At 45.3% G+C, this 144,179-nt stretch overlaps 1 long non-coding RNA gene across 1 annotated transcript; it reads left to right on the top strand.

Annotated features, from left to right (window-relative positions):
- The first annotated feature begins 86,587 nt into the window (after nucleotides 1-86,587).
- On the top strand, nucleotides 86,588-130,564 carry LOC144135270 (uncharacterized). Its single transcript, XR_013315424.1, has 3 exons — nucleotides 86,588-86,678; nucleotides 116,356-116,432; nucleotides 130,512-130,564. It is a non-coding gene; the product is annotated as an uncharacterized LOC144135270 (long non-coding RNA).
- The last annotated feature ends 13,615 nt before the right edge of the window (nucleotides 130,565-144,179 follow it).

The raw sequence follows: 144,179 nt of genomic DNA, 5'->3' as shown, positions 1-144,179 counted from the left end.
TAACGGCATTATTGGATTTTTCCATGCATATAACCCTCATTCTGCTGTTAACGGTCTTTCGACTATTTTATTCCTTTTTTTGTTTTCATGTTATCGCATATCGGAATTTGTTACTCTGTTACTGCCTATCGACGTCATTTGTTACCAGCCTTTGCATTTTAGTCTGTTCCCAGGTAGAGCATTATCTCGTGTCTTTTTCACTTCTGTTATCTTTTTGCCGCGTGCAAACCAGCTGCTCCCCATGTTTTCCCGCCCACTTTTTCTATATATATTGTGTCGCTCTGCAATAAAAGAACTAGTTGAAGTCAGCACTGTGTTGTTAGATGTTCCTCAGTCCTTGTCTTAAGGTGCGCTGGTTTTTCCAAGCAGAAGGAACACTGGTTATTACTGGCTAACGAAACGACATCTACGTACAGCGCTCTCACTATCACAACACCACGATAGCTTCTCAGTTTCTCAATGCTACAACGGAGGGATTATCGAAGAGGTTTTAACGGAGCTTTGCTACGCTTCGCTAACCATTGTTCAACAGACACCATTGGCCATGAAGCAGCTATGCATTAGCGCACGCTACAACGAACAAAGATTACTTGGCTGCGCTGCCAAGACAAGAACACAATGATAGCACTCTCAAATAAGGACGAGGTGCTATATGCTCCAACAAACTACGCCGCGAAACTCGCAGCTCAACGGTAAAAAAATGACGGGAATGTGGTCGTAGAAGGCACTCACGCCAGACAGCGCCGTTAGAACGTCGATAGGAAAGCGTTGCGAAAAGGACGCCTTTCACAAAGCACGGTCCAGGTACCCTTTGGCCGTTGTGCCGGGCCGGCCCAAACCGCGATGTCCGTGGACAGAGCTTCTGCGCTGAACTCCCCTGGTATGCTGCTCACTCGGACGTTATCTAGCCGCTGCTTCAGTCCCTAGCATTCTCACCTCCCGGCTGACGACGAGCATTGGGGTTATGAGCCGTGGCAATGTACTGTGATTCTCAAGGTCGCACTGAAGTGATGATGATGACGTGTGCTCTGATAGCGCAACCTTATGCGCCAGGGCCAAGAGGGGAGTGGATAAAGTCGAAGATGAAGGGGTCATAGAAGGCTAAAAAGGATTCATGGGTAAATTGCGCCCACGACAGAGCGCGAGAGTTTACCAGAATACGTTGCACGGCGGCCTAAGCAGAGGACAGCTTCAATAAAGAGAAAATGGAGGGCTCGTCTAAGGCATCGAAAAAACGAAGCTTGTCTTCTTGAGGCGCCACTGGTTCTAACCAATCTCGGGCCTATATTACGGTGAAATTTTATTGTGCTAAATTTCTTTCAATGTAAAGTTTTATGACGTTTTGGAGAAGTTATGCATAAACGATGACTACTGATGCCCATCTTCGTGCTTTCGACGCTGTATTCGACGTCTCTTTCTCTCATGTAGATGTTTTTCTGAAGCAAAAGACGGAACTTGTTTTCTGGAAAACTTATCTCGCTCGCTCTTCCCCTTGGTTTAAACAGATGGCCTCATACCGAAAATAAACAGGCAAGCGCTCGCGTTTCTCTGTAGCCAGTCTTCGCCCTTTGCCACACTGGCCCTCTTATTTTATTCTCAAACATTAACCCTCTTCAGAAAGCGGTTATTTTTCGAAAACAGAAATCATGCCGAACACGCTTCATACCAATAAGACAAAAACAGTACAGATGTTGATGGTAGCAATAGAAGATTTTTAACGGCATGGCGTTAAGGCTTCCGATGTGCAGAAAATTTGGCATTGTCGCCATCGTTGGCGTTGTGAGCAAAAAAATAGTGCGAAGTAAAGTGGTCCAGGTGGCCACCTCCCGTAGAAGCAACACTGATGGGCGACCTGGATCGCGTGACCTCGTGGCGTCATCACATGCTGCCTACTGGATTGTGAGCAAACTGACCACCGTGACAAGTGGCAGATGAAATAATGATCGGTCGCGAGCGGCTGCTCGGCAAGACCGGTCAATTAAGTTAACAGCGCTTGGGATCCATCGGCGCCAGATGATGTGCCTAGCTTTAAGTCCTTGACTGCATTCCAGCTTTGCCTTCGTGACTCGTTTAACGCACTCTCCTTCCCTCTTTCAGACGCGGTAAAAAGGCTTGGGATGAGAAGCCTTCAAGCTGCACAAGCAAAGTAAGAGCGAGTTTCACAATATAAACCTCCTCCAAGTGTTATTTGCGTTTGATGCTTGGGTCTCACCAGAGTTTGGACACAAGAGGGCTCCTGATAATGAGAATCCGGTCTTTTGAAGATTTGGAGAAGGCTGCTGACCGCATTTTTAAAGTGTCGCGCATACAAATTAAAATCATCCTGTTCGTGGCCTATCGCTAGAGCATATTGCTGCTATGCAAGCGGTGCAGGGTCAGTCCCCTGTGCTGTGGGCGCTGTACTACAAATCTCCCACCTCCACCCCCTCTTCATTTTAAATGAGTACATGATGCGTCCTGGCTTCTTGCGCGATATCTTGGCGTTAAGTTGCTAATAAAACAGTTCTAATACCTATTTTTTGATACCGAAAAATGTTAAATATGATCCCCCTTGGCCAAAGCTGCCTTTGTTCTATGGATATGAGATCACCATAATCAATACATATTGTTCTGAAGAATATTTCCACCAAGCAGGAATCTGGTTTTCTAAATGCTGCCCTCGATCACAGCACGCTTTCGATGGAAATGATAAACGCGATGGAGTTCACTTTTGGTCAGAGTTATGTGAACGTTCCGCGGAGCACATTGACCTATGAACGGAACGCTATTGCAGCTGTGAAAATCTGAAACCAAAAGCTCTCGTGAACTCAGAGAGCACTAAACACCGACAAGCGCATATAGGGCAGAGTCGGTTAACTTACAAACATTCAACTTATGCATAATTTAATATCTTTATTTGGTATAGTTCTCTTTTTGAGAGCTTTGACCTCGGTTTCAGCGCATCATCATGTCTTGTGCGTCTGCTTTGATTATCTTCTACGCATGCATAAAATAATTTAGGCGAGATTTGCTGAGAGATGGGGGATCAGTGAATATGGCTGATAGGTTAGGGTTCGAGGTATGAGCCGCTGAGCATCATTCAGACTGTTAATCTTCCTCTCTGCTGCGTCGAGGCACCCCGCGTCAAAATCGGAGCAGTTTCAAGGCTCTGAAGAAGTCTGAAAAAGGGGAACAAAAATTATTATTTACATCCTTCTTCGGTGAAGTCGCAATGAAGGTGGTTGCCGCCTTGTACGACATAAACTTCTTTTTGTTTGCTACAGCCTATATGCCCCTTTCTCGAAAATATTAAGCAGAAACTTACTTTTGTGTAATGCTTTCTCCATAATCCTGGTTACGCGCTAGATCTGTAAGAGTTTGCATTGTAGTCATTTCATTTAGTTATCTCCTAAAGCCGAGCGCAAAACTTGCAGTTACTTGCATTAGCTCTTCCGGATTTATAATATGAATTTCCTTGGAGCTTTAATTCACGTATATATTTCTTTTGCTCAAAAGCCATGAGCTGTCGCTCATGAATTGTTCTATACATATTTCAAAAAGAACTTCTTGTGTTTTCACAAAGACCACCTTTTTTTCGAAAATTTCATTGATATTTACTTACCGCAATCCAGTGCTAAGCCTTCTTTACACTTTTTAGTTAAAGTATACAATTTCATTATACTAACTGTTCCAAGGAGTTTTTATCTAGTTCTGTATTTCTAGTTTAACGTCATTTCCAACAGTGACATACTTCGAAATTTGTTAGACATGAAAGTCCTGCCCACATATAACGACTGCAGCGATAGTGCACAAAAACTATGCATTAGAGCAATCACACTACGCCTCGGATAAAACTAATAATAGTAAATGCTAAACACGATGAGAGCGACCGAGGAGACGCTGAAAACTCACCCCCACAGTTGAAAAGCTCAAACTCACCGCTAGCTCACACGACGCTTCCCAACTCCAAGTAATCCCAAGTAATAATCCAAGTAATAATTACGCTTAACCTACCCCTAGAGGTAAAATGGAATTGCATTAGAGATATTTCCCGCACAAGTCGTCCTTCTCATTCGTAGAATCCTAAATCGTGGAGAGTCCTCTTACCGCTACTGGCGAAGTCGTGCAGAAGCTAAGCGATGCGCCACTGCCTCAGCAAGTGACAGCAAGTGGTGTGTTCCAAACGTAGTCAATGGTGGGCTTTGTGAGGCCCGGATGGCTCTTCCCGTGATTCTGTTAGGTTCATTTTTCCGCGCAGTTGTGAGGGCGACTACCTCACGACCAATTAGCTGGTGTGCTGTTCTACCATAAGCAGGTGGCAATTTGATTGATTTTTTTAACTTAAAATTATTGCCACCTGCGATGGGAGACAGTTTACCCGCATCCTGGTGGGCAGGTTACCACCTGCCTACCGCGGTAGCTGGGCAGCCTGCTTTTTCATGACACTGTTGGACAGACGCAGGCTTCTCTCGAGAATGGTACCTGGTATAGAATGGTACCCGTAAATAAAAACGGCATTGAGATTCAAGGTAACCGGTGGTCAAGGGCGCGGAACGGTGGGCTACAAAGTAAACTACAGTGTGCGTTCCGGCGGGGGAACAAGTTCGCACAAGAACCAGAAAATTTGTAATTTCGAGGCAGAGGGATTATTGAAAGCAAGGCTACTGCATGCCCATGGTTCCTAATCAATAAACGGCATCATCGATATGAGAAGAGAATATCAGTTATGCGGTATGCCTTGTTTTTCCATCTGGTCACATAGGGTGCGCTGCCTCTCCAGCTCCTGCGCTGCTGTAGCGCGCACTGCAGAACATTATGTTCTTCGCACCAGCGAGCTGCGCTACCGTAGTTGTTGCATCTTTTCAACTTTGTCGAGGATCTGTCACCAGGAAAGGAGGCTCACATTACGCCAGCTGTCTATGAGTTTCTGCTGAGGTTAGTTATATCGCGTCCTTAAAGCAGCTCGTCCGTTGCGAAAGACTTACAGAGGCGCATCGCACAATTCTCTAGCGCTTGAAAAAATCAATCACAAGGCCTGCACTGTCCATAACCAACAATTTAAAAATACACCTTTTGTCTTCTCGTTTTCCGACAATAATAGGAAACTCACAACGAACTTCGCATACTTCGAACCAAGTACGTGCGACCGGCGAATACGTTTTATGTGGGTTCGACGGCATTTAGTGGCCAATTAGATCAACGACACCAACATATCAAACACTGCCTAAGTGGCCAATTAGATCAACAACACCAACATATCAAACACTGCCTAAGCGCTCAAGAGAATTTGTCTCTCAACCTTGGTAGGAATCACACTTCTCGGAAGATTTAAGAGAGTTCAATACTTATAAATGCAGGTCTGAGAATCAGTATTCAGCATAACAATAATTGGTTTTTGTGGGAAGGAAATGGCACAATATCTGCCTCATATATCGTTGGACACTTGAACCCCTCCATAAGGAAGAGATAAATGAGGGAGTGAAAGAAAAAAAAAGGAAGAGGTGCCGTAGTGGAGGGCTCCGGAGTAATTTCGACCACCTGGGAATCTTAAACGTGCACTGACATCGCACAGCATACGGGCTTTTTAGCGTTTTGCCTCCATAAAAACACAGCCGCCGCGGTCGGGTATGAACCCGGGAATTCCAGATCAGTTATGAAAACAAATGCCCGCTATGCGGTGAACACGCAGCGCTTTACCACGTTACATGGGCCTGTCAGAAAATGCAGGCAGCGCCGATAAACAACACACCTACACCGGAGCAGTGGGAGGCTGCGCTGTCCAGCTCGAAGCCTGAAGAGCAGCTCAAGCTGATCGACAGGGCTCGCAAGACTGCAAAGGCCGCTGGGGCCCTGGACTGAGGGCTCCACCTACGCTGCGAGAAATAACCCTTATACAATAAAGTTTTTCATTCATTCATTCATTCATTCATTCCCGGGTTCGAACCCGACAGCTCACCTACATTCCAATTACGGTGCGAATACATGCCGCCTGTCGCTAACCTTAATTAGTAACACGATATACTAGGGTATTGTTCTCAACGCCTTGTCTGCAAACAATTGATGTCAATTATTTTTCCGCTGTTCACTGTATTCATTTCTGCTTATTATTTGGGACAAGGTGGACAATATTTATTCTTGCCTTTTCGATTTAATGTGTTATGGGGTAGAAATATATAAAGCTTTATAAGTTTTTCTCTGGTGCGTTACCCTTTTTATTTTTTTTTGTACCAAAGAGCTGTCTCTGCACTGCTCCACCCACTTTGACAGGACATTGGATTAACCATGCTGCCGGCGAGCAGCTTTGTTTCCTTTTTTTTCACCAACCCCACATGTTCTTTTTTGTGGAAATAAATCAAATACTGCTTTCGGATCACAAATAGTTGAGGCGCAGGTCAGATTTTAGAGACAGTAATGGAGATGTACTCTTGTCCACTGCGATGATGTACTCACTCGCACACAGAAAACATTAGATGAACATGCATTCCTATGGTATTTTTTCTTATTTTCAGGCATGGAGCTTACCTTCAGCGCTATTGTGTCATCTTTTATGTCATGTCTTGAAAAAAAATTTTTTTGGAGTGTAAAACAAAGCAGTGCCGACGGCTACTGGAAATGTTGAGGCCGAACTGTTTCTCCGATTGCAATCTATTTCTAGAAGAAAACATTTCCGAAGGCGAGGATTTCCAGACCCCCTTTGCAATAAAAAATATCTTGACTCGTGTTTTGGCGGCCTTGGCGACGGAGAACTTGGCAGCTTGGCTTCAGGAGATGGGAACAATCTGGCCTCAAATCGAACAAATGCCCGGATACAAACAGAAAATAAGCGTGGATCCACATTCAAAAACGTAATGCAACTTTGTAGACGAAGGCTTTATTTTAACTTAATTCTAGTAGCAAGACACTTTTCCGTATTATAGGTGGCTTTAACTTCCGTATATATTGTCGTGCTAGCGAGAAGTATGCAATTTTATTCGAATTGCACATGCTCAATACACTCATGCTCACTTCAAGGAGCTTTCCAACAGACAGAAGAAAAATTACCCAGTAGCACTGAGAGTAGCCTTTGTTTGCCAATCTCTCAAATACTCTTAATTACTGCAGTCACTCATTCGCGCAGTTTAGTTACGACCAGCAAGATTTCTGTGCACAAAAAGCCAGCGTATCGTAATATCTTATTGGTCACCAGGTCGATACACTATGCGATTGTTTGAGCACGTAAAATATTATTGTCGATTTGCGTATTAAAGTGAAGTGCGAAATATGTGCGCTAACAGTTTTTTCTTTTGGTTCCGGTGTACAAATTTAGTGTTCACAGATGGTAGTTGTTCAGATAACGACGATGGGTTAATGCCCATATATGCTGAATCAGCCATCCTCTACGTTCATAGATCCCTGGGAGTCTTCTTACCACTCCTGGCGCAACGGTAAAGCGATACACCCCTGTCCTTTTATGGAAAGTGAAGCCATTGGTCGGACTTGGGTTGAGTTGCGACCCAGGGTTAATCTTCCCGCTAAGCCTCTCCCGATTAAGCCAACTGCCGCTTCACACGGTGGGCATGCTGCTCAGCTGCTCACCGAGTGGTGGGAAGGTGAGTTTAGCAGCCTGCCACAAAACCAGCTTCAGAGAGACAGTTAGATAGACAGACGAACAAACAGACAAACAACTTCCAAATGCGGGAACGGCCAAAACAAGTCCAAACGCATTAAAAACTTTTTTACTTTTTGCGGTTTCGCAGAACACAGTCTGCACCTTTGGAATTCAAGGCCGTGCACACGGAGGGACGTTCCAACGTAGTCTTTCAGTACGAATAAACTAAAAAAAAAAGACGTTGTAGCCTTAAGTTTAAAAAAAACAACAGCTAACCTGCAGAAAATGAAAAGTTTTCTGTGCATGGTGCTTGGCGAAATTATTAGCAGAATGAAGACTGACTTTTTAGAAATGCCATTTTTTCCTCCAAACAATTTCGAAATGAAACAAGCTGCTGGAGGAAATAGAGTCCATACTATCAAATGATTCATTTTCTTGAAAGCTATGACAGTTTTTTGTTTATTTTTGTGTATAATTAGTCCGTGTTCTTTCCAATTCAATGCTATCTTTTTTTGTATCCACCTGCATGCTCTGGTATTTGTGTACTTTTTCATTTTGAACTCCCCCACCGTAATGCCAGACAGTGGCGCTGTGGGATGATGATAAATAAATAAATTTGACACGCAGCTTGGCCGCTTCTGCCACTGCCACCGCGAAAACACGTATAAACATGCAGCTGCAGTAATCTACCAGTGAGTGGTCGCTTTCGTGGCTGAAGAAAAATGTAGTCTGCATCATGGTCTGGGTAACGACATCCGGATCAAGTCTGATCGCCCAAGTTTGGCTTTGCCCGAATGTGGAATCGAATGCGAAATGGCTGTAAGTTGGACATGCTGATGCTGGAACCTTCGTAGGTATGTGGAAAGTTGCCGGTGTTCACTTTAGAAAAAATATGGATATGAAGAGGGACGTTATTTAAAGCTGGCGCTGTATAGCAGAAATTAAAAATAAGGAAGAATAAAAAGTGCCACAAAAAGCTCCTCAAAGACTTTTCCAAGTCTTACAACCTGCTTTTCCTAAAGCTCTGATGCGAACAATCAGGCCAGGCTTGCACTTATAAGCCCCTTCCATTCACATCCCACTGGCGGCAAAACATTAATTCTTATAGGTTACTCTTATGGAAGCAAGTTTTGTTGTTGAGCGGACAATATGAGCCTTATATATCGCCAGAATTCACTGTGTGCCACTGTTAGCTTTAACTCCTTACGGTGTCATCACTTACATAAACTAAAAGATACCAAAAGGCATCTTAACGAAGGCAGCACAGCCTAAGAGAAAGAAGCTAAGAAGTGAATTGAAAATATACTGGTTCAAAAATATACTTGTTTTTATATGGTTTGTGCGGGGATATCGAACATTATATTATGTACTGCCCAGAGTACAACGCGGAAAGGTATGTGATATTCGCTTCCTTCAAGAAGACAGGAACCCTTGCCAGTACAGTTCACGACATTGTCTACCCGAGTGGAAACCAGACTTGCAGAAGGGAGGCTGCACGCCTTCTTTTAACATTTATGCAGGACACTGGTCTTGTTTCTAAGTGGTGACAGTATAGGAACGAACTATGACCTGCTTTGATTGAATGTGTACGTAGATGGTGTCTTCTGGAGTGGGCTGCGTTATACTGTGAGTGAATGTGTGTATGGATTGTGGCACTACAATGGCCTGTGTTCTACTGTGACTGAATATGTGCATAGATGGTGACTTCTGGAGTGGACTCCGATGTGGACTGTGTGGAGTGATTGTGTGCATAGACGGTGACTGCGGGAGACGAATGTCTGCTATTATAAGACTGTGCACATAGCGGGGTAGATGCGAGAGGTTTTAGAGCATTATTAACATGGAAGGGACGCTACAGCGGAGCAGCAATAAGCAAGGCTAATCCCACCTGTAGGAAACAATCCCTCAACTCAACTCAAATCTGCTTGTTCAAAATGCGGCTCTTTTGCGCATTCTCTGTAGTAAAAGCACTCGTTTTAGGTATTGTTAAAAAGGGCAGCTCTTAGCCAGACACAATACTCTATGTAAAAATTTCATGAAAAAACAAAACAAAACAAAAAGCGCTTGGTGACTGTTATATGTTGACAAATTTCTCATTCCAAAAATACTGCCTTGCGCTTTGCCGCAGCATTATTTCGCAAACTTTGTTTGCAGATGTGAGACTTCTTATTTTTGATCAATGACCAAATCACTTCCTGGAACCAACTGCAAAAATACCGGCCACGTGTTCGAATGGGGAAAAATATATGCAGAAAATAACGCTGCGAACGAAGTCTTCTCCACTTCTAAGGTTTTCGACAGCTTGAGGAGTGCGAGCAAACAGAATCCAGAGTTCAAGTACGGATTTCAGTGCTTGCAATGTACGCTGCGCACATCTCATTTTGCACGAATCTAAGAATAGGCTATGAGCTTTCTAAGGAGCTTATTTCGATGCCATTAGTGGCTTCATAATTGAGCCTACTAACAAATGCTTGGCCAGCAAAAGAAACAAGTTCAGAAAAATATATTGGGCGCATTCGGATAAAAAGGTAGCAGCGCATGCCAAAACGGGCATTATAGTTTTATCACTACACAGTATTGACCGAGATGAGATGATGAAGACGCGCATTGATGTCTTTGCACTCCTTGGATCCTGCCTCCTTGGCTTGGTGTCTGGCAGGGGTAGATGTATTTTCGATTAATTATCTCCTGAGGTTATCTACTACCGTTCTTGTGTGCTTTAAGGAAGAAATCTAACTACAACATTGAGATAGGATTGTTTTTAACTTTCCTACTACAAGGCATCGGCTAATTTATATAAAAGCAGTAATGCACATTAGGTTTCTTCTATTTTTTTAACCGCACAGAGAACAAGTGTAGTTTACCTTCTATCAAAAAACAAATGAGCGGGAGAAGGCTTCAAAGAGTGCATGACATATGTATTAGTGCTTTTTTATATTAACTGCCTGCCAGTTAATACAAACTTATTTGAAAACAAGGGTTTAGCAAAACGAACATGCGGTAAATCTTTTCACTAATAGAGAGTTATAGCATAGCGTGATGCACAATCAGCTACCGTCATTCGCTTCCTCGGGGTATCGCTGCGTACGCGCTGATTGGTCCCGACACGGCAGGTGTGCACGCCGCTGACTAGGGTGTCTCAATTCTAGCGCCGGGGTGGAGACAACTTTAGCGGCGCCGCCATATTGCCGCCAATATTTGCAGTGTTTGTTCGTTTTTCAAATCTGCCGCGACACCACCTTATCGCTTTGTTTGCGACGCAAGACTCGACTAGATTTATCTCGATTGATCGCAGCCAGGCAAAGCTGATTCTACGTTGTTCCGGAATGTTCTAGTAACTTTGCGCCCTTTATCTCGAATGTTCGCTATCAGCTTTAAATTGAGCACGGCCGACAGCGGCGGGCATTCCGTTCGACGACCGCCGAGCACGCTTGTCGCTTCGCCGCCGCCGAGTGATTCAGTCCATTTTGGGTGCAAGTCAGCCCAATAAACAGTTCTTTTAGAAGACCCTTTCGTCCGTCTTCATCGCTGCTTCGACTGCCGTCACCACTACGTCACATCTGGTGGAGGTGCTGGGTAACTCCCATGTTCCGGACGCCCCCTTCATGTCGTGAACCCAGCCCTAAGCGCTTCACACCCGAGGACGAACAAGCAGCTCAGCGAGCCAGCCGACGTCTCCAGGGAGAGGAGCCTGAGTTCGGGAAACTGCCGGACCGCACCAGACAGCGAAAAGACGCCGCTACCAGCACTGCAACCTCGCCAAAGATGTCGACACCGATCATACTGCAGCAGCCGCGGGTGCCGCCAACTTTCAATGGATCCCTAGGCGAAGACCCTGAAGAATGGTTGGACCAATTTGAGCGCGTGGCGTCATTCAACAAGTGGGATGATGCTGCAAAGATTGGACACGTTTTTTTCTTATTGGATGGCTCCGCACGCATGTGGTACGAAAACTACGAGTCGTCCCTTACGACATGGCAGCTATTCAAGAGAGAAGTATTGAAGGTATTCACCAGTATCGTGAGGAAAGAAAGAGCCGAACGACTCCTCGAGTCCAGGATCCAGCTTCCGAATGAGCCCGTCCGCAGTTACGTCGAGGAGATGAAGCGCCTATTTCGCCGCGCCGACCCCGGGATGACCGAGGAAAAGAAAGTTCAGTTTTTAATGCGCGGCATAAAAGAACAACTCTTTGCAACCCTCGTCCGCCAGCCGCCAAAAACAGTCGAGGAGTTTATGCAAGAAGCCTGCACGATTGAGAATACCCTCGACGTTCGAGCTCGGCAGTACAATCGCACTTCCTCTGCCTGTGCAATCCGTACGGACACGCCGGCCACCACCAGCGACAGCTTGCGGGAAGTTATCCGCGAAATCTTACGAGAGGAGCTACGCCGATTACTGCCATCTTCCCCACAGCCACAAGCAGCGACTCTGATGGATGTGGTACGGGAAGAAGTGCAACAGGCACTTGGCATCCCGACGGCCACAGAACCCCAGGCCATGACCTACGCCGCTGCAGTAAGTACTGCTCAGCCCTAGCGACAACCCCCCCGTCCTCCCCGAGATGAGCCAATCGTTCCACAACGCCGCCTCCCAGCCCCCACCCGCCCAGCCTATGACCGACGCTCAAGCCCCAGGAAATGCGACGCCTGGAGGACTTCCGACAACCGGCCGTTGTGCTTCCAATGCGGTGAGGCCGGCCATATTCTTCGTCACTGCCCGTACCGACGTATCGGTCTTCGAGGATTTGCCGTTAACGCCCCACGACCACGCTTCGGACAACGTCCGCACGAAATCGACGAGTACCTGCGTCGAGAAGAGTACACGCCGAACCGCGTTTCGCGCTCACCATCGCCGTCAACCTCGCCCTTTGCGTCGCCACGCCGCAGCTACGCAGCCGCGGTACGAGGAAGGTCGCCCAGCCCCCGGGAAACTAAAGCAGCAACCTCTGGAGGTGAGGTTGCTCACGAGCTAAACGCCGAAGATCCTCCACCGACCACGCCCCATGAAGACGCTGCACCCGCGACGCCGCATGAAGAACCGAAACTCGCTGCACCGACGCCGCACACAATGAGAACCTCGACCACGACGCAATCTACCTTGAAATCGACGCCGCCACCCAGAGGAGCTTCGACCACACGCCCAACCCGTGACTCGCATACGCGACGAAGCCGTGACCCGACGCCGAGAGCGACATGCAATGCAAGAGCCAGGACCTCCGACCTAGAAGTGACTATCGACGGCCGGAAAGTTACCGCTCTAGTCGGCACAGGAGCCGATTACTCGGTGATGAATGGAACATTCGCTGCGCAGCTCAGAAAAGTCACAACGGCTTGGGACGGCCCACAAATTCGCACCGCTGGGGGCCACCTCATTACGCCATCAGGACGATGCACAGCGCGAGTGACTGTCAAAGGACATACCTATCCTGCGACCTTTGTTGTGCTACCGCAATGCTCCCGCGAAGTGATCTTGGGTATGGATTTCCTTAATGAGCATCAGGCGATCATCGATCTGCGATTCAAGCTGATCACGCTTTCGACGTACGAAGCCATCGCTTCGATGAAAACTCGGAAAAATCACGTTGCCCTAAGTGTCCTGGAGGAAGAAGTGAGCGTCCCACCCCGTTCAAGCGTTATCGTGACCGTAGGCGCCACGAAAGCCATAAACACTGAAGCGATCATCGAGGGGAACATGCAGTTGCTACTAGACCGAGGAATCAGCATCGCAAGAGGCATCGCACATTTCCGCAATGGCCAGGCCGAAGTACTGCTAACTTCAGCGAAGAATACCGGCATATTAACAGAGGAACGACGATTGCTTTCTACGACGAAATATCTGACGTACGAGATTCCTTCGCCCTCTCCGACCCCTCCGCAGAAGATCCGCCTGACCAAGAGAACTCGCCCACTTTCGACATCAACCCAGCCCTGCACCGGAACAGACAAGACCAGATCCGCAATCTGCTTCAAAACTACAGTGAGTGCTTTTCGACATCGCCGAAGGTGCGACAGACGCCAATTGCCAAGCATCGCATTATAACGGATCAACACGTCCGACCTCTCCGTCAAAGCCCCTACCGTGTGTCTCCGCGAGAACGACAAGCCATCCGGGACCAAGTCGAAGAAATGCTTCGCGACGACGTCATCCAGCCTTCAAACAGCCCATGGGCGGCACCGGTTGTTCTAGTGAGAAAGAAAGACGGCGCACTTCGATTCTGCTGGATTACCGCCGCTTGAACAACATAACAAAGAAGGACGTCTACCCCCTCCCCCGCATCGACGACACACTGGACCGCCTCTGCAACGCCAAATATTTCTCATCGATGGACCTCAAGAGCGGCTACTGGCAAATTGAGGTCGACGAAAGAGATCGCGAGAAGACAGCATTCATAACTCCGGATGGGCTGTTTGAGTTCAAGGTGATGCCATTTGGTCTCTCTTCCGCACCAGCGACGTTTCAGAGCGAGTAATGGATACAGTGCTGGCAGGCCTGAAGTGGCAGATTTGTCTGGTATATTTAGATGACGTCGTTGTCTTCGCCTCGAACTTTGAAGAGCACCTCAAAAGACTTCGAACAGTACTAGACGCAATCAAGTCGTCTGGCCTAGCCTTGAAAGCAGAGAAATGCCACTTTGCCTACGAAGAGCTGCTGTTTCTAGGCCACATCGTTAGCAAGGAAGGAGTACGCCCAGGCCCGCAGAAAACAGCTGCTATTGAACAGTTTCAACCGCCGGCCGATAAGAAAGCAGTGCGCAGATTTCTCGGACTATGCGCATATTACCGACGATTTGTGAAAAACTTTTCGCGCATCGCCGAGCCCCTGACCCAACTGACGAAGGCAGACGAGCCGTTTAAATGGGAAGCGCCGCAAGCAGAAGCCTTCAAGGAACTTCAGCGTCGTTTACAGTCCCCACCGATCCTTGCGCATTTTGATGAAAACGCCGATACTGAAGTTCATACCGACGCAAGCAGCGTGGGACTAGGCGCCGTTCTCGTTCAAAAAAGTGACGGGCTGGAGAAGGTCATCACATACGCTAGCCGTTCCCTTTCCAAGGCCGAGGCTAACTATTCGACCACTGAGAAGGAGTGCCTTGCCATCATCTGGGCTACGTCGAAATTCCGCCCCTACCTCTACGGACGGCCGTTCAAGGTGGTCAGCGACCACCACGCGCTCTGCTGGCTTGCCAATTTGAAGGATCCCTCTGGCCGACTCGCTCGATGGAGTCTGCGTCTCCAGGAGTTTGACGTCACCGTCGTTTACAAGTCCGGACGCAAGCACACTGACGCCGATTGCCTCTCACGAGCCCCTGTAGATGCACCGCCGCTGGACGACGATGAGGACGCCTTCCTGGGACCCATCAGCGCAAGCTCTTTTGTTCAGCAGCAACGCTCGGACCCCAACCTAAAAGGCCTCATCGAGTACCTGGAAGGCAAGGTTTCTTCACCCCCCGCTTCATTCAAGCGAGGACTGTCTTCTTTCTGTGTGCAGAATGAGGTCCTTGTGAAGAAGAACTTTACAGCGAACAAAACAGCCTACCTCCTTGTTGTACCTACTTGTCTCCGCGAAGAAGTTCTACAGGCTTCACACGACGAGCCGACAGCTGGACATCTCGGGTTTACTCGCACCCTCCGCCGCATTCAAGACAAGTATTACTGGCCCCGACTGTCTGCCGATGTCGCACACTATGTGAAAACATGCCGAGATTGTCAGCGACGAAAGACTCCTCCCACACGACAAGCAGGATTTCTGAACCCCATTGAACCTCCCTCAGGACCCTTTCAGCAGATTGGCATGGACTTGCTTGGCCCTTTTCCAACGTCAACATCTGGAGATAAGTGGATCCTCATAGCGACCGACTACCTGACCCGCTACGCCGAGGCGAAAGCCCTACCGAACGGAACAGCAGCAGAAGTGGCCAAATTTTTCGTGGAGTGCATTCTTCTTCGACACGGCGCCCCGATGTGCTCATCACGGACAGAGGAACAGCATTTACGGCGGAACTCACGCAAGCCATCCTGCGCTACAGCCAAACCAGCCACCGGAGGACAACTGCATACCATCCGCAGACCAACGGACTGACCGAGCGCCTGAACAAAACTATCGCCGATATGCTCGCTATGTATGTCGATGCCGAACATAAAACCTGGGATGTCATCCTGCCTTACGTCGTCTTCGCCTACAACACCGCAGTGCAGGAGACCACCCAGATGACGCCTTTTAGGCTCGTCCATGGCAGGGAGGCCACGACCACGCTAGACGCCATGCTGCCCAACGTTACAGAAGAAGAGAACGTCGACGTTGCCGCCTACCTTCAACGCGCAGAAGAAGCTAGAAGGCTTGCCCGATTACGGATCAAAGATCAGCAGCGGTCCGACGCCAGACGCTACAACCTACGAAGACGCAACGCGGAATACAAGCCAGGAGACAAAGTCTGGGTGTGGACGCACATTCGCCGCCGTGGATTGAGTGAAAAGCTTTTGCGACGCTATTTCGGCCCGTACAAGGTTCTTCGTCGGCTGGGTGAACTGGATTATGAAGTCATCCCTGACGCAATGACTGCATCCCAGCGACGCCGCGTACGACCAGAAGTTGTCCATGTAGTCCGTCTGAAGCCGTATTATGCGCGCTAAAGGCCGCTGCATATCCATGCTCTATTTTCGCAAGATCTGTTTTTTTCCCTTACTAGTCGCATTACTTGTTTTAATGCATCGGGTCGATGCCTCTTTGAGAGGGGAGTAATGCTGCCAATATTTGCAGTGTTTGTTCGTTTTTCAAATCTGCCGCGACACCACCTGATCGCTTTGTTTGCGACGCAAGACTCGACTAGATTTATCTCGATTGATCGCAGCCAGGCAAAGCTGATTCTACGTTGTTCCGGAATGTACTAGTAACTTTGCGCCCTTTATCTCGAATGTTCGCTATCAGCTTTAAATTGAGCACGGCCGACAGCGGCGGGCATTCTGTTCGACGACCGCCGAGCACGCTTGTCGCTTCGCCGCCGCCGAGTGATTCAGTCCATTTTGGGTGCAAGTCAGCCCAATAAACAGTTCTTTTAGAAGACCCTTTCGTCCGTCTTCATCGCTGCTTCGACTGCCGTCACCACTACGTGACAATATTGAATCACACGGGATCAGCGGCGCTAGCGTTTGTAACGGCGCCATTCATGCACTGGGCGCGCTTCAAAGTGCTTTAACTTGAACGGCCTGTTGCAGCGAGAGCTACACTGGGCTACCAGTCGAGCATTTCGCGGTAATGGGAGAGGCCAGTTGTGATTCAATATGGCGGCGTCGCTTAAGTTGTCTCCACCCCGGCGCTGGCATTGAGACACCTTGAGCTGACAGGAATGTGGCGCCATCTGGCGGCGCCACCATGGCGTTCTCCCCACGCGCGGTGGCGCCTCGCGGAAGCGGATCAAGGTAGCGGATCGCGCTATGCAATAACTCTCTAATGCCGCACGTTCTCATACCGTACTCGTTCTGATAAATGCGAACTTACATGTGACTATAGCTTGATTTCATCAATATTTTGTACTCGCAGACGCCGAACGCATCGTAATATTAAATACTAATTCCAAGCAAAACACATCTGGGAATTTAACAAGCATGCTCTACAATTGAGAGATACATTTATCAGAATGCAGCCCTGACAGCACCAGACTACGTATTTTAGGCTGACTTCCGGCAATTTTATATTACCCTGTAATTGGTACACGTAGGAATGGGCGTACTGCAATAGCGTCGCTATTGCGATTTATTTGGACAGGAGGTTTCCATTGCCCGCTTATATACGCGTGTTTCTGAGGTGTGGTTTCCTGTTTTATGGGGCTAGAAAAACGCCGTGTTTAGTTTTGGACTGTTCTCTTGGGATGATTCTCTCCTCAATGTCCATTGTGTATTGCAGCAAACTCTCATCCTTCAACGCACAAGCATTGTTCTGTCTAGCCGTTCGTAATGTCGAAAAAATGAACGTAAACATATCGACTTGTACCAAGCAGGAAGCTGTTTCTGACGATAAATTTTGAAGCAACAATTTTTGCAGCGCCGTTTGCTTTTTCCAGCGAAACAATAAACGACACTTTTAGTAAATACTCGGTAAAAAACTTTCAGCACAGGCCGCGTTGAAGGGCGGTAAGGAAGTTTAGTGCACCAGCAATGCTTTCAGCATCTATTGCCTTTATAGACTAGCAATGTACCGAAGAAAGGCGGGTGGTTCTAAGAAGCACACGCATATAAAAATAAAAATGACCACCCACACCGCTACTCAATAGGTGGGGTTACTTCTTGTTCGCAGTAACAGAAGATTTCAGTTACAGTTTCTGAAGGCTGATTATTAAGCCAACTGATTAGCTGATGTCTACTTTGCAAAAATGTCGAGCTGCTGCGCTCGAAATAAAACGTGCGGAGAATATCGCTCAGGAACAAATGCGCTCAGCTGTTTTTATAGCCATTTATGAAAAACTAAGTTCAGCTATATCAATTTGGTAGCCCTTGTCTGTGTTTTTGTTTAATCCCGTCCTGTGTGAATACCTAACAACTCGCTCAAACTTCAGCTGTACTCAATCACGATGAGGACCTGATTTCTCTCGAAAGGGGAGGTCGTGTGTTATTACTGTTAATGTGGATGCCACTATTGTAGCTATTCTATTTGCCATGCCGTAGATGTGTGTGAGGTGTACCGGAGAGGATATATCTCTTGACGTGCAGTGAACATCCTGCTCTTTGCAGGCAGATGACGCCCAGGGGTATAAGTTAATTAGAATAAAAATCTGTAGGGAGCTGTTTTTCTTTTTGATGCAGCGACAGTTCTACTGCCATAATGCTGTGTGGTCTGGCTGCTGTGTAGGGGGTCACTGATTCGCAATTTCCTGCTCGTCGGTCAGCATTTTAGGCACGCACTTTTCGACTAGTTCTTCAACCCTAGTTCGTGTGTTGCAATGTGATGAATCCTAGCAAGCGAGTTGGGAGTTGGAGGAGGAAGTCGGAGGAGTCGAAAGTTGCGCCTGTTCCACCTCGCTTGCTATGTGCTGTATTTTTCGGCGCTACAACCCTTTTCTGGAGCCAGGTGATTAATCGGCACACTGACGAACTATACTAATGCGGCGTTAATACCACTTCCTGGACTAGTACAAACACGTATCATCTAAAATTCGTTATGAGCAGAATGCACACATTGTGTTTCTTGCGAATGATCCAGCGTTCCAGGGAGTTTGGGCCACAGAGTGTAGGTGGCCAAGACATGGTATTGCATTACATATCAAGTTCATGCAAAGCGCTCTGAAAGAAGCCCTTTGAGCCTTGCTTGTAGGTGGGGTTGTCATTAAGTGGGGCGCTCAGAGTTCTTAAAGGGCAATTGAAGAGGTTTTAGAATTCGATGAGATCAAAGGGCCGAATGTGAGAAACATGCGGGTAAAGCTTGCGAAATCGTTTCTCTCAAGCATTTGAAATGGCGGTGTAATCGCTGAATAAAGCGGCGTCGGCGCTGAGGCTTCTCTGCAATGCACAGTGACCAGCAGAGGCCCCATTAATGACCTCACATAGGATGGAACTACCTTTCTAGTGAATGAACAGTTGTTCCATGGAAGAAAACCAACGCCATTAAAGGTGAATCTCACAAAGCACTGCTTCGCGTTATTGGAGGATGAACAGTAGCATTTGGGGCCAATGCAGCAAACATCCGAAGTTTGCGCACAAATGACGTCACACCGTGTTTTCTCAGACTTCTCTGACGCAGTAAGGAGAAGCCTGAACATTGTAGTGATTTTAATCGAAGATTACGTCGCCATTTTAAATGCTAGTGCCAAAATACTTTGCATGCTTTACCTACAAGCTCCGTAGATTCGAATTATGGAATAACCTCGAATACCCAGAAAACGACCTCAGCTTCCCTTAAAGAGTGGAATTTATTTCTCAACGAGCAGTATGTGGGGTGTCATGTGGGAAGGTAAATTTAATATATTCAGAGAAATGGGTTCCTGCATGCGTGTTAGGCCGCGCTTGGAGATGAAAGTCTAAAGCCCTTGAGTGTCTTTCACATCAACTGAAGTTCCACCTAGCAGTTGCACTCTAAAAAATTTCATTTTAATCAAGAAATTGATGCACAGAAATTTAACTCTCAAATGTGCCTTAGCAACGCCGCAGCTGCTCGGCAAATGAAACCTTACTGAAGGTGCTGGAGTTTTCATGTATGTTAGTTAGAAAATGCATTTACCCTCTTTAAACTAAACTGATTTCTAAGTCTTTACCCCTTTACATTGTCGGCTCAGCAGCAAACCATCTTCGGCAAAGACATTACTCGTCCGTTATTATTTAAAGCACGTGACATTTGGAAGTGAAAGCCAAAGCTTGAATTATTGCACATTCCAGACCTTGTACGACGTTAGCAACGCGTACCCATTATGGTATCATGTTGGAGGATAAATTTAATCTATTCAGAGAAATGGGCTCCTGGATGCGTGTTAGGCCGCGCTTGGAGATGAAAGTCTGCAGCCCTTGAGCGTCTTTCACATCGACTGAACTTCCAGTTAGCAGTTGTTCTCTAAATAATTTCTTTTTTATCAAGAAATTGATGAACACATATTTAACTCTCAAATGTGCCTTCGCAACGCCGTAGCTGCGCGACAAATGACACCTTACAGGAGGTGCTGGAATTTTCATGTATGTTAGTTAGAAAATGCATTTACCCTCTTTAAACTTAACTGATTGCTGTCATTAAACCCCTTTACATTGTCTGGTCTGCAGCAAAATATCTTCAGAAAAGACATTACTCGTACGTTATTATTCAAAGCGCGTGACATTTGGCAGTGAGAGCAAGAACTTGAATTGTTACACATTCCAGACCTTGTACGACGTTAGCAACCCGTACCATCCTGATGGCCTCGAAAAAATGGAATGCATGGTCAGGAAATAAACGCAATACAAGACAAAAAAAGCAAATGGTTTGGCTTACTGCGCAGACTAAGAAAAAAAAATTGATCTTCGGGCCACGCAATAATTCCAAGAAGACATGAAATGCCTAGCACTGAAATGTCTTGAAATGCTTGCAGAACAGTTGCAGGTGGCATTGCAGCAAGAGTACAGACGTAAGACTTTTAAACAAAAATTCAGAATCCCTTTTATTAAGATAATTGCAATTGTGGCTCCCATCGGGGTCTACTGGTGCTAAATGTTGACTTTTGCGGCAGTTAAACCCAGAACATGTAGCACGTGCAGAATCGAGAACAGTTGCCCACAACGGCACCCATACAATCAACATGCTAATTTTGCTGTGTAACAGCGCATTGTGCAGCACGCGCGAAACGCCACTTCAGAAACACCCCCATACGGAAGCTCGGCGAAGCACAGCATAAATTACGAAATAGGAGCGCGCGCAGCAAAATTCCACAAGCTTCTAGAAATGATGTTTTATCCGTTCATTTGATTTTAGCTTTGTTGTGCTATCCGATGTGGAGCAAACTATGCTATACTATGAAGCAGTGGTAGTACTTATACAGTGAGGGGGCCCAGGACATGTCTGGCTTTAAATAGTTAATTTTCCTCAGCGGGATACAAAACCACAAATTTACTGGGCATAATGTTTCTGAAGATGCCAATCAAAACTCCCACACGGCCTGTATAAGAGCGCTTTATTTTAACGGATGAAAACAATTTACGGGCTAGGATTCTGTAGTGGGAAGTAATTTCATGGTACTAGACCATTCTGTCTCTAGCCGATCGGAGATCCGAATTGGACACCGCCTTGCATACGAAAACTCTGACATACTGGTTAGCTTTTTTGTTGCCCTCTCTGCCATAGGGACCTGGAAGCCATACCAGTTTAATTGCCCTTAAATTGTTTTGTGGTTTTTTTGTATAGAATTCTGAATACTGTTTACTTACGTTGCCCTTCGTAGGCTTAAAATCCCTCCCCCTCACCCCTTACTCCATAAAAGCCAAGGAGTCGTCTGGAGGCAGTTACAGACAGAAGCCTCTATAGATCCGCACATTTATTCCAAATCGCCCCTGATGAATTCCGACAGGACTACTTTAAGTGCTGGGCACCAATAGCCCCTCTCAATAACATTCTTTTTTATGCCTGTTCCGCGAACAGGTCTCCGAAGCATCTGCTACTCTCAATGAAAGAGCAGTGAGATACTGCGTTATCCAGCTGAGACACGGCGGGAAAACTCAGTGCGACGGGCCGGGCCGAAGAGGTCGCAGCAGGGCTGTGCTTTGTAGCCACCTGACGTCCAGTCCGAAGGAGTGTCCGCCATAAAGTTTTCTCTGAATATCCCGCGATTCCCTTGCTCACATTTTCTGCTGAATAAAGTTGGTCCACTACACTGAGCGAGGCTTAATGAACTGTAGCTATAACTGATCACTGGCTTGCGAGAAACGTAATAGCAGTTTTCTCTTTCACTGCAGTTTCGATTGACAGGAACCACAGGATAATATATACTTGCGTTTAATATGCTATCATGACGACAGAATCTCTTTCGACTGGTTGAGATGGAAAGAAAATATGGTTTATAAACTCTGAGGCAACTTTTTACTGGAATCAACTGAGTTCGATGTAAAATGTGCGTCGGAATTCAGAGCCAATCTGGGTGTCCTTTACTACAAAACTGAAATCCTTTAAGAGGTCACCGAGTTGTCTTATCTGCTTAAACACAATTTCTGACGAACACTTAACCATGTTCTCTGCCGTCTAGCAGAGCAGGGACCTTGATTGCTCTGTGGACCTGAAACCTTTATTGGCAGACGCTGAGGGCTCTTCGCGCGTAGTGATTAAATGTCCGCAAGCCGGACGCAGTGCAAACACGTCGAAAATCTGTCTTTGTTAGACGCGACTGTCCGCTCGATGAGGCGCTCGCTAGTATCTCACCTTAGTACTTCGCACAGGTTACAAGCAGGCTTAACTCACTAAAGTATTTCACACATAATACATGTTGTTGTTCATGTACCTTTTATCCCTATGGTTACTCTGCTTTTCACAGAGCTAGCTAATAAGGCGAGGGCTCCCAACCTAAACGTAGCAGATGTTGAGACCACAGGTATCCATGTATAATCAGCGTCACTACTCCACGGGGGCGCGATGAAGTAACGAAATCGTGCGCGTAGTCCGGGGCTCGTACATCGGCTAACGTTCTCAAATCCTAAATACATGCTCAATCGCTGATCCGTCGATAAAAAAAAACCTAGGAGGAATTGCGCGTCTCATTTGAAAGACTTAGTCGACAAGTGTAATCTTCATTCTCTGCTTTTGAGAGCTTTTGCAAGTTGAGAGGCGCGGACAAGAGCATTATCCAGAAGGACCAAAAACTTTTCCGTAAATCATCCTCAGCGTAGAGAGAAAACCAGCGCAAAGAACAGAGACCCAGAACCAGAACACAGGTCGACGCCGGTCCTAATCCTCAGCGTGTTGCTATCGTGCATTGAGGTAAGCCAACTTGGAGATGGGAGCTTGCAGAAAACAATTTTTGGCGATCAGTTCACAAATATTTTATATTATTTGGGCAAAGGAAAAATTTTTGTAATCGAGAAATGCACAATTATTAACAAATTATATAGACCAATCTCACTCACTTCATTCTTGCAAGCTTCTTGAGCACAACATTTTCAAACATATCATTGAGTTCCTTCAAGCTAACAGTATTCTGAGTGAATTTCAGCAGTGCTTTCGCCGCCGCTTCAGCACCATTTCGGCAATAACCGAGTTGATTCAAGATGTCACTCATTCTCGTGATCTCGGTAACCAGATTGACGCTTTATTCGTTGACCTATCAAAAGCATTTGGCTCATTTTCTCACCCAAAACTCCTATAAAAATTCACAACGCCATACTAAACAATCCGACCGTTGTCAACTGGATTGCCAGTTTCTTTGTTTTTCGTTCGCAGTACGTATACTTCAACTAGGGTATCTCTTCTACAGTGGACGTCTCGTCAGGTGTTCCGCAAGGGTCCGTTTTAGGGCCAATTCTTTTCCTTCTGTACATTAACTACCTCCCTTCTAGCAGAGGTACTAAAATTCGCTCATATGCAGACGATTGCGTGCTCTCTCATGCCATCACCTCCAGTCAGGATCACGCCTTTTTAAATTATTCTTTTTCTAGCTTCTGACAGTGGTGCGACACGTGGCAGATGAAAATAACTTCACTAAAACGGTCTCCATGTCTTTTAGAAAATCCTTGTCTCCTTCTCTTTTCACAAATTGGTTTAATGGCTTGTTCCTAATAAAGTAACCGAATATAAATACCTCGGCCTGTTTTTACCGCCAACATGTCTTGGTCGAAGCACATCAAACTAACATGCAGTAAAGCACTTCAGAAACTCGGGTGTCTGCGACGCACTTAACGTGCAGCACTACGTCATGGAAAACTTCTGGCTTACAAAACGCTGATCCGACCGCTTATCAAATACGGTTCAGTTGTTTGGAATCCGTATCAGAAAGTTTATTGTTATAAAATTGAATCTTTCCAGAAGAAGGCAATTCGTTTTATCTATTGTCGCTAAGACAGAGAATTTTAGCCCTCGTCTTATCTTCACGTTTTCGTCTAATCTTAGAGCTTTCAGCACGGCGGTACATCAAGTGCCTCAAAGATATTTACACGATCATTAACCCACCGTGCCGTATGGCAACGAAAACCCATGCTACGAGGGGGGGGGGGGGGGGGCTTATGCGGCTTTAGCCCCCCTGAAATGTTTTCGAACTGTCCGCACCGCTGACCAAAACAACCACTGGCGCCGGGAGTCATTGTGTATTTTGCCATCTACAGTGTCTTTTTAGACTAGAAAAGACATTTTGGCGCGAACATTGCTAACTCGGGTTGAATTTCGTGGCAGCTGCCATGCACTTGGAGCCATTTAATGCATAGCGCCCAGCCTAGCACAAACTTTCAAGGGCCTATTGGTGGCTCACTCTTTCGAAAAAAATTTCGTGCAATTGCTCGCAATACATGACCGGTGACAGCTGCTGCTGTGCAGTACACTGGAACGAATGACAGCGTCACTGAGATTTTTCCCTGGCCGTTGCATGCGTACAAATATGTAAAGGTTCCTGAACGACAAACATTGATTAAAATATTTGTCCTCTACTTGCTAAATGCATGGCCTTTACGTTTTTCATATCAGCGGCATGCACTGCTTTGCTGGATCAGGACCGATATTGTTCTAGACTTCGTGTCATATTTTATTTACTTAATAAATACGCAAAAACATGAAAGCATTGGTATCAGTTATGACTGCCACGAGTGAACGATAAGGGGATAGTTGGTATGACATGATTACAAGAAATAAAACTCAGCAGGGGACAAGACACAGAAGAGAAGCAAATAGGACGAGCTCGTCCTGTTTCCTTCTCTTCTGTGTTTTGTCCCCTGCTCAGTTTTATGTTTTGTTCTCATGTCTGCCACGATATTTAAGACATGCGAATATATCCTTAATTTTGAAACATACATATTTGACTTGCCTAGACAGTGCGTTGCGTTATCTAATACACAATGGCATTGTCAATGGCAATGCAGTCATTATTGTTGGGCTTGATCCTTCCACAAATTCTATGAGGAGGCCGCGCTGCAACATAAGCACCCCCCCCCCCCCTGAACAAAATTTCTGGCTACGCCATTGCTACTAGGCACCACCACTGTTTAAACAATTGTCCACTTTACGCGCAGACTGACATGTACAAATTCAGTTTCTTCACATGTACCATCCAGTACTGGAACTCCCTGCGTGGTGAAATTCGTTCACTTCTATTTCCGCAATTTTTGCCTGCCATTGAATGTCACTGACACCTTGCTTTCTTCATATTTTATTGTATTTTGTTTGTACATTTTATATATGTACCCTTGCACTTATGAACATATTTACTCTATTCATATATTCTATATCCCTACTCCTGCAATAGCCCCTGGGGGCTGCAGTATGTACAAATAAATAAATAAATAAATAAATAAATAAACAAAACAACTATAAGAAGCGGCCATTAAGCGAAGCTGCCCGTTCACTACACCAGTTTTATCTCGGCCCAGGCCCGTCAGCTTACAAGGCCTCAGTCCGGCCTGGGCCCGCAACCCAAAGCCAGAGCCCGGCCCAGGCCCGGCAAAAATTTCTGTACGCGCATCCGCACTGACCTCGGGCCACCCTGCGCACGGGCTTTCAGGTAAGCCAGAGCATGTGCAGCGCTTTAAGCTTCCACAGGCCCACCAGGCTTCGCAACCCTCTTCTGTCGCATTGCATCTGTCGCCTTGCGTGAGCCTTGTGCGTACTTTGTGAGCCTTGTGAGCCTTGCGCGTACTAGGCGTACTTTGTTCAATGTATTTATTTTCTTTTTCTCCTTTTCTCTTTTCCGGTCTGTACCGTACAGAAGGGGACAAATTTACCTTTTAATCAATTTTTAGTTCTTTCAACTCTGCTTTATCTATCCCAAATCAAAAACCAACCATAAATTGAGCTCTCAACCACGCTTATCATGGCCAACATTTTATTCCTTCGCTAGAAGAATCTGCATTTCGCGCCCATACATCGACAAAAACCTGCTTACTCCAGGATTCATCAAGTATTGCTTGAATCAAAGAAGTAATATCTCTCCTTTCGATAACTTTGCAAAATCGCATCACCAGTTCAATATATGGTATGTTGAAATAATTTTTGCTAAATGCCCCTAGGACACAGTTCCATGGTATACGATCCAGGTACATTCACTTATCCAGTGCTTATCATATGCATTCGCTTGCTTCTTTGAAAAAAAATGCCATCAATTGTCCCAAATCTTCATAGAGAGCGCCAACCAATGCAGCAAGCATGGAGTGCTAGCAGACTGTAAACGTTATTAGAAATATCTTTTATTTTTATTAATTATTAAAGGCTGCAACGAGGAGCTATGATCAAGAGACACAACTCAAGGCCGTCCAGCAGGTCTCGGCAGCTCTAGAAAGGCAGCGACCGAGTGAAACCGAGGAGAAGGGGGGCAGCACCCCTAGGAAGGGGGCGGCGGCCCTCTCGGACCCGCGGAAGTAGCGAGGGACCAAGACCTCGAGGAGCACAACGCACGAGACTGACGTAATGGCCGCATCGCAGTAACCGATTCGGAAGGCATTTTCAATAAAGTTGTTCTCTCTCTCTCTCTAATTCTTTCTTTACTACATACTGCACACCCTTCATAGAGTCCGTACCGGACAGGCATGTATCGATAAAGGTATTTCAGAAACATGCAGACCAAAATCAAGCGAAATATGCACATGAAAAATGTTACAAGTGTGACTAAATTAAGACTGCGCCGTAACACGATTGAAATCCATTATTGCCGCGAGAAAAAAAGATATTTAAATCAGCCAGTTACCCCAAATACGGTGCTAGTTAATGTGATGATGCCGACTATGTCGGGTTGACAAAAGGACCAGTACTGACAAGGATCTAACGGTAACTTCTGGTTAAGCCGTGAATAAAGAAAGTCGAGTCTGTCCTTTCTCCTTCGTGTTTCAAGTGACACAGTATAATTAACAGCTATAATCAGAAAAGGTAGTAAGCAATTTTATGTTTCCAATCAATAAGCCGAACAGCTTCTCTCTGAAGCTTTTCTATTTTGTTAATATTAAGTCGAGTAAATGGATCCCACTCTACCGAAGGATATCCTAGCTTTGGCCTGATGTATGCGTCATATGACATTAGTTCTAAGTGAGGAGGAGAATTTCAAAGTCCATACCTCAGGAAACTTAGCTTTCTAAAAGCGTACGAACATATGTTATGTATGTCGAATTCCAGGAAATGTTGATAGTTATTGTTACACCCAGATATTTGCATCTATTGAGGTGCCTTAGTGGAGAAGCAAGAGTATACACACGGCTTATTGGATTCGTTTTATATGTTATTAGAGAGAAACTAATTTCTGTGTTAACAATTATAGCAAACTTACTGCACCAATCAAGCTCATTTTTGAGACTCAGATGTAGTTAATGTTGACCCCTACAACGCACAACTGGACGAAATACTACACTATCAGCAGATAGCAACCGTATACATCTCCCGGAGGTAATCACATGAACGATATCCTTGATAAAACGGGGAAAAAACAGAGGCCTTAAAAAATTTCCTTGGGGCACACCAGAGGTTAATGGGAGACAACTGAAGCCGGGCGCTTCGACAGAATCACGCTGTACTCTATTAGTAAGATAGTCAGTCTCCAACCCATCGCATCAAAATGTCTGGAGGATCAATTATTTGTTTTTTGAATGTGCTATTCATTATTAACGTTTTGAAACGCTTTGCTCAAGTCCATAAAAATGGCGTCTATCGGACCGCTTATATCTAGTATTTGAGGAAAAGTATGTACAATTGTAACCAGTTGTGTCACTGTCGAACAGCCCTTTCGAAATCCACACTGAAAATCGTTTAATAGAGAAGATTCTTCAAGAAAATTATTAATATGTTTGGAATAATGCGTTCCAATTCGTTACAGCATGCACAGGTTAAAGAAATCGGACACTTAATTTGCACTGAAGAGCCGTCGCCCTTCTTAAAGCAATGAACAACTAGAGCGGGCTTCAAATCTATCTGAAGTTTTGATAACAGCAGTTCTTATGAACAGCAGAAGAAGGAACTTCCTGATGACTATGGCATAGCGCCTCAAAAACACATTCGGTAAATTATCAGCGCCAGGAGATTAATCGGCACTCTGATGAACTATACCAATGAGGTGCTCATACCACTTCCCGAAATAGTGCAACTCGTGTCATCCAGAATTAATTATGAGCAGAATCCGAACATTGTATTTTTTCGAATGCTCCTGCGTTCCAGGCGGTTTCGGCCTCAGAGTGTAGGCTGCCAAGGCATGGTATTGCATAAGACATCAAGTTCATGCAAAGCGCTCTAAAAGCAGCCCTTTGAGTCTTGATAGTGGGTGGGCTCGTCAGTGAGAATGACGATCACAGTTCTTAAAGGGCAACTGAAGAGGTTTTAGAATTCGATCAGCCTAAAAGGGCTGAATGTGTGAAGCATATAGGTAAAGCTTGCGAAATCGTTTTGCCCTACCATTTAAAATCGCGATGCAATCGCCGAATAAAGCAGCGCCGGCGTTGAGACTTCTCTGCAGTGCACAGCGACTAGCAGATGCCCCATTATTGACGTCACATACGATGACGCTATGTTTCCATGGAATGAACAGTTGTTCCACAGAAGAAAATTAATGCATTTAAAGGTGAATAACACAAAGCAATTTTTCGCGGTATCGAAGGACGCACAGTAGCATGCAGGCGAATGCAGCAGACATCTGTAGTTTCGGCAGGAGTCATGTCACAACGTGTTTTCTCGGACTTCCCTAACGCAACAAGGAGAAGCCTGAACGTTGTATTAATTTTAATAAGGGATTACGCCACAATCTTAAATGCTAGTGCAAAAATACTTTGCATGCTTTACCTAGAAGCTCCGTAGATTCCCATTCTTGAATAACCTCGAATTCTCAGAAAACCACCTCAGCTTCCCTTAAAGAGTGGACTTTATGTCTCAAACAGGAGCATGTGAAGTCTCATGCACGGTGATAAATTAAATATATTCAGAGAAATGGGCTTCTGTATGCGTGTTAGGCTGCGCATGAAGATGAAAGTCTAAAACACTTGAGCGTGTTTCACATCGACTGAACTTCCAGTTATCAGCTGCTCTCTAAATAATTTCTTTTCAATCAAACATTTTGATCAATATAAATTTAACTCTCAAATGTGCCTTAGCAGTGGCGTAGCTGTGCGAGAAATGACACCTTTCTGAAGGCACTGGAATTTTCATGTATGCTAGTTAGCAAATGCATTTACCCTTTTTAAATTGAACTGAGTGCTCAGTCATTACCCCTTAACATTGTCGTGTCTGCAGCAAAACAACTTCGGCAGAGACATTACTCGTATGTTATTAGTCAAAGCACCTGACATTTGGAAGTAAGTGAGAGCAAGAGCTTGAAATATTATGCATTCCAGAGCTCGTACGACGTTAGCAACTCGTACTATCCTGATGGGCTAGAAAAAATAGAATTCGAGTTCAGAAAATAAACTAAATACAAGACAAAAGCAAGTGGTTTCTCTTACAGGGCAGACTAAGAACAAAAAATTGTGCTTCGGCCCACAAAATACTTCCAAGAAGACCTAAAATGCCTAGTCCTGAAATATCTTGAAACGCTTGCAGAACAGTTCCAGGCGGCATTGCAGCAAGAGTACAACCGTAAGACTTTTAAATAAAACTCATAAGCTCTTTTATTAAGAAACTTTGCCGTGATGGCTTCGATCGGCGACTACTCATTGTAAATGCTGACTTTTGCCGCATTTAATTCAAAAACACGTAGCACGTGCAGTGTCGAAAAGTGTTGGACACAACAGAACCAACAGAAGCATGGCAATTTTGCCGTTTAACAGCGGAATGTGCAGTACAGGACGGACGCCACTTTAGGAACGCCACCAAATGGACGACCGGCGAAACATAGCGAAAATTTCAAAGTAGGAGCAGGCGAAGCAAACTCTAATAAAGGCATGCACCAATGACAGGTTTTATTCGTTTATTTGATTTTAACTTCGTTGTACCACCCGATGTTGATTAAACGATGGTACCATCATTGTAGCTTTCTGAAATATCGGCGTTAGCGCATAATGATTGCATGGGTTAATCAGACGCAACCATTTCCATCACCAAAACATTTGCATGTACAGCTTTTAATACATTTTAAGAGTCCTGTACCTTCTTGAGGAAAAATCTATACAGAACAGATAGAAACAATGTTCCTCTCTGCTTGAATGTGCACAACGTTTTTCGCCAAAATTTCTCACAGTAAACGAGGAAGATGGATAAAAAGCTGCCTGAGTTTCGCCATACGTTTTGGAATGTCTGAGAACAGCAGTCGTAGTCACCATGCTTTTGTTTCTGGCGTAGCAAAGCGCTAAGTAGAAATAGTGGGCCTATAAATTTGTGTTTTCGTGATGGTCAGTACACTGCCGTTCACTGATTTGTGATGTAATTACATATTGTGGGGCCCATGGGTATGTGTGGGCTTAAAAATTTAAATTTCCTCCGCGGGATAGAAAATCCACAAATTTACTGAGAGAAATGCTTCTGATGACTTTGATCCCAACTCAATCATATCGTGAATTCGAGCGCTGGATACTTACGGGCGAAAAGTATTTAAGTGCTCGGCATCTGTAGTGGGATGTAATTACACGGTACAAGACAATTCGCTCTCTAGCCGATCGGAGATTCGAAAGCCCACCGCCTGCATGGCAAATACTATGGTTGGGCTTTTTGTTTCTCTAACTGCCGGAGGGAGCTTGAACCCATGCCAGTTTAATTGGTCTAATTGGTCTTAAATTTTGTTGAGGCAATTTGAATATAATTCCGAATGCTGTTTGAATACGGAGCCCTATGTAGGCTTAAAGACCCTCCCCCTCAACCCTAGCTCAACAAAAGTCAAGGATTAGTCTTTTCCACACATCGGCAGATCTGAGGCGCCTTAACTTCAGTCTGATCGGTAAAGGCCGAACAGAGAAATCTCAGATCAATACCATACAGTCAAAGTGCGCTGGGAGTGGCCGAGAGGCAGGCGTACAAGCATGTGAAGGTGTAGCGCGCGAAAATAAGCTAATTAGTATTGATCACCTCTCGAGCATGAGAACTTAAGAATAGGGTATTCAGTGAAGCTGCCCGTTCACTATACAAGCTCGAGCTCGACCCATGCCCGACACTGGCCTACACGCAAAACCAGAAGCCTGGCCCACGCCTGGCGAAAATTCCTGCACCCAGTCCGGCACTTCCCTGCTGCTTTATAAGTAATTTTCTTTAAAAAAACTAATTGATTGGCACTAGATATTAAAAAAAGAAAGAAACATTCCCCTATGCACCTTGATTTCGGTGACTGTTGGCTTCCTTAATATGTTTGTCAAACGAGCCCCTCACTTCATTTGCCTTGTCTGCTGATAGCTTAACGGGGGTCTCGGTTCTGGCAGTCTTGATGCCACAGGTAGCATAAGAGGGCTCTCGCACAGTTTCCGCCCTCGCCGTTAGATGATGTTCTACGTCACACTTGCGGTACTACAGGACGTGCTACGTCCACCGCTATGAACGAGGGTGGCGCTGGTGAACACTCTCAAGGTTCGCTTACACGCAAAAACATAAATACCCACGAAAGGAGCAGATTGGACAGCCGTCGCAGTAGCTCAGTTGGTAAGAGCACCGGACGCGATATTCGGAGGTCGTGGGTTCGGATCCCACCGGCGGCATGGTTGTTTTTTCTGCTGCTTTATAAGTAATTTCCTTTACCCCAGCAGACAGTTCCACGGTATACGATGAAGGTTCATTCACTTATCCAGTGTTTATCACGTGCATTCCCTAGCTTCTTTGCAAAAGAATGCCGACAAATGTGCCAAGTGAGCATAGAGCGCCCGCCAACCTAAAGAGCATAGAGTGGAAACTGAGTGTATTATTTCGCAGAAATATTTTCACTTTTATTTATTATTTCTTTACTACATACTGCAGACCCTTGTTCGGGTCCAAACCGGACAGGCCTGTATCGATAAAAGTATTTCATAAAAGTGCCAACCAAAATCAAGTGAAATATGCACAATAAAAATGTTCGAAGTTTGAGTACACTAAGAAAGCGCCGTACCACGATTCTAATCCGCTATTGCCGCGAGAAAAAAAATTATTAAATCAGTCAGTTGCCCCAAAATACGGTGTTAATGAGTGAATGTGATGGTGCAGAGTATGTCGGGTAGATAAAGGGGACCACTACTGAGAAGTATCCAACGGTAACTTCTGGTTAAGACAAGAATAATTAAAATCTAGACGGTCCTTTCTCCTTCGCGCTTCATGTGATTCAGTATAATTAATAGCTATAAGCAAAGAGGGCAGTCGCGGATTTTATACTTACAGCCAATAAACCGAACAGTTTTCTCTGAACCCTTTCTATTTTGTTAACATAAGATTGAGTAAATGGATCTCCCACTCTTGAAGCATATCCGAGCTTTGGCCTGATATACGTGATCTATGTCAATAATATTTCGTTAAATGTAGAATTTCTAAGTTCATGCTTCAGAAAACATAGCTTTCTAAACGCGGAAGAACATATGTTGTCTATGCGCGAATTCCGAGAATGATTGTTATTTATTGTTGCACCTAGTTACTTGTAGCTATTAACATGCCTTAGTGGAGATACAAGAGTATGCACGCGGTTTATTGGATTCGTTTTATGTGTTATTTGGAGAGAGACTAATTTCACATTGTTAACAAATATTGCAAACACTGCACCAATCAAGCACATTTTTGAGACTCAGATATACCTAATTTTTACCACCAGTACACAAACCTAGATGAAATACTACACCATCATCAGCTAACAAGCGCATAAGTCTCCCTGAGGTAATCACTTGAACAATATCATTGTTAAAATAGCGAAAAAAACAGATGCCCTAAAAAACTTCCTAGGAGCACACCAGACGTGACTGGGAGGTAACTGGAGCTGCACCCATTGACACAAACAAGTAGCACTTTTTTGTGAGATAGTCTCCAATCCATGACATCAGAATGTCTGCAGGATAATTTTTTTCTTTTTGAATGAGGTTTCCATCATTAACTTTTTGAAACGCTTTGCTCAAGTCCATAAAAATGCCGTCTATCGAACCCTTGGCATCTACTGTTTCAGGAAAAGTATGTGCCGGTGCCGTTATGCAGCACCAACCTATCCTTTGCTACTCATGCAAATAACAAAGTTACGTACTATTGTAACTAATGGTGTCGCTGTCGATCAGTCCTTTCAAAATCCACGCTTAAAATTGATTAATACAGCAAGGTCTTGAAGAAAATTATTAATATGTTTGGAATAATGTGTTCCAACATTTTTTAGCATACACCGGCTAAAGAAATCGGACGGTAATTTGGTGCTAAAGAGCAGTCGCCTTTCTTCGAGATCTGAACAACGGGAGCGGGCTTCTATGAAGTCACAAGTTTTGATGGCAGCAGTTCTTTTCCGAACATCACTAAAAGGAACCTAGAAATGATTGCGTCACAGCGCCGGAAAAACACACTCGATAAATGATCAGAGCCAGGTGATTACTGAGTAATACTTCTTGGGGGGGCTAGTTGGTTCATGTTTCCAGGAAAGGATTTAGCGCCGAAAAAGACAACACATAGCAAGCGAGACGGGACAGGCGCCACTTTCACGTGCTCGAACTTCCTCCTCCAACTTCCAACTCGCTTGCTCTGCGTTGTCTTTTTCGGCGCTACAACCCATTTCTGGAGCCAGGCAATTAATCGGAACTCTGATGAACTATACTAATGCGGTGTTCATACCACCTCCTGGACAAGTACATACACGTGTCATTGAAAATCCGTTATGAGCAGAATGCACATATTGTGTTTCTTGCGAATGATCCAGCGTTCCAGGCGGTTTGGGCCACAGAGTGTAGGCGGCCAAGAGATGGTATTGCATTAGATATCAAGTTCATGCAAAGCGCTCCGAAAGCAGCCCTTTGCGCCCGGCTAGTTGGTGGGGTTGTCAGTGAGAGGGGCGCTCAGAGTTATTAAAGGGCAATTGAAGAGGTTTTAGAATTCAATGAGATTACAGGGCCGAATGTGTGAAACATGCGGGTAGAGCATGCGAAATCGATTCTCCCAAGCATTTGAAATGGCGGTGTAATCGCTGAATAAAGTGGCGTCGGCGCTGAGGCTTCTCTGCAGTGGTCAGTGACCAGCAGAGACCCCATTAATGACCTCACATAGGATGAAACTACGTTTCTAGTGAATGAACAGTTGTTCCATGGAAGAAAAACAACGCCATTAAAGGTGAATCTCACAAAGCACTGCATCGCGTTATTGGAGGACGTAGAGTAGCATTCGGGCGAATGCAGCAAACATCCGAAGTTTCCGCAGAAATGACGTCACAACGAGTTTTCTCGGACTTCCCTAACGCAGCGACGAGAAGCCTGAACACGGCCGTGGTTTTAAGCGACGACTACGTCACCATTTTAAATGGTAGTGCAAAAATACTTTGCATGCTTTATCTAGAAGCTTCCTTGGTTCCAATTCATAACCAACCTCGGATTCTCCGAAAACCACCTCCGCTTCCCTTAAAGAGTGGAATTTATTTCTCAACGAGCAGCATGTGAGGTCTCATGTGCGGCGATAAATTAAATATATTCAGAGAAATGGGCTTCTGCATGCCTATTTGGCCGCGCTTGGAAATGAAAGTCTAAATCCCTTGAGCGTCTTTCACATCGACTGAACTTCCAGTTAGCAGTTGCACTCTGAATAATTTCTTTTTTATCAAGAAATTGATGAACGCATATTTAACTCTCAAATGTGCCTTAGCAACATGGTAGCTGTGTGACAAATGACACCTTATAGAAGGTGCTCGAATTTTCATGTCTGTTAGAAAATGGATTTACCCTTTAAACTGAACTGATTGCTCAGTCTTAAACCCTTTTTCATTGTCGGGTCTGCAGCAAAACGTCTTCGGCAAAGACATTACTCGTACGTTATCAGTCAACGCACGTGACATTTGGAAGTAAGTGGGAGCAAGAGCTTGAATTATTATACATTCCAGACCTTGTACGACGTTAGCATCCTGATGGCCTAGAAAAAATAAAACGCATGTTCAGAAAATAAAGCCAATACAAGACAAAAAGCAAAGGTTGCCTTACAGCGCAGACTAAGAAAAAAATTGATCTTCGGGCCACACAATAGTTCGAAGAAGACATGAAATGTCTAGTCCTGAAATATCTTGAAATGCTTGCAGTACAGTTACAGGCGGGATTGCAGAAGGGTACAACCGTAGGATTTTGATATTAAAATCAGAAGCCCCTTTATTAAAATAATTTGTAACGGCGGTTCCCATCCACGACTGCTGGTGCTAAATGTTGACTTCTGCCGCATTTAAATCGAAAATATGTAGCACGTGCAGTGTCGAAAAGTGTTGCCCACAACGGCACCCATATAATCAACTTGCTAATTTTGCTGTCTAACAGCGGATTGTGTAGCACACTCGAAACGACACCTTAGGAGCACCCTCATACGGAACCTCGGCGAAGCACAGCAGAAATTAAGAAGTAGGAGCGCGCAGCAAAACTCCAAAAGCTTCTACTAATGATATGTTTTATCCGGTCATTTTGATTTAGCCTCGTTGTGACACCTGATGTAAAGCAAACGATGCTACTCGATGAACCAGTGGTAGTTCTTATACACTGAGTGGGCCCAGGATATGTGTTGTTTTAAAAAGCTAATTTTCCTCAGTGGGAGACAAAACCACAAATTTACTGGGCATTATGTTTCAGATGATGTCAATCAAAACTCACACATGGCCTGTATAAGAGCGCTGGATTTTAACGGATGGGAACAATTTGCAGGCTAGGTTTCTGTAGTGGTGATTTCATGGCACGAGACCATTCGGTCTCAAGCCGAACGGAGATCCGAATTGAACAGCGCCCTGTAGACGAATACTCTGACATACTGGTTAGCTTTTTTGTGACGCTCTCTGCCGTAGGTACCTAACCCATACCAATTTAATTGCCCTTAAATTGTGTTGCGGTAATTTGGATAGAATTCTGAATACTACTTGTTTACGGAACCTTTCGTAGGCTTAAAAACGTTCCACCTCAGCCTTCGCTCCTCGAAAGCTAAGGAGTCGTCTGGAAGCAGTTACAGACAGGAGCCTTGATAGATCCGGAAATTTATTCCAAATTCGCCCTTGATGAATTCAGACCCGACTGCATTAAGTGCTGCGCACCCAGAGCCACTCACAATAATAATCTTTCTGAACGCCTGCCACGCGGACAGACCTCCGAAGCATCTGCTATTTAACATGCTCGAGCAGTGAGAGACTGCGTTATACAGCTGAGACACGGCAGGAAAACTCCGTGCGACGGGCAGGACTGAAGAGGACGCTGCAAGGCTGTGTGTACAAGCCACCCCGGCCCGGCGCCTGGCTTTTTCAGGGGTGTGTGCTTGGAGTAGGCTCTGCAAACCCCGCAGCGCCCCTTCGGGGACAAACCCAATTTCGATCAACTCAGCCTGCAAAGGTGGTTCGTGATACACTTCCAAGTGAAGAGTTCGACTCAAGGCTCGTACGCTCTAACCAACGTCAAGTTCAACACTAACGTCCTTCGTCAGAAGCGATTCAGAGTATCACTGCGGTCCTGGGCAAGCTCGGTTTTTCCAGCTTTCCGACCAAAGCGTGGCCTTGTGGTAGAGCTTCCGCCTCGCATTTGGGAAGTACTGGGTTCAATCCCAAGTGTCACAAGGTACCCACCGATTTTTAATGGGTACAAGATTTCCTTCGGCCTGGTGCTCGGCTCTTCTGGGTGAGATGCTTGGGAAAAGCGTCTTGACCACAGTGGCTCTGACGGGTCAGCGATAAGTTGCGCCGTCAATAACGTTAAATCCGCCTCGTGCAGTAGAAGCCCATTTGTGCCCCTTTTTTATCACAAATTCGGACAGCCGGAAAAACCGGGCTTGCCCAGGACCGCAGTGATACTCTGAATCGCTTCTGACGAAGGACCTTAGTGTTGAACTTGACGCTGGTTAGAGCATACGAGCTTTGAGTGGAACTGTTCACTTGGGAATGAATCACGAACCACCTTTGCAGGCTGAGTTGTTCGAAACTGGGTTTGCCCCCGAAGGGGCGCAGCGGGGTTTGCGGATCCTCCTCCAAGCACACACCTCTGAAGAAGCCGGGCGCCGGGTGGGGGGTGGCTTGTACCCATTTTACCGGTGGGAGTCCGGCGGTGGGTTTCGAACCAACCACCTCCCGCAGCCGAAGCGAACGCCCAGACCACTAGCCACCTGACGTCCAGTCAGAAAGAGCGCCCGTCATGAACTTTTCTCTGAATATCACGCAATTCACTTCCTCACATTTTCTGTTGAATAAAATTGGTCTACTACACTGAGCTAGGCTTAATGAACTGTAGCTATACCTTATTGCTGGCGTGCGAGAAACATAATAGAAGTTTCCTTTTGCACTGCAGTTTCGGAATGAAAGGAAGCATGTGATAATATATTATAGTGTTTATTATGATATTCAAACGACAGAATATTTTTTGACTGGTTAGGATGGAAAGAAAATATCATTTATAAACTCTGAGGAAATTTTGCACTGGAATGAACTGAGTTCGATGTCGAATGTGCGTTGGAATTCAGAGCCAATTTGCATGTCCTTTACTACGATACCGAAATCATTTAAGAGGTTGTCGAGCCGTCTGATCTGCTTAAGCGCAATTTCTGACGAACATTGACGATGTCCTCTGCAGTCTAGCAGAGCAGGCACATTGATTGCTCTGTGCACCTGAAAGCTGACGCCGGACGCAGTGCAAACACGTCGAAAATCTGCCCTTAATATTGGACGCGACCCTCCGCTCGATTAGACGCTCGCTGTATATCTCACCATTGTACTTCGCACAGATTACAAGCGGGCTTATCTTACTACAGTATTTCACACAGAATACATGCTGGGCCAAAGCTGTTGTTCATGTAGTGCCTCTTTTGGCAGCTGGTAGGTTACTGCATAAGATAGTAGCGGCTTAGTGTTCTTTTCTGCGAGGTGTCGTTGCTGCTCTTGGCTCGACAACTTACAGAATGAACAGCCACTTTAACCTTAATGCCCAAACCAAAGATGAATGGTTTCTTTCCGTTTGAAATAAACGCCCATCTCGCTGACAGGGTGGCCAGCGAGATGAGCTAAGCGTTGCTAGAAAGCAGCATGAGGTCCAGTCGTGTCTCGTTTGTGATTGTAAAACTGCAGATTTGTACCATAGCTATGTAATACCAAGTCCCAGTTATCGCCTTACTATATTTATTCTCGAATTTTTCGCAGGGCACTTCTTTTCTTGCGGTGGAGTCCGCAGGGGCTTGTTCAATACCTATGGTTACTCTGCTTTTCCCAGAGCTAGATAATAAAGCAAGGCTTTCCAACCTAAACGTAGCCGATGTCGAGACCATCAAGCGTCTATGTATCTGAGCGTCATGAAGAAACCAACTCGTGCGCGTAGTCCTTGACTCGGAAGTCGGCTAACCTTCTTAAATAGGAACCACATCCTCAATCGCTGTTCGGCTCCAGACATAACAACAGCAAAACTACAAGGTAGAACTCCTACCTGGAATAATCCTGATTGCCAAGAGTGTAATTTTTTACATTTGTATCAGTTGTTTTCTGATGGTCCAGGTGTGTTGTGATGCACACAAAAAATATTATAGCATGACGCATACATGGCACTTCGTGTTGAAGACGTGGAATGAACCACCAATTAGAAAAATTGACTTTTGTTTTTGATAACGGAACCTTCATTATTCGCGTGTAGAAGGAATAAGCTGAAATGCTGCTTATAGTATACAGCATAAGTGAAACATTGAGGCAATGATTCACATGTTAAGCATAAGAAGTTGATGCTCCTTTCCTGCTACTCCCAGTGGTTCTTCGTAGATTTTTCTGTGGTCATCCATTTTGGTCGATGAAAAAAAAAGAAATTTTTATTGTTTCCTTTTCGCTGCTTTTTGGTTTAGTGATATTCTGCAATTTTTGTTGCATTCAGTATTCTTCTGCAGTACTCTTAGTTTGTTTTCACAACACGCTGCCTCCTATTACGAAGTTCTTGACTCCAATGTGTAAAGCATCTCCTGGGAAAATATCGGTTCCATTATCCGAGCCACGCAGCTATTTTCACAGATGCGTCTGAACATGAAGAAAAAGAGCAGTAGGCATTTATTCTTAGTTGCACTAGTTCGAATTATTCTCTCCGGGTCCCAGATTATGCCCCAATATTTCCTGCCGAACTTCTCGCAATGGGTTTGGCCCCAGAAAATGGTCATTGCAGTACTTCCAGTTGCAATATTTCTCATGTGATTGTACTCTCTGTCCACCTCTCACTTGCTCTCAGTTTCCCAATTTTTGCTCAACAAGTTCGTAATTAAGCTGAATCTCGAGGTGCCCGGTAACAAGCAATGTTTCTTCTTTCAAAGTCGATCCTTGTCTAAATACGATGTTGGGCGCATTGGACGAAGTGAGGATGGAATTGCTTCTTGTGTAGCAAGCGCTGGCAAGCAAAGGTGGTAAAAATGCGCTTGCGTTTATATTATATAGATTTTGCATTTCACAATGCGCATGGTATTTCTTTGGAAGAAAAAAAGGGCGCAGCAGGCAGCGGCATTCCAAAATCTACATAATGCTACGGACCGAGCTTGGGCAATCATTTACTGCACAATGCCGATTGCTTTGACACCGAAGGGGCCAATTTCTGCTGCGAAAATCATTAGCTGCAGAGCAGAGAATGCATACTCAAATATATCAACGCTTGAACAGTGCGTTCAGCGGGAAGAGTGAAATGCACTTTCCACCTAACATATCTGCAAATGCCAGCGTGTTCAATGATTGTTTTCTTAAAGCATTGCCATCTTTTTTAGGTACATCCGAGACTTAAACATCTTTTTTATGAGTTTCTGCAGTGAAAAGAAAGAATTTGACGAGGAACTGAAAACAGACATTCTAGGCGATACGCAGTAGATTAAACAGATCTTCAATCTGGACCACAAAATCAAGCGATAAATAAACTTTAATTTACCTTTATTACCTGACGAGCAAGCAAGAAGTCATAATTTTGACTTACAAGAATTTATCACGTGCGCAAAAATCTTGGTGTTTATGTGAACTGATTGTGCAAAAAGATGTTTTCTGCAAGCTCCCATCTTCTAGTTTGTATACCTGAATGCACCATACCAACACGCTGAAGATGATTGACGAAAACGTTTTTGGTCCTTCCGGATAATGCTCTTGTGCGCGCCTCTCAACATGTAAAAAGCTTTGAAAAGGAAGAGAAGGGAGAACATCGTTGTGGACTAAGCCTTTTATGTGCGCGTAACTTCTTCTGGGTCTTTCTTTTTGGATGTTGAAAATACGCTTATGAATACCACTATTTTTAACTTGGTTAAGAGCAACGGCAAGCTCAATGCGTTTTCGAGGATTGCGCATGGAGGGTGTTCTTTTCATTTGGAGGTGACCTGGACTAGTTACTTGCTAAGAAAAGGAGAATAAATTGTTTACATTTCTGACCACTGTGGTACGTGGACGTCTTGCTGAAAATTTTGTGCATATTATCTAAAAAAGAGGTGTGTTGCCATCCCAATTTGCAGAACGTTTTCGAGGTCGCGATAAAAATATCAGTAATGGTTGCTGGACGAACTTATGTCATGCAATGTTTCTGTCGACGAATAGCCCCAATTTAAATAAAATTGATATATCAAGCAATCAAGCTCCTGGCAGCTTCGGACGTCACAAAAAGTACTGCTTGTTTATGCAACATAAACACCATCAAGAATGCCATTGGCTGATTTCAAGCAGATTGCTTTGTTCTCTCCATTAGAGACAAAATGGAGATAAGAAATTAAAATGGTCGTGGAGCGTATGTTTCGTGTAAGCAGTGGATAATTTTTTCATTCTTCCTTACTTTACAGCCAATGAATTCCCTTATGGGCGCGCAAGTACTAATGAATAAACTCTGGGTATGAGTCAAGCCAGTGTTTGCGTAAATATTGTAGCACAGCAAGGAACAATAAAGATATCAGTAAAAGGAAAAATATAAACAAGCTGCTTCCAATCCTGCCCCTTATGGTAACGTTTCGATAGTCATATGTTGGCCTCCTGACGCGCACCTAGTATCCTGGAGGTAAAATAATAAAGAGGATGAACAATGAGTGTTTTCCCACTGTGCTGGCCCACTAAATCGCCTGTTCTTCAGCGACATCTTCGCAAGTTTTCATTGCTTGGTGATTCACTGTACAGACGTCCTGTAACTGAGTTTGTGGAGTGGTCCATGCACATATATTATCCCCTTCTTCCAGAACATGAAAGTAACACACTTCTTTCAGAATGCACGAAGGCAGGTATTTCTTAAAAATTGGAGTGCACATTTAAGCCCCGTCTTAAAGGTATTTCGCGATCGCTTGATGGGCGAATTCCCGTATATGCAGAAGGTCATCATCTACATTGCATTCATAGATCCCTGGGAGTCCTCATGCCCTTCCTGGTGCAGTGGTGCAGCGGTTAGGCGATGCGCCACTGTGCTGCGATGACAGGTGTCCCCAGCAGCGGACCTTGATCCACCCAGGTTGCTCTTCCTGGGACACCGATAATTAATTTAACTACCACCTGTCACTCTGAGCAGTTTCCTCACTACCCGGTAGGGTCGCTGTGATTACGCCGCAACGTCACGGGACCTAGGTTGCTCAGCTGCCTCCTAGGTTGCTCTCTGGGGACCGCCTGCCAGAACCATGCCCGCTATTTTCGCTCACAGATAACACGTACCTACGCCGACAAAGCCGACACCGGATTTTCTGGTGAACGGGGCCTTTACCGTTCTCTGGTTAATATCACTACCGAAAAGAGAGCAGATCGAGTCAAGATTTTTTTTCCATATCAACGAGAGGACCAGCGCGCAGTTTTGTGTTCCTCTTTTGTCTTCGTCTGCTGAGCCGTCTTCTTTTGTAAATCTCATGTATCAATTGACCATACAAGAGTTCTTGCGAACATTTCTTCTATAATGGACACTAAGCTTTTTTTCGAAGCTTCCGCACCGAGCCTGCCAAGGCGCCTGTCCTCTCGTTTTGTGTGTCTCCTTTGTCCGCGTCTGTTGAGCCGTCTTATTTTCTAAACCTCCTGAACCAACTAGACCATACAAGAGTTCCACCTGTATGTAGCGGAGTAACTGGTGCGCAGAACGTCAAGAAAATATTGGTGACAAATTCTAATGCCCGTAATGTTCTTATGCCTTTGTGCTTTGCCCCGTTATTGCGTGAGAAACATGAGGGACACCAGCGAAGGTGGTGACATTGAAGAAAGCATTTTTTTCTGCTGTGTCATAGCAGCAGGCTAAAATGGCTTTGCTTTCAGGAAGCCGCTACGCTAACACTACAAGTGAAGGTATCAGTTGAGAGACGAACGAAATTTGTCTTTTGAGTAGCGCATCATACATGCGGCAAAGGCCAGCTTTGACCCTGCGTGCATCATGGCAGTAATAAGTTAATATATAGAATTCATGACAATAGCTCCCGCAGCACTCCGTTGCAATCCTCTCCTTAATTTTGCTAAGAATGTTGACGGTCACGTTATTATCGCCTCTGGAAAACCAGTTGCCAGCCTGAAGGCAAAATACAAATACAAAATACAAAGGCAATATTAGGAAGCTGGCTTGTTTCCTCAGTCCTGTGATTATTAATGGTGTTAGCGGCACAAATATTATGGTTCAACGGTTTTACTGGATAAGAGCGCTACAAAATATGAATATATTCTTTATAAACCGACTTTCTACGGTCGATCAAGCTGTCATCTGTAGATTTTGGCAACTCTTGTACTGTAGTATTTCTCGACAATACCATGGTGGCTTCAGAGACGGTCAGAAGCCCTTTTCTCCTTGCCACATCCCTTGGTAGCTCTAATGAATTCGTCAGTCTGCCTCCGCTATCATTTGTGATTGGGTGCTACATGGCTGGCTGAATGAAATCTTTAACAAAGGTGGTGCTTGCCCTTGAAAATCATCAAATATATTAATTATTCTCTCCAGTAGAAACAAAACGGCGATAAGAAATCAAAATGTCTTAGGTGGAACGTAAGTTTCGTGTAAACAGTGGATAATTTCTTTCATTCTTCGTAACTGCACTGTCAATTCCCTTTCGGTGTGCTAGTAATAATCAGTAAACTCTGGGTAGGAGTATGTGTATGAGGTGTTACCAGATGGAAGGTCTTTCCAGTCGCAGATTTTAAAACAAGATAGACTGGCAAGGTTCAGCCTTTTATACTTTAATTTACCGCACAATTTTCAGAAACGTTGCCTACGGTGGCCAGTTTTAAAGAATCCCATCCAGTGAGATTAAAGTGCCATCCCTTGAGCAGAAGTTACTTTTTCTTCCTTTCTAGGATCAACATATATACTCCATAAAGCAAAACGACAACAGCAGCAGCTACCGCGTGTCCGTGTGAAAATTTATCGATCAAGTATATCTAATGAGAATGTTTCTACCGTGACTCACTGCTAAACAGGTAAGCGAGTGCCAGTACGTCACACAAAAAAGCTGCATGCTGCAAGGCGTACCTGCAAGGCAAAGACGCGCTTCCGAAACGCCTGGCTTACAATAACTTAAAAGCAGAAGCAATTTCGGTCTGATGCACGAATAGGCATGTATATAAATGCGCAAAGGCGTGAGCAAAAGTGGAGAGACCACAGAAATGGATGGAAAAATGGGTATCAGCGCTACTTGAAAGTGTGTGCTTATTGTCGAATTATGCGCGGAGCACCCTCAGTAGTGACTAGCGTGTTCGCACGAGGTTTTCCCTGGACACAACTTTTACCACAGGAAATCTTCAAAGGACCGCTCTTTATTAACAGTCTGGTGGAATGTCTGGGCGAGTGAGTTAGCACGCGCGAGTTGTTTTATCAGTAAATCTAAATCGCAAGCTTGTATCGGGCACAGCTTTAAATGTGGCGGAATATTTAGCGCTGGGTATCATCTTCTAAGCGAGCTCATCGATCCATCCTCTTTCTATGAGGGGCAGTAACGGCAACTCACAGGGAGGAGGGGGGGGGGGGGGGCATAACTGACGATAAACTGGCTAATATACCGTCACTGTACAGAATTGTTCCGTGGGAAGAACCACCGTCGAATAAAAGGCATGTGTTGCTTTGGAGAGTAGGCATAAGGTACCCGCGAAATGCTGCGGCGATAGCGGCTTCTCACAGAGATTTAGTAGTTAATCAGCTGGCGTCCAATACCTTGCTAGCCCAGACGGCATGCCCAAGTAAAACTAAAGCCGGGTCAATGGCAGCTTTTTCGAAAACGCCATATTTGGCAGAAATGTATGTGCGAACCTTAGAGCTTAATAAGGAGGGCGCACTGCGCATACCTAGACAGCGGGCATCCTATCCGCCGTCAGGTATAATGAACTGCATGACTCCATCCAAACATTTTAGCTTTAACCCAACGTTTCGAAGCCGACTCGGCTCCTTCATCACGGTTGACTGACGGCAGTAGCTAAGCGTCTTTAAGTACGGAGGGGAGGAGGAGGGGGGGAGGGTCAAAGGAACGACAGCTGTGACGCGAAAGGCGCGGAGGAGGGGGCGGGGGTTTAGCCTGTCCCCAAGAACGGCCGCCGAGAGAAAGAGCCCAAGGCATTGTCTACAAAATTCCATGCGCCGACTGCGACGCAAGCTACATCGGCGAAACCAAAAATTTCAAAGCAAGAATTCGGCAACATAAAAACGACGTCCGAAAATTCGCAAGAGAACGCAATCCAGTAGCCGAACATATCGAATACTCCGACCACAGAATCAACTTCGAAGAAACCTGCATCCTCGGAACCGAAACAAATTACCACTATAGGCTCCTTCTGGAATCTTGGCATATCCAAACCACCCCGAACAATATCAACCGCACAAAAGGAAACCTGCCCCCAGTATATGCCCAGGGACTTCGCTCTTCAACTGAACGAAAAATAGTCGCGTCACCACCTCCGTGCAGTGCGCCAGCGTGACTAACAGACTAAACCCCCGCCCCCTCCTCCGCGCCTTTCGCGTCACAGCTGTTGTTCCTTTGACCCCCCCCCCCTCCTCCCCCATACTTAAAGACGCTTAGCTACTGCCCTCAGTCACCCCTGATGAAGGAGCCGAGTCGTCTTCGAAACGTTGGGTTAAAGTGAAAATTTTTGGTTGGAGTTGTGCAGTTTATTATAAGTCTTCAAATCCAACCAGACAGGCAAAGCTGTCAAAATGTTTAGTTTTCAACCGCCGTCAGGTAGCGCTGACAAGCAGTTCCGCCATCGCAACCGTAGGCTCTCCTTTTTCCTCACCCTCCTACATGAGAATTCCGCTTAATGACACCAGTAAACGGGAGAGAAGAGCAGGTTCCACAAGGTGCAACGCATTCCCAGACTTAATTTTGGCTATCTGTTTTTTAGTGTCGTTTCTTATTGTTTCCCTGATGTCGAGTGAAGGAAAGAAGAGCACAACGTAAGATTAGCTCTCCTCCTTAACGTGCAGTTTATGAGTTTGCCTACCTACAAAACTTTTTAAACGCGCATCTCGCAGGTGTGCCTATCTTGTGTAAATGAAACCGGGAGCCGCGTCCGGAATGGGCACCTATGTGGCGAACATTCAACCACGCTGTGGCAAACGTTGCTAAACGCTCGAGTTTGGCGCCAAGGAATTGTACAGCCCAGCCTTCCACTGCTTTTGAATGTCAGAGTAACTGCTCAACCAGATGTTGTGGTTGAAAAAAGAATTCAATTGTTTCCAGAGGGAGTCTGCAGCTAAGAGACTCATATGAGAGGCTCCAAAAGGTCAACTTGTGGCTGCACGCTTCAGTATGTAGATGTAGCACACACGCTCTTCGTAGTGTACGAGATGTCGCATTTAAGGCTGTGTGTTTTCAGCAGCGAACAGATCAAGAAAACGGCACTTGTCGCCGGGCCTATCCATGGTATTGCGCTGACATGTGCTGTAATCTAACCTTGCAGCTGAGGGTGGATTGGCTTCGCTTCGACGTCAGCAATGACGATCTAAACAGAGCGTTAAAGAGGTTTGTTGGAGGGAAAGATACCTCGAGAAATAAATGGAAGACAGCGGGTTGTATTGATGCTAGCACGATTACACAAGCCGTTCGGCTTCGCGTGGGCGTGAATTTCATGCACTCGTTCCTTGCGACTCGCACACGAAGCTGTACAGTTTATTACGCCGTTTGTGCGCGGCAGCCAGTCTGCCTTCGTAGCATAACCTCAGCTTTAAAGCTATAGTAAGAACACTTAATTGTAATCTAAAAAGTCACATTGTGAAGGAAAAATTATTTCCCCGCTATAATAGCTACTTACCAAATATACTTTTAAATGAGCGGAAGATAACCAGAAAGAATAAAGCTCGATTAACAGTAGCCCTAAAAAGCAAGATTAATTTTATATATCTTGCATTTTAACAAGTTTCAAATTCTGTGTACATTGCATTTGCCACTTTGCCGAAGATCAGAACCCTCCGAAAAATGTCAGCAGTACAAAGAAAGGGCAACTGAGATAAAGTGCAACTAACTCCTCAAGTTCTCTATTTATTTTATTTTATTGTTGTTTATTATGCCCTCGGGAGACAGAGTACATTCAGAGGGGAAGCGCTGTTTAAAAAAGAAAAAAAAACGGCAAACACTTTCTATTCAAAAATGACTGTAGAAGAACTGAGGATTGGGCGAGTTGGTTGTGATCCATTGCATTAAGAACCCGCGCTAAAAGCACACACAGAGGACAAGACGAGACACACGAAGGTGCTGAACTTACAACTGAGTTTTATTCGATAGTAAGAAGTCAATTTATACAATACACACACACGTGTAAGGTTGTCCAGTCAAACACAGATGCGCTGTAATCACCCACATGCGATAACCCCCCCCCCCCCCCCAGAAAAAAAAAACACATTAAACAAATTTTCAAGACACGTGCGCTATCGTCAATCCCGCTACCCACAATGAAGCAAGCTCATTTATCTGCTTGACAAGCTAATCAATGTTTTGCTCACACATTCATCGCCCTTTCTGTGAATGTGGAATGCATCAGCTATCTTCCTTGTGCATTGGTCGTCATGTACGAACAGTACTGTCGTATCCACAAAAAAAAAACGGAGTACAATTACATGCAACGCAATGTTGTGATACATTTCTATTTTCTTTCCTGCTGACGGAATCAGCATGCTCTGTGAGATGAACATTGATACACCGCCCGGTCTGGCCGATGTATATACGCCCGCAGGACAATGGAATAAGATATACCATGCCTTTCTTACAAGTAACAAACTTGTTTCTATGCTTGATATTGCTTGATATGCTTGATATTAGTAGGAAACAATGCAATATCAAGCATAGTAACAGGTTTGTTACTTGTAAGAAAGGCGTGGTATATCTTATTCCTTTGTCCTGCGGGCGTATATACATCGGCCAGACCTGGCGGTGTATCAATGTTCATCTCACAGAGCATGCCGATTCTGTCAGCAGGCAGCAGGAAAGAAAATAGAAATGTATCACAACACTGCGTTGCTTGTAATTGTAGTCCGTTTTTTGTGGATACGACAGTACTGTTCGTACATGACGACCAATGCACAAGGAAGATAGCTGATGCATTCCACATTCTCAGAAAGGGCGATGAATGCGTGAGCAAAACATCGATTAGCTAGTCAAGCAGAGAAATGAGCTTGCTTCATTGTGGGTAGCGGGATTGACGATAGCGCACGTGCCTTGGAAATTTGTTTAATGTGTTTCTTGTTTTTTGAAGGGGGGGGGGGGTAATCGCATGTGGGTGATTTCAGCGCATCTGTGTTTGACTGGACAACCTTACACGTGTGTGTGTATTGCATTAATTGACTTCTTATTATCGAATAGAATTCAGATGTAAGTTCAGCGCCTTCGTGTGTCTCGTCTTGTCCTCTGTGTGTGTGTTTAGCGCTGGTTCTTAATGCAATGGATCAAAAATGACATTCCACTTAGATCAAGAAAAATAAGGCGAACAATCTCACAGCAAGATAACAAAACTTGTGAAGAGTAATAATAATATTATTAATAATATTCGTTGAACCAAAACAAAAAAAAAATCAAATTTTGAACAAATACAAATTCGTTATTTAGGCGACAAGCGTGGTCTGGACGTTTTAAAATTGAATGGAATCATTGATTCTTGATAATGAGGCTTGTGGACAATTTCATTCTTACAGGTTCGCGGCAAATATGATTATGCATACGTGGCTGTATTGCAGTTGGGTGCGCCCTTTGGTTGGTGGCTAAGGCGACAAGAAATAAAGGGCGGTGGTTGAATTCATCGGGAGCCAAGATGCGAATTATGGTAGAAAATTGTATTGAACAGGAAAAGGCTGGTGTGCTTTCGGCGGGTAGCTAGTGGAATGAGATTTAAGTATGTTTTCACTTGAGATGACGCTAGCTGAACGATGGTAGCCCCCTAAAATTAAAAAGCTGCACGATTATGCACAGCCTCCTCTATTTGTGAGCATGTGACCTCCGCATGTGCCCATACAGAGGACGAATATTCGATTTGTGGTCGCACGTAGGGGTTCCAAAATTTTTAGTAAAGATGGAGCCAGAGAGAATATTTTCTCACATAACCCAGTTTCTTGTTTGCTTTAGATTCTACGTGTTCTATATTTAAGTTGCAGGACAGAAGACGTAGTTGCATGAACACCGAAGTACCATTAAAATGTTTTTCTTTCACGGGCACGGCTATGTAGAAAATAATGAGGTCAAGTTGCATTCGACCGAGGGACTCTCATAGATTTACAATTTTAATGTTTGGTTTCATTTGCCATGTATGACGCCAATCTTGTATGTTACTGAGATTCACCTGCCGAGTGGATTACAGTTACATTTTACGGAGAATCACAGTCATCAGCACATCAATTAATTCTGGCGGTAGCACATGTAGATAATTTATTTTAATTAGGAAGAGTACGGAAGCAAGGAGCGGCCTTTGAGGAACCGCAGACCTAATTGGTCGGTAGAAGAATTGCCGGCATTAGTGTTCACGATGTGAACACTAATGTTCACGAAGTGTTCACGAAGTGAACACTAGAAGAAAGAAACGCACGAGTCAAGATAAGAACTGCTGTATAAATTTTTAGTATGCAGGAGCACATAGATGCAAAGAGCAGTTAGCAAAACAAGATTTTTTATGTTTACATGAAACAAATTTACAGCAGTCTCCCGTGCTTTTTCTTCGAGGAGCCGATTGTTCCAGTGGACACGTAAAATGCTGCCAGTGGTTGAGTTGTTTCAGTTTATCGGCAATGACGTCTAAAACATTCGCCTTTGAATAAGGATATACTTCATTTCCCAGATCTTTTGTGCCGTAAGAACTAGCTTGTCGCGTCGAGAGCGGCTCACAGCTTTATCCAGCCGATGGCACAGTGCGCAGGCTTCCAGCTGAAGTGGTTAGCTTTACCATTACTGAAGTGTTGAACTTGGGCCGTCTACAGCTTTTAATCGTGCCTTTACGTATGACATAGCATAAGAAGCGCTTTTTTGTTGATCTTTCGGGCCGTCACCGTTTTGGGAACTGATATTTTTAGGAGTTTTTATCCTGGTTGATAATTCGTTTAAATCTTTGAATGTTTCAAATATTTCCTCAAGAGCATCAGCAGATGATTCTTTAGGCTCTGGATAACACCAAACATCCCCTCAGAAAGGCAACACCAGGGAACAAAAAGGCTCCAACAAGGCTTCAGGAAGCACAATTATAACAGATCAATCGGATTTAAATGAGTAATAAGTTAATTTGGGCAGGTAACTAACCCGCATGACTACGAAAAGCGTGCCTGAGCCTTGTTCTTACGGTGCTTCCATGCCTATTGCGCAGAACCTATGTAGCACCCGGTTTTAGATACTGCGTTCTTGGGTCCGCTGATGTTCCTGAAGCTCTGCTGATGTTTCATAGTACGTGATGAGGCAAGAAACGGGAGGATGTCGACGTCTCGGATCCGAGCGGAGTGGCATCATTGGACGCTCCTGAAGCTTTGGCATTTATGGAAAGCCCACTGACTGGATTCTCTTGGGCACTGTCCGCCCTCCTGACAGCGGGAAATACGAGCAACTGCATGACGAATATAACACTGCGAGAGGCTCTCATTCTTTACGTGCTTCCATGCCCATCCTCAGGCAAGGAAATTCTTCAAAATATACTGTGTTACCTCAGAAACACATTAAAAAAAAGTTTTCACCGCATTATTTATATGCGGAGACTCCAAGAGGAAGCTTGCAAAAAAAAAATGCCGTTTCATGGCTGAAATCATGCATTTTGGGTAGTCTGTTTCTTGCCGTTCTAAATATTCAGAGCCGATTCCTGATTGCAAACTCTTAACGGAATAAGACTGCATGAAATCACTCGTCTATAGTATAACTATAAAACCTAAGCCATGAAAAGCCTTCAGTTGCTATTTTTCAACATTGTCGTCGTGGTTGTCCGTCAATATTTTCACCTCACAAGAAACAACACACCCTGGAAATCAGAATTTCATTGGAAATAATTATGATAATTATAAGACGTGCTGCTGCTTTTGACACTAGTCATGCCACGCGACCACAATTCTGGCCTACAATAACGCTTAAAGGTTAGATGCTGGTAACGAAGTGGCCACTATGGTGACGCTAAAAGAAGGTCGAAGCATTGGTGTAGGCAGGTCTGTGGCGATAGATAAGCGCCCTGCTGACACGAAGCATTTTTCGCCCCTTTTTACATTTTAAGTCAATGTTTAGGCGCATGCATACTCCATATCGGGACAAGAAGAAAACAGGAGGTTTGTATATATTCTAAAATATTCTCCCGGAGCAGCTGGTCTTTTTCTAATTTCTATGGAAAGGAGAAAGAGCAATATGCTTTTTGTCAAGATTGTAACCGTAGTGGAAAATACTTTTATTCGCCAAATGATATTCTCATCGAGTAGCTGCAGAAATACTCGTCTAATATCTGCTTTTGTTCTACACATGAAAGGAGTGCAAACTCACTTCAAAAGAAGGTTGGAAAACTAGCTCCAATTCGCGCGTGAACCTTTCGTTCATAGCACATTAATGTCTGTGTTTCGACAAGCTCCTCTTTGGTAGCGCCACTAAAGCTCTGCCTCGCTTTTGCTACTATCCCCTGTCCATCCCCGTAGAACGCCGTTATTCGTTATTCTGTAGATGAAGAGAGTGATCACCCGCTTCGGGGAGCAATTCATTGCTTTAGAAATAGGTTTGATTTATCGGGATTTAACGTCCCAATGCGACTCTGGCCATGACGGACGCCGTAGTGAAGGACTCCGGAAATTTCGAACACCTGAGGTTCTTTAACGTGCACTCACACCGCACAGTACACGGGCCTCTAGAATTTCGCCTCCATCGAAATTCGACCGCCGCGGCGGGGATTGAACCCGCGTCTTTCGGGTCAGCAGCGGAGAACCATAACTACTTAGTCACCGCAGTGGCGCCGAGGAAAGTTTTTGAAACTGGACAATATCCAACTTGTGGGACAGTGTGTCTCTCTAAGCGAACGAACACTTCGAGCTGTTTTGCGAAAAAGTAATCCGAATTTTCACTGAAACAAGATTAATATATGGATGTATCATTCTCTTCTATTACTTTTAGACACGCTTGAAACGCTCCTGCGCTAGAGATTCCTGAAAGTACTAGTCCTAAGAACAGAAAGTGTCAGTTTAGGAAAACTTTTTTGTTTGGAGTGGCTATTTTCTTGTGCGCCCATCGTAGGGCATAATGTGTAACTTATAAATCGATTTACTTCCCTTAAATCCTGTTTCTTCAAACAACGCTCTTTTTACGCATCGCACGGACTGACACTTTTTATTTGCGTTTTCTTTGCGCAAGGCGCACGTCATCGTTTCTGCTCGGATGAAGAGGGTACGGAAGGCAAGAGTCTTCCAAACTCTGCACACCTCGTCGCTACGAGCTTGTACCATCAGTCAGTGCGAAAAGTGCATTGGTTTGACTTTGCAAATCTGAGAACTAGCTTTCCCGATAAATATTAAATGCTCGCCACAGACAAAAATAGCCAACATGTCGACGCGCGAGCAATGATTTATTTGCAATAGGTGAATGCTATTTTGGGCTACCAGATGTGGTAGTGCTGACGTCTTCAATAGAATGTCGTTTATAAATACATTACAACGTCTGTTGGGCACATAAAACTCTTGAACCTGCGGTCTTTATTAAGTTCAGCGTTGAAAGCAAAAAAAAAAAAACGTTTAGGGGAACTGTGAACTGTCAGCTTAGCTGCTACACAATACCTTCAAAAGGCTTTAAACTCCTTCTAAAGTCTAGTGTAGTGCGCTTCTAGCGGCCTTTTCTATGTAAAACATTCACGGAATAGCTACATATGCGACCTCACATGCATCTCTGCAAACATTGAACAACCGCAGTGAAGCACATAATCTCGTCAAAAAACAACATAAGGGTGGATAGAGCTACAGATTTCGCTCAGTTATTTTACTACACAGACACAAATAAAGGTTTCAACTCTGGAACATTATGATTGCAATCACACCAAGTGCACGGGCGCTGAGGGTGGCGTTAAGAGAGGGATAATGCTCGGCACAGAAGGTGCAACCATCCAAAACGTACGCAGGACGTAGCATAGCAGGCACAGGCATATCACAATTAGACTTAAAGCTGATTTGTTCCTATGAAGAAACCAACATTTATATATTTCCTGCGAAGCGCACAGTCTGAACAAGATGAAGGAAATAATTTACGCAGAGAAAAACTCTCTTCCTTTTCGGGGATAAAAACCGATGAATCATTTACGCATGTCTGCTTGTTATATCTCTTTAAAATTGATTGTGTACCTGCTTTATTCTAAGCCACATAATAAACTTTTTATAGCAGCGCACAAATTAATTGAAAGCACCGCGACATTATCCTCCCAGCATAAGTGCGGAATCACTTGGAAATAATTCCTCGAGCTTCTAAACGTGTAATAGATGTCAGCGGTTGTAGAACATGACGGTAACTTCGGTGTACAAAACCGAGATAACTATTTTGGCTCCAGTGTAGCGCCACTCCTTTGCAACATGTATAGGGCGAAGCTTGACTCGATGCTACAGGGCTTACTTCAGGACACACGTGTTATATGTCAGGGTATTTAGGTTGGCGTCATTCAGATTTAGGAGCCGAGGCAATCAGTGTCGAAAAATCTTCACAGCTTTGGGAGCTCAGGAGGTCACGTGCCATTCACTCGATACAAATAGGCTTCATGACTGCAGCCAGACGATAGATGTTTTGCCAAAGTGTTTGACTCTGACTGACCCGTCAGAGTAGTTGTCTTGAAGGTTTGGTTTGGTTTAAGGGAGTTTAACGTCCGAAAGCGACTTATGCTATGAGGGACGCCGCAGTGAAGGGCTCAAGAAATTTCGACCACCTGTGGTTCTTTAACGTGCACTGACGTCACCAAGTAACAACCCTCAAGAATTCCGCCTCCATAGAAATTCGTCCGCCGTGGCAGCGATCATATTATATAATTATAATTGGTTTTGGGGGAAAGGAAATGGCGCAGTATCTGTCTCATATATCTTTGGACACCTGAACCGCGCCATAAGGGAAGGGATAAAGGAAGGAGTGAAAGAAGAAAGGAAGAAAGAGGCGCCGTAGTGGAGGGCTCCAGAATAATTTCGACCACCTGAGGATCTTTAACATGCACTGACATCGCACAGCACACGGGAGCTTTAGCGTTTTTCCTCCATAAAAACGCAGCCGCCGCGGTCGGGTTCGAACCCGGGGCGGCAGCGATCGCACCTGCGTTTTTCAGGACGGCAGCCCAGCGCCATAACCACTTAGCCACCGCGGTGGCTCCGTCTAGGAGGATTTCGGTGCGGACCACTATGCAGGCAGTAGGTGGCAAGGGTATGGCGCCCACTGAGGAAAGCGCCTATTCAGCAGCATTCAGCTCAACACAGAAGGAAAAGGAAGGCTCCGGGAGTCGAAACATGGAATGCTATTGAGGGCAGGATTTCGCGGGCAATAAACTGCACTTTTCATTTTGCAGGCCTGGATGCTTGCATCAGCGTAAATCACGATGGAGCCATTTGGCAAGTGAGCATCTTGTTTCGTAATTCAGTCGCGAAAGGATGACACCGCATGAGTTGATGTTGGTCGGCGTATATCCATTGGTTTCCTGTCTACAAAGTGCCGGAGAGGATGAACTGGCGGTGGTAGTGGTAGTATGGAGTGTGACGAATAACCCTGAGAGTATACGTTGTGTGCGAAAGTCTGGCCTTAAGCTTATGACCATCACATCAACAAGTTTGTCCAAATGATCTGACGACGTCGCCAGTGAAGCGAATTGCAAGTTTCCTGCCTTCAAAGAAGGATTTTAGAAAATTGGGCCCACCAACGGTTAAATGCAGCATCTCGATATAGTCCTGGTTGGCAGCATGACTGATCTTATTATATATTTTTTGATCAATAGAAAAGCGATAAACGAAAACTGAAAACGATAATCCGAAGATTTTAAGTGCTTTGCTTTGCTTGAGGTGTTATATTTGCCATGACTATGTGTAAAACCTTTTTAAATAATTACGTGAGTGCCGTAATATACTTGAGAGATTTTTGGTTTTCTTCGCAGATGCAAATACCTGCTCGTTGTAGTGTTTTAAATTTGCGTAATAATAATGGCACTCTTTATTTTTTATCCCTTGCAGATTTTGAGCATAAGCTACACTGTCTGCTGTTCCTTCGCGTCGAACGCAACAGTTACTAGGTTTCTTGCATCGGCAGTGCGGTGCACAGACTGTGTCTTAGTGCAACAATACTAAGCATAGGGTTAACTAGCCAGCGGCAAACACCTAGGGTTAAGAATGTATTATAATGAAACCACCATTTCCTGTTAGTTTACGAAAAGGCGAAAGAATCGCGCATAGCCGCTTGCCTGTTTATATTTATCAGAACTACCAGATAGAACGGTTTTCGAGCGCAGTTAAAGATAATTGCTTAACCACTTCGTCAATTTCCAGAAGCGAAATCGTGAGGTTGTTTTTGTGTTGTCTAGGTGGTTACGCACTCTTTTTCGTCTTTAAAAGTTCATACTTGTTTAAATGCATTGTTGGCTGTATTACGAGAAGTGGAAATGCAATTGCTTCATCGCTAGCCAAAGCTCCCAAAGAATGTTTTCTAAGAATGCGCTTGCATTTATCTCATAGAAAATTTTGCATTTTGCAAAGCGCATGCTCTTTGTATCCGGGAATAAAATGGGTACGGGAGGCAACGGCATTGCAAAGTCTGCATTGTGCTTCGCACGCAGCTTGGGCAATCAATTTGTCAAATGCTAGTTCTTTTGACGTGGAACTTGGGGGTTATGGCTGCTGCAAATGTCTTAGGCTGCAGATCAGAGCATGAAAACTGCAATATATCAACCCCTGAACAATGAGTTATGCGAAAAGAGGAAAAGGCATTTTTCATCTACCAGATCTGAGAATGCAATTGTTTACTAGAGGGTTCTTTTTCACAAAGCATTGCCCTTTCTGAGTACATAGAAGGCCTCGAACTTTTTTTATTAATTGCGGCAGACAATAAAAACTATTTGCGAGGTACTGCAAAAATCTTCATAAACGGACTAACAGGCGTTCAGAGAGAGGTTTTAACAACATTATTTTTGGAGTCGACACGTTTGACCTCACTTAAACTCTCAAGGAATATAAGTCCACTGTGAGGCACCTCATGACATGAAAAGAGAGCATCATGTTCGATATCCCGAAAGAGTGAACAAGTTGAACTGAATTACACAGCATAAAAAAGAATGTTACCGACATGATATTACCGTATTTATTCGAATCTACGCAGCCCACAGTTCTAAACAGACACCTGAAAGTTGAAGGCCAAATAACAAAAAACCTTTCCTTAAACGTAAGTCGGCTGAAAAAACAAGCGACAACGACAGCAGGGTCAGCACGCAAACGGCATTTATTTTCATGAACCTCCAGCCGCGCACACGTCCTCCTCAGTGCCCTTCTCATGACTGTCCTCTTTACGTAGTGCACAACCTTTTCTCCCATCAAGCGCATTTCAGATGCTGCACTCTCAGAATAAGCGCGAAACCAAACTTTACAGGATATAATCCCAGGCTGCAGCGATCCAGCCAGCTGGAACTCCTAGCGTAGCATGGTTGATGCGGGCTGTCGGAGTCAGTTCGCGACTTTCACTGGGCCAGTGGTATGCCTCGCCCTCTTTCCAGCTCTCTCGCAATGGCCTGTAGCATTTCTGTGGTCTAGAAAAGTGCCGGTGACCTTCGCGATTTGCCGAACTTTGCCAGTGCCCATTCAACCTCGGGATGGCGGCCTTTCTTCGGGATTGTCAAGGTCCTCCTCGTTGTGGCGCAAGCAAAATGTTTATCCCGCTTTACCCTCTAAAGGGCAGCATTCGTATAGTAAGTAGATACGCACTGGGTGAAACATTGAGGCTATTTAGGTTGAAGAAAAAACCTGAATAAATTCAATTCTTTTCAGGGCCTGCTACTGTGCCCAGCCTGACGGCCAAATATCGTTATTCGTTAAACAAATGTGACGCAAGTTGTGCGCTCTGTGCTAACATTTTCATCGACGATTATTTATTTCTTCAGCAAAGAGCTAAGCCGGCATATCCAAATCTTGAGCATATGGATTATTTTTTGCTCCAATGAAACGCACTCAAGTCATACTCGCCAATTGCTGCTCCTCATGTTGCTGTGCCTGCTGTCCTGCAATACTTGTTGAAGTTATTCTTGATCCACGTAAACGAATATACAGAATCAAAAATGGGCTATGAATATAGATGAACTATTTACCACAGTTCTGCCACCGAGGGGCAATTAAGGAGTAGTGTGCATAAAAATGATACAATAACCACGTTGTATGAGGAAACAAGGCTGGTTCAAAGAGAGACGGTGTTAATATAAGTGAGGAAAGTTTTCACTGGCGTTCTGTTACGTAGGCTCGCCCGATCTGCATAGAGAAAACGACACCACCTACAGTGGTGACCAGTTCATACCGGTTTACAAGCCGCGCGATGGCTCAGTGATTATGGTGCTAAGCAGCTGACCCAAAAGACGTGGGCCGATCCTGGCGGCGGCGGCCGCTTTTCGACGGAGGCGAAATTCAAGCGGCCCGTGTACTGCGCAATGTCAGAGCACGTTAGAGATCCCCAGGGGCTCGTAATTGCCCGCAGTTTTTCACTACCGCATCCCACATAGCCTAGGCCCCTTTGTGACGCTAAACACCAAAACGCACAAAACATAATCTGTTTAAAAGGAAATGTTTGCGAAGAAGAGCACTGCTGAGTGGCGCTTTAGCGCGTTCGTTAATAGGAGTACTGAAAGAAAATCTGTTTAAAAAATACAATAAGTGTAAACTGACTTATGTTTCAGTTCTTACTTTACATGCATGCGAACGGAAACGAGAAAAATTACAAAGTACGAAAAAAACGAAGAGCAAAATAGTATTCCCCTTGCAAAGAACGTACATTTATATGAGATGCGCTACCTTGTGGAGCGGCTCATGGACAAGCATACGTCCAGACGGACTCGCGTAACTTTTTATATAATCTATGACACGCATTGCTGCGATCATTCCCGCGCGGAAAGACTTTAGTGTACTTCTAGTGCAATGAAAATAGCCTTGTGTACTTCTGGAAGTCCGCAGTCCCTGGGTTTGATCTTTGGAGCAACCGAAGTAGGGATGCTTAATAATTTAAACACAGGGGCAAATGCAAGGCGCGTGAGTATCAGCCATGCTAATTAACAAAGAACATGCCCGAGGCATAGTCAGAGTGCACTGTGAGGGGCCCTGTGGCAGTTGTAGCAGGATGATAAAGTCTAAAACGCGAATAATAAATTTAATCCTCATAGGACAATTGGCCAGCAAACACGAAGTTGAGTTCAACATACAAAAATTTATCTTGTGCTTGAAATGCAAAGGCAAGATAACCCGCTGTGCTTCAGGGTAACGGAGTGAATTTCAGGAACATTTAATCATAGCGTGAAGGAGGGGGCTGAATTACCCAACACATTGACGCCTGAAGCAAGATTATAGTTAGAAAAGGCCACTGCCATTACGGGATACCAGATGTGATAGTGCTGACATCTTCAATAGAGTGTCGTTTGTCAAAACATTTGAACATCGGTTAGCCACCTCCGACACTTGAACTTGCGGTCTTTATTAATTTCAGCTTCGAAAGAAAAAAAAATGCTTAGAGGAACTGTGAACTGTCAGCTTAGTTGCTACACAATACTTTCAAAAGACTTCAAACTCCTTCTACATGGCGAGTGTAGTACTCTTCAGCGGCATCCTTTATAATAACAACACTTTCAGGAACTAGCTACACATGCTACTTCACATGCATCTCTGCAAGATTTGGACATCAGCTGTGAAGCACATAATCTCGCCTAAAAACAACGGTGTTGATAGAGCTACAGATTTCGCTCAGTTAATTTTACTACACAGAAAAAATTAAGGTTTCAACTCTGCAACATTGTGATGACAATCACACCAAGTGCACGGGCACTGAGAGTCGCGTTAGGAGAGGGTTAAAGTTATGCACAGAAGGTGCACCCATCCAAAACGTACGCAGGACATACACTAGCAAACACATACACATCACAATTACATCTAAAACTGATGCATTCCGATGAACAAACTTTTTTCGATGAAGAAACTAACATTTATGTCTTTCCAGCTCAAGCGCGCACTCTGAACAAGATGAAGCAAACGATTTGCGCAAATAAAACTTCTCACTCGTTTCGGGCGATAATAATTCAAGGACCGCTTACACGTGCTGCTTATTCGTTATTATTAAAATTGATTGTGTACCTGTTTTATTCTATGCCACCTGATGAACTTTTTATTGCAGTGCGCCGATTAATTGAGAGCACCGCGACAATTACCTTCCAGAATAAGCGGGGCATCATTCAGGATTCTTTACTCGAACTTTTCAAGGTTTACTTGAAATCAGTCATTGTACAACAACACGATAACTCAGTTCTACAAAGCCGAGGTATCTGTTTTGCCTCCTGCATAGCGCCAGCCCTTTGCAAAACGTAATTAGCAAAGTTTTACTCGTGCTACACCGCTTACTTCAATGCACACATGTTGTCGTGGTTTCTTGGTATGCCGGTTGCTTCTAATAATTTGAAATTTAACTGAAACTGACCAGCTTAAACTTCTGGCAGACCAGACTTTAAACATTTTTAGCTCCTGTTGTAAGAAGATGGCTATCCAGAAGATGTTCCGTGCTACACTGCCATTAGGTCCACAGATTTATAATTCACTTCTTTACCTGACCTAAACGTGTGTTGGAAATAGGCACCTAAGTCAAAACAGGCAATTTTGCTGTATGAATCGGCATACTTGAAGTGCGTGAAGCGCAGAATCGGGATCTTGTGTTTTTTATATGCTTTAAAAAAGTTTATAAAAGTCTATTAGAGTAGTTTGTCCGCTTCGGGAGTTCCATATTGGGTTTATCTGGCGATAGGTGAATCCTTGGGGAAAGCAATGAAAAAGCATCCCAATAAGTCTGTAATCCCCGTGGAAAAGCGCAGGAAGAATATTCAAGTGGCCCCTTACTTCCACAGGACATCACATGATCTGAAAGAAGTGGCGCAAACCTTTGGCACCACTTTCATGTTTTCTGCTCTCCGTAACCGCTCCTGTTTGTTCCCCCAGATCTCTGGTTCCAGCGGCAGAGTGGCGCCTGCAAATCTAATCACCAGGCGAAGTTCACTACGTGCGCAGAGGGTGCGGTCTATTCTATTCCACTGTCCTGCAAAAAATCTATATTTGCCAAAATCGAGGGTGCATAAAGGAACGCCTGAGGCAATACCGAAACACTTTGCGCTCGTTCACGGAAAGCAACTGAGCCTTGCACGTCAAGGTCTGCCACTGTGCCCCTTCGGTATAACCTCGCTAGTTTTATCGGTCGGGGAAATCAAGTTGCGAGCGTGAGCTGCTGGTGGTGTTTTTTTATCAGAAATAATAAGCAGACATGCGGTGGTGGCGGTAGGATGGAGTGTGACGAATAACCCTGGGAGAATCTGTTGTGTGAGAAAGTCTGGCCTTAAGCTTATGAGCATCACATCAACAAATTTGTCGAAATGATCTGACGGCGTCACCGGTGAAGCATATTGCAAGTTTCCTTCCTTCAAAGAAGGATATTATAAATTTGCACACACGAAGGGTGAATTGCAGCATCTCCATTGAGTCCAAGTTGTTAGCATGATTAACGTTATCATATACCTTTCGTCGAAGCGAAAAACGATAAACCGAAGATGAACAACGCTTACCCGGCGATTTTAAGTGCTTTGCTTTGCTAGTGGTGCTATTTTTGATATGACTACGAGCAAAACCTTTTTAAATAATCACGTCAGTGCCGTAATATACTTGAGAGAATTTTGGGTTTCTTCGCCGATGCAAATACCTGCTGGTTGTAATGTCTTAAATTTGCAGATTAATAACGGCACTCTGTATTTTTTATCCCTTGCAGATTTTGAGCCTCAGCTACCCTGACCGCTGTTCCTTCGCGTCTAACGCAACAGTTACTAGGTTTGTTGCATCTGCAGTGTGGTGCACAAACTATGTCGTTGTGCAAAAAGAGTGTGCGCAGGTTTAAAGTAGCGAGCGGTAAACAGCTAGGGTCAAACATTTCTTATATTGAAACTACCATTTCCTGTTAGATTCCGAAAAAGGCGAAAGAATTGTGCATAGCGGCATGACGGTTACTCATTATCAGAACTGCAATTTGGAACAGTTTTTCAACGTGGTTTAAAATTATATCTCAGAAGCTGGTGAATTTTCTGAAGTGAAATGTTAAGGTTGTTTTTGGATTGTCCTGCGGCTACACACTCTTTTTCGTCTTTAAAAGTTCATACTTGTTCAAATACATTGTTGGCTGTATTACGAGAAGAGAAAACGCAATTGCTTAATCGCTAGCCACAGCTTACAAAGAAAGTTTTCTGAGAATGTGCTTGCGTTTATCTCAAAGAAAAGCTTGCTTTTTGCAAAGCGCATGCTCGTTGTATCCGGGAATAAAATGGCTACGGGAGGCAACGGCATTCCAAAGTCTGCATTGTGCTTCGCACGCAGCATGGGCAATCAATGTGCCAAATGCCAGTTCTTTTGACGTAGACCATGGGGGTAATGGCTGCTGCAAAAGTCTTAGGCTGCAGATCAGAACATGAAGGCTCCAATATATCAACCCATGAACAATGAGTTAAGCGAGAAGAGGAAAAGGAATTTTCAATCTACCAGAACTGAGAATGTCAGTGTTTACTAGCGAGTTTTTTTTTCACAAAGCAATAACTTTTCTGAGTACATAGAAGGCCTCGAACTTTTTTATTAAATTCTGGAGACAATATAAAAATATTTTGCCAGGCACTGCAAAGGCTCCATAAACAGACAAACAGGCATTCAGCGGGAGGTTTGACAACATTATTTTGGAAGTCGACACATGTGACCTCACTTATACTCTCAAGAAAGAGAAGTCCACTGTGAGGCACCTCATGTCCTGAAAAGAAAGCACCCTGTTCCATTGTCTGAAAGATTCATCAAGTTTAAGTTAATTACACAGCATAAAGAATAGAACATTCGGTTTGTATTCGTTTATATTCATATGCCATATTCATTTTACCCGAGAGTAGATAAACCTCGTGAACAGTTACTTTATAAGTAAACATCAAATAGCCACATATTAGGATGTTAAGTATCTAGACATTTATTTTACCCGTAATTTAACCTGGAACAAGCATGTCGATTACATAGAAATACAGGCTGCTCACGTACTTAGTTCACTAAAATAAATTTTTTTAATGTACCAAGTGACATGAAGAGGTTTCTGTATATCTCAAACGTGCGCTCAATTACAGAATACGCAGCAGTAGTGTGGGATCCAGCTACTAAAACCCTTATCGAGAAACTTGAAGCGATACAGGATAAAGTAGCATGTTTCATTTTAAACAGTTATGATGGTCACAGCTGTGTCAGCGCGCTAAAAAAGAATTTAGGATCGGATTCCATACAGTTCCGTCGTACCTTCTTCAGATTGCTCTTCTTAAACGTCATTATAAACAGAAAAAATTGGCATTGACCTTGACGCTTACCTTGCACCTCCCAAATACATTTCTCGTAGAAGAGACCGTAGCCGTAAAACACGCGAAATCACATGTCGGACACCTGTATTAAGATAACTTCTTTCCGAAGAACAATAAGCGAATTGAGCAGATACAAGCGCAAAAGTTTCATTAAATGACAACAGCTTTCTAGACGGTCTTAAGACTCATTTAAGGCGACTAACTGATCCATCATTGCACCATGCACCATAAGCAATTGACTGCTCTCCATATCACAGAGATGCTGCTATTTCGCTTTACATATATTTTAACGTTTCCATTACTTGTACAGCATTTTTCAAGTGTTTGTCACTATATGTAGCTGCATTGTTGCTGAGAATTTTGAATGAATTTGCATTGTTTCTCAGTGCTTCTGCTTTTCACTTTGCGTACCCCCACTGGTGTGATTTCTACGGGCTCAAATAAATAAATAAATAAATGTTACCGCCATTATATTACTGTGTTTATTCGAAACTAGGCTGGCCACAATTCTGAGAAGACACCCAAAAGCTGAAGGCCAAATAAAAACAAACCTTTCCTTGTGTGTAAGGCGGCCGAGAAACCAATTCAGGACGACAGCAGGGACACCACGGAAACGGCATTGATTTTCACAAACATCTTCCCGCGGATATGTCCTCGTCACTGCACTTCTTATCACTTTCCTCTTTTTATAGTGCACAATCTTCTGTCCCTTCAAGTGCATTTCAGAAGCTGCACTCTCGGAACGAGCCTGCAACCAAGCTTTCCGCCCTATAATCCCAGGCTCCAGCGATCCAGCCAGCTGCAACTCCTAGCGCAACATGCTTGATGAGGCCCGTTGGAGTCAGTTCGCGCCTTTCACTGTTCCCTTGAAATGTCTCGTGCTCTTGTAACTCTCTCGCTTTGGCCTGAAGAATTTCAGTGGCCCCAGAAAGTGCCAGTGACCATAGCGATTTGTCGTACTACGCCAGTGCCCATTACACCTTAGGATGGCGGCCTTTCTTCGGGAACGTGAAGGCCCTCCTCGTTGTGGGGCAAGCAAAATGTTTATCACGTTGTACCCTTAAAAGGGCAGCATTCGTTTCGTTCACGCCGAAGTTCTGACCGGTATGCAGGTTGTAAGATTGCTCCGCAGGGAGCACACGTCTTCGCTTGAAGGTGGCAGTATGAGGACACCGCCTGCTCGGTACTTTGTGTTTGAAAAGCCACGTGTGAAAAGCTTGCGCTACCGCAGAAGGTGTCTGCGCCACCACAGGAAGAGAACATGATGTCAAATTGGCAGCCAATGGCGATGTATCCTTTTATTTGGCATCGGCTACGTATAGTAACTGCTACAGTGCCATCATCTATTAGCAGTTTTCTATTAGCCGCCCTCGTGCTACAGTTACTCGTTTTTATCAGTTGTCGTATTTTATAAATACAGTGACAAATCCCCAAATCTAAACCTATCTGAGGGTTCCTTTTCTATTCTTTTAATAAAAATAACTATCAGCATATATATTCACATAAATACGGTATGCCGATCACGCCTGTTGTGCAACAGCAGCATACTCGCGCTGTGCATTGCACATCGTCGTCTTCATCAATTTCCATTTGCGGCGCGAATATATTTGATCAGCTTAACCTCGACGAAAGCTTAACCTGAATCTCATACATTCGCCAGAAGAGCCGACGACCCACCAGAGCAAAGCCACGAGCCAACCCGGGTAACCACGTGATTCCGCACGTCGTCTCGGTTTAGCCACATTGAAATCTTACCATGTTTTCGGCTATTTGGTAATCGCGCTTCTACCTGAAAGGTTGGCGTAGCGGCGATACTTGTATTTCAGTTCTTGTTCTTTTCTACCTTACAAGAGCTTTGTTTTCAGTAAGAGTGGTCTTTATGGGGTTAGGAGCTGGTATTTTATCGCCACCTTGAATTTCTCTTCAGTGTCGCTTAAAAGTGGACCCACTAAGTCTTGATGATATTGCTGCAACCCATCAAATGTCAGCATTATAAGATAAAACACCCTTTGAAAAACACTCCTTTCGCAGTTTTTTTTTTTGCAAACAAGGATTAAAAGAACAAAATTCGCAAGGTGTGGCAATTGAAAAAAGAGATTAATATATAAGAGCATTAAATGTTGACTACCTATTTCTTTACTATACAAGTTTTTGTCACCTATTTTAAAGGAGCAAACGAGCTTTTCGGTAAGATTAACATTTAGTAGCACACCATAACAAACCAGGGCACTTTCGGATTCACTGTCTCACCATTGGCCTCGTTATCAAGCGTCTACTTTAAACGGAATCTTCAGAAGAAATACTCACTTTATTCAGAAGTCCCTTCGAGGGACACACATGAGAGGCGAGCAGTTGGCGTTCTATATCACCAGCAATGTACTCGTTGCCAAAGTTCTGTGTATAGTCGGATAGACCTGAAATACGAAGCGACAAACACCCCTCCGAGGAGGCTTTCCAGCTAATGGCTGCAACCAATTTCTCTGACGTCGCTGTTAACCCGATTTCATGGAGGCACCTGTTAGCTACCTGCGATGCAATGTTCGCAGATTAAAAAGCAAAGCGAGGCCGGTTGCAGGCATGTTCTCTGGGCAATAAACCAGAACGACAGCACAGCGCAGGTACAACTATACTTTGGACGTCATAGAAAGTGATGTGGCCTTTTCCAGCGTTACATTTCATGCTTGCAGTTACCCAGGAGGACCATATATGCGCCACACGTTTGTGGTGATTATCGACCGAGGTGAGAGGCCCCCTATCGCGTTTAGATGACCGATGATCGTGACCAAGACTGAAGGGCAGATTGCTATCGCGATAATGTGTTTATTCGAGTGGCAGTATTTGGTTGAAATAAGGTATTAACATCGTTAGTGCTTTTAGACAAGTACACAAAAAATACTCTCAGCACTATCGATTAATATCACCTAATTGGCTGCCAGAGCTCTCGTGGACTGCTTCCTCGTTTCAAGGGACATGCGCTGTCATGCTTGAGGGTCATGAAGGAACAAGTTCAGTACAAGGGAAAACACTTATCATGACGAAAACTCATGTTTATAAATTTAGGTGTCTCAGGATAGCAAACGTTAAAGATAAGTAAAGATCTATTGCGAAGCAGGAAGGTAGTAGTTTTGTCTTACAAAAATGGCGGGCAAACAAGACAACATTACAAATCATTTATGAGAAAAACTCAAGCTATGAACCGCGGCCTAACGACAGGCCCCCCAAGAAGAGCTACGCCCTGCTAGTTCTGCTCAATGGTTCCAAAATTGGGAGGCTAAGCTGAGGGCTTTAGCTAATATTGAGGGGTACATCAATAGCTATGGAAGGAATGTAGGCGGGGGAAACGGGGTGCCAAAGAGAACAAGAAATAACGATATTTTTTAGCAACGGAAACAAAAATCGTATTAATCTCTGCGTCACATGTAATGCAGTGAAATGTGAACGGTGCGTTAGGGTAAGAAAGCCGATTGAGAAGGAAAAAAATTGCAGCAAGGGCAGTCCCACAGAAAATATTAAGTTAAGGGGAGCTTTTTAGAAATGGTGGGCACTGCAGCGGCACGGCAGCGACCGCTTGAAAGTACAAAGAAATAGATCTATCATGGAAAAAATATAATGTGTCCGACTACAATGTAATCATTAAAGGGCACGAGCAAAGCCACCTACGAACTCAAGACGTTTTTTTTTTACTTTCGCTTTCAGTTATTGCTTACGCCAAAACAACATTTAACGATGAAGAAAGGCATGGCTTTGAGCACATCCTCCTAGCAGAAGAAGTGCAGAAGTATCTGATATCTGTCATTTAATTTGATCAATCACGCACACGTACAGAAAGAAAAACAAAGATTGAAGAAATACGGGGACGACTTGAAAACATTTCACAGAACTCCAGTTTGCAACGCTGCTGCGAAAATTTTTTATAGGCAATCAGTCTCGCCATATGCACAAATTTTTGAAAGGTTCATTTTTAACCGATAAAAAAACAGCTTCTTCTTTCGACATTTCACCAAATATGAGTGATAGGAGCGTTCGCGTATATTAGCAACGGACATAGAGTTAATTAACTCTCGCCATACGTTTTTACATCAGCAACCCACACCATGAATAATGCTGCATTATTTCTAAAAGTGCTTTCCGTTTTCTTAGCCATAAATTTATGCGTCGTTCCTGTGTATGATGAGCTTCTTAGTTTAAGGACATGTGGATTAGCGCTACTTATATATATTTATTTTTGATTGCAATTAGTGTTAATTGCACAGCTTACGGAAGTGTGCGTGTAGAAAGCAGAGCTTAAAACTCAAGCTCACGCGGAGTTTGTTATCAAGATTGCGCCGGCTAAAGCTAGGAAGGGAGAGCGAAATGTGCTTGTACGAATGCAGACAGGAAACTTACGAACCATAATTTTTTCTGTATTCAGTCAACGAACACAAGAGTTTTAATGTACCTTTGAGCGTCCGAAAAATACACTTGCCATGTTTTTCTAAAATAACCAGTAAGGAAAGCAGAGAACTCTTGACCCTACCGATGCATTTAGCGACAAAGGCCGCAAGCACAAAACACTCACTGCACTTTCGCAGGGTTTTTTTTTTTCTTAAAAAACCTTCAAACATATTTCACTATGTCCTGTTGTTTTTTTCTTACGCCTTCCCATATTTGGAAACTGTTTTTTTTTTCTTGTACATCCGGCCCGGTGGCTCAGTGGTTAGGGCGCTCGGCTACTGATCCGGAGTTCCCGGGTTCGAACTCGACCGCGGCGGCCGCGTTTCGATGGAGGCGAAACGCTAAGGCGCCCGTGTGCTGTGCAATGAAAGTGCACGCTAAGGATCCCCAGGTGGTGGAAATTATTCCGGAGCCCTCCACTACAGCACCTTTTTCTTGCTTTCTTTTTTGACTCCCTCCTTTACCCCTTCCCTTCCGACGCGGTTCAGGTGTCCAACGATGTATGCGACAGATGCTGCGCCATTGCCTTTCCTGAAAAAAAAAACAATTTTGCATTTCTTTGGTATCTCTTTTTGGTATGTTCTCTTTTCCTTCCAGTGCATGGCAGTAAAATAAATCATTGTTTAATTAAACATATCTCACTCTACTCATCTCCTGATTCTCACTGTTCTTCTGCAGAATCCAGTGGAAAATGTAAAAAATTACGATATTGTGATTTATGCGAAAAAGCAAAAAAGTGCCCTGATCAGTGTAGCAGGTTTTTTTTATAATGCGTACAGAACAGCAATAATGTGCAGTACCACTTGTCCGCTGCACTTGCGCTGGAATATTTATTGTCGTTGTGTTAGACTCAGACTTGGTAGTGGAGCGAACAATTACTGCCTAAGCCTATTCCTCCGACGAAAACGAACACCGATCAGAAATATTTTCCTGACTTCGAATAAAGATACTACTAAGTCTCCAGAGGAGCATCCCAGGAGGCAAGTGTGCCATGTCGATCAGGCTACCTTGTGGCTTCATAACAACCTGCCGAGTGGATTGTGAGCAAACTGTCCATGTCCACTGTGTCAGGCGGGAGTTTAATTTATGATTGGTCGCTACAAGTAGCTCTTGCCGAGTAACATGGGTTAATTGCACAAGCCCCGTGGGTTGCAGCGTCTGCCATCGCAAGGGAGTGGGGCGTCGCTTAGCCGGTGCACCACTTCGCCAGGAGCGGGATGAGAACTCCCAGGGATCTATGAATTCTAAATAGAGAATGATGAATTCGGTATAAATGGGCATTATCAGGTTAAGCTATCACGTCATACCCTTAGAGCGGAGACTGAGTGTACCCTCCAATGTTTCTTGGATTATATAGCACGAACGATTGATTTTGAAAAGAGGGCTACACAACTGCACACAGCAGCCGCAGCTGTTTGTTTTCTCGTACAAGATTCGAGAACACAAGCATTCGAGAACAAAATGCATCTGGAAAAAGAAACGTCGCACTGTCCTACTGAGAAGCAACTTTATCTGTGCATTATCTACTTGGTAGGTGACTTTTCCTTTTGTGACTTGCGACTGGTATTCACCGTTGAATGTCTGTGGTTGTAATTTGAACTTTTGATGACACGCAATACAGAAACACCACATTAGCTTTTATGGACACTACATTGCAATTTCAACCATTTATTAAGTGCGTATTTCGAATTTACGTTTTGTATCTCTATACATTCATTGCGATTGGTATCATCCCTAACCAGATTATGTTCGAATAAATGGCAGCGGAAAGTAAACGAAGACATCGAAGAAACACAGCATCGTCCTCGTTTGTGTGTTTCTTCGATGTCTTCGTTTACTTTCCGCTGCCATTTATTCGATCATGCACCAACTAGCTCAACAATCCACCTTATCAGATTATGTTCTATGTATCAAATCGGTTCCCGTTGTAAGACAACTTTCTGACAGTGACAGGAGCATACAAGCTTTCAGGATCTACCTGGTATATGGGGCCGGTGCTCTTGAGATCATGAATAACGCGCGAGCTTGCTGACTGATAAAAGCACTTTGCAATGATTGACCTTGTAAGACAAAAGCCAGCGCTCTTTAGACTCTCCTGGATTGTTTCAAAATGGTGCCTGCTCAGGCTTGCGCTTGTATGCTTTCAAACTTATAATAACAGCAGGAAACACTATCATGCGGTTTTTATGATTTCTTCCTGAATATCAAGAAAAAATGTGTTCTAGCAACCTTTATCTCTGATTTGCAATGTCAGTGAAGAGCTAGCATTTATGTTATTTGACAATCCAACGGCACAACCTACTAGGTGCAGCGCAGTGACGCCAATTCGCCCCAGCCAGCTCCGTAATCACTGATCAAATGAACCAAAGAGAATCTTGACAGGGCAATCAAAATTACTAGGGCTTAGCAGTGGCTGTTAAATCATTATGGCTTGCTTGCAAAGGTTCAAACTCCGCTCACCTTCCAAAAAAAATTTTTCGGTTAAAATATTTCAGCCGAAGATCACGCACGTTGCGATAAGTTTTCATGAACTTTTTTAACAAATCAGAGATGGCTGAGCGCAACGTCTCGGGTATTTTGTCGTTGAATGACCTTGCTGACAAAAACTTCAACTTATCGTTGTGCTTTCGCGCGATAGTTTTCAGCTGTGCCCGTTATACACGGAATGGGTAAGTAAGCACTGGCCAACCCATGTATTTTAATGTAACAATGCTTTTCTCAGAGCGTCGAAGACTATTTTACAGAAAATACCGTAGCAAAGCGTGCAGGGTCGGCTGCATTTTCTTTGATATCAGGGCACCTATTTGCCTCACAATGTTTGTTTTTGCAACGGTTTTTGCTGGCTAAACCACGCTTTAAATTTCAGCTCAAGGAAACACTCAAGAAATCTGCACAAACCTAGGAGGTCAAAAAGGGAGACCAGACGAGATAAACTTTCACGGCCTTCGAATGACAGGCTGGTAAAGTGACCTTTGTACATCTGTATGAAGGCTGTGACGAATCTAGCTGTGTAGCAACACAAGGAGAAATAAAAAGTATTCCTTCCTTGAAGCTCAGAACCGTTGCTGTCGTATCTTCTCTACGATAAAGCGCTTTGAAGCGGTTTTTGTCGCGCAACCGTAGACTTAATTTACTTATTCATTTGCCACCCCAAGGTTTTTCTTTCTTTAATAAATTGTTCACTGATCGTTACTAATGAATTAGTAAAAAAAGTTACTGATTTTTTTTACTCACAACATAATGCAACAACCTGCCAAAATTCTTAGAGTATGTGATACTCTCCTTTAAGGGCCACATGCAAACACAAGAACACCATATACGTATGTATGCACAGAATTTTCCGTGTTGACTTAAACTAATTCCTTGATATGAACACAATTAAGTGAAGCCCTCTCGCAGGCAATCAACTCTGCCAAGTAACAAGAGGTAACCAGCTAAGGAAATACGATGGAATAACATTTTCCAGCTTGTGAAAAACAAGAACAAACTTAAGTTATTCTGCTGTCATTTGCCTTTTAATAGTCTAAAGATGACGGCGATGATGTTACCGCTGTTTTACCTATATACGCTAAAAATTGCTCAGTATATGTGATGGTGACAGCATGCTTGCCTAAAAATAAACTTAAATTCTTATTCTAACTAGTGTTAGTGGCTCTCTTGTGCACTCGGCACCATGGTATCATACTTACAAGGCGCCTACACCACTTATACGAGTGTGTAACTATATTCCCAAACGTACTCTAGAGGAAAAAAACCGGTTAATTCACATCTATATAACAAAGGCTCAGTCTGGAACACAGCTCTTGCTTTGAGGAATTCGGTTTGTCTTGGGGCATGTCAGACTACGCCTCGATTGCCCAACACTAAAGCTTTAAAAGCATGCAGCAAGACTAGGGAAAATGTCCTTTAAAAAAAAAGATCTCCTGTGGTTCTGCTCACAACCCGCCATACGCCTTTTGCTTTCACATTCCTTCGTTGTGCCGCAAGGCAATACCTCTGCCGGCTTTTTCTCTAGATGAAAATTTCACCTGCGAGCTATGCCGGAGTCCTACCGTCGTAGCAAGCGGAGAAATCATGGGCATCCGGATTAAATATCACCTTGCTCTGTGTATATTGAGATGTGTATTCTGTATGCTGTTTGGCATGTGAAGGTATACGAGCCGAGCAGCCATATTTCACTGGAGGAGATATGCTAAGCCACCGGTGTACTGTGTGATGTCAGAACGCCTAAATAAACTGCACGATGTCACAATAATTTGAAACATATAAACACCAAGACAATAATATCATATGTGTATCGCCAGTACATTAAGCTACTATACCACCACAGTTTCCAATATTTGTTGCGTCTCTTTCGAACACGCGGTCAGTACCGCATATAAGGACTACTTCTATCTGTTAACGTGGCAAAGGAAACTGTCACTAACCAGGCTACCGCATAAATTTGCCACCACAGAACGTTAGCAAAGAAAACGCAATCCCAACCTCCAGGAATTTTCTGCGCCCAGATTTTTCCTCTGGCAATGAGTTGCCGTTTACCGGCTAAATATACCCAACAGATGAAGTTGAATTCAAAACGAACGCAGATATCTAGAAATTGGATACCAGTGTCGCGCGGTACTCCAATGGCGAAATTATCCATTTCAGACTTACCCTACAGTTCTGAACGATCCGATCGACACATCGCACATTCTCACCATCGTTCTCCAGAACTATATATTCGTCAGCCAAGCTGCACACGTATATAATATTCACACACGAAGAGCAAAATGCACATGCTTAGCGCTCAGGGTCACAAAGCATCGTTTGATACGTTGGCGATGAGAGTTTCTGGCCATGGACAATGGACAGAGTCGAAAAACAACCTGTTCCACTCACTAATCAATTTTCGTAAAAAATGACTGCCTGAATATTTGACTGTGAAACCTTATATCAATTAACGGCTTTTTGTGCTTAGCTCTGGTATTTCGAGTATGTGACTGAAATGAGTACTTGCTGGTACCATTTTTTGCGTCACCATTATAAGAAGGAAGATACACGTGTCACGCGGGAATCTCTTCATTTTTCGTTGGTAGAAAGTTCAGCAATACTTATAATTTGTGTAGCTGCGTCACAATGGCGGTATGTTTCGAAAATAAACCTCAAAGCATTTTGTAGTGAAATTCATAACTTTTTCGTGAAATATTTTCAGAATGGCAGCCAACATATTGCATATTCCAGTACAAAGCTAATAAGTGCCTTGTATGCTGGGAGCATTTACTGACTGACGGGGATGCAAGCGAATGCTTTAGTCCAAAGTGATCTAACAGTGCATCATTAGAGCATATATTGATTTTTTAAATTCTAGATGGGAGTGAATAATTCTGCCCGAATGAATGCATTCTTGTACCGTTTTCACATAAGTACTTGTAGATCATGAAGTGACTTAATGCACGCTCTTATTTTTGCTGCAATGCTGTAGCGGAGCCGCAGAGTTTTGTGTGTTATGTTCACAGTTTTCAAGGTAACGCTCGTAACAGTCACGTCAGGAGGCTGGTTGTACGAAAGCTCACTTCGATGGAACCCTCACTGGTTGTTCTTACACGAGCATGGTCAGAAACTCAATGTATGACATATGCAAACGGATTTTACCGCGGTAAATATTACCGGCCACGTTTCTCGCCCTAAGCGTTACATTTCCTAGCGTACTTTTTAAATTTGTACGGACTGCACCGCTGAGTATTTCCTAGTAAATATTAGAGTTTTCAACAAAAGCGCTTACTGTAGTGTCGATATTTGGTTCAAAAATAATATTAAGATAAAGAAGAAAAAGGACTAGAGTTTTGGCTGTACCTTGCCGCAATTCCGATAGCACATGGGATCAATGAGAAGACTGGACATTTAAATGCACCGAATTTGCAACAAGTAAACACTCTGCATGGTTCGCTCCTAACATTTATAGCGCAGCATGCATTGCGTGTGTGACTCGGAACACAAGTGTTGCGGGCTCAATTTCCGACTAAGGTCCACGATTTTCTTTGCAACAGAATTCATTTACTTTATATACTTACATATCCTAACGAGTTCTTTAGTCACGATCCGATCTTTGACGCGTCTAGTAACGGTTTGTTCCCCTTTCAGTCCACAGCTGCATGTGTGACATCACCACACTTCCGACCAATCCGCCTTTTCTCCGCTCACCGGGGACAATGCCAACTGCGCCGGTTTCTCAGCTGAACTGGACCCTTAACGCTACCGAATTATTAAAGGCGGCCAACTAAGGCACGGCTCGCGGTCTCAGGGACAGTCACAGGTCGGTCAGGTCGCGGTTTCAGTGCTTGTACTTCATTTGGATGGGGCGTAATGCAACGCAATGTAATTCAATGTGTATTTTTTCTTACATAAATACAAAAACACTCCCAGACTAGTCCGGCGGCACTTCGTCACGTCATCATGTCCAGGGACTGCAAAGTCAGCTCCGCACCATCAGCATGACGGCGCTGTATCCCCGAGCCGTGGCCTCGGAGTGAAGCAGCTAAGCGTACTCGAACTTCTCGAACACCTGGATCGGCCTGGCAGGCTGAAGTAGCATTGACCACAAACCAAGGCACCCCAGCACATTGTGCGTGCTCCGGCTGGTTTTCTCCTAAATCGAATCCCATCTGATTTGGCCGAAGAGCCATGGCGGTTCTTAGACGCACACGGGCACCAGAGTGGCTATTCATAGGAAGGCCTTTAGAAACCAGACGAATTGCAATGTGCTGCGGCACTTCCTGAACTTCATTTCCTGCAGCCGCATTATATTAAGAATACAATGCATTCCGTAACCAGAAAATCAATACCTGGGTTCAGTGGGCGCCACGTGACACGAGAGAAGAAAACTAGCTAGAAATTACAGCTCACAATTATTTGCCGATATTTTTTCACGCCGAATAGAAAGCAGGTATAGTTTATATGTTCCTTCTTCGCAGAAAGAAAGGAGCTATGTTTGTGCGGCGATAATACCAAGTGAAAGAAGAGGCATGCGTGTTGGACAGAATTCCTTCCGCTTCTCTGATAGGGAGTATCTGTTCCTAACCAAATCATTAGGATTCACTGGGTAACATGTGATGTTCATGACGCTTTTTGTGTTCTTGTGTTTTTATTTAATCGGGCATATTCTGGAATAAACCATCAGTTGGGAGTAGCGCTCGTCTTTTTTTGTCTCGCTTGTCCTCGTTTTTTCCTCGCCAACTTCTTCAGTATGTACTAGAACTTGTTTGCTGATTGCCTAAATGGCATTGCTTCCAGGGTTCCACTAGCATGTGAGTGCTGTTTCATACCGTAACTCTTTTTCTCGCAGAGTGCAAACCGAAAATAACAATCCATCAAAACAAGCTCATTAATATAAACGCAGCCTTGAAAGCCTAGAGTGTGTGTGTACTCACTTCCCAGTAACTGGATGGCCTCGTTCAAGGTCAAAACCTAATTTTTGTATAGTTTGTGGAAGCACTCTATATGTACGAAGGTAGAGTCAAGTTTTCTAGAAAAGGGGTTGTTCTTATTACAGCTGTTCGTTCGCCTTTTGGAAAGGTTTTTTTAAATGTAAGAATGACGTTTTAGGAGAATTTTGCGTACAAAATTTTCAATGTAGTGAGAAAGATGTGTGCTCTTGGCTAGATATCTGAATACTGGAAACGTGGTGGCCCTTCCTCTTGCACAGAATATGCTAAAAGATCCAGCGCTTTTCTTAAAGGAACTCAAGAATTCCGCTCGCATAGCATCACACACGGGGCATACACCATGAAAAATAATAACACAAGTACAAGCTGTGTGTAATGGTAATAAACGAAGTAATAATACTTGGTAATAAATGAAGTAGCCCCTACCTCAGGAGAGATGAGGGTAGTTTGTAAGCATTTGAATTTAAATAAATTTTCAAAGATATCACAAATGCAAGCATTTCGCACTGAGTAAGTCATATTGTTTCCATTGAGAATCATGCAAAGAAACTTACAAAGACCAGACCGAACTCATTGAAATTCCACAATTACTTTCCTCCTCCACATGCAAATACGCAGGTATTGATTTTTCATATTAAGCCGTTTTAATTTCGGCCGGAAATGGTTAGCCCACTTGGTGATAGGAGAAAATTTTTGAGAAGTGTTGAGAGCAAAAATATTCAATAACATTCTCGGTGCTAACAGAATGAAACCTCTGCGTGTGACTCCGAATTTTGTAGCGATAGCTACATTACAGTAGCATTTCGAGCCTTCAGCGTGGCGGCGCCGTGGCGGTGGCAGCGCCGCCACGTTGTCATGTGGTTGGTCACGTGGTGCGGAGCAGCTGCCAGCGGCGCGGCGCCGTGACTGATCACGTGGTTCGTCACGTTATTGGTCACGTGACCAAGTTCCACTCGGCCAACTGTAGATATCGCGTCACTCTTGGTTTAACCAAACCTAAGCCACCACCATTTTTTTTTCTCAGTGCAATATGTAATACGCAACGAAAAATTTCCTTTAAATGATTCCTTGATTTTGGACTGCACAGAAAATGAAATCTCATGCAACCATTTTTTGCCAAAACTGCGCGCGCAGCTTGCACTGTAAAATATTTCATTACGCACTTGACTCGCGTCACTTTTTCAATTAGTGCTATAGAGCACTCCTGCCAGCGGTAAGCTAAGATGCGTTAGAAAAATTACTATTGATTTAACGCTGTTAGGCTAAATACGAATGAGGTGCGCAAGTACTTCGCTTTTCACTTTATATTCGGTTTCGGTTCGATTCTTGGTTATCAAAGTCAAGTAGCCTGCATACAAAGAAAAGCGAAATCGATGAGTCAGGAATTCAGTGCTAGCGGACTAAGACAAAGGGGCATTTAAGCTCTGTTTTAAGGGTATGACGCGGTAGGGTTAATCGGCAATTGGTCATACATTTGGAACTGGTCATTCCCTACATTGCAAAGGCAGGCGCAGCCACCAGTGGGGCTAGTCAGACCCAGGTTATGAACAGGTCGCGGCCAATCACCAATTGCACAGCCATCCGTCTCGGTTTTCTCACGATCTCAGTTTTCTCACGATCTGGTGGCCAGGTTAGGACGACGTTCAACCTAGTAGGGCCACCTAGACATACATACAGAGCAAAATTAGGAATTAAGGCAGCTCCGAAACCGGTGATTTGGGCACTTTGTGCTAGCTCACAAAAAGAACTAAAGCTCTACTAACATCATAATTAGTAATATGAAACCAACAATGGTTTGCTTCTGCTTTCAAGTTATCAGTTTAGGAAACAAAATGCTCCTGGCCGGGCATATATCTGGATGATCGTACTACTAATAAAATTTCTAGTATGAATTTCTCCTGGCTTCAATTACGCATATTTGCGCCTTTGCATATGGAATGTGAACAGACCTCAGAGGTGTCTGAATAGCATGTCGCGTGTGACATGCGCAGAACGTATAAAATCACACATTACCTGAAGCTTTTTCCTAACCACACTAAACTGAAATTTCATCATAATACACACCTGCTGTATGTTAGTTAAAACTTCTGCACCATGATATCTACCCGCCGCGGTGGCTCAGTGGTTAGGGTGCACGGCTACTGAGCCGAAGTATCCGGGTACGAACCCGGCCGTAGCGGCCGTGTCTCGGTGGAGGCGAAACGAAACGGCGCCCATGTGCTGTGCGATGCCAGTGCACGTAAAAGATCCTCAGGTGGTCAAAATTATTCCGGAGCCCTCCACTACGGCACCTCTTTCTTCGTTTCTTCTCTGAGTTCTTCCTTTATGTCTTCCCTTACGGCGCGTTTCCACGATATCGCTCCGTTTTGCACGGTTGGCCTCTGAAGCATGTATTCTACCATAAAATAAAGCAGTTTCTGTTAAGGAACACCAATGTTTATAGCAGCGCAGAAGCTTGTGAGATGTCACAAGAAGTGGTTTCTGGCTGGCAACTCATGACATTTTACAGACATTTGCTCGGAGGCATTGCTCTCCGTGCAGTAGAGAACAATTGCTCAAGAAAGCATCTAGAAATAGATGGGTTCGTAAGGTCAGTAACACGTGCCCCTCCTTCTTACCGACAATCTGACAATACCGACAATTTGTCCATTGCCTACAAGGTTTTTACTAAGATAATCGCTAATAGGGTCAGGGCAACCTTAGGCATTTATCAACCAAATAATCAGGCAGGCTTTCTAAAGGGTATTCCACAATAGATCATATTCAGAGTACAAATTAGGGGATAGAAAAAAGCACAAAATATAACCAACCCTCGTATATATATATATGGCCTTTATTTATTACGAGAAAGCATTTGACTCAGTGTAAAATCTCGGCAGTCCTGAAGGCATTGCGGAATCAGAGTGTAGAAGAGCCTTATGCGAAAATACTAGCCGATGTCTATAGCAAACGGCTGCTCATAAGTAATAACAGAACCCACTCGCATTACTACCAACGCGGAAATATTACTTCATCTTTTTATCACAAATTCTGATGCAGAACACATTAAAAGCGGTGTAATCTGCTGTGACATGAGTGACCATATGAGAATCTACAGTTGTAAAGAAAAGCATAATATAAAGAGGTAGTCTGATCAGGGTTACTACCGGCCAATAATTACAGAGAATCGACGTGAGAATTTACAGAGGGTGGTAGAAAATGAGTCATCTGGCTTAGCATTCTTTCCTTAATGTGCCCTAATAACACCTATGACACTTTCTTAGTCAAGCTCATGGTACTATATAAAAATAAAAATAGATGGTGGAACCAGCGAAACTGACGCAGGACAAGAACAAGGAGGCGCACACCGAACACCGCTCCTTATTCTTGCCCTGTGTCAGTTTCGCTGGTTCCACCATCTGTGCATTATGAACAAATTAGCCCACCATTTTACTCTATTGTATCAAATAGCTCCCGTACACGAAAGCAAGAAAACAGAGAATTAGAAAACCATGCATTTCATTGTATTTGCTGCATCGTATTGAGATGAAAAACAATCTTTACTGGAGATTTATGACAACCAAATAACCTGATCACTGGAAACAGTACAAAGCTTGTCGCAACAAATTAAATAGTGATCTTAGGATTGCTAAGGACCGGTACTAGATTGATATCTTTGAGAGTAGTAGTGGCCGTACTGATATCGTATGGAAACTTCTTTCCAACGTCATTAACCCTTCAAATAAAAAAAAAGCTCCTGATACTTTAACGATACATGGCATTGAGCTAAGTAAGTCCGATCTAGCTAATGCATTAAAATCCTTCCTCGATAACTCGCCGTCGCACTGCAACCCGCAAGCGATGGAATATCTTGAATTGAACAACCCACATAGTATCTTATTCCTCACTCCAGTTCACCGCAAAGAAGTTCAATCAGTTTTCATGAAGCTACGAAAGAGCTCATCACGTGATTCGAATGAGCTTAACATCTCTCCTGTGAAGCATGCTATAGATGTGATATTACCTCCATTGACTCATATATTTAATCTGAGCCTTCAGACTGGTACGTTTCCCACGCAAATCCAACTTGCTAGTGTGATACCTGCGTTTAAAAAAGGTGATTGCAATATTATCGCCAACTACAGGCCAAAAGCCCTTTTACCTGTTTTGTCCAAAGGACTTGAGAAAGTTATTGCTAAACACTTGCCTACATTTTTCGATCGCCACAGTATTACCCCCCATTCTCAACACGGCTTCCAAAAAGGTCTGTCTACTGAAACTGCATTAGTAGCCCAAGAAGAATCTATATTATAAAACAAAAAGAATTGTACTAGGTATCTTTATAGATTTAAAACGGCTTTGAAAGCATTAGTTATGACATTCTTCTTGGAAAAATTCATAGATTTAGCATCAGGGCTGAGTCCGTGACCATGCTGCACGGTGTGTTTGAGGTGGTTGGCGACAGATCGTGCCCTGCTTACACCATTACAATGTCTCCGCTGCAGTGGAGGACGCACAGCGGCGCTAATGTGAGTGCAATACACGCACCCGAGCCTTCCTGTTAAGCGTGCTGACGGCGCTACATCTCGTGTGTGTGTCGTACACCACGTTGATCCACGATCGCGTACGTGCATCATCATGCAGTTGTAAGATCACTTACTTTTACGTACAAAAACCTGCGTACAGAAGTCTCGTACATATATCACATTTTATTCAATAAGCTAGTGTATTAAACAAGCGTGCGATTGAATTTCTTTGCGCTCCAAAATGGCAAAAGCATTTAGGCAGACAAATTCCAGCTGCCCAATCAAAATTAGGAGGATGCTTCAGCCTCGCTTTCAGAGTACAAGCGATAGCGCCTTCTCCACCTTTTCTTCTTTTTTTGTTTGTCATTTCTCATTGATTAGAAATCCACAATCACATTAACAGTCACGATCGTCAATTATAATCACAACTGCCCGTCGCAATTATCGATTAGCAGTCATTATCTAGGTTACAGTGCACGACATACTACGCCACTGCATATTCATACTCACGATTTGTTACCTTAAATTGAGCACCATAACACGGCTTTTTCATTCCGCGCACTTTCTGGCGCCTACTTAGAATATTAATATTTTTGTAATTCGATAAGATCAGAACACATCTTATACACACGTTACTTCATCACACATACACACCAAAACGCGTTCACTGGGTGCGCCTCGAACACGCTTGAACGAACAATGCATTGTGTGTATTTGCTGGCTATTTTTATTATCAGACTTACGCCGGACGACGGGCGACGCCGGATTTTAAGCAGAACGATCTCCTTACACTATCGCGTAACTTGCGACGGTCAAATAGACCTCTCACGGTCTGCATCAGAGGTCGTGTTTCTGGTCTGATGGTGAAGAGATGCAGCGCACCGAAGGGCTACAATTGGGAGAAGAATAGCGGTGACACGTAGAGATCGCCATCTCTAATCAGCAGAAGAAATGGCGCGGGCAAGGGAAGCGATCGTCTCAAGCAAAACCGGTTCAGGAGCGCAAGTGGAAAGTTTCGCCTGTAGGCCTGCATCGCCCGGAGACTCTGATGCCCGCTGCACTGGCTCCTTAGGACCCCTGCAGGTGCCCTCTGAGACGCCCATTACTGCTCATCTCGGTCCCACAAGGGACTGAGGAAGGACTACTTTTATCGTTATTACGCATGTCGACCATAACGGTCCACTGCTGGTGCTATATAGCAAGCCTATTGGGCTGCCCTTGTGAGTACGCCCGATGCCGAGTTGCAAATCCCGCAGATATCCCACCTCGGGCCCTCATGGGCTGCCCGCGCCGGTCCCACAAGAGCCCGCAATTCAGATCCCAATTTGTGCTACTTTGGAGTCTTCTAGTCGACTTTTGACGATCATCTTAAAATGCGGCGAATCGTGCTAGAGGCAATGAAGTCATCAAGACTTACTTTGAAGCCAGAGAAGTGCTACTTCGCTTACAAGAATCTATTGTTTTTAGGGCACAACGTAAGCAACGATGGGAAACAACCGTACGTGCAGAAAACCGCCGCTATTGCGCTGTTTGCACTGCCCACCAATGAGAAAGCTGTGCTCCCTTTCCTGGGGCTCTGCGCCTATTACCGACGATCTGTAAAAAACTTTTTCCATGTCGCCGGACCCTTTTCGCAGCTAAGTCGGATGTGCCACTCAAATGGGAAGGTTCGCAACATAAAGGATTCCATGAACTAGAGGTTTGCATGCGGTCGCCGCCCATGAATGGACACTTCGACAAAAACGACGAAACCGAAATTCAACGGACGAAGCAGCGTGGGACTACGATCTGTTCTCGTCCAAGAGAAGAAAGGCCGCGAGAGATTAGTAGAGTATGCCAGCCGCTCGTGAACAAAGGCAGAGACCAGCTATTGCACGACCCAGGAATGCCTTGCGATAGTGTGGCCCACATCGAAATTCTGGCCGTACTTTCACTGCAAGCCTTGTAAAGTTGTGACTGACGATCACATGCTGCGCTGGCTAGCCAATCTGAGGGACCCCTCTGGCCGCCTCGCTCGAAGGAGCTTACGACCCTTACGGAGCTTACGAAGAGTTTTATGTTATCATCGTTTACAAGTCTGGGTGCCTGCACTCTGACACCGCTTAGCTGCCATGAGCCCCTGTAGATGTACCGCCGCAGAACGACGATGGCGATGCCTTCCTTGGAGCACTAGAGCTCAAGCACTTTTCCACAGCAGCAACTCTTGGAACCGGGCCTCCAACACCTCATCGAGAACTTGGAAGGCAATGTTCCTTTGGCCCCAGCCTCTCTAAAGTGGAGATTGGATTCCTTCTGCGTACATAATGCCCTTGAGAAGAACTTCACACCAAAAAAAAAACCGCTCACCTCCTGGTTCTACCTGCAAGCCCTCGCGATGAAGTTGTGCAGGCTTCCACCGACGAGCCAACAGATGCACATCCGAGGTTTTCTCATACCCTTCGCCCATCCCAGCCAAGTGTTACTGGCCCCGACTGTCTGCCAGTGTCGCAGGTTATGTGAAAACCTGCCGAGATTTTAAGCGAAGAAAGACGCCTCCCATCCGACCAAAAGGATTCCTGAACATTCCCAAAAAAACCCCATAAAGGCAATTCCAGCAGATCGCCATGAATCTGCTTGGCCCTTTCCCAAAGTCAACATCTGGACACAAGTGGATCACCGTAGCCACCGACTACCTTACCCGTTACCCTACGAATGGAATAGCAGTGGAAGTCACCAGATTTTTCTTGGAAAATATACTGCTCCGACACGGGGCCCCCGAAGGGCTCATCACGGATAGAGGAACTGCGTTCACAGCGGAACTGACGCAAGCTGTCTTGCGATGCAGTCAGAGAAGCCACAGGAGGAAAACTGCGTATAATGCACAGGCGAACACCCTTACTCAGCGCCTAGAGAAGACCATAGCAGACATGAATCCTAAGTATGTTGATGTTGAACACAAGACTTGGTACGTTATCCTCCCTTACGTAGTTTTCGCCGCAGTGCAAGCGACCACCCAGATAACACCGTTCAGGCTCGTCCATGTCAACTTTTCCGATTGCGCATCAAGGATCAACAGCACACCGACGCCCGACGGTATAACCTACGCTGGCGTTAGGCGGAATACAATCCGGGTGACCGTGTATCGGTGTTGACGCCCATTCGCCGCCGCGGACTTAGTGAAAAGCTTCTGCGCCGCCACTTCCGCCCATACAAGATCATTCGTCGGCTAGGAGAGCTTCACTACGAAGTGTCCCTCGACGGAGTGACAGCATCGCAGTGGCATCATTCACACCCAGAAGTTGTGCATGTTGTGCGCCTAAAGCCTTATCATGCACGGTACTCGACAGTGCTTGCACTTTGAATGATTGTTTTTCACATTCACTGTTCAATTTTGCCCAGATTTGTTTTAGAGGGGGTTGGGGGGGATGGGGGGGGGCAATGACGTAAAGCTTTTAACAGTTTTTTTCCTCACTCTGCAAAGCTACCGGCATTTGGCTGTAGCGCTCTGTTTGTCATGCAAGACGCGAACAAATTTAGTTCGACTGATGGCGCCAGGGCAGCGCCGATTCTACATTATTCCAGACTGTTGTGTTTAGTTTGCTCGCCATGTTTCGAAAGTTCGTAGTTGGTTTTAAATCGATCCCAGCCGAGAGTGGCATGCATTCTGTTCGACCACCGCCGAGCACGCTTGATGCAACGCTGCCGCCAAGTCACTGAGTTCTTTGTTGCTGCAGGCCTGCCAAATGAATAGTTTCTTTCAGAAGCCGTTTTCGCTGCTTTCCTGACCGGCGGACTGCCGTCACCACTACGAGATAATATACCAAGAACCTATAAAATTAGAGGGGACGCTTAAGCTCCGCCTAAAGAATATGACGAGACAGCGGTAATAGCTTATAGCATATATATATACGAAATTAGTCAATCTACGCTTTACATCCACAGATCCATGGCACTCCTCATGCCACTGCTGGCACAGTGGTGGAGCGTCTAAATGATGCTCTACTGTACTGCCATGGCACGTCCTGCCACCGGTGTGGCTTTTGCGACACAGGTTGCTCTTCTTGAGCAGCCAATCATTAATGTAGCTGCCACCTCCCACGTTAGTCCGTTTGCTCACACTCCGGAGGGCATGTCGTGATGGCGCCAGAAGTTGACGTGATCTAGTTTGCTCCTCCGGAAATTTTTTCCTTCACAACGCTAACGACGACGCCGGACTTTCTCCAGAACAGAAGCCTTAGTGTTATCGCATCAAAATCACCCATCACAATAAATTATTGCAAATCACACTGAACTCAAATTTCATTTGATACCCGTCTCTTTAATTATGCTACCCATCACTTCTGTGTAGCAATGATCCTCACGTTTTCAAGGGTTTCTCCCGAATTCAAGGTCACGCCATTAATTAAACTTTTTTATCATTATGGTTTCGATTATGGCAACAATTATGGCAACGATTATTGCATCACCAGTGGCTCTGCGATGTCAGAGCTAATAATTTGTGGCAGGCAGCTTATGACCTTATAGATTCATCGTGAACAGGCCTTGTTCTCTGCGCAGAAAGGAGCAATTGCTCAAAGAAACAAGCTAGAACTTGACATATTCAAAATCTCAATATCGTGTGGCATTTAATTTTTCTCGTTCAATTCCACAAAAAGTAACGTAGGGTTCGTATCGGCCATACAGCTTCTTGATTAGCTCACGTGGCCTGGGAATGGCATGCAAAAGTGGCCGATCCCCTATCATCCAGTGCTCTGAAGTGACGAGCCATTTTTAATACAAAGGAGGCTCTGCACGGAAGTCAGAGAGGAGAAATTCGCCTCCAGTGCATTAATTATGCCGGTGCCGCTACACCAGCAGCGAATTGTATTATCATGAAAGCTAAAACTTCAAATATGATAATTTTTGGAGCACTCTTCGCACAGTTCTGTCTAGGAGCAGATATTCAAGCAGATTATGCTCTCGTCGCATTTTTGTCGCTGTCCCCTAGCGCGCGAACTCTTTGCAACTCGGGCGATCTTTAGCAGGCTGCATATAAACGGAGTTAAACCAAGAATTGACTGTATAGCAGTATAGCAGTATTGCAATGCTGCAAATGTATTGGTTATATTTCACACATAAAAGAAGAGAAATTGTTTTTTTGAGGAAATGAAATGACGCAGTAAATGTTTCGCATATCTCTGTGGACACCGGAACCGCGCCGTAAGGGAATAGATAAAGGAGGGAGTGAAAAAAAGAAAGGAAGAAAAAGGTACCGTAGTGGAGGTCGCCAGAATAATTTCGACCACCTGTGGATCTTTAAGGTTCATTTATATCGCACAGCACACGGGTACCCTTTGCGTTTCGCTAGCATCGAAACGCGGCCGCCGATGTCGGGTTTGAACCCGGGTACTCCTGTCCCGTAGACGAGCTCCCTAAACACTTAGCTATCTCCGCGGCTATAGAAGATGCGCCAGATATCCCTTGAGCGTGAGAACTTCTTTGTTCTCAACTTTTGTTTTTAACCGGAGAGCGTTCAAACCCAAATGCCGGAAAAAATTTCCGGCATTGGCACAGGCGTCGTCTGTTTCAAGGCTCGCAGCCTGAGCGGCCGGAGAAACCAGCCGCTCCGGCAAATTAGGTGGGGCACCTATATCACCTGACCTTGTGACCTCATCGCATCCTGCCCACCGAGTTGTGAGAAAGCTGGCCTCGATGGTAGGCGGCAGTATATTAGATTGCTCTCGGCAACTTGCTCTAGTAGGGAAACTTGGGTCTAACAAGCTCCACCAATGGCAGCCCCTGCCATGGTAAGGCAGTAGCGCATCGTTTAACCGCTGCACCACTATGCCAGGAGTGGCATGATGACTATCAGCGATATATGACCATAAAGGCGAGGACTACCAATTTCGCATAAATGGGCACTAACCCATTCACGCTTCCACGTCATTCCCTTAAGGCGGAGCTTATTGCCCCCAGTAGTAATGCAGTATAAAAGCCGGTCTCATTAGACGGTAGACTGCTTACTTCGCGTGCAATACACGAGAAAGAATTTACAAGGTTTTTGTTGAAAGGTGCGGCAGGTAATGAGCGCTACATGGCTCTCGTGACAAATACTCGAATGATTTGCTAGCTTCAGGACGAGTACTACTTCTTTCGGCAAATCCATCCGCCAACTTTGTCATCCGGGAAATTTTTGGAGATATCTCAATTTTTTGGATACACACGAAAACAAAATTCGTGCATATGCCTGTGCAACTAGTCAATTATGCTTGGCTGAATTACCTGGCTCCTCATTTTTGCGATTATTTCTGGGCTAAAATTGCGAGATTCTTTTGCGCGTCACGTTTGCGGGCATAGCGCAGAACCGTTCTTCCTCTGCTCTGCCCGCCACACGTTTCTCTCTTGGCCTTCCATACATGAGCAGCGTTCTGGGGACGACACTAAGCCTCAGATTTTGCTCCCTTTACACGCTTGTACATGTATGTGACACGTGACTGCTAGCCATTTATTTAGACACGGGCGGATGTTCCACCAAAACAGTTTCCTCAAAGTACCCGCCGCGGCGGCTCAGTGCTTAAGACGCGCGTCTAATGAGCCGGAGTACTCGGGTTCGAATTGCACCGCGGCGGCCGCGTTTCGATGGAGGCGAAACGCAAAAGGCACCCTTGTGCTGTGCGATGCGAGTGCACGTAAAAGGTCCCCAGGTTGTCGAAATTACCTCCACTACGACACCTCTTTCTTCCTCTCCCCCTTCCCTCACGGCGCGGTTCAAGTGTCTTCAGAAATATGCGAGACAGTTACTGCGCCATTTCCATTCCTCAAAAACAATTTTCATTAATTTCATTTCCGCAAACGTAGCACGAGGTGCGAGGCACGGGCAGTGTACACGCGGGAATTAAGGCACACTAGTTCCTTGCGCATGCAGGGGATGCTTTCTACAACGCTAAGCCGTAACGACGCAAAATATATGGCGTACCCTCATGAGGCGTCCATAGACGTACTCTGATAAGACGTACCAGTACTCTCATAAGACGTCATTTAAAGCGCGCTCAAAATATATATCAGTGATTTTTCATCAAGTTTAGCTTATTATGAATAGGACCAACAAGAAGGAAGTACAACCGCATTAATTTTCACCAGGAGTTTTCCATCTAAGGAAGTGCGAAGAAAGGACGCTTTTTAATACATTTTTTATGCGACAGCGTATACTTCTCGTTCGGTCGAAAATCCTTCGGAGCAGTCGGCACCGTGCGTAGAAAATAATCAGGGGCTGCGTAAAGAAATCGTATCATGCCAACCCTTTGCGCAGAATGTCAGGATGGTGTCATACGATTTAGCGTTCGGTGCAGCGTGAACTTAATAGTTAAGCTACAGCCTAGCTCGAGGCAAGGATTCGAACCGGCGACTTTAGTCAGTGGCTGCGTAAAAAAATCGTATCATGGTAATTTTTGTTCGGGTGATTGATGATTGATTGATGTGTGCAAGGCGCTGAAGGGTTAATAAAATTATAGTATATAATTCATTATTTAAAAAAAGGAAAAATTGTAAAGGGGGTTCAAAGCTGTCAAAATTATAAGAATTTAGACCAAAACTGGATGATGCTAATTAAGAGATTTTACAATGCGTAACTGATCAATTACTTGAAACATATAAATAAATGAAAAATGCGTTCAAGGTTGTCCAACTGCTCAGAATTGAAAGCCTCAACCACAACGCTATCGCGTCACACCCTTAAGACAGAGCTTCAGTGTGGACTTCAATATTTATTCTTTGTATTTGCGTTTACATTTTCTCTACGAGGTAGAATTTGCGTCTACTTCTTGCAGCGTGGCATGAAATTACGCTGCTTTTTTGTTGAGTTTTTTCTGAGGCTCGTATATAGCCACGTTCAGCACACGTTTTTCCTCTGACAAAGTAAGTGCTGAATAACCTAACCGAAGTAATAGAGGGATCAATCTTTAGCTCAGAAGCGGCAGGCAATGATTTCTAAAAAAAAAAAAAACAGCGGCAGTAGTTTCATGCCATATACGAGTTAAATTGAGAAACATATGTCGTAAGTGTAAAGCGGCAGCTGTTCGGAAGTGGTATTTAATGTACACATGTTTGCAATGGTACTCGCATTTGTCATTTCGATAGCACCAAGCTGAGAAGTTCAGCACACCGTATTTCGTCCAAGTACAGTTCTTCAGCGAAGCCTAAGAGTGAGTGCTGCGTTCCTGTTCCTATTAAGGCAGAGAATTATAGCATTAAATACAATTTCCTTAGGAGATTTTTGTTAACTGCGTATATTTACCAAAAGGATAAAAATGAATCCGAAGGCAGGCAACAAGAGAATAGGCATATGCGATACGGTTCTTTAAGACAGGTCGTGTCGCAGATCAGCGAGGGGACTGCAGCACAGGAGACCAAGTTAGATAACAATGTACTTTTTCGTCAATACAAGGGTGCTAATTTATCACCACGCTATAAAAAACAAACCTTCAATAATCAGTACTTTAAGCGCTGGACAGCTGACCCCAGTGCAGCCAAAGGAAAGTTCTATATATAGAGAGAGACAAAACGTTTATACATTGCTCACCGCGTCTTGGGAGTCTTCATGGTTTGAGTCTCTAAAAAAGACAGTATTAATTTCTAGTGTGCACGAACAGTTGGGAACGTGTTAGATTAGCACGCTGATTAAAAAAAGAACATTTGAATGCTAAAACAGTGGTTATAGAATGGTATGTGGCATTTGAGGCCCTCAAAGCTATAGCTTCTTAAAGCACCCAAATGCCAGCTTCTCAAAAGTATTAAACCGCTTGCTTCAATAAATTCAACTTCTACCCAGCACTTGGTGATTCTTTATTTAGCCCTTCTTTTTTAAATCCGGCCACCGGAGCCAGAATTCGATCACTGACGGTAGACGACTCTCGATCATAGTGTGCTGAATCATGTGTGTTCTCGTTGATTTGGTTTGCTCAGAAAGTAGTGTTTTTTTTGTTTTTGAGTGGAATTTAACTTTCCCGTACTGATTGTATTTTTGGTCGTCCAAGCCGACAAATTTAAATGCGGTCTCCCCTTCGCTTCTATAACTTAGCGCATCGACCTCGCCTTTACGGTCCCCGCACGGCGTCTTCTTCTATCTGTTCTGAGTTTCTAGTGATGCAATCTATATTTCGTTCCATAGAATTTCTTGGGAGTAAGGTCAAAGCCTGTTGCTGTATTGGCCTATTAGAAAATCTTCCCCCAAAATTCTAGTCCTGCGCAATTGCTCGGCGATGCCGCTACTAAGTACTTGCATTTTCTCCCCACGTAATGCCATCCTTTCAAAATTTCAATTCTCACCACTTTTTTGTGGTTCTATTCGCGCTTTATATGCTCATGACCCACCGAAGTGGGACAGCAGCTGTGGGGCCCGGCTGCAGGGAATCACGTTACGAGTGTTGTGATTTCGAGAGCTCTTATTATGAGCGCTTACACAATCTTACCTGCGGATTCATTAACTAAAGAGCTGACCAGTCACCCCTACCGAAATTCTGAACAAAATTTTAATACATATGCTTTGAAAACCATCGTTCGGCTGATCAGCGCAAGTTCACCACTCTTCGCTTACTCATGGCAGATATGTTAATCGATCAGCGTTGTGATCAGCGGTTGTAGGGTTCGGCAGATCAGTGTAAGGGGGATTTATGATTTCTTTGTATTTATTTACATCCGACTACACTGGCTTACCACAAAATAAATGTGACTTATCCGTTCCATTATCCGTTATCCGGCTAATTCATATGCCTTTCGGCTGAATAATCTGATTAATATTTATGGTGCGTGTTTTCGTTCTTTAGCTAAATCTCTCAATGCAAAACTGGACTGCTTCAGGAGGTGCCACACCTGCCGCGCTTGTTCAGAGCCTTTGGAATTCGCCTGCTGCTTTGAATGGTCGCGAGACAAGATCAAAATCTATAATTGAGGCAGATGTCCCGATATAACATTGTGCCTACAAATGCACCAGTTGGGCGATGAACGCGTTTTGGGAGCGGGGGGTTCAAGGTTTTATGCTTCTTTTAAAAGATAGATAAACATTTTTGAGCTTGACAGGGGAGTATCTGACCGACAATGCACATAAGGTTGAAGATCGGCTCCTGCTTCCGAGATCGGCCGAGAGGGCTGGTCCCGTCAACACCAGGAGAGCTTCGGCAGGTGGCGCCCCCATTCAGAGCGGCAGCCTTGGCAACACGAGGCGGGTGGGCTCTTTTGCCCACGACTGCACATGCAGTATGCTCACTGTAGCCACGATATGAGTTTGGACACTCGAACGTTGTGACCCAGCGGCCGCTATCGCCAGCATTTGCAAGCCTGGCGCCATAGCGCCTCTGCTTTCTCTGTGGAATGATGGCATAGTTTTTTGGTAAAAATATGTGCAGATTGAATCTTTTCTTCGTGTCAGTTTACCTTCGTCTCAACCAAAGAACTAAATTTAGTAAAGAAAGGTTAATTGAACATTTAAAAATTAATATATTCCTACAAAGCTCGAGGAGGTAACGCCACGTAAGCAGTGTTACGCCCATATACTTAAGTTCGAGAGGACGCTTAGTAGCTTCTCGTTTGTCAGACGATGAAGCGACCGACAATGAAGCACATCGTCGGATCCACGATCTGCAGTCATGCAATCTCCACTCCTTAACGACCGCGTTTCTTCAAAATCTAAATGTTTAAAATATGTTTATGGTCTGTTTCGTTATTAGGTAACCAGAACTTGATTGCTCCAGCTTCTAAGGCAAAGGTCCTTGCTCAGCATGCAGGTTTCAGGATTCTGCACATGGCAGACATTCCGGTAGATGACTGTAAGCCTTAGAGTGGTGAAACCACGATTACGACACGGTTTTTCGCCATTCCTGTTCAACATATCAGAACTGAAGCAACGTATCAGAACTAATCGCGATTGCCCTCAGCATCTAAACCGTCTTCGACTCTAGCAAACCATCACTCAGCAGTAGACCCTATTGTTTAACACCTCCTTTTTGACAAGTAAAGATTAGAGATTAGAGATAGAGGAGATTAGATACTTTCTAGCCTTAGTCGCAGTCTAGACTCTGCATTGGTTCTCACAAAAGGAAAGATTAATAACTGCTTCTCTTTGCCGGTGGACACCGCAACCGTGTTGAGGGACAAGAAGACCAGCTAAAAGTTTGTTTCTAGCTAGCGTTCATTTTCTCTGAGGCGCGGTTGGTGTGTCCAGCGGCAAAATGGGCAAGTTATTCCCCTTTCCTTTCCACAAATCTAGCGGGAGGTTCAGACAACTCGTAGCACCATTGTCTAAACTGAGAAAAAAGCTGGAGTGGGCACTGGTAGACTGATTGAAAACATTCTTGATTTGAACGGGGGTGATAGCTTTAGGAATTAGGATAGATTAAAGATCTGTCCAGTAGTCGGGATTCCTCAGTCCAGGAGACAGTTTGCTTTAGCTGCCTCTTTTGCACGTTGGACCAGCCGAAGCTCTCTCTGCGTCCTTTGAGTCAGGCAGAAGATTTTCTAATTGTTATATATATAGCAGAACGAATCTATGCATATATAGCGATCCCGTAAGGCGACAGTTTTGCTAGCCGTTTTAGGATGTTAGTTGAGGCGGGGCGATGAGGGGGGAGGGGGGGGGAAGACGGGAGGGCACAATAAATTTTATGGCCGCCGTCTTGGATTCCAGAAACCGAAACTGTGCCGCGATTTCGTCCCCTGACGTCACGCTCGCATAGTTCCACTTCTATCCACCATATTGGACCGTGACATCATCACTGCCAGCGGCAGGTGGTTGTCTCTACAATGCTATTGTACATGGCGATACAACTCTCAATGCGAGATGAGCTGTTTTCCAGTTGCTGTCACAGATGGCGCTGTGGTCTCAGGGTGGTAGCAACGCCATGAAATCTCGAAACGTGATGAGCAGTTGCTCCCACACATGGTGCCAGATGAAGGGCAGTAGCAGACCCCACGAAATCTCGAAACGTGATGAGTAAGAGCTAACGCTTTTAAAATCTACGAAAAATTTCTAAGAGAAGCAACCTACGAGGCAGGTGGGCCGGCCGCCTTGGTGAAGTGATATTCTGGCTTCATCACAATCTTCCTACCGTATTGTGATCAAGCTGCGCACCGTGGCATGTGAAAGTTCAGTAAATGATTAGATGCGAGTGGTTGCTCGGGAAGACACAACCTGTGTCACCCAAGTCCCAACAGTGGCTGCACCTGCGATCGCAGGGCAGTGGTGCAACAATTAAACGCTCCACGACTGCACCAGGAGCGGTGTTTGGACTCCCGAAAAATCTCTGAATTCTAGTAGAGGATGATCAATTCTGCATATATGGACATTAACCCATTGCGCTATCGCGTCATATCTTTAAGCCGTAGCAATGAGTGCCAACCAGATTTTTTTTCAACGTGATATTTTTTACAGTGATGCAATATTCTAAGTATATGAATTATGTACAAACCATCAGGGAAACAACGGCAAAACAACACAATGCATAACACCACACACCTAAGCAATCCAGAACTAAAAAAAGGCAATGAAGAGCACAACACTAAGAGTGAGTGCCACTCCTGTTCGAACCCGGTCTGGGCAAAACTTTGTTAAGACGAGTAGCCATTCCACTGAAGCGCTATTTTGTTGAAACAACTGGTTCACAATGTTGGTCCATCATGCATGCTATCTAGAGGCTGTGTAGTAGAAGAATAAGAAAGAACATGTCTAAGGGTTCATCAACAATTGCCACTGCAGTGAGAGATCGTACAGAATGCAGTGTAAAATATGCCTTTCTTTCAATGTCTGTTTAATGACATCCCAGAAGATTATTTCATTTTGGCAATTGATTAAATAATGTAGAAAGGTTTCTGGACCATCGTAAAGGCCATAGTTTACCGTAGACTCAAAACATCCTATTTCCATAACCTTGTTTTAGGCGGTATGTCTCCGTGTGTACCAAATAGAAAAAAGTGTATGAGGTGAGAGGGCCATTTTACGTACTCTTTTCATTATATCCTGTCCTGGTAAACCAAAATGCACAGAGCGGTACACGGGCGAAGGGAAGAGCATACAAATTATATCTGTGACATCCATTTCCTCGACAGAATTCTCCCGCCACTTCTGCTCCCGCCTTCACATAAACCCTGTCTCTCGTCAAGGGCACCCGCCGTCAGGCCCATCTTCACAGGCAATACGGCCAGGACACTACGGCCATGTATGCGGATGTGGCTTCGTATGCACAGCCCCATAGATATGCCTTCAGTGCTGTCAACCATGCCAACGCCCCCTATCTTGGAGCGTCTTTCGCGGCACCGAACCCGGCGGCCGCAGAAGCCATCTCTAGAGAAATCAAAATGAATTACACCCAACACCACGGCTCCCACACCTTTACAGACTACGAAGTCGCCTGTAGAGCCTCCACGTGTGGACGTATCTCTCGCACTGCTCTCCGCATATTGGGAGGCCATCTCCAACATGATGATGTCATCACCTGGATTCCAGGACATGCATGTCTTGTTGGGAATATTAGGGCCGATGGCCTAGCTCGAGATTATACCTCCCGAGCGCGGCACACTGAGTCTACCCTCTACCTCCTCTAAACCCAATTTCAACCCGCCTAGAGACCCTCCGCCTAAATACGAAGGTGTTTCTAACCCCCGCCACATAAGCAACATTCTCCGACGGACTCCTCACACCTAAGACGCATCCAAGCACTTACTTTCCTCAATTTCCACCGCCTACACCGCATTCACCAAACATCATAGGCAGATACATGCCTCTGTTGTGGGGCTATTTTTATATTGCTTGGAAAAAATTTTATTTACATATGTACACATGCCAAGGTTACCGGATACATTGACGTTCACAAGTAGACATGACGCTAAGCATGCAAGGCGAGCCAATTAAAGAGGCACCATAAGCATCTTTGAGCAACTAAAAGGAATTTCTTCTGAGCGATTTAAGACTTGATAACATACCTATTCACAGAAGAGTGAAACAGTCATAATCTGACACGAGAAAAAAAAAGGGGGGGGGGGGGGGACCTTAGAGCCAGTTTGGTCTAAAGACCAGAACAAGACGATCGTTGTTAAAACAATGAATGGGCACGACCACTGCCGGAGGAACTCTTCCTCTCCCAAGAAAAAGAGTTCCTGTGACAAGAAACTGATCAGCTCCCTCCGAAGACAGCCAAGTATTGGCCAGAGAGTGCGGCGTCAAACCCACCAGCGGCCGCAGTGCATCGATTGCGGCATAAACTAAAAAGGCCCGCAACAATTAACAGGCGAGCAAAACGGCCGCTGGGGAAGAGGCCGCGGGAGACAAAGCTCCAAAATGCCCTGCCCACGGATTCCCGCAAGAATCGCGCGCCAAAAGACATGCCCTACCACGCAGGTGACTGTATCGTGGCGATTAGATTCCGGAAGCGGGCAATTCGGACAGGTACTGGAGCGTAAAACACCCCACCATTCTAGCCGATCACAAGTAGGGAGCACTGCCCAACCAAGTTTCTAAACAAAGTCGCGTAAATGGTCTGCGAGAGGCGTCGACGCAATGCGCGTGCATTGAACGCGGCGCATCGGTGAGCGGCGAGTCGCCGACCCAACAGGCAACAACAGCGAGCCTATAATGTCCACCACAAGGTCTGCAACCATGTTGACATTAGGTGCTACTGCGCCTACATGTCTGAAAAAGGCCACTGATGTAGCATAGAAAGCGGTAGTCTGCTATGAATGAGGTCCATGATAACAGGGGCCGAGGGATTCAAAAAGCGCAAAGAAGGGCCCAAAAAGTACCGCGCTAGGGTTCGCGCCGGAGACGCGTCCCCCATCAGGATACGCAAAATGCACTTCACTTCAAAGCTAACATCGAGGACGTGATGGATAAAGCTGTAAAGGCAAAACTGCCTCTCTCCCGTGGTCGTCCAAAAACAGCACGAGCCACAAGCTCTGTTCCCCCTGACCAAAACAAAAAAGAAAGAAACTGTAGTCTGCACCCACCTGATGACGCGCAGGGGCGGTTTAACAATGTGAAAAGGTACCAGAAGGCACCCAGCACGACCGACTGAACCAGGTAGCGCCTCTCAAGCAGAGGCAGATCAAATGTCTGCGCCCTCAGCACACGAGCTGCAAGGCCCTCTACGAGCGAAGACCACATACCATCCCGTATTCCAGCACAGTCGTAGGTCACGCCTAAAATGCGCATCTGCGCACACCACTGCAAAGGTATCGCACTTGTAATGCGTCTCTGAGGAGACCCCACAGAAAAGTAATGACTCTTCGAATAATTAAGAGCAGCCCCCGACTACGAGGCGTACTCACGAAAAACATTTAAAGCTTCGAGCAGGCTGCGTTCATCAGCTAAGTAGAGTGTGACGTCATCTGCATAGCAGTGACACCTACTGCCTCACTGCCTGGCAACGCCAGGCTTCTAATAAGAAGGTGGTGATTGACTGCAAGGAGGAAAGGCTCTAATGTTAAGAAACAAAAGGGGGAGAGCGGACAACCTTGACTGACGCCGCGGCCAACATCAAATGCGGTACTTCCCCGGCCATCGAGGAACAGAGTGCTTGAAATGTCTCTGTACATCTCTCGAATGAGAAGCACGAAAGATTGTGGGAAACCGAAAGCCTCCAGTGTACCGTAAATATATATAATCATGCTCTAAAAAGTCGAACGTCTTCTCTTGATCGAGGGAAACAAAAAGACCCTGTGCGAGCCGCTGTATAGTATAATCTGGGATATCTCGCGTTACGAAAGAAAAACTGTGTATTTCACGACCCGGGATGGAGCAAACCTGGTGGCAGGAAATGAGGGACGGGAGGAGAGCCCGTAGACGGTGAACGAGTAATTTTGCTAATACTTTATAATCTGAATTTAGTAAAGTTATAGGGCGCCAATCTGCCGGACATGTCAAGAAAGGAGACTTTTTAGGAATCGGGACAATGCGGCCTCTTTTAAATGAATCGGGATAGACATGCCGAGTGAAACAGAGTTTTAACAATTGCGTGAAAATGGGGCCAACAATAGGCCAGAATTGTAAATAGATCTCCACAGGAAGCCCATCTGGCCCAGGCGCTCAGCCTCGTTTCATGGACTCATACGCCTCCTTGATTTTACCTGGTATTGGAGGAGCCATAGGGCTATCTTAAAGTTCAGCGGCAACCTGCGACAAGCCTGCAAAAAATGAGTATGAAGAAACGTCATCGCGATCAACCACAAGGAGCGATTGAGCAATATCCTGGAAGTGGACGAAAAACGCACTGAAACTCCTGCAAACTGGCTGGGCCTAAGCCCTGGCGGAAGATGTAAAAGCAGGGCACCTTTAGGGCGCAACAGCTCCTGGCGTTGTAACCGAAGCACCTCAGGATGAGCAGTTGGACTGCGTCGACAACGCCGTGCAGCTGCTGTCAAAGAGGATGATCGTAAAAGACGCTGGAGACGCTCCGAAAGCTCCTGTTTCCATGCGCACATAAGCGACGATGGCTACGGGGTGCGCTGAGCTATACGCAGCTTCGCCGTCACTACACGCACCTCAGCTGAGACGCGAGCCCTAAGGGCTCAACCAGAAGCGGCGCAATGGTGACGCTACTGCTCCTTCAGACGGTCCCAGTCACTGGGCATGGCCTCAACAACCGAAAAACGCAAGGCCCGCATTAGTCCTTCTCCCGTGCTGGCGTAGTGAAGGATGCGCACATCCAAACGCCATGGTCTGTGAGGAGACACTGCAGCCGCCGGAGCCCCGAGTGACAGAAGAAAGGGGCGGTGTTCTGATATGTTCACCGGCGAGGATGGCAGCGTCGTTACGTTAGCAGCACACACTGTCCTCGAAAGGCCCGTCGGTACATACGCCCTGTCTAACCTGATCAGTGATAATCCGCGACGCCAAGTCCACACAAAGGCACCGCCATACAGGGGCTCATAAGCGTCTGTGAGCATAACCTGGTTGACTAGGCGGCGCAACTCGCGCGCATTCCAGCCTGGCCTGCCCTTACCAGGGCCCTGCACATCAGCGACCGTATCGAGCACGCATTTGAAATCGCCCAACATCACAACGTTACGTCCTCCAAGAAAAACACACATCTAGATCTTTAAAGAATGAGTTTACCAAATTAGAATGCGCAGGTGCATAGATGCAAAGAATTCTCAAGCGAAGTGCGGTTAACGTGCAGTCGAACGCCAGCACGTGTCCAAGTGCATCATAGGTAACATGATGGTCTCGCAGGAGTATGCGGGTTGAAAACAAGAACGCCAACGCCATTAGAACGCGTGCTGGCCTACGAAAAAAAAAGGTATCGATGGCAAACCTACGCTTAAATTCCAACACATCACTAAGACGAAAACAAAATGTTTACAAACTTTACATGGGCATGAGCAGCTAAACCCAACCACTTAAAGACGCCTAACGCGGCGCTAAAGCAATAGGAGTGGACACTGGCCAGCAGTACCCTTGAAGACCACGAGGAGCTAGTTGCCATCGCGAGAACATCGGCAGGAGGTACTGGAGCCTTGGACTGAGGGCGCCACCCACCAGCCGCTCCGCTCTCTTTTTACATAATAAATGTTTATTCTCTCTCTTTCTCTCGACAATGGACACAGAAACTCAGAGCAGAAACGAACAAGTAGGAAACGATTAGCCAAATACACCACGCGCATTAAGCCTCACAGACAGGGACTAGGAGAAAAAAAATCAGAAGGCCCAATGAAGTAGCACAATACTCCGCAAGCTAAACTGCAAGTCTCTCGTGCTGGGTGTAGATTGTCGTCTTCGTCAACATCCATCCGGTCGGCGCAAACAGATCAGCTTCTCTGGCCACCGCATTGAGCAGTGCGGCATCGCCACAGCCGAACACACCACGTGCATGTTTTCACATTCATTGCAAGTAAGTTGCCTTGAGTGCGTTTCGTAATACGGTTTCTGCATCATCAAATCTACGACCAACATTTATTGCAAAAGATTTTAAAATAACCAGAGAAGATACGCGTCCTTGCGCCAAAGCCCCTACCGCATCCCCAAGCGCGAACTCCAAGCCATCAGAAGCCCAGTTGTGGAAAGGCTGCTCAACGACATCCTCATCATCCAAGTGAAAAGCCCCCAAAGGCTTTTCACTTGGATGATGATCGTCCTCATGACGAGAAAGTAAGGTAATCAACTGTACTGGGTCGGGTATCGACGATTTAAGAGCGTGAACAGTGGAGGCCAAAACTTTACCCTGTGTCGATGGTACCCTAGACTTCCTCTAAGGAAACCGCGTAAGGAAACCGCCTTCATAACATCCAACGGCCTCTACGGGCTTAAGGTAATGCCATTTGGACTTTGTTCTTCCACGCGAACATTCTAGCGTATAATTGAGATATATCTGCAGGTTTAAAGTCACAAATTTGTCTCGTATACTGATCTGACGTCCCTTCCTTCGTTGCCTATGACGATCACCAAAAAAAGATTCGTGCCATGCTATAAATCATGCTATTAGGGCTCACCCCAAAACCAGAGAAGTGCTATTTGACACACGAGCCGCAGCTATATTAGGGCGACATCACACGCAACAACGAAATACATCAAGACCCGCAGAAAGCCGCTATTTATCGCGTAGTTTCACACCTGGCCTACAAGAAAGTTATGTGCAGATTCCTGGGGCTGTGCGCACATTTTCCACCTTTAGCGTATCGGCGGACACTTGACGCATCTGACAAAACTAAGATGGGTTATGAACGTTGCAAGCTCTGCGACATGAAGCATTTCAGGAGGCGTTGCTTAATGTCGCCGCCCATGCTTTGTCCCTTCTATGGAAAAAGAACGAAACCAAAATTCATGCAGACGTAAGCAGTGTGGGGCTGGGCGCAGTTCTCGTCCAGAAGCAGTAAGACTACAAGAGGCTAACAGCGTACGCCAGCCGCTCTTTGCCAAAGGCGGAGGTAACTTATCTCACAACTGAGAAGTACCTTGCGATAGTGTGGGCCATGTCAAAATTGAGGCCATACTTCTACGGCAGGCCTTTCGAAGTTTAGACTCACCAATCACGCGTTTTGCTGGCCCGCCAACTTAAAGGACCTGCCTGGCAGCCTCACTCCCTGGAGCTTGTGACTCGAGGAGTCGAGGTCACCGACACTAACAAGTTTGGATGCAGGAAGTCTGGAAGTCTGACGCCGAATGCCCTTCTCGAGCGCCAATAGATGCATCACCGCACGACGACGATGACGACGTCTTTCTAGGACGTATCAGTGCCAGCACTTGGGCACAGCAGCAACGCTCAATCCCCAACAAGTACTTGGAAGGCAAGACTTGCCCGACACTAGGATCGTTAAAGGGCGTTTGTCTTTCCTTTGTGTACCAAAATATTTACTACTGTAGAACTTCGCTCTGAACGAAAGTGCTTACATCTTTGCTGTACCTGCAACCCAGCGCGAACAGCTGCTACAGGCTTCACATGGATAGCCGAAAGCTGGGCATCAGGTGGTTTTCTCGCACCCTCAGTCGCTTTCAAGAGTGGCATCGCTAGCCCAAACTATCTGCCGGAGTGTGACGTTATGTGAAAGCCTGCCGAGATTTTGAGCGACTAAAGGCTCCTCCCACCAGACCACAAGGATTCTTGAGCCTAACTGAAACCCCGTCAAGGCTGCTCCAGCAGATCAGCATGAGCCTCCTTGCCCCTTCCTTGCTTGTCACTTCACAGACTAACCGAAAATATATTGCGCTGTTGCTTCTTCCAATAGTATATCGTTTTTCAAAATGGAGAGCTTGACTACGAAGTTCTCTCTACAGAGCGAAACCGGTTCAGCGGCGCCGCGCTTGCCCAGATGTTGTACATATGCCCCTAATTCCTTATTATGCGCGTTAATGAACATTCCGGTGGTATTCTCAGTCATTTTTACCTTCTCCGTGGTTAGTTATGCCCACATTTGTTTCTTATTCCAGAGCATCGCGTCGATGCTTCTTCGACAGGCTTATTTGGTAAAGTATGGTAGCGCCCTTTTTCCTGCAGTGACTGTAGCCAGGCTGATGATTCTGATGAACGCTGCAGAGCTTTCCAAAGTTCATCGGTTCATTCTCAAAGCCTCCAGAATACAGCTTTACCTCTTTGTAATGTAAGATGGAACCAGATTTATCTCGCACGATCGCGCACACACGGCATCAATTCTACGCTTCTGGAGACTGCCACTTCGCACTCCGTGCCTTAAAGCTCGTTGCCAGCTTTATATTCAGCGCGGTCGACAGCGGCTAGGATTCTGTTCTTTAACGACCGCGAGCATGCTTGTTGTTTTTGCAGCCGCCACCGAGTTGAGTTCCAAAAATATTTCATGCCTATGCCACGTGAATCTCCTCATCTATAATCTATAAAGTTGTCACCACTACAATAAAAAAACATTTTCTCGAAACTAGAGTTTCAGCTTGTTCATACAGCGTTCTTGCGTGTTGAAAATAGCTGTGGTTTAGCTTTGTAAAGTTGGGCTCACGTCAAGGGTAATCACAATGTCTTTATTAATAAGTAACTGAAATAATCTTAGTTTTCTCTCCCGAAACCATCAATAAGATAATGTAGTGAATATACTAATGTTGTTCTATCACTCTCGTAGCGCCCGTTTCATTCTGATGTTGAAATACAGATCACAAGAAAAGTTGGTCGAAGCACAATGTTTTCACAGCACAACTCATCATTTACGACATTTTATTGAGGCAGTTACTTTTTCTCCGCAGCTCTTAAACTTCGCAGCAGTTCACAATTTATGTTTTTTATTTACCACACACATACGCATTTTAGCGCTACGTTCCACGCCCAAGTGCGCCCGAGAAGATTCGCACTGTTTATCGCATTTTATGCGAGGAGAAAAATGAAAAGTATTCATTGTGCGCACGCGGTGCGCCAGATCTTACAATCCATCCAGTGTCTAAGCCCAGTCACGCGAGATGAGCAGAGGATGACGAATAGCTTCCATTGTTATGCCAGCCTAGAAAATAGACACCACAATTTGGTGAAATAATTTCACTCAGGCGATTTAGTCTCGCCGCAGCTTTGTACAAAGATCTGTTGCCAGGCGTACAGTTCGCCTAGTGGTGCCCAGCCCGTAAAAGGTGGGTTAGTCTCGGAGAAAGTTTAACAGGATGCAAAAAATGGAACCTAAAATCAAAATCACCCTCGAAATTTCGGTCAAATCAGCCATATAATCACACGGTCGCCGGTAAAGTGCAAAACAAAGCGCCGTCTTTCAGCTGCGTAGAAATGAAGCGCCAATACGAGATCTATCTATTGCAAATTAGTTAACTATAAATCACGAATTATTTGCCATGAGATATCCAGCCACTACTAGTAAACATACGAACAAGAATGAATAAACATATGTTTGCACTATTTTTATTGAAAACGTTGAAGTAAATTAAAGAACCACACAACTGGATTGTTTTGAGGCATGGTGTGCAGGGGACTTAAAGCATTTTTTGGTAGCTTCGCGCAGTGTTTTGAGCGTTCTGAATGGAAACGGCCTGGATAACTTTGTCTCAAAAACCTTTGCTGCGAATTTCGCATTACAAGAGTTCCGAAGAGAGGAAGGTTGTGTTTCACTGCTCCGTGTGCTGTTTTCCTACATTTTGAATTTTCGCCTCAGACAGCAAGCCGGTGTTCTTTCCTTATGCGGAACACGTGATCGCAAAGCCATTCACTTTTTTTTCTTTTTCAGCACAAAGCTAGGCAAGTCAAGACACTTTTGCACCAGTTTAGGAAAAAAACAGTATTTCGCTGTTTAAGTTCAGCGCTAGCACCAATTTTTTGTTCACTACAGTTACAGCTGGCTTTAACTAAACGCCAATGTAACAAATCATATTCCTTACGAAGCTACGCAAGAACCATACAGCTTACCGGAAAACTTAAATGCAAAGCACCAGCCCTGCAGGCACCATGAAAGCACTGATGTGATACGTTCTTAGGTCTTAAAGTACACTCACTCAGGCAAGCGTTATTGCGGTTCTGGTGTTTTTGACCTTAAATACCAGAAAATCTGCTTTGTCTGAGAGCAGATATTCTGGATTTTCAGGTGAGAGAGCAGAACGGTGAGTCTAAAAATTAATATGCAGAAAACCAAAGTAATGTTAAGCCGTCTAGCAAGAGAACAGCAGTTCACAATTGGCAGTGAGGTGCTGGAAGTAGTAAAGGAATACGTCTACTAATGGCAGGTAGTGGCAGCTGATAAGGATCATGAGAGGGAAATAACCAGAAGGATAAGAATGGAGTGGAGCGCATACGTCAGGTTCTCTCAGATCATGACTAGCAGTTTAACAATATCCCTCAAGAGAAGTCTGCAACAGCTGTATCTTACCGGTACTTACCTACGGAGCAAACACATGGAGGCTAACGAAATGAGTTCAGCTGAAGTTAAGGACAACACAGAGAGCAATGAAGAGAAAAATGATAGGTGGAATGTTAACAGACCGCAAGCTGGTATAGTAGGTGAGGGAACAAACGCGTGTTAATGACATCCTAGTCGCAATCAAGAGGAAGAAATGGGCTTGGGCAGGGCATGTAATGCGAAGGCAAGATAGCCGCTGGTTCTTAAGGGTAACGGAGTGGATTCCTAGAGAAGGCAAGCGTAGCAGGGTGCGGGAGAAGGTTAGGTGACCGGATGAGATTAGAAAGTTTGCAGGCATATGGTGAGCGCCGCTGGCAAAGGGCAGGGTTAATTGGAGAAATATGGGAGGGGCCTTTGCTCTGCAGTTGGTGTATAAAGGCTGATGATGATGACACGAAAATCACAGCATATGTCCTTCCTGTTTATTCGTTTATTTCGGCAATTGGGTAGTACACAAGTGACGGAAAGCATAAGCGGAGGCGGAAGACAGGTAGCTGTGTGTAAGTAGTAGTAGTATGTTTATTTGGCCATATTATATACAATATGCCCTCGAGGTGAGGCTAAAGGAGGTAGACCAAGCATACCTCCTGACAAGGCCTACACCCCGATCACACATCATGGAAAACGGGGGCCGAGTGGACAAAAGATAAAAAACAATGAGCAAACATGATCACAATAGAAAATAGATAATGATAGACAATAATAAATATCAATTAACAATAAACGAAACATTTCATAATATGCACATTAAAAAAATAATAAAGGAAACAGAACACAAACCAGTATACAGAATTAGCTGAAATTTAACCGGGGGGGAAAAGAATCGTCAGTTTTTTCTTGAATACAGACACACTATAACTTTCTAAAGCAATCTGAGTAAGATACTGGTAGGCATTACACAATGTTATAATTTGATAATCGGTTGTTTGTTTACCTTAATTTGTTCTGGGTCTTGCAGTAGATAGGGCAACGGAACGTAGACCATACGCAACGTTTCTTGAATTATAAGTATTAGAAAAAGAGCTAAAGTCATGCTTGACTTTATAAAAAATGTGAAGAGTCAAACTAAAATTGTATGAATTAAAGAAACTGCGAACATGAAACGTTTCAAAAAGATTTGCTTCAACAGATGAACTTGAACTTAATAAACGTAGAGCTCTTTTCTGGAGAGAAAGCAATTTGTATGAATCAGTTTTGTTGCATGTACCCCAGACTAGGTTGCAATACACCAGGTGAGAATGAACAAGGGCAAAATATAACTGTTTTTTAACTTGTAATGGGAGGAGATGTCTAACACGATAAATAGCATAAATAGATCTGGCCATTTTTAGTCTAATGTAGTTTATATGATCACTCCAACCCAAATCGCTACGAAAAAACACACCAAGAAACCGGCAACTATGAACTTGCTCGATGTTAAAGTCATTAAATATAGTTTGATGTGGTGATCTAATGGTTTGTTTTTTAGATGGAAGAGCATAAACTTTGTTTTGTTTACGTTTATTTGAAGTTGATTAACATAGAGCCAAACCGCTAACTCCTCAAGCCAGGCATTACATTGGTGTTCAATTACTTGGAGACTGGAGCCGGAAAAAGAGACATTAGTATCGTCGGCATACATCGAAGTGATCGAAGAATTTATTGGGAAATCGTGGATATCAGTATATGCCAGACAGGAATAGCCAGGGAGTATTTGGAGACGATGTTGGTCGCCAGGGGATGCAACATGAGCTAAATATGATGATATTTTTCGTCATCTATGTTTGAAACATGGCAACGTGGAAGTATGCACTATCCTTTGGATTCAGTGGGGGTTCACTGTCAACAGGAATTACACTATAGACTCTAGAAAGGAAATTACACTGCCACGAAGGAGACGAAGCTGCCAGTGGCACGGGACAGAGCGCTCGCGCTAGGCCACCGACCATTAAATCATCTCATTGCCATCAGTCGTCGACCTCGTCCCATTCTCCGGCTGGCCGCCACGCAACATTTGGTAGAGATGCTGGGTAATCCTCGCCATACTGGTCCCGCAGCTTCGGCGTCCTGCGCCTGCCGTGGACATCGGCCGTCAGTTCCCCATCCAACCCGCCTAGCTGTGCCCCATCCCGCCAGACCTGAGCCGACCTCGCCGCTTACCCCAGCTGCGTTTCCTGATCCGATCAGAAAACACGACGAAATAACGAAGCTGCCGCGACAAGAACCTATGACCCTACCAGCCCGAGACGCTGCCCAACCGTGAGGACAACGCCATCTGCCCTCGGCCGTCGCCTCCTGGCAACCTGCGGCCCGGAGGCATCGTCGACTGGGACTCATTCGCTCATCTCTGTCATCATGGCGGCCAGCACTTCAACACATTGGCATTTCCATTGTGCCGTTGCTGACGCCCATTACTATTTCCCGCGTCCCTTCGTCGGTGTATTCTTCTATTTACGTTCGGAACGATCGCTCGTGGCCCGGGTAGTGTGAAGAAGAAAACGTAACTGACAGTGGCGCGGGTTGTAGCACTCTCACTAGACCAACGGCCATTAACTATCTCAATGCCATCAGTCATTCCGTCCCATTCTTCGGCTGGCCGCCACGTTACAATATATTGGGTTATGCCGTCCTTGTTCGACTACGAAGTAGCAGAAACGTCAATGCTTTGATTAGAAAAAAATCACTAGCCTGTAAACGTAAAACAAAATAACTGCTGTTTTTTTAATGACCTAAGCGATGTGCCATTTAGAGATCTACCGCAGCGGAGAGATATTGCCAAATACGTATAATAATACGCGGGATGAACTGAGATATACAGAGGGTGTCCCAGTTAACTTAAGCTAAAACTTAAAACGGGCAAACAGCATGCCGAACAAGGTACATGCGCGGTACAACAAGGTGCATGATGCACAACAAGGTACATGCTGCGCTCGTAGCTTGTTCGTCATGCTGTTTGCCTTTTAAGCACCCTAGCTGTTTTAGAAAAATGAAATCAGTTGCAATTTCTGCGCTTTGTGTGTGATTTGTATGCGTCTCTCCTTGCCCCGTCGATTTCGCACAGTTTTTATTCGCATCAGCGGCAAATATGCTGACGCGGACTACCCATTTGTTAGAACTGAAATATAATTTGGACGAATTAATTTCGTATTCAGAAAAGCACGCTTTAAATGCATTGCCAACATGCAAATTCGATTTCCCGAAATGTGATTTCCAGCATAATATTTTTAACAGCAACTTGTAGCGTGCTGCAAATATGTTTAAGCGGATAGCTGATCCGTTAGAATTGAAATATGCTTTAGACGAATTAATTTCGTATTTAAGAAAGTACACTTTATACATTGCCAAAATGTCATTTCCCGAAACGCAATTTCGAAAACTAACTGTTCAATGGCAGCTTGAACTGTGATGCAAATATATTAACGCGGACGGCTCATTCGTTAGAACTGAAGAATACTTTCGACGAATCAATGTCCTATTTGCGAAAGCACGCTTTCATCATATTGCCAAAATGCAAAGGCCCATTCCCGAAACACGATTTCAAGCCCTAGATTGTTCTACGGCAGCTAAAGGTGTGCTTCAAATATGTTTAAAGAGACTACCCGCTTATGAAAACAGAGACGAATTAACTACAGACGAATTAATTTTATATCTAAGAAAGTATATTTTTGTACATTGACAAGATGCTAAAACTTTATTCATATTTTTTTCACGTATTCCAAATGTGCTCAAAGGATGCTTTGAGCGGAGTATTTTTGGCAAGTTTTATAAATATATATCAAATACGAAGCATAAAATTTAATAATAATAATAATAATAATTGGTTTTGGGGGAAAAGGAAATGGCGCAGTATCTGTCTCATATATCGTTGGACACCTGAACCGCGCCGTAAGGAAAGGGTAAAGGAGGGAGTGAAAGAAGAAAGGAAGAGGCATAAAATTTGAGGAACCAATTTTCAGCATATATTTAGGACCTTCATGAATACTAAATGCATTTAAAATACATTATAAATATCCCGCCGTATATTCCAAACATATTAGGTTTCGCTAAGGGGGCCAAGATATAATGGCGAGGGTGAGAGAAGAAAGGGAAGAATGAACGCATTTGCCCAAGTCTGCTGGTGATACACGTCCGGAAGACGCTCCGATAGCGCCTGAAAACTCCCGGGATATTTAGCCGTGTGGTAAAGCGATTTTGGAAGAAGCGCTTCTCGTTCCGTTTTATGCAGACTTTCTTACAAATCACAGTAAAACTAGCTGGATGCTAAGTGGCACAATTAGTAATGCCGGAATACCTTTACTTTCTACATTTCCATCTTTGTTCCGAGCAGGTTTTCCACCGTCTCTCTGCAGCACGCGAAAATAACTATCTTCACTTCTTCCTCATTTACCTCTGCGTGCAGAGATAATTGAGGGGGTAGGAATAAATGAAAAAAAAATGTCCAAAAATGGGAGCGTACCAGCTACCACATCCAACCAGACGATTCTTGCAGCAAGAGATACGCCGTAGCCACCTTTATCAGCGTACCCCATTTTAAATTGATGAAAATTGAAAGCCTGCCACATTTACCAAACACAACGTGCCAGTATGCTTTGTGCTTGCCACTGCACCCCGATTAGAGCGCTCTCAGCTGCTACTTCGTAAAGCGCTGCCAGCTTCCTACGACAGAGCTTTCTGCTGCTTTTGGTTCCGAGATAAGCGCCAGCTGCTACTGATGTTTCTTTTCCTGTCCGCCTCTCCGTGTACATATCTAAAAGTATCGCAAGAGATGCTCTTGTCTTTCTCGAGCATTGTATGGCCAATTCACTGCGTATAACAGGTGCGTAGGACGAAGACAACGCATATGAGCCCTGTGTTTTATGTCAAGGCAGAAAGCTAGGCTAGTTGGTGGTTCATGATTGATTAAAAAAAAACTAGCGCATTACGCTGGGACAAAGTAATAGAAACAGACAAGAAGAGCGCTAAGTGAAAGCAGAAGCTGGGATGGTTGGTCTTATAATCAGAGTTTTGTGCATTTTATGCGGAAAAAGCGTAGTTACAGCTATCCGACTTTCTGGTTGCCACAGATGCTGCAGCTCGCGGTGAATAGTTAGTATGCTTTTTATCTGCCATTAAAGCGCGCGATATGTTTCTCTTGGAATTAAACGAGACCGCCAAGGACCATTACTTTGGCTGTTCGTCGTGAATAACACAAAACTCGGCCTGAAAGTTACTTTCTAATTGCTATTTGTTATAATGCTGACCTTGCAAGCAGTTATTTAATCAAAGAATTGCTGCTTAGTAGCGCAAAAAGGTAAAAAAATGAATACATGGTTACTTGAACACTGTGAGACGGCAGTCGATCGCCGCAGCAGACGCCTTCTCAGCATTTGAAATGCCTAAATTAAGTGGTCGTACGCCACACTTGTTCCCTTTTATTCAGATGTTCTGAACGGCTCGACCGCACCGAGACATTTTAAATGGATAATCGCTATCCTAAAAAAATATTTCAGAAGCATTTGCCGATCAGAAGCTTAATAGGGAGGCAGTGCTTTCAAGTGCCATACAAATGAGATATAAATGGTTCGTTGCGATTGCATGCGGTAGTTCAAAAGTAAACAGTGATTAAAATATTTGGTCATATTGTCGGCAAAGAATGTTTAAAAATTCGGTTAACCTTGTATGTAGACGGCCTTCAAGCCTATTGAAAAAACCCTATATGAATGTGATGTTATTAGATATTAGTGATATCGGTCATAAGGATAATATGGGGTGAGCATTTTTTTGAAAATGTGGGAGTCATAGCCGTACGATTCCAATTTACGCAATAACTTGTGGGCACACCTGTAGAAAAAGAAAAATGCGATAAAAACAAAAAGAGTATGGTTTTGAAGTAGCAACCTTAAGATTCTAAGCTGTGCACCGACCACTAAGTCACTTCGAGCACTGGGAAAAAGAGCATTATTTTCTCATGTCTACGAGAAATGCGCATTTTCGAACTCCAAGTGACCACAGTGTACTCGTAGTATAGATGCTTACCTTGCAATTGTGCTGAATATTCTTGCGGGCTGTCAGCAGGTATTACCGATGCCGAGCATCTTTCTTAAGCATTGGTCATGGTACAACCATCTGAGAATGTCATAATTTCTCAATGCTTTCATGTTGTCCCATCAGAGCACACGTAATTCTTGCAACACGAATAACTGTGTGGCTCATTAATTCCTGGGGATAATGCGTCATTTAGCATCACATGCAGCCAGAAGAAGAGCGGAGTTGGGAATGAACTTCAGACTAAGCATTTAGAGGCACGCAAATGCAAAAGAAGCCATCGAATTTACCACAGCCTGGTACGCACGAAATGGTAGCAGCGTACATCACTGGTTACATATAGATATCAGGTCATGTAGATTTCCACCTTAATAAGGATAGCTGACCGAATAGGTAGGTGATTCAAGTTCTGTTAACCTAACCAGGGCTCAATTGGGCACAAATGCCCACATATACACAGGGCACATATGCACTTATGACCTAATATCACCTTCCATGGCAAGTACATTTGCCCAGCTATGCCCCAGAAGAAGTTATAGTGCCCTCATACAGGGCACTATTGGTTTCATGTGTGTCCTATATGAATTCATGGGGGGCACATATGCCTTCATTAGTATATATCCCATATAAAGCCATATGTTTCGACATGTATTAAAATATGTCCAATGTAAAATGATATGGGATATTTTCAGTACAAAATTTCGCTGTTATCTCCTAAATTAAAAAAATATTAAACTTATTAACTTCAGTAAATCATTTAATTATGGAGCTATATTGCAAGCATACCGTCTGCCTTGTCGAAAAATTTACTTTCACACACCGGACCAAAGTATCTCTTATAGATTTTAAAAATCAACTACTGCAAACAGTGAAAAAACGATCATCCGCTTTATGAGATAAATATAGGCTTCCCTACACATGTCCTCGTCAGTGTCGCAGAAGCCATTCTCAATTGCATCGGTTTAAAAGACACCATCACCTCCCGACCTTCCTCTTAACAGCAGATTGCTGTGATCCGGTATATGCACATCTTCTCCCACCGTCTAAAAAGATCGGACAATGGGCGACGGTGGAAGTTTTTTTACCGCCCCTGACAAGCTGAAAATTTTTGCAGGTAGACAAAACCTCGTGGCACAAACTACAAAGAGTGCAAAACGAAGCACCGAACCAAGCTCGTTGAATGTGCCAACTCGACTGTGTGCAGCATTCTATTGTCGTGTGGGAAAAGCTATGTCGGCCGAAGCGGTAGGTGCCTGAACGACCGCGTCCGGGGACATTATAGCAACGTGCCTGAAAAGAGAGTTGGGTTTCTTGACGCACACTGCAGGAAATATAAGACAGATGGCAACAGTGGACATGAAGATGCTGAATCAGATCAAGTTTCCACGTGTCAGGCCCTCTACGAAGACTGCACTGTTATTTCCGAAAACATTTGTAAACTCGCTCGCGAAATTATTGAAGCCGAGATGATAGAACGTTTAGGTGGCTCTTGCGTATCGAAGCCAACGATCGCCCTTAGCCGTAAGAAATTTTTGTACCTACGTCAGGGCCTTATTGTTCCGCTTGTCGCGCATGCATGATGTTAGCCATGTTTTACCCATATATTCCGGGGTGAGGTTCGAAATAAATTCTAAGTCGGCGCTCGCGTCTCGTCGTTTCTGTCCTTGAGTCCTCGTCATGTGTGCGCTGTTCAATCCTGTTATCCAATACCAACATGCCCAAACTGCCACGTTAGTGAACTTACGAGATCTTGTCGGGGCGCAGGACAGAGTAATGCGGCGGCCCAAGTCGTGACTTCACCTTCCGCTGTAGCAGACAGTGAGCCAAGTGTTGTTGCGCTTTTTTGCGGACGAATTCCGCGAGGGTCGCTACCTGAGGCCGGAGCGAAGATGGCAGCATCCAGAGCAGCTCTTCCCGAACAACCGTTCGTATATTATTCCGCAGCCTTTCCCTGCTTCTAGGTATATCTTCTGAGTGGTTTGCGTGGAGCACAAGGTGTGGTCGGTTGTACTGCCGGGTTCGGGTGTGCATGGTCTTCAGGATCGTAGATGCCTGCTCGGTGAATTCTGCGGCCTTTTTGGGCAGCTGGCGTAAAACACTTGCAAAAAGTGGTTTTTTCGCACCACGCCTTAGAAAGTTCGCTTTAGTTTTCCTCACGTCAGCACTAACGCGATGTAGAGACGCTTCATCTCTTCGACAAAGGCAAGTTTGAACTCATTCAGAAATATAACCCTGAACTGTAGAAGGAACTGACACTCGGGCAGTCTCTTATCATCTCTCTCTTGATTGCGCTCGAGTCCTAAAAAAAAGGCTGCCACTGTCTGCAGGACGTTGAAGTAACGAGCGTTAGCTTTATTGGCCGTGCGTAAGATGGAAGTCTTTCTGCATCCGGTGGGGCCAGTGAAGAAAGCCTTGAGCTGTTCAGAAAAGTAAACCAACTTTTGCACCAAGCGGAGCGATCAACGCCTAGCGCCATATATCAGAGAAATTACGATGCACGTCAACCCGTTGTCGAGTTACGCCCCCTCAGGATACGTTCCAAACGGAATTTGCTTTGTTTGGGGGGTCAAGGTGGGCCTAGAATTCGGCTTGCGGTGGATATGGTAAGGCTTCAGTTAGTAATTGCATGCATACATTGTTTACGTATTATTTAATTGTCATTTTATTTCTATACCGCAACCCGTAGGATTTTATTTGCCTACCAATTTCGGTACACAGCTATCCCCGGATGGGTGCCCCTTGTTGTTGGAGTATACATAGCGGAACGAATGCATGAGTTCTAGAAGGTGCTAGAAGTCTCAATGCGAGATGTGCTGTTTTCTAGTTGCTACCACAGATGGCGCTGTGATCTCAGGGTGGTAGGAGACCCAAAGAAATATTGAAGCGTGATGAGCAGTTGCTGCCACAGATGGCGGTGTGATCTAAGGGTGGTAGCAAACCTCACGAAATCTCCCAATGTGATGAGTAAGAGCTAACGCTCTTAAAAGGTTCACGATTTTCATACAAGGTCCGCGCAAGGCTTTGAAATCTGAAGTATATTTGCCCCAAATTGACATAAGTATAAAGCGGCACGAATGAGGGTGCGCGAATGCGAAAGAAAGATGGTACAGGAAAGAGCGCTGAACTGACATCTGATTTGTGTTGAGCAAAACGTAGACAACAGATGGGAAGGAAGTGCAGAGGTAATCAGATGCAATCAATATCATGTGGTTTAAAGGGCCATGAAAGCTATAAAAGACATATCGAGGTGATAAAGCTAAAATACAATAAAATCTCAAAGAGAATTCTAAAAAATTATTAATGTACACTGAGAGAGTCTACACTGGACTGCCATCGTTACCTTTATTCGCACTGCTTTACTTAATTCAGAATGAACCAACTGACCGAGCAAACAGTTCTACTTGAATTGGAGGAATTTTGCTGAATCATTAACGTAGCAATGCGGTCGAAGAAGTATGGTCATTCTTCCACATCGTCATTGGGTCGTCCTTGGAGGATGCGCGGTGCACTGGGCTGTAACAAAACTGGCGGCAGTGTCTGTGCTGCAGGCTTCGTTTTCGGCATCGTGGCAGGTTGACGAGATTCTGCATCTCTACTAGATTTTATGTGGTTTAAACAGCGCCGTGGTCAATGAGAGTTTTGGAGAATTAACTCTTTGTTGCGCGGAAGTGCGCTCACCAAAGCATAGCAGCTCGGCGGCGGCGCTAGCAACGAGCGCAATATAAAGATATATAAAGCTGACAAAGAACTTTCGGCATAAAGCATGAATAATAGCCAAAATTATCTCGAACTTTGTAGGAGCAATTCAGCTTAGCTGCGATCATTGCGAGATTGAGAGCCTCCTAAAGGTTTTTCGTACCTTGCCTTCTGACACTTCACACAGCCCTTTCATTGCCCCCGGTGTTTATCCTGCTACAACCATCGTAATGCCGGCTAACGCTAGCTCACTCATGGCTCTCTGAAATAATTTTTATGCACCACCCTAGACAGAAATGGCGTTGCCGCCCGCACATCTCTGTTGTGAAAAAGTCACCAATTCAAGATTGGCTTTGAAAATCACCTGAAACCTTTACTGCAGTAGTTCACGCCCGCTCCTCTTGTAATACCGACTTACGGGATCTATAAGGAATCAATGAGTAAACGGAAAAAAATATCGAAGGACACTGATCTTAAATGCTTGCTAGAAAATCCAGCATATGCGTACGTGTCGCCCGTGATTTATGTTTGAAAATTGCAACTTTGGTTTCTCAGCTATAATGCTTTCTTAAACATGGTTTCCAGATGATGCGACACTAAGTATTGGTAGATACGAAGTCATTTCTATAAATTGGCGCTAGTAATGAGATCTAAATATCTTCTCTGGCTGATGAAGTTCTCTGTGTAAAATGAGGTAACGTTTTATTTGCAGTGCAGTGAAGATCACTTGATAACAATTTTTAAGAGTTTGTTTTGTCTCTTGTAATAAATACCACTTGGTGAGATTTTTGATGGATTTGTCTCTTCATGCTTCGTGTTTGTTTGTTAATGAATTCCCCCGGAAACAGTAAATAGAGAGATCATGCGAGGTAGAGACCTCACTGGGCTTCCTTGCTAAGCACGTGCTTCTATGCTACAAGCGGAAGCTCAACTCAACACCACGATGATCTCGGGTTGGAGCATCCTATTGCCCTCAGACATAAGCATTAGGCTACCGCTGCTGCAGCTTTACTGGCAGATTGCTTTAATCTCTCGTTTCGATTTTACCAGCCCTATTTCCGGATATTTCTTTTTGGCTGCAACCACAAGACATATGTAACCGACCCTGACTCGTATCCGCCAATGCTCACTGCTCAGTCTGTCAAGCAGACCAATCCCTCCCCGCAGAATCAACGGTCAGGCTTCAAGCTTACCTCAGCGCAAGGTCGAGAAATATTGTTTTGCACAAGAGCCTTGTTTATGCAGCCTTGACTCAAGTGTGCCAGACATGTTCGTTTCTCACAAAAGCGCCTCTTTTCTCTACGCTCACCGAGCATAGGCCATCCGAGCCGCCTTGACATAATTGGAAGATATCGATAGAGCTCCACCGCCATCCGGCGTTTCATGCGTATAGACTACACTCGAGCAGTTCAGGCGCTACGCCTGTCGGTCTTGTGTGCCACATTGACGACTCGTTTCCGTGCCCTGCCCACGTTGTGTTGGCTTAACGCACTGCGCCCGAAATCGCTGAAGCTGATAATGTCTCTCATTCACTGCATCTAACACAACCTCTACCTGTCTTAGAGCTTTCCGCAGGAGACATAGCCCTTGCGCAAAACAATTGCAGCCGATTTTGCTTACTTGATCGAACAAAATTATGTGCGCTAACGCGTTGCTTTTCATTCCGCTTTCAGTTCAAGGCTAGGGCTTCTGAATCTTGACTAAGGCAATAACAGCAAAGTCGGAGGTTGGGAACCTCAATGGACCTGCCGTGGTGGCTCAGTGGACGAAGCGCACGTCTACTCAGCCGAAGTACGCAAAGAGGCGTATGGAGAGTGAAATGCCACGTGGAAGGTCTTTAATGTAGTTGATAAAAAGAAGTGGGCTAAGACCTGAGTGCTGTGAACTACAGAAAGCTGTTTTTTTTTCATTTTTATCCTCACCCTGCTGCTTATGTATCACTGTTTGAGCTATCAGTGTACGTCGCACTAACTGCTGTTTTTAAAGCGAAAGCATTTATGGTACATCGCCAGCAAAAACGGCGTCTTTGACCGCAAAAGTTCTTATTAACAATTGATTGATTGGAAAATAATTGTTTCAATAATATAGGAGGCCCCCTACTCCCCGCCCCGTCACGCAGACTCAGGGACGGGGCCGGGCCTCCGCGACTAAAGACCGGCAAGGGCACACTGCGTCTTCGCAGCAGGACCTCCCAGGCTTCTCTAATCGTGATATTTTCCCCGACGCTCGGGGAGCCAGGGCATTCCCAAAATACGTGGTCGAGGGTCTCTTTCGACTCACAAGTTCGACATCTGTCATCGTCTCTGTCGTCGGTTTGGGTATGGCAGACCCAAACCGGGTTTACAAAATTTCCTGCCTGCAGACGTAGGCAAGCGACTGCCGCTCTTATTGTCAAGCTACGGTCTGGTGGTGGAATCAGTCTCCTTCCTCACCAATAATTAACGTCCATTTCTGTATACGTTTGCAGCCGCTCATCCATGCCTCCGCCGTCGGGCAGCTCCACGGTCACCCGAAAGTAGAAAGCTGGGGCTAACTTGTAGGACGCTTCGTTGTCGGGGAAGGACGCATGTGCTGGGGCCCAGATTATGCTAATTTTACGGTTGAGCTTGCCGTCAGAGAGGTACTGGCCGCCTCGGGGAAAATTGTGCCCTTTCCGCAGTTCCGAACAGCTGTCTTACTGACGCTAATTATTGATGTGGCTTCCAGTCCGACGCAAGCGAGCGCTATTGAAACTTCTTCGGCCATGCCTATGTTTCGGCTTCTAATGAAAAATCTCAGATGACGTCACTGTGCATCAAGCAAAAATAACATTTCTTCCAATGGTGCGGGAATAGCCGAACCCAGGAATTTAAGATTGGGAGGCGACCACCCAATCCATAGGCCACAAAACCGCACTGCTTCTTGCCGAACAAAAATGTACCTAATATATGCGTTGCCATACGGCTATATGCTAATGAGTAGGTGTGTGTTTAGCAATGAAGGAAAAATAAAATAGAAACTAAAAAGGAAGTAAAAGTAAAGAAAATCATTTCGTATTCAACGCATGCAAGTAGTCTTAAGTGCCCTCCGTAATCTTCATTCGTGCTGATCAAAAACTTGCAGTTGTTTTATTTGTTTTTAAATAAATGTATTTGGCTGGATGGATGTCTTGTGGGGTTTAACGTTCAAAAGCGACGCATTCGGTTATACACGCAAAGTCGGGAACAAAACTCTCTGGACGACGACTTCCTCAAACGAAGCCTGTAGCTCTGGTATTAGCTGACGGCTGCAAGCCACACATCATGAGGTGAAAGTCAAAACTTTGTTCTCTCATCTCCACAAATCTGGAATCCAACCAACGGGTAATAGTAAAACTTTAGGCATTGTTTTGAAGAACTCGTGGCGCAGAGACCATTTTCCCCCACTGTACAATAATCATAAGCTAAAAGGATCTTCTGTCTGGTCTTGATTTGTTCGCTACATCGCACAGTACACGGGCCTCTAGAATTTGAGCGAAATTCTAGAGGCCCGTGTACTGGGCGATGTTAGTGCACGTTAAACAACTCTAGGTGGTCGAAATTTCCGGAGCCCTCCACTACGGCGCCCCTCATAGTCTGAGTCGCTTTGGGACGTTAAACACGCCCCGCCGCGGTGGCTCAGTGGTTAGGGCGCTCGACTACTGATCCGGAGTTCCCGGGCTCGAACCCGACCGCGGCGGCTGCGTTTTTATGGAGGAAAAACGCTAAGGCGCCCGTGTGCTGTGCGATGTCAGTGCACGTTAAAGATCCCCAGGTGGTCAAAATTATTCCGGAGCCCTCCACTCCTTTCTTCTTTCACTCCCTCCTTTATCTCTTCCCTTACGGCGCGGTTCAGGTGTCCAACGATATATTAGACAGATACTGCGCCATTTCCTTTCCCTAAAAACCAATTATTATTATTATTATTATTAAACACCCATAAACCATTAACCTTGTTCGCTACAATTCTCCGCAGCAGTGGCCAAGTGGTCGAGCATCCGCTTCGCATGCGGGAGGTGCGGGTTGCGATCCCCAGTGCCGCCGGGCACCCACCGGTGATAAAATGGGTACAAGCTTTCCCCTGCCTGATGCTCGGCTTCTTTAGGGTGAAATGCTTGGGAAATGGGTCTTTGACCCCACCTTGAGAATTTGAAAAATACCTTGTGCCATGGCGCTCTTTGGCCACAGATGCCTTTGCGTCATAAAAGTCCATCATCGTCAACACAGTTGAAGTTATTCCAGGTGTCGATGGCGCGTGAAAAAAGTTCACTAGTGCCCCAAGCGCCATTTCAAAACATGACAATAGAAAAAGAATGGCGTACAGTTGTTAGATTCGTCTCTTCAGCCTGTTCAAGCGGTCTGCCGAGAATACAGCATAACCACGAAAATAACATATCTCACGCTGTCATTAACATAAAGGGGTCACTTGCTATTTTTAGAATCTACTTACTATCATTTGTTTAAAAGACCTGGTGTCTACAGTCATCTGATCCTGTAATATCTTTCCAGTTGAGCTTATTTCCAATAGTTCCCGAGCGCGTAAAATTTTAAGACCGGCAGCTCTTATTACTTACGTTTGTCGAGGACGCTTCTGTCTCCAATGAAGGTCAAAATGACGAAAGCAACTGCCACGTGACCACAGTATATCACATGCCAACATGGGGCGCGTAGCGCCTAATTTGATACCAGTACTTTACATCCGTTATATATGTGCTAGTATAGCGGCCATCGAAGTGGGACCCCCCCCCCCCCCCCTCGGGACCACCATTTGCATAAAATTTGGCGACCACCCGTTTGACGCAGAATGTCCAAAATGGTGTGAAATGATATCAAATCTTCATGGGGATAAGATTACTAATTCAGATGAGGCCCAAAATATGTGCGAGATTCGCACCGACGACCTTTCCTCCCCCAAACCGTGCATTCCGAGGGCCCTCAGACTGCCGTTACAGCCAAACCATTTGTTGCAGGGGGTTCCGGATGGTGTCGAACGATTCGTCGTGTTATGATGCACACATTTATAAAGTTTAAAACATTATACAAGAAGGGAATATACCGGATATAGCGAAGATGGCTGTAAATTGCAGTAGTGACACAAACTCCATGAGGTAGATGGCGCTGCTTGTGTCTTCGAAGAGATGCTTCCGGATAGGAAACATCCGCGCATGTTTGGATTTGGTGTTCTCCACGTTTGCTGAGCATACCGATGTAAACACTTGAAGCTCCCGTTGCTAACGCTCTTAAGTCGAACGCTGAGGCAGTGTTGGCAGACAGGTTTTTTTTCCTATTGTTCCCGCACACACGCATATTCCGCACCCTGCTACAGAAGCTATATTTTCGCAAATTTGGTAAATAGGAAGATAACAGCAATGCCACCCTTGCAATCGTTGGTACATGTCAGCAAGTAAAGTGTTTTATTGTACTACCTGTGTTAATGCTCTCATCCTGATCAGCGCTTACCGCCCTGCAACGTTAACTACATTTAGTTGAACTAATACAGAAAGCACCGAAGTTTGGGCCAGTTGGTGTTGACCTATCTTGAAAAAACATAGCAGCACGAAAAAACAGGGGACATATGTTTGTGTGTCTATTTCGTCCCCGTTGTTTCGTGCTGCTACGTTTTCCAAAGTGAAATAGTACAAAATGGAGGTCAAATAGAATGAGTAACACTAATCTATACTTGTCACTTTGCAGCAAGAAGCCGATCGCTTCTTGTTATACTTAACTCTGTGCACGTCACGTATATTTTAAAACTGTGCTATTAATTTCACGAATGGGTGCATAAATTCTAATTTTAAAAAAATTACACGCATTACGGTTATTTCCGATTTTATATTTAACGGCATTTGTCTGACAGAAACCCCGGAATGAAGTACGAAGCAGCTGTTTTCATCCTGATCATGCTTATTCTCTGCCATGGCTTGCCAAAAAAGGGTAAGTTTTGTTTAAAGCAATAGAATAAGCAAAAGTTTTAAATCTAGGTAATTTTTCTTGTTCCAATCTATCCGCTTTCTGGTAAAATAGGTTTAATGTCTCGGTTGTCTTCGTCGAGCATTTTTAAAGATGTTTACCTTTTTGAGAACTCGACACAGGCTAGTCCCCCGCCCATTTAAACTATGACACGTACCTCTGTTTTAGTCGATTAGTCGAAAATGTGATTTTCTAAAAAAAATAATCTTACTGATAGCGATTGACTCGACCGGAAACAGGTAGTGAGTAATTAAGCTTCAAGACTAGTCAAGCTCAAGATGCCGCATTAAACACGTTCTTTGTGCTGGCACGTTTTGCCATTGTTAACCGCTTTGCCATTTAGCAGTAGGTTTGACTCCAACAATTTATGACATCATGATGCCAGAGTTATTAAAGAAGTGGTCCTATTAGTACTTCTTTAGGACGATGGAATATATTCAGGCGAGACCGCCTCACTCTCTATTAAGTATGAACCACGAGCTGTTCGTCCAAGCACCACGACATGCCTGTCCCCATTGACCGCATTAATTCGACTTTTACCGCTAGTGGCTATTTCCTAATGCACATCAAAATTCTTGCGCACCCTCTCGGAAAGATATACGCTCAAAGTGTGCGGTAGAGACCAAAAGCACCTTCTAAGCGCTAAAGATACAAGAGGCTTTGTCTCGGTCTACCTGCTCAACTGGGGAGGGTCTTGTCGATTATCACCATGCCATCATTATTCCAGCAATGTTCGTTACTTTTCATGCAACGGAAATTAAGCAGTTACTGGGAATATACTATGAGCCTTTCTGAATCTGCCAAAATCACTGCTGCTTAATTACCTAATCATTGGCTATATATTAGTTTAAGCATGAAACTTTCAGAAGGTGGGAGAGAAAGAAAAGAATTATATTCTGCAAAATATTTAGCGCCTTATAATACAATACACCGCAGCGGTGGCCTAGTCGTTTGAGCATCCGCCTCGAATGCGGGAGGTGCTGGGTTGGATCCCCAGTGCCGTCGGGTACACACCGGTGATACAATGGGTACAAGTTTTCTCCTGGTCTGCTTCTCGGCTTCTTTAGTGTGAAATGCTTGGGAAATGGGTCTTTGACCCCACCTTGTGTAGAAGAAACAACCTTGTGCCATGGCGCTCATTGGCCATAGATGCCCTTGCGCCATAAAAATCTATTATCATCATTATTATACACTAAACTTTAACTCATCAAATAAAGATATCGCTAAGAGTTGCCACTGCGCGGTTATTGTAACAATTAGAAAACCAAGTAATTCTTAACGCAGCGAATCCCATATCACTGCCATTTCTTCTTAACGCTTTGTTATGAATTATAGAGCGACTCGGGTTTAAATTCAGATATAAAGCACAAAATTATAGTCCTTGAAATTCTGTCAGCGTAAAGCGTTGTTACGGCTGTTTTTCATCATTTTCTCTCGCGTATTGTGCTGAACGCGCTTTTGTACCCATTGTATAATCATTCCCGAGAAGTTATCTCGCTAATGCACAGTACACGTTACAATACTCTTAACGAAATTAGAGATGATTAATCATATTTTGGCGTTTTTGGCATTTTTCGAAAATATGCATATCTGGCGTACCGGCATTATGAGAACAAGGCGCATAGATCTTCCCTTACGAAGTCTTTAACCGCAATCTCATAATTTTTTTTTTCACACATATCTTACAACTCTCGCTTTGAAAGCACAATATTGGTTTACAGGCGTAAACTGGCTGAACCCCTTTAACTTTTACAAAAAAAAAGGCAATGCGCGGAACCTTGGTCTTTCTTTCCGTGCTCTGCAGAATTGGCATGATTCGGTTCGTGAGTTACTGAATATAGCATGGGCAGAAAAATACGTGCAAACTCTGCTTGATATAGCAACGCAATCTGTATATGCTTCACAAGCGAATTCTTACGAATGGGTCTTAGATGACGCTAAGCCAGGTTTGGCAGTGCTTGCACTGACATTCGCACAGCACACGGGTGGCTTTGCGTTTCGATGCAAGCGAAACGTCAAGGCGCCCGTGTGTTGTGCAAAGTCAGTGCACGTTAAAAGGTCCCCAATTAGCGGAAATTATTCCGGAGCCCTTCACTAAGGCAAATTTTTATCTCTCTGTTCTTTCACTCCCACCTTCCTCCCTTTTCTTACGCTGCGGTACGGGTCTCCATCGAGATGTTAGATCATTACTGCTCCATTTCCTTGCCTCAAGAGCCAATTTTGATTTTCTGAAGTTACAGTAATTTCGAGTTAAAAAGCTACAAACACGAATGTCAACAGAAACGACTGCAACGTACAGTACTACATTTCAGAGCACATAACACGCTACAGAAACAAGCGGAATTCTAACACTGTTTTATTCCCCTAGATTTATGGCCATATAAAATCTGCATTATTTCAAGCTAGGGAACCCAAGAACAAGAGACTATTTCGACAGTTAACTTCCGCTTCGCCCCCTACGGGATATATGTATATTGGCAAGATAGCCGAGGCTTTGTTATGTAAAAAGCACAAAAATGTAGAAAGTACTAAGACAGGAACATACAGGCGCTTGGGCAAAAGTTATATACGCGTTCAGAAGATGAAAAAAACGTTTCAGTAAGACCAGCTTAAATCCAACATTTGTTTATCTCACGAAGTGCTGACGCCCTCTAAGTAACTTATACGCTTACAGGAGTTAGAATTTTACAAGAGAGTTCGCCTACCTCAAAGATTTTGCCTTCAAATTTCCGTCTGAAGGCGACGACAAAATAGTCGATAGAAAAATTTATCTACGCAGTTCGCTGTAGCATGCATTGGGAATGAGAACTGAGCGCTTCAAAAATTATCCCCATGCTACCAAAAATGCATGCCGCGGCCCCACTATGGGTTTCTCTGTGAATCTCGTTAAGCAATGCAAAATGCCTGCAGGAGATGTGGCATAGAGAGAAAGATAATATAAAAAAATTCACTTCCTGGTTCACAGAATCAAAGAAAACACGACAATTTGAGGCTGTCTAGTTTCCTTCAAAGATCTCTTAACGGGTCTTAAACGGAAACAAAAGAATGACCACATCGAAATACGGCTGGTATCCGGACGTAGGCACCCCACAGTGCTCGAAATAATGTTTTTTTATCAATTCGATTCCTAGGAATGATGTAAGCGCGGATTAAAATTGCGATGTCGCTCCACCCCCTACTGTGTGGCTACAGGCGAGCTACATGACGTGCTGCATGTCAAAAGCACTGGGTCCCTCTGTTCAGCACTTCAGCCAGCCGCGCTCTCCTCTGTGCATCTGACGTACAATCCAGGCCGTGATAGGCCGCGATGTGCTCCACTGTTATTGGTTTCGTCACCGAGGTATTTAAGAGCAGGCGAAGTCCAATAAGAATGGCAGGCTGATCATGCCTGTCATCTGAGCAGCCTTCTGCAGTACGATCACGTGCGGCCGAAATGACGTCGTTTTTCATTCCTATCCTCCTCGGAACAGGCTAGGAGCGTAGCCGTTCCCAGCTTTGTAAGGGGAAAATTCTTTTGAAAGGAGACTCGTATAACTTTCATTGCCGTGATATATATTATCAGACCTTTTAGATAACGCGTTCAACGTGGTTTTTAAGGAAGTCAGCTATACACACGAAACCTAGGAGAGCGCAGCACGAGGACAAAAAGTAACCATGCACTTGCAGTTAACGCTGACAAAAGGCGCGCAGTAACCCACAACAAAGTCACGAGATGAACCGATACGCCGGAGAAGGCCAGCATGTAGCGGCAAGCAAACCGTAGAATAGGCCAGGTGGATGGCAGAAGAGCTGCGCCTGCTGGTCTGAGAAAATGCAAACACATGTTTTCTTAATAAAACTCATTGTACTTTCCACCTGAATGTACTACACACCTAAAACATTTTACATCTAATAAATAACGCGGAATTTTAATTGGCTATATACCGAAAATGTGTAATCGATTATTTTTGTCTTATTCGTGTTTGGCCGCATACTTCATTATGGCGTTCCAAGTCCGCAGACATAAATGATGTGCTGGCTATTGGTTCGAGGCCGCATTTGAGATACACTTTGGCGAAATATGTAAATTTACCGTGGCTGTGCGGTTATCAAGCCGCTAGCGTGATAACACGCATGGTCACCGCGCTGCCGGCTCAGAAGCTTCCGGACACTCGACAGTTGTCCACAGACCTGTCTAGAGTACTCGAACTCCGTGCCATCTGCGCTCCGCAGCGTGCAGAGCGACATCTAGTGACAGCGCTTGGCTCCAGATATCACATGTCTGATGCTAAGACCTTACTGAGAGATGCGCTATCTGGAACCAGGCGCGGCCGCTAGACGTCGCTTGGCGCGCCGCGGAGCTACGCCTTCTTCCTCTGTCTCCTTTGTTGTTTATGCTGCACCTGCAAGGGTTGGAGACCAAGCTAGAGAGGAGCGGACTAGGCTTCAACCTTTCTTCTTTCAAGCATTGGGAATGGATTAAAACCGGGACTAATATACGCGGATGATTTAGTGCTAATGGAAGACAACAAGGAAGACTTGCAGAAGTTGATAGACATATGTGGTACAAAGGGAGATAGATTAGGCTTCATGGTTAGTAAGGAAAAATCTGCAGTCATGACATTTAATGATGAGGTCGGCGATCATAGAATACGGCAGTTCACGCTAGAAGTAGTGGATGGGTACAAGTATATTGTGGTGTGGATAAATAACGGCGCTGAGTATCTGACAGAGCATGAAAAATATGTAATGAATAAAGTATGGGGTGACTCTGTGTCCAGCCGGCTGGGAAGGCGAGCTTCCGTGCAAGCTACACGCAGGCGTTATTGATGTACGCAACACGTTTCCCACACCCGTGGCGCAGAGTCGCAGCCACGGCAGGTCCGGACGGAATAGGCAACGGCAGGGCACGCTAGGAAATAGTTTATTATCCTAACGCGAGGTAAAGCACACTGCGGAAGAATGTTCTATCCGTAAAATAGATGTACAGCAGCTCACCAGGTCGTTGACGTCGTCTGGCGTTGGTGTTCGGGGGTCGGCGGGCAGCGAAAGGGGTCCATGGGGCACTTAGGTACGGTCCGGCAGCGAGAGTCCCTTCCCGCCGCGCGTTCCCCCCTTTTATCCCCTTGGTCATTGCCTCCCTGGCAGCAAATCGTTGCCGTCAAGCTTAGGCCTGCTACCCTCTCCGCAGAAGGCAGCACGCTGCCGTGACGTCAAGTCAGTGCTGGGGCGGAAATGAGCAGAGTCGCTGGGGTGCCTTTTCTCCACATACCTGGTGGCCAGCGCGCCCGTGTATGTCACGGTCACCGCTGGCGCGGGGGACGAGCAGGGGATACCAGTGTATACCACAAAAGATAGTAGAAATGCAGCTGTCATGAAAAATAGGGCACTGTGGAATTACAATAGGTATGAAGTGGTAAGAGGGATCTGGAAATTGGTGATGGTTCCTAGCCTGACTTTCGGTAATGCGGTCCTGTACGTGAGACCAGATGCTCAAGAAAGGTTAGAAATCAAATAACGCGGCGCAGCGAGGCTAGTTTTGGAAGCACATGGTAATACACCAAATCAGGGGGTACACGGTGATATGGGATCGACGTCTTTCGAGAGCAGAGATTCTAGCAGTAAGATAACATTTGAAGACCGATTGAGAAAAATGGGGAAAAAGCAGTGGGCTAGGAAAATTTTCAGATACCAGTACTTAAGGAACGGTGACACTAAATGGAGAACGCGGACTGCAATATTGACAAGCAAATATCTGGGCAGCAGTAGGGGGGAAAATCAGGAATTCTCGGTTAAGAAAGTGGTTAGATAAACAGATGGAGCTCCGTGGAAAACAGGGATACTGACGAAATCGCCACTGCGAACATACAGGACCTTTAAGCAGGAAAATGCCAAAGAAAATATCTTTAAAAATTGTAGGGGAAGATCTTTGTTGTTTGAGGCCAGGACGAGAGTTTTGCGGACTAAGACATATAGAGACAGGTACCACGAGACAGACACGTTGTGCGTTGCGTGTGGAGAGGAGGAGGAATCGGCTGAACACTTGATACTTTTCTGTAAAGGGCTTCACCCTACAGTGGAAAGCAGCGGGGCTGATATATCCAAGGCGTTGGCGTTTAAGGACAGTGAAGGGAAAGTATATTTTAAGCGGGTAGAAGTAACCAAGCGAAGGTTATCTGATTGGTGGCTAAAATCAAGACAAGAGTAATATTTCACAAGTCATGGCTAGGTATCTTGAGCCACCGCCCTATTTAAAGGGTTCAGTCTCATTCATCCATCCAACCATTCATCCACCCATTCACCAATCCATCCATCCATCCATCCATCCACCCATCCATCCATCCATCCATCCATCCATCCATCCATCCATCCATCCATCCATCCATCCATCCATCCATCCATCCACCCACCCATCCATCCATCCATCCATCCATCCATCCATCCACCCGTCCGTCCGTCCGTCCGTCCGTCCGTCCGTCCGTCCGTCCGTCCGTCCGTCCGTCCGTCCGTCCGTCCGTCCGTCCGTCCGTCCGTCCGTCCATCCATCCATCCATCCATCCATCCATCCATCCATCCATCCATCCATCCATCCATCCTTTCATCCATCCATCCATCCATCCATCCAGCGCAGACGGCATGGAGTTCGAGCGCTCTAGATAGGTCTGTGGACGACTGTACTGGAATGTACCCACCCCCACCCGAATAACATAGCAAGATGTGTGATGCGCCCGCACAGCGTTATGCGCACAGCCTAAGGAACTGTGGTCCCCTCAAGGCGAGTGTCACTGACTTAAAAGTGACACAACACCTGCGAGTGCCACGATGTTTTCAATACAATTACACTGCTCTCTAAACGAGAGCTCGTAACCACCCGGGTTAGGAGCTTTCGGGAAGACAATTCCATAAAAAAGAGGAACACGGAGGCTCAATTCACTGGCGTTTTTCATATCGCCTCAATGAAAATATTGTTTCCGCGTACGGTTTCGAGCCCATTACCCACGGTGAGCAGTAGAATCTCGTTGTCACTGATGTTCTACGGCGGGTGATTTATTCTGTTTAAGATGGCCTTAAACATGTTAGTAATATAATAATATCTATATAATAATATACAACATTATTATATTAATGCCAATAATACTGATATCATATATTATCATCTTTCGCGGAATATTAATATTCCTTGAAATGATCACCGCAAGCGACAAAAAGTATTGCAAAAACGAGCGCAATGTTACCACAGTGGAATCTGTCTTGCGTCTCTCTGGTAGATGAAATGCCTTTCTTGTTAATTGACCGCGAAAAATCTTTTCTCAGTCAGGCTTTTTCTCGCCCGTATTCTTGTAAAAATGCTACCAAAAGCATGTACAGTTTGCTGGAATCATTTTCTTAGAGGTTTAAAAACACTGGCACTACCTGAACTGCGAAAACACTAGGGACAACCGTCAGATTTCAACTAACTTTAATGGACGGACTCGTGATATTTATCTGCGCTATCGCTTTTCACGTAGGAGGGAAGGGGGTGCAGTTATACGAGTTGCAAAAGACTAGATACCTGAGTGTGCTCAGTGATAGCGTTATACTGGGTGTGCAATGGGTTTTTCTGGTAGAAAACAGAGCGCAGCACAGCACAAAGCGCGTAACGGTGTTCACAGACATTCAGCGGTTCCAACAGCACCAACCCGAAGCACGCGCTCGCCGAGAGCAGTCTCGCTGCCGCGGGGGCACTTCGTCGTTAAATTCGCCCCCAGCGAAGGAGGAGCCATCCTGGCGACTCAAGGCGTGGTACACATCATGGGTTCGTGATAGGGCCTCAGGCGGCTAATGTGAACGGTTTCATGGCCACGGCGGTGGTGGTCAGATGAGCGTGTCAACGGTTTCACAACGCAGTTCACAGGGCAACTCTGAGAGGCAACACGGTAAGTGCCGTAACATTTGGTGAGGAACTTGTACGACAGGCCAGGAGGGCCTTATGGGACCCAGAGGCAAACAAGGGAGCCGGCAGATAGGCGGGTAAAGCGTTGACCAGAATCACGGCGTTCCTTTTGTCGATGGTGATCGTGGCACGTGAGGGATCGGGCTAGTTGGCGGCATTCTTCAGCATACTGAGTGATTTCAGAAGCAGGGAGCAGTCAGAGGCATCAGGATGGTAGGGGACCTTCTTAGCGACCGCGGGTCGAGGGAAGCACCGTGGCGAAGAACGAGGTGACGAAGAATAAGGAAAGCTACTTCTCTGGCTGTAGCCGCTGAAGGAGCGAACGTCCCGGCATAGCACGTCAGATGGTCGACGGCGACGACAATTCAGCGGTGACCAGAGGTAGAAGGCGGCAGAAGCCCATGAAGACCGATGCCCACACGATCAAACGGACGGGCAGGGCAAGGTAAAGGCTGCAATGGGCCGGAAAAGGCGCTGCGATGGTGACCTGCGGCGTTGGCAGTCAAGGATATGAGCGATTGTACATTCGTAGAAATGTGTACACACCGCGCCAGTATTACCGGTGCCGAAGTCGCGTATATGTCTTGAAGAAACCAGCATAAGAGTTCTGGGGTTCGCCATCAAAAGATGTGGAGACTACAGCGCGTAAGTGGCGAGGTATAACAAGTAGCCATCTTCGACCATCTGACACGCAGTTCCGGAGATAAAGACCGCCTTACAGGGTGAAGTGGCAGGTTTGACAACGAAACGAACGGGAGGGCGCCGGCGTAGTGCGGCCGGAAAGGAGGTGCACGAGAGAGGTTATCCGGGAGTCTTTACGCTGCTCCGGAACATGTTAGGAGGGCGTAATGAAGAGAGCATGGGGTCATTGCTAGAGAGGGTCGCATCGTCGGCAAGTAACGGTGGCCAGGAAAGGGCGTCGGCGTTAGAGTGCTTTTCCGGACCGGTAGATGACTCAAATGTCGTACTCCTGAAGTCGCAGTGCCCAACGACCAAGTAGGCCGAATGGATCCCTCAAAGACGACAGCCAGCATAAATCATGGTGGTCGGTGAGTACGTCGAACGGGCGGCCGTAGAGGTATGGTCGAAATTTGTTTATTGCCCACAAAATGGCAAAACATTCTTTTTCGGACACGGAGTAATTGATCTCGGCTTTAAAGAGCGTGCGGCTAGCATAGGCGTCAACATATTCATGAAATCCAGGCTTCCGCTGTGCAAGCACAGCACCGATGCCGGTGCCACTAGCATCCGTGTGGATCTCGGTTGGCGCGTTGGGGTCGTAATGGCGAAGTATGGGCGTTAAAGTAAGGAGCCGGCGCAGCGTAACGAAAGCACATCGCATTTGGAGCAGCATGACGATAAGGAATTTCGGGCTTGAAGTTGCGTCAAAAGTGATATGATGTAGGCAAAATTCTAGATAAAGCGCCGAAAATATGAGCATAGGTCGACGAAACTCCGCAGTTCTTTGGGCGTGGACGGCTTCGGAAACTCGTCAACCGCACGAAGTTTTGTGGGATTCGGAAGTGTGCCGTATTTAGATACGACGTGACCGAGGATGGTCAGTTGGCGAACTTCAAGATGGCATTTTTTTAAATTTAATTGCAGCCCTGCGGTGGTGAGGCAAGTCAGCACTTGGCGCAGATGAGTCAGGCGGGTCGAGAAGTCGGCCGAAAGCACGACGACATCGTCAAGGTAGCAGAGACACGTCTTCCAGCGTCGGTCACGCAGGACATTATCCATCATTCTTTCGAATGTAGCATGGGCGTTGCAAAGCTGAAATGGCATTACGTAAAACTCATATAGCCCATTAGGCATGACGAATGCAGTTTTTTCTCAGTCAGCTTCGGCAATGGGTATTTGCCAATGTCCAGATCTCAGATCGAGTGACGAAAAAATTCTGCTCTTTGTAGTCAACCGAGAGCGTCATCTATGCGTGGCAAAGGATAGACGTCTTTCCAGATTACAGTGTTCAGCCGTCGATAATCCACGCAAAATCGGATAGAGCCGTCTTTATTTCGAACGAGCACGACCGGGGAAGACTATGGGCTCTTCGAGGGCTGTATAATCCCGCGCTCTAATATATCATCCACTTGCTCGTTGATGATGCGGTGCTCCGGAGCTGACACGCGATATGGTCGCTGGCGCAGAGGAGGATGGGTGCCAGTATCGATGGTATGTGCGACAGATGAAACACTGCCGAGTGGAGTTTGGCACGCGTCAAAAGACGAAAGAAATTTGCACAAAAGGGCGAACAGCTGGTCACGGCACGTCGAGTGAAGGTCTCGATCGCTAGCACTGTACAGGACATCAGAAAGTGAGCGGTGTGACAGGGTAGCCGGGGAGAGAGCATCGATAAATGGTGGAGGAGCGGCTTCGATGTCGTCGACGACTTGTTGGAGTTCAGCCGATGCAACGTATCCAATGCATTCACCACGAAGCAGAGTCACCGGAGACGGTAGATGATTGCTGATGAGCATGGTTGTTGTTCCGGAGGTCACCGTGAGGGCAGAGAAGGGAAGAGGTTCCTGTGGCGAACGAGTAATAATGAGGGAGTAAAGAGTACAGGTCTGTCGGATGGGTCGGCTGGAGAGAAACACGACGGGGAGACTACAACGGACGAGGAAGCAGGAAGTTCGGCATCATGGGACAGAAGAGGTGTGTCCGGATATTCAGGAGTTTCGGCTTTGGAGTCGTCGGGTAGGACTAAGAGGGTGAAATCAGCACGGGCGCTGTCGACGACAGCAGAGTGCTCCGACAGAAATTCCCACCCAAGAATGACGTCATGCGAGCAGGAGGAGAGTACCACGAACTCAATTCTGTAGATGACGTCTTAGATAACAACTCGTGTAGTGAAAGCGGCCAGCGGTTTACATGCTGGGCGTCAGCACTACGGAGTCCGAGAAATACAGTTGCTCCGGTGTCAATCAGGGCACACGTCACAACACCGTCTACGACCACACCAACGACGTTGTCGGGGTACGTCTGAGGCCTTTTAAAGTTCCCTGAAGGCGCAGCGCTTGCCTCGGGAACTGCGCTCACTAGTTTTCCGCTTGGTTGGGGCTGGCGCATCGCGGAGATGGAACGGCGCCGCGGAGAAGGGGAGCGGCGCGGCGTTGCAGACTGCCTGCCAGTTGTGAATGAAGATGGTGGCGGACTATGCTGTATTCAGTAGTGCTGCGTGTAAGATCCGTAAGCAGATGGCGTCATGACGTCAGTCGGCGGATAGTGCTGATTGCGGCAGTAGCGAGTGACAAAACAAATGGCCTGTTGTCGCGAGTGCGCCATGGGCGAACGTAGAGAAGGGGCCCCGGCTGCATGTGCGGCAACGATGGTGGTGTGGGCGCCCGATACTACCGAACAGGTCGCAGCGCCAAAACGGCGGAGCTGCAGCGGCGTCCGAGAAATTGCCCGAGGAATGAGGAGCCAGGCGGGACCGGACATCGGCGTAGGTAAGCAGGGCAGCCGCTGCCTGCTGAGGTACGGGTGTCACGACATCCGCGATGTGCAGGGCGTCCGCGACCTGTGCCTGGATGGTCGGCTGAAAGGCCGGATGAAGTGCTGGTGGCAGAGCTAGAGCCCTTCGCATGGGTGCGAGTTGACGGGCGACTTATTCACGGATTAACTGTTTTACCTCATGCATGAACTGAGGCTCCCCGGCGACGATGGTATCAGTGGACAGTACCTCGGCCTGTGGAATGGAGCGACGAGCGACGACGCGTTGCTTGCGGAGCTCCTCATAGCTCTGGCACAAGCTGATGACGGAGGCAACGGTGTCCGGCTGCCTGGCAAGAAGCATTTGAAACGCGTCCTCGTCGATACCTTCCATAATGTGCCCGATTTTAGCCAATTCAGGCATTTGAGAGTTGACTCGTTTGCACACGTCCACCACGTCTTCCACGTAGCTGGTGAACGCCTCACCCGGCTGCTGCGCCCGCTCACGCAAGCGCTGTTCAGCGCGCAGCTTGCGCAGACCAGGACAGCCAAATATCTCGGTGAAATTCGTCTTGAAAGCCGAGCAGGTGGTGATGTCCGCTTCATGGCTGTGGAACCGAAGGCTGCCGACGGCAGCGAGGTAGAAGATGACGTTATTGAGCTTCATTGTGTCGTCCCAGCGGTTGTGCGTGCTGAACCTCTCGTAGGACGCCAGCCAGTCCTCGACATTATTGCCGCCGGTGCCGCTGAAGACAGCTGGGTCCCGCTGCCATGGCATGCCGGCGCAGATCTGGTGGCGGCGGTGGCGGCTGTGCGGTGTCTCTCGGCATTTGTGTTGTAACGGTGCCGTTTCTCAGCTCCAGGACGGGATTAGGGTTCACCTCCACCACTTGCAATAGGTTTTTCGGGCCCAAAGCACAGAGCGCAGCACGGCGCAAAGCACGAAGCGCAGAACGGCTTCCACAGACATTCAGCGGTTCCAGCAGCACCCACTCGAGGCCCGTGCTCGCCGAGAGCAGTCGTTGTTGTTTTTGTTGTTCTTGCCTCAAATACGATGGCACATACCCACGGTGGGGGATTGGCCAGGGTTTGGTGAGAGCGGTCTCGCTTTCGCGGGGGCACTTCTTCGTCGTTACAGGTGTTTTACCAAACAGTTTACATAATTTTTAAAAATAGGCTTTTTGAGTTAGAAGAGCGCTTTTTTTCGTCATAGCTTTGTTAGCAGTGTAGTGCATTAGAATACAGCTAAGATGTGGCTAACTAGCAGGTTAGTCAACTAATATTTAATACTTAAATTGCCAACCATTACCGTTAGGATTCTTAATTGTTGAGATGAGTATAGCCAACTACTTTAAGCAACACACATATCATCTTTTAGAATTTTGAAAACGTGGTCTCCCTCGCCGCGGCGGCGCAACAAATTTTGGCTACATTGATCCAGAATACATGCGCTTTCGACAAGCTTGCAGGCAAAGCAACCTCTCCGGAGCACGTAAGTTGTCGAAATAGCCAAACTTTGTTGGCCACAGCGCCGAGGGTAACCAAGTGTTCTAAATTCTAAAAACTGATATTGCTATTAGTTACAGTGGGCTTCGCGCCTCTCAGTAAAAAGAAACCTAACCTTAATAATCAATTAGAAAGCTTATTTTATAAATATTTCTAGTCAGGTGAAACAGCCTGTATGTCATCTATGCGTCCAGTAAGAGTTGCTTGAAGTCTAGCGGGTGTCTCTTCGGTTTCTGTCCTAGATGTAGTGTCTGTTAGGAAAATGATTCCGGAGAGCAAATTGCAAGTATACCAATTAACGTTTTTAGATGCATGGTTGCTAAGTCTCAAACAATGAGCAGCATAATTTAGCATTCTTTCCTTTTGGGCGTTGCGTCAGTACCGCTTCCCGCGTTCATCGCCGCGCCTTCGGATGCTAGGGGCTCACACCATAAACAAAATTCCAAGCACTTCGGGGTACTAGAAGTGGTCTGCAACGATGAAACGTGTCGTCAGGAATGATGCGACTGCAACGCAGCAGCGCTGGAGCAGAACCAACTTTTGACGTCACGGGTGGCGTGTTCAAGAGCAGCTGACAGCCGGAGCCGCTGTGTGGATGGAGCTGCGAGCATAAATTTCTTTTAAGCATAAAAGGTCTTTACCCGTACTGTTGGCCTGTTTGTGTATTCAAAGCAAAAATACATGAAATGGCTGCTTAAAAAGTATTTTGCAGTCCCATCATAATATTATAGACGACGTTGCGTAGACGAAACCAAAGGGGGTACGTAATGCATATACTAGAAAATTCGACCTCTGCGCACGTGCTTAAAGAAAAATCTCTACATTCCATAGACGCTACAGGTGAGAAAACTTCAATATGCTAAACCGTGCTCTATAATATTCTTACCAAACGTGTACGATGGTTAAAACGTAGTAATCGTCGTGTTGATGGCCTAAGCCGTCAGTCACGTTTCCATTCATATTAGCTATTACTAGATGCAACGTAAAATCAATTATGAGATTATGTAGCTTCTACAGATAAAAATCCAGCAAGTTGACCTTTACGTTGTAAATCTGGGTTGCCAATCATTTGAAGATGTTAGTAGAGGGCAATTCTGAGTGAGACCTGCATTAGAACTAAATAGGTTAACTGTCACGAACTGCCAAATATTGTTGGTGATCCTTACTAATCGTGAATTCCTTTGTTGCTGCAGGTGGACACAAAAATCCCCTAGACTGCATCAGTAGTCGAAGCTCCCGCAGCCGTACATGCATTAGACAAGGGGTAAAAAGGTGGCGTTATTTAAAGAACTACACCAAGTGTTTTTCATTCACTTATAGCGGTTGTAACGTACCGAAGAACATATTCCAGAGCTGCGAAGAATGTATGATGACGTGCACTGGTAAGTAAGAAATTCTATGCTTCAGCAGAATATTGTTTAAACCGATATTTGTTTGTGTGGCTCTCACATTTTATTTTCTATTCGACACAGCGAAGTCGCCAAGGTAAAAATTAGAGAGGACACTTAACCTCCGCCTTAAGAGTATGGCGCGATAGCGTAGCGGGTTAGGCTTTCCGTTCTGAACAGTTTGACATCTGTGGAGGCATTTTTCTTTTTTTTTCAATTGTTTCAAGTGTCATATGATGAATTACACTTAAAAATTTCTTAAGTGGTATCATCCAGCATTGGCATTTCATTCTGAGCACTTTGACACCTTTGAACCGTTTTTCTATTTTTTAATTTCTCCTCTCTTTGATTAATCAATACATTATAATGATTTCACTAACTCGTTATCGCCTATCACACACCAATCAATCATGAAACACTAGAACCACAAATTACCGTGATACGATTTTTTTAGACAGCCCCCGAATATATGTTGCCGGCTCCAACTGCCGGCTCCAAGCTAGGCTCCAACTTAACAAGTCAATTTATTCTGCACGAAGCGCTGAATTGTATAAGACCATTCGAGAAATTTTGCGTCAAACGGCTAGCATGATGCTGTTTTTTTTTACGCAGTTGCCGATTATTGCCGATTACGCACGCGGTGCCGACTACGCCGATGGCTTACGACCGAGCGAGCAGTATCCGCGTTCACGTAATAGTGCCATTATCTTTATCCAATAGGAGCTTCGATTTTGTTGTCGCTAACTCCTCATCGGTTCTTAGTCCTTCAAAATCCCATATTGGCACAAAGCGTTGTCACTTTAGTTCATGCTCAGAACCTACTGAATTCTGATTCTTCAGATGATTAGTGCCACGAGTTGCAAGCACATTTCTCGGCAATATTTGGAGCCGCGCGCAACGACATCTACGTTATTCGAGATTCTAGTAGGTGATAACTGTGCCTGATCAAGAAAGTGCCTAGTCATGTGAGGAATGAACTGTGCGCGGCCGAAAGGGATAGTGATTCTGTTTGGCGACCACCCAGCATGATTATTGCTATCTCCACTGCTTAAGTAACGCACTTTTACATAGGCACAGGTCAGCCCGGTAAAGAGTTCATTTAAGCGCCACATGCCTCAGCTCCTCATTCTGCTCCTTTTCGGTGTCGTCACAGTTACGTGACTCATTTTCAGCGATTTCTCCTAACTGTATGACAAGAACAATAATTTTAGCCGGTTATCATAGCCTACAGCACGGCTTAAGCCTACATGCTGCGTCTACGAAGATGTGGGCACCGAATTTCTTTTGAAGAAAAGACATTAGGTAACAAATAGATGTTTTCATTCAGTGTTCAGTTTCTCTGCTGTGTTAGAAGGAGAAATTCAATTATATATTTCGTGCCACTAGATAATTACTATTCCCATGTATGATATAAAGCTTACCATTGGAAACAAGCTTTGCCAGTGTCCAAATAGCGTTTACCCTGGACTGATAGCGTGGCTGCTACAATATGTATTTTCCGCGTTTTGCATAGTATTTCGAAAATTTAATGTTTGCTAATGATTAACTGCTTGTTTAGTTTTTATGTGGTTTCTTTCTCTTTCCATTGATGCATTCAAAGTAAAATCTCGTTCTAGCGCTAATAGAAAGCCGATCTTTCACGCGCAGCTCAGTGGGCAGGCCTTCTAGCATGACCAATCCCACTGAGTGCTCAATGGGAGGTTTGAGACGTTAGTTGCGCGTCAAAAATCCAATTTCTTAACCTTGGAATGTACAGTCAAGGACAAAAGCTTGCAGGATGCGGATTCAAGAAAAAAAATTATTTCTGCGTTGCCTCGCTAGACGTTATTCTTCAAGCAGATAGAGACCGCCTCTCTCGTCACTCTTCTATGCATTCCATTCACCTGCTGTAGCCTAACTACGCCGTAATAACTTTTTTCCGCAAATACGCATCCCGCAAACTTTTGTCCCTGACTGCACGTGGCCGCTTCTTTGAGCCTAGACCAGGCGTCGTTTTAAAGTTTGCCCCTTCGGATAATTTTAACACTTCGATGTGGAGGTATTGCTAAAACTCTCAAAATAAACATGCAAACACATCTTATTGATGCACAGGTGCATCTTTGATGCATTGATGCACAGATCATTGACGCACAGGTGCACAGATAAGGTCTTCCTTTGATATTAACACCAAGAAATATAGTTTTCAAGGTATTTATTCAAAATGTAGCTCTTTGAGAATGGAATGAAATATTTCCACCGCGTCTGACGCACAGTATTAATTTATTGTCATTTCTTCGTTGTTGGTTTTAATTTAAACATAAAGAGAGAGAGAGAGAGAGAGATAAAAACCAAGAGGGAAGGCAGGGATGTTAACTAGAAGGGTGCTCCGGTTGGCTGTACTGCACTTGGGAAGAGGGATGACGGGATTGAAAAGGGAAATAGAGAACGGGCGAGGAGCACAGTCATAATTTTTCCCTCAAATCAGAATCTCTCAGGAAACAAAACAGTGCTATTTCCTTTGGTATCGCAGTGCCCATTCATGTGGAGGGTCCTGGCTGATTAACTCTACTGCAGCCCGGACTGCAGCTTAGTTGAGCCGCAAGAATTCGACATAGCGCGCCCAGTACTCGCAGCGCGCTTTGGGCTGCTGGCGTGCGCAGGCTAGAAATAAGAGCACGCAGGACATACATAAAGCATGTGAGCATCGCAGTCACTTAGAGTTCTTGAATACCGTCCGGATCGTGGCTTTTCTCTGAATCAGTAATTGGCGTTACACATTGACTGCGGCAACCTCCCTGACCCACTGGACGTGGAAAACTGCAGTGATGGCCAATTTATATAAGAGGCAGCCGATGCGGCGTGATGAGACATTGAACTCCCTTGATTTAGTGTGGCTGTTGTTGGAGGCGGACAAGCCGCATTGGCGCTTGAAGCCTACCCTTGCAAGGTGATTGAATCCTTAGGGGATCTTCGGCGGGGCGAACGCCGTAGTTGCACCTTTCCAGCGACCTCTCTGTGTGGAATAGTACAAATGTCACCGCTGTGCGGTTGGGAGCATCTCGGGCACACCATGGATTTGCTGCAGGTACCGATCACGTGACTGATCATCGTACACTTCTATCACTGCAGCAGCTTTGGTACGAAAGGTCAAAATGGGTGTCGAAAGTTACCAACCTTCACGTGTGAGAGAGTATACAGTCACCCTTGAGGGTCAGCTTGAAGCATTTAGACCTAACGAGTCGCTGAACCAGGATTATCACGTACTTTTTTTCGCAGGCTTTATTAGGATGCGCAAATCAGCGCCACAGGTGGCACTGCTGACGTTGTTAATTACGCGAGCAGCAGTGCCGGTGTCCTGGAAACTATGAGGGCGTACTCTGATTCTGCTGAGCTTAGTGATGGCGGTGAAATTTTCTAGTGCACTCCGCTCCTTGACATCAATGGCAATTAGGTTTTTGTAAGTAAAAATACAGTACACTGTACTAATGAGCGACTTCAATGCTAAAGTGGACAAGAAGCAATCTGGCGACCAGGCGGTAGGCAGCTATGGGATAGGTTCTAGGAATAGCAGGGGAGAGATATTAGTAAAGTTTTGCAGATAGAAATAATTTACGCATCATGAATACCTTCTTCCGCCAACGATAGAACAGAAAGTAAACCTGGAAGAGCCCTAGTGGAGAGACTAAAAATGAAATTGACTTCATACTATGCGTCTACCCTGGTATCGTACAGGATGTGGAGGTCCTTGGAAAGGTGCGTTGTAGCGGCCACAGAATGCTAAGATCTCGAATTAGCTTAGACTTGAAAAGAGAACTGAAGAAGCTAGTGAAGAGGAAGTCCATTAACGAGCTAACGGTAAGAGGGAAAACAGAGGAATTCAGCATATCCCTGCAGAACCGATATTCAACTTTAACTGAGGAAGACGATTTTAATTTTCATACAGTGAACGATAATCTGAGAGCTATCTTTACGGAGTGCGCTGTAGAAGTAGATGGAAGGATGGTTCGACAGAAGGCCGACAATCTATTTCAGGAGACGAAAGATCTGGTTAAGAAACGTAAAAGCATGAAGGCGTCTAACGCTACAGACAGAATAGAACTAGCAGAAGTACCCAATTTAATAAATAAGCGCAAGATAGCCGACATAAGGAAGTTTAATATGGAGAGAATCGAGCATGCTCTAAAGAACGGAGGTAGCCTAAAAGCGGAGAAGAGGAAAGTAGGCATAGTTAAAAACCAGATGTATGCGTTAAGAGACAAGCAGTGCAATGTCATTAGCAATATGGATAAGATTGTTCAAGTGACCGAAGAGTACTACACAAATATGTTCAGTGGCCAATGTAATCAGAACCTTAATGATGAAGACAACGGCGCAGAGCAATGCGTCATCCCGCCAGTAACGAAAGAGGAAGTAAAGAAACCATTAGGAGCAATGCAAAGGGGAATGCAGCTGGTGAGGATCAAGAACCAGCAGATCTGCTGAACGACGGAGGGGAGATTCAGCTAGAAAAGCTAGCCACCTTGTATACGCAATGCCTTATGGCCTCGACCGTACCAGAAGCTTGAAAGTACGCAAACATAATCTTAATTCATAAGAAAGGAGACGCCAAGGACTCGAAAAATTACAGACCGATAATCTGACTGTCCGTTGCCTGCAAGATATCTAGTAAAGTAATCGCTAATAGATTCAGGGCAACCTTAAACTTTAATCAACCAAATGATCAGGCAGGCTTTCCTAAAAGATATTCCACAATAGATCGTATTTGCACTATCAAACAAATGATATAGAAATGCGCAAAATATAAACAACACCTATATATAGCCTTCATTGATTATCAGAAAGCGTTTGACTCAGTGGAAACCTCAGCAGTTAAACAGGCATTCCGAATCAGGCTGTAGATGAGCATTATGTCAAAATACTAAGAACAACAACATCGCTCTTGTGGAAATCTCGCCTGCCGCGTAACCACGTCCCCTAAAGCAAACGAACTTGATTCACGCCATCCGAGGAGGCTTCGGACACCCAACCGCCGCCTGGTTGCGTCTCACACAGCAGATGTCACGCAGTTATTCCTGGACCTGAACTGCGCGCCGAGGCTAGGCCTAGCGCCTCCGGTAACGTGCTGGCGGGGGTAGCTCTGCCTTCGCCGCTTGCCTCGGTGGCATTCCCGCCAGTACAACAGCCCACTGAGCATGGGCCGGACCTCCAAAATCGTGCCTTTGTTTCATCAGATACGGCGCCTGCCCTGCCTTCTCCAGATGTACAACAGCTCGTGAGTGCTTTACCCTCTTGATAGAACACAGATACGGCTGCTCAGCCTGTACTTCCGAATCGACCTCTACCAATACCACATGGCACGTTGAGCACTTCAATGGACCTGTCATCAGCCTCGCCAATCGGGCCGCCAGCCCTCCGCTCTCCTCAAAAGCGCCCTTCGGGAGACGCTACTACGGGCTCCTCTTCGGCCAGCGGCGGTTCACAGGGCAAACGTTCCTGCCTAACCACAGACCGCCCAGTTGTGTCTGCCCACGGCTCAGTGAGTTACAAAGCCACTATCAAATCTCTGGCAACGAAAAGCCTTAAAGATATACCAACCAGAATTCTGCAGGCAAATCTGGATGCATGTCTCGGAACGAAATGTTTTCGCGGCTTTACGGTCAGAAAGAAGTCCAATACCATTGCTGTGTGGCTCCCAACCTTAGCTGCCGTGGAACGTCTGCAAACGCTACAGTGCATTACAGTTAGCAGCGAGATCTCGGTACCGGTACAGGTGTACCTGGTTGATGGATCCGTCTTGCAACGTTGTGTTGTCTAAAACGTCGATGTTAGTGTGGACCAGGCCGCCCTTCAGCGTGAGCTTTATTGTCCCACTCACCGAGTGATCCAGGCACATTACATGGGAAAAGGGCGCTCATGCATCGTTACCCTGCAAGGCCCACCAACACCGCCGGCCTGCTTGTACTATTATGGCTGCATTTTACGACCTCGGCCATACAAACCAACCGCCGTCTACTGCTACAGTTGCTTCAGACCTGGCCATATGCATAGATGCCGCCCTTTCACAACTCAAGTGGAACCTGCGTCAGAATGCACAGCGGCGTACAAAGGTGGCCTCTGCAAAACTGACGACCACGGCATCACATCACCCACTTGCCCCACAAAGCAGAAGGCAACAGAAAAGATTCGTCGTGGGTATTCTAAGCAAATGACTCAGAATGTGAATGCGCCCCTTGTGCAGACTTCCAACCGGTTTGCACCTCTCCAGTCGGATGATGACGAGTGGCACGAACTTCCCATGTTGCACACGCATGAATCTGCTACCAAGCGGACTTACAGCGATAAAGTGCGTAAGGGCTGCCGACATCAGCAGGCTACAAAACAGCGTAGCGTCCCGGAACCTCTCAACGATGACATGGTAGCAGTTGATGACGAAATTGCGCGCCTTTTGGCAGAGGTCTCAAGGCTCCGAAAACACCGTGAACTGCTTGCCCGCCATAGACATGCAGCAGGATCTTGCACCGCCACTTGAAATGATGAATCAGCACCGAGCATGTCCCGCCCACCAGCTCCTTTCACCGCTCCTCCCAGAGTACCTGCTACATTGCCAGATAACTCTGCGGCGTCCTTGCTCCGCTTCATAGTTACCCAGTTATCCAACCTGACATCTGTTCTCTTGAAACGCTTGGACTACTAACCGAAGATGGCGCGTTCCGGCTTTCCTGGTGTGCTCCAGTGGAACTGTAGAGGCCTCTCCACTAAAGTGGGAGAGTTCAAAACCCGTCCTCGCTTGCACAAGCTCCATGTGTAGGCCATGTTACTGCAGGAGACCAATGCATTGCCAGCAATTCCGGGCTTCAGTGGTTACGCGTCGCCTTCGATGAACGACCATCGTGTGCACAATGCTTCCCCTCCGGGAAAGGCGGCGGTGTACGTTAAGACGAGTTTCCCTCACGTGTGCCTCTCTCTACAAACTTGGTGCACCTCGTATCAGGAGGTAGTTGCAGTTGCTGTAAAATTACCGAAAGCAACTGTTGTGGTGGTATCCTTTTACGTAAGACCAGCGGGTGGCGCTCCCTCCCGTATTAATATGGGCTGGTTATTGACTGTGCGTAGGAGATACCCCCGGTGTCCTATTTTAGTCGGAGGTGACTTCAACGCCCCACACCCAGACTGGTAGTACCCTACTTCGAACCCCCGCGGCAGGCGTGTGCGGGATGCCTTCGCCGATTCGTTGTTTATTCTTCTAAATCACCCCAGTTCAGACACGCAGGCTATGCGTCACAGTTACAGTGCCACCTATGCTCCTGATCTGACGTGGTCTGGCCCCGGCACTCCCTCGTGGCACCTTGAGCCTGACTGTTGGGGTAGTGACCACCACCCTATAATCATCGGTGTCCATCCATCACGTGCTCGCCGGTTACGCCGCAAGTGCACGGTGGTCAACTGGGATTGTTTCCGTGCTATTCTCCAGGATCTCCCTGCAGAGTCGTCACCATCGCTTGTTGACCGCATACAGTGCGCGTTAAACAGGGCTACCACCTGCACCTGGGCAGACATCAATCGACCGGTTCCGGATATCGGTCTGCTAAACTTGTGGGCTGCTCGCCGACAGGCTGAGCTGGCAGCGTCACGCGATCCCACATCTGCACAGGCACGTATAAGACTGAATTATATTACTGCCAAGGCTCGCAAATACGAACGCGATCTATCACGAAGGCAGTGGCATTAGCAGTGCGAGCGGTTTTCTGCGAAGTCATCGAATCCATCTCTCTGGCGAACTTTCCATGCAATGGAACACGATCACCGTCGCCCCGACGCAGCTAGCACCGCATGCTTCTCAGCTAACTTGTCTCCTGATAATTTCGCCAGAGAAGCGGCACGGAAATTCTTTCCAAATTATGATATGTTGCCCCTCTCAGCTAACCTGTCTAACTTGGCAGCGATTCCAGCTCACGTAGATACACTGCCATCAGCACCAGATGCCGAGGGTATTGCGTCTCTTTTTACCATGATGCCTGAGCTGCTTGCAGCAATAGATGAGGCTAAACGAAAGACATCAACCGGTCCGGATGCCATTCCATATGAGGTGTACAAGAACATGAGTTGTGCTGTCCTCCCTCAACTTCTCGACACCATTAACACAGTATGGCTAAACGGCTCTGTGTCTGAGACCTGGAAATTAGCCACTGTGATCCCAATTCCAAAATCCGGGAAGCCACCGACGGATCTTGGCAACTTCAGGCCTATTTCTCTAACATCAATACTGTGCAAGCTGACAGAGGAAATGCTAGCCACACGGCTGTCGTGGTGGCTGGAGCACCACGGTTTCTACCACCCCGCCCAAATTGGCTTCCGTCCATTCATCGGTACTGAAGATGGTTTGGCTGTCTTGGCGTCGCAAGTTCTGTCATCAACTCGCAGCCACAGTGTACGTACCGTCCTCGCCATGGACATCGAACAGGCTTACGATAACACAAGTCATGCTGCCATTTTGCATTCTATTGACATGCTGAATTTCCCTCTACGAGTATGCAATTTTGTAAAATCCTTCCTTGAAGGCAGATGATTTGCCATACGCCTCAGTGGTGATTCCATAGGATCATTTCAATTTGTTCGCGGTGTACCCCAAGGCTCGGTGCTGTCATCAACACTGTTCAATATTGCCTTCATTCCTCTTGCATGGCGCTTACATGATGTCCCTGACGTTAAGTTCTTACTGTACGCTGATGATATCACGGTATGGAGCACTCACCATGACCTGCTAACTAAAGCGGCGGCCCTACAGTCAGCCTTAGATATTACCGCTAATTACGCTATGTCTGTCGGCCTTCAGCTTTCAGTGAGCAAAACTACGTTCATGTCAGTGGCCAACCGCTGGGGACGCCGTAAACTTGCTGCCACGCCAATCCGTCTCCAACTATCTGGAACCCCAGTTCAAGAATCTTCGACATTGAAAATTCTGGGTTTATCGATACATCAGTCCGGAACGGGTACTTCCTGGCTTTTTCAGGCTAAAAAGCAGGCGTTGCACACTTTGGGCCTTATCAGACGTATTGCTCCCAAAACCGGCGGCGCTCGCTCCCATGTCGCACGACATTTGGTGAAAGCGGTTTTGCAACCGCGCCCCATTTACCAAGCACAGTTTCAATACATAACCAGAGCTCAGTGGGATCGTCTGGAAGCTGTCAATCGAGAGGCAATGAGAGTTATTACTTGCCTTCCACGCATCACGCCGATCGTGGCACTTCAAGAAAATGAGTTAAATACCCTTGACGAGCTTGTGCAGCAGCGCCGTGATGCTCGTAGCTTTAAGGCCACCCTTTTGCATTCACCGCGAGCACTCCGGACCTTTGCTTCATCACACACCATACTGCCGCCGCCACCGTCAGTTCTTCCGCCATGGGACTTTGTGCAGTTGAGCGACAACAAACCTACCGATCTATGTCGCCCAACCTCACCTTATGCGGCATCGTCCCTTCGCGAGCGAATCGCGGAACAAGACAGCCACCTACCCCACGGCTCAATTATTATATATGTTGATGCCAGTATCCAGGGCTGTGTAACGACGACAGCGCTTCACTATCCCTACCAGCCTGCACTTAACAATACAGCCAGGTTTCGATTCCAGGAACCCCCTACTTCCTTCTGTGCTGAGCTGCTTGCTATACAAGTTGCGCTTCGCTCTGTAGTCGCAGTTACTTTGCTCCCTACAGCTCACATTATCATCCGTACTGACGCCCTTCAAACAATTCGTCTACTCTGAGGTGTCAGCCGCAGCCCAGAAATGTGCCAGAATATACATCGCCTGGCGGCTCGCATCCCGCAAGCCATAATTGAGTGGGTCCCACGTGACCTACTCAATTCACAAAGATCTGCTGATTCTGACAACCGCTTGCCAATCCTACCCACGTCAATGCCTCAATTCCTCACTATGGATGATGTTACCCTCCTACTCACAAGAAAGGAACACCTCCGGCGCCGCACACGTGCTCTCGTCCCTACGTATGCGATAACCCTCCCCCGCGGTCTTACCCATGCAGAGGAGGTTGTGCTCCGGAGGATCCGGGTCGGAGTTGCCCTCACTGCTGCCGTTACTCGGACGTGGCCTCAATTTCGCCACTTGTATACCCGCCCAGGATGTCCAGTCTGCAACTCACAAGACACTGAGGCTGACATTCACCACTTGTTGTGGGATTGCCCGGCACTGAAGCCAACTAGAATTCGCCACCTGGCAGCAGCGGGTCTCCACCCAGACAACCCGTCCTCATACATTGATTGGACGCAGGGGCCACATCACCGCTCCCTCCTCGCCTTCATTAGATCGGCACATCTTTTCTGCTTTATTTAACAGCCAACCACTCTTTACTTTCTTTTCTCTTTTCTTCCTAACCGCCTTATGCCCAGAGGCAATAAACTACGCTATCAAAAAAAAAACTACAACTACCATAGTGCTCCATTAAGTCAGCAATAAAATTCCAATAAGGAAGGGCGTCAAGCAAGGAGACAGGATCTCGCCAATATTATTCAGCGCCAGTTTACAGAAGGTATTCCGAGGCCTGAATTGGGAGCAGTTGGGGATAAGAGTTAATGAATAATACCTAAATAATCTGCGTTTCGCTGATGAAATTGCCTTACTGAGTCACTCAGGAGATGAACTGCAAATCATGATCAATGGGTTAGACAGACAGAGCCGTACGGTGGGTCTAAAAATCGACAATGATGTAAACCAAAGTAACGTTCAACAGCCTAGCAAGGGAACATCAGTTCACAATTGGCAACGAGGCACTGGAAGTGGTAAAAGAATACGTCTACTTAGGGCAGGTAGTGACAGCTAATCCGGATCATAAGAAGGAAATAACTAGAAGGATAAGAACTGAGTGGAGCGCGTATGGCAGGTTCTCTCAGATCATGAATAGCAGGTTGCCAATATCCCTCATGAGAAAATTGTACAACAGCTGCATCTTACTGGTACTCACCTATGGGGCAGAAACGTATAGGCTAACGAAAAAGGTTCAGCTTAAGTTAAGGACAACACAGCGAGCCATGGAAAATAAAATGATAGGTGTAACGTTAAGAGACCGGAAGCGGGCATAGTTGGTGAGGGAACAAACGCGTCTTAATGACATCCAAGTCGAAATCAAGAGGAAGAAGTGGGCTTGGGCAGGGCATGTACTGCGAAGCCAAGATACCCGCTGGTCTTTTAGGGTAACGGAGTGGATTCCAAGGGAAGGCAAGCGTAGCAGGGGGCGGCAGAAGGTTAGGTGGGCTAATGAGATTAGGAAGTTTGCAGACGCAGTGTGGGCACAGCTGGCAAAGTAAAGGGTTAATTCCAGAGACATGGGAGAGGCCTTTGCCCTGCAGTGGATGTAGTCAGGCTGATAATGATGATGATGATGACCCTCTCAAACCTTTATCCCTCTCGGTTTGAGGCTTTGCAGATACGTAGAGGTGACTTGGCCAGCTCAGGAGGTTCAGGTTGTCGGTTGGTTGCTGTTGCGCAAACAAGATGGTATGGGCCGGGGCACTTCTCGCCGTAATGACCGTTGACGGGCTTGTGAGGATGACTTGGCTTGTCTGCACAGTCGGTGCTTGGGGTTCTTGCTAACGAGCACCAGCGTATTTACTCGCTCCGGCGCGAACGGCCTCAACGCACCGCGTTCCCGCTATCCATACGCTAGCCTTGCGTTGGAATCTTGTGTTCACCTGTACCTCACTTCGTGTACTTAATTTCTCGCGGTGTGGACGAACGGGCAAAAATAAGCACACTTGAGTGAAAATTTAGCTAGAAATTTGATTCGTGAAATAAAATTAACGAGCAAATCTGATCTTTGTGTCTACTCTTCTGTAGTAAAGTTAATTTTTCCATACGTTCCATGCTCCTGTGCAAAGCTTCTACGTCCGATCAAGACGTCCCTTTTTTTCTCGCTCATTTAACGTCACACCGTTCATCTTAAATGCGCAAGAACCTTTTAGCAGGTGGTCATTATTGTCAGTAAAACTTGACGTCATAAAAGTCGTTTTTAGTGTCCTGCAATAAATGATATTATATTTTTAAAGATTCTATGAACTTGCGAAGAGCATGGTAAGTTGCGTATTTCGACAGAAAGAAAGGTACTCTGCAGTCGGTGTATTCTGTGAATGGGCTTCAAGATCTGGTTTGCTGGGATAAGTGGACATCTGATGCTGATCAACAGGCCCTCAAGGACAAGGAGGAAGGGAAATTCTTGATCGCGACGCTTTAGGTTTTAAACTCTCTGCATTCTCATGCTTGTGATTTCATTTAGATAAAAATTCTTGCTCAAAATGGGTTTTGCTGAGATATCCTTTCATGTTTCAGGCGATAGAAATCCTCAAGAGATATGCAAAGAATATCTCGACAACATTTCACCTGTATAGCGCGCATGGAATGTCACTTGAAACTTCAAATACCTGAGGGTATCAGGAATTTTTTTTAAAGAAAATTTCCGACCAAAAATAGTTTACAATAAAAGTATTGTGCAAGCTATTGTGTAGTATACTGTATTCTCAATGCTTACAGAGCGCCCAGTGCCCTCCATCCAAGCAATACATTAGCATGCATTATGATGGAATCTGTCCATTTGCCCTACAAATAAACGGTGTTATGGTGCAAGAAATTTCCTTTGCATGAAGAGCGGCGAGCTCCACAATGAAAGCAGATAAAACTGATGCGTGCAGTTCAATAGCCAGGCCGCATTCTTCCAAGTTTGCCATTGAAGGGCCGTTAAAAAAGCCCCTTTCTCGTTGTATCACACAGATGTCATATAGTGATCGTTTATGTCTTCTCTACCGAAAATCACTGTACTGCGAAGTACACGTGCTTCCGTGCTTCCCGCTAGTACGGCATGCACCCAAACTGGAAACAATTAGGCATCACAATTTTCCCTCTTGTATGCGTCAGCACACATCTCTCAATGCTACTTCAGTGCGTCATGACTAAATGCCTACATGCAGTGAAGAAATATGACGAGTCAGGAGATAGCTGTTTCGGCAGCAGTGTTTTAACATTTTGCAATGTTTGTACAGGAAACGTAACGAAACTGTTGCAATGCAATGACTTTAAAAAATAACCCTCTTAGCTGAGTGGTCGGACTGCTGAGGACAGCACTTTGTGCATAAGACTTCATGAGAAAATCAATATACCTTTTTTTCTCGCGGCCTCAGACTTTACTTCTGCTTTCAAGTCACATCATCGCTTGCTTCATGTTTTCTTCGCACATCTTGTATGATGAGCCGCCGCAAAACCTCGTTGCCCCCTAACATTTCTTCTTTAAAAAAAATATGTGAGTACATTCAGAGCGAGCCAGAAAAACATAAAAATATATCCACATCTGTTTTGCAATTTTACTTTGAATTTCACTTTAGTAAACCCTAATATAAACGCCGGGAAGTTTCTAGGGCTTTGGGTAACCACAGCTTTAGGCAAGTCAATGCCAAATGCATGATTTGCATCCATATGTGTCAGTAGCGCGAACA

The sequence above is a fragment of the Amblyomma americanum genome, chromosome 5 (genome assembly GCF_052857255.1).
Source record: "Amblyomma americanum isolate KBUSLIRL-KWMA chromosome 5, ASM5285725v1, whole genome shotgun sequence".
In the NCBI taxonomy this organism is placed as follows: Eukaryota; Metazoa; Arthropoda; class Arachnida; order Ixodida; family Ixodidae; genus Amblyomma; species Amblyomma americanum.
Note: the sequence above shows the minus strand (reverse complement) of the source record. Positions and strands in the feature narration are given on the sequence as shown.